Source organism: Mustela nigripes, chromosome 13, assembly GCF_022355385.1.
Source record: "Mustela nigripes isolate SB6536 chromosome 13, MUSNIG.SB6536, whole genome shotgun sequence".
Taxonomy (NCBI): Eukaryota; Metazoa; Chordata; class Mammalia; order Carnivora; family Mustelidae; genus Mustela; species Mustela nigripes.
In genome coordinates this window covers 55,618,282-55,722,782 of record NC_081569.1, presented here as the reverse complement: position 1 = coordinate 55,722,782, position 104,501 = coordinate 55,618,282, and the positions used below count along the sequence as shown (strand labels likewise).

General features: G+C 37.8%; 1 long non-coding RNA gene across 1 annotated transcript; it reads left to right on the top strand.

The window, feature by feature from the left end:
• The first annotated feature begins 33,742 nt into the window (after positions 1-33,742).
• On the top strand, positions 33,743-88,124 carry LOC131998787 (uncharacterized). Its single transcript, XR_009398863.1, has 3 exons — positions 33,743-33,899; positions 67,330-67,455; positions 88,047-88,124. It is a non-coding gene; the product is annotated as an uncharacterized LOC131998787 (long non-coding RNA).
• Positions 88,125-104,501: the final 16,377 nt, after the last annotated feature.

Here is a 104,501-nt window from a genome sequence, read left to right as displayed (position 1 = left end):
AAAAAAAAAAAAAACAACTAAACCCTGTACTAAACTGACTACTGCAATATCAACAGGAACTTAGGAACGCTGTCTACTGACAAGGAAAAAAAAAAAAAGAAAGAAAATGAAAAGAAAAGAAAAAATGTGATGGGTTATATAGCTCTCATTTAATAAAAGAAAATATTTGCACATTTCTCAGTAGGGGCAAAATTTGTTCTGATACTAAATTTCAACAATTTAGGGGCGCCTGGGTGGCTCAGTGGTTTAAGCCTCTGCCTTCAGCTCAGGTCATGATCTCAGGGTCCTGGGATGGAGCCCCACATCGGGCTCTCTGCTCAGCGGGAGCCTGCTTCCCCCTGTCTCTCTCTGCCTGCCTCTCTGCCTACTTGTGATCTCTCTCTATCAAATATATAAATAAATAAAATCTTAAAAAAATTAAAAAAAATAAATTTCAACAATTTAGAGCATGGATCCTTCTCACCTTTATTGTTCATTCAGCAACTATTTATTGAATGCCTATTATGACTTCAGTGTTATGCCTGTCATTAGGTACTCAGCAGTGAGCAAATAGTTTTCTGTCCTTATGGAGAGTATAGTAGTGGAGGAAACGACCATTAGTTTGGAATTATAAAGCAGGATCATTGCTATGTGGAAAGGAACACAGTTCTATGAAAGCACATTACAAGAGAATATGACCTTGACTTGGGGTTTAGGAGACATTTCTTTAAAGAAGCGGTGTTGACACTTAGGTCTCAAGGATAAACAGAAGCTATTTGGATGCTTGCGTATCAAGGTGCTGCCCACAGACCAACAGCACTGGCACCAACTGGGAGCTTCTTAGAGATGCAGAATCTCAGGCCCCATCTTAGATCTGCTGCCTCACAATCTGCTTCTGTTTTAACAAGATCCACAGGTATTTCCTTTGAACATTAAAGTCTGAGAGGCATGGATCTAGGGGAAGGGGTGAGATGGGACAGACGAAACAGCGTGTTCAAAGGCCCAGCAGTAGGAAGGAGGACTGAGGAACTAAAATACAGGCTAGGTGGCTGTAGTCTTTGTAGTAAAATGAAGAGGCTTGGCAGGAGAAAGTAGTAGAGATCGAAGCATGCCAGGGCCACCTCTCGGTAGGCCTGAGAGACATGAGAGCTTTGAAGATTTCTAAGCAGAGGAAGAAGACATTCAGATTTGTATTTGGAAAACATCATCCCGCAGTGCAGAGCAGAGGGTATTTGGAATGGAAGCTGAGCACCCTTTTGGTCTCTATTACCATGTCTGGGTTAAGACCATGGTGTGGAGAAGGTGACAAGCAGAGAGATTTGAGGGGTATGTAGAGGGTTACATTAATTGGCTTTGGATTCTTTTTAATATGAGGGAGAAAGTGAGCTAGAGGTCAAGGATTACTCCCAAATTTCAACCTTGCCCCTCCTGGATGGATAAAGAGAGTGAGATAGAAAATCCCTGAGAGACAACCAGATTTGGAGGGGAAATAACCAGCTGGGTCTTAGACAGGCTGAACTGCAGGTGTTTTTGAGACACTGGAGAGATCAAAGAAGTTGTTAGAAAAGTGGATTCCCACTGGTCTAGATTAGAGATATACATGTTTAGGAAGATGCATAGGCAAAGCAGCTTTTCACTGTACTGTCTCTTGTATTGATGCCAGTAACACTTGCTAATTTAATGAACACATTTTTTAACAAAAAGATTTCATTAATTTATTTATTTTGAGAGAGAGAGAGAGCGAGCAAGCGAGGGCGCGTGAATGTGCATGAGTTGGGGGAGGTGCAAAGGGAGAGGGAGAGAGAGAATTTCAAACAGATTCCTGCTGAGTGTGGAGCCCCGTCGCGGGGCTCACAACTCTGAGATCATGCCTGAGCCAAAATTAAGAGTTGAGCGCTTAACCAAAGGAGCCACCCACGTGCCCCTTCATGAAAGCATTTTTATGGAGTGCCAGACTAATACAGTCCCTCTCTACTCTTTTCTATTGTTTGAAGGAGATTCTGGAATAGACATAATCTGAGAGAAATAGTCAATTTTTTTTTTAGACTTTCTCAAATATTGATTGTCTTGACCACGCTTTGGCAGAGGTTGGATGGGACTTATCTAAAAATTGAATTCCCTGTACTTTAAACAAGAATATTATATGTTGCCAATTGCCTAGTCCATAATAGACCCACAATAATATTTGAATTGCTGATTATTGAAGTGAGAGCTGTATATTTGAAATATCTGACTTGCGGGTGGTAAAGCTGGTATTCTATTATGAAAATTAATGAGCCTGATAAAACTTCTCATTCAAATATAGTGTCATCCTACCTCTCTGCAGAGAAGGGCTGTAGAGGGCCATCTGAGCTGTGCTAAAGCTGATCTCTAAAATACCTTTGATTCTGCTCAAATATGTGGACAAATAAAAGTAGTGTGGAAGATATAATTTGACTAGAAACTTTCAGTGGAGATTTTATCAATTGACTGAATTAGCTGTAAAAATATAAATGTGACTTTTATAGAATAAGTTTACTGGCTGCAAAATATACACCCACGGTTTCATTGATTAACCTATTGCGTGGAGGGAGGAGCTGGAATCAGAGGGTAATTATAAAAATTTCCAATAACTGGTATGGTAAAAGACATCAGTCATATTGTGGAAGGTGTGTGCTAGCAAACCTGTTGGTCGGCATTACTTGAATTAGCTTGGGGGTGGGTATTCTGGGAATGAGAAGCCAGGGTGGTAGAAGCATGGTTGGTCCTCAGGGAGTAAGAGCAATTAGTGGTTTGTGACTATGAATAGCAGTATTTCATTATCTTAACAGCCAACATGGCCTGTTCTGTTACCTCCTGGCTGAAAACCAGCCCTGCCTGAAATTACGCATTTGAATAGGAAGAAATGAAACCAGTGATCTTTGATTTGCGTTTGATTAATATTCTGTGATAATTTTTTTTAGCAGTGATTAACCTATAGGTTCATCTGCCTTTTAATCCATACCTAAGAAGCTATGCCATGGGTGCTGGAAGAAATGACTAGTCTTCACTGTCTTTGGCAAGAGGGCAATAATAAGACACATCCTAATGGAATTTTGTATTTGCGAGTAGGAAGGGAGGGAAGGAGGTAAAATACAGACTAGTTGTGCACTGTTATACTTAGAATATGGTCTTTCAAATGGCTGTTCCGACTGCCTTTGATTCTCGAAGAGTTTTATGGTCTAGGATCTGAGAAGGATGGAGTCAGGGCTCTTAGCTGAGATTATACGATTTAGAGGAGGAGGCAGAACAGCTTGAAATAATCCTGCCATGGAAAAGCTTATTTTCCTGACCACTTACTCTCCTGGAGCTAAAAGCGTTAAGGGTCCAATAAGCCTGAAAGAACTATCAGCTGAGTTCAAGGACTGGAAGAAGTCCAGCTTTCTCCTTCTCGGGGCTGATGTGCTTCAGAGACCCCACGCTCTTTTCTACCTTCTCTGTCCATGTTTCCACCTGCGTTCTGTGTTCTAGATTATGGTCCTCATATCTTTTTTTTTTTTTTTAAACATTTTATTTATTTATTTGACAGAGGGAAATCACAAGTGGGCAGAGAGGCAGGCAGAGAGAGAGGAAGGGAAGCAGGCTCCCGGCTGAGCAGAGAGCCTGATGTGGGACTCCATCCCAGGACCCTGGAATCATGACCTGAGCCGAAGGCAGCGGCTTAACCCACTGAGCCACCCAGGCGTCCCTGGTCCTCATATCTTATTGTGACTTCACCTCAGCTTCTGAAATACACTTTCACAATTAAAATCACTTCTGCTTATTTCTTAAGCTTTCTTAAAGCTTAGGTTCATCCCTTAGGAACCTTGCCTGGGCCTTGATTAATCTGACCATTCTCAACCAAGCTACTTTTTCTCAACTCTTTAATGACTCTTAATGAGTATGTTGCCACTTCTCATATGTTGGGAGGAATATCTGTTGTAATGATACTATGACATTTTGATACCGCCCTTTAAACATTACTTTAATGCCAGACTTTAGAGGTTATACTTGTAAAAAATGTAGCTTTCTCTAAAATAACCAGATTCATCTACTCTGAAAACTTTATTTGACTGATTTATAACCAAAAATATATTAAATTATGATTCCTGGATGCATACATTGGTAAATAGAATGACATATGATTAGCGCATAAATTTTAGTTTAGTGTTTTTCTTTTGTTTATTGAGTGATGTAGATTTCATGAAGAAGGACAATCTCAGGATAGAGGTTTAAGAATAAACCAGGATCTTATTCCACATGTTGCATTGAAAAAGAGTTATTATAGGAGTTGGGTTGTGTTTTTGTCTCCATTCCCTCGTATTCTCAATAATAGGTAAAAATGGTCCTCCTTATGAGTACTTACATGCACTTATATCACAATCCCAAATTAATCATTGTTTCAATGTCAAAATCATCAGTTTTAAAATAACCTCATCATGTTCATTACAAACTTAAAGGTTTGAAGATATACTTTTTTGTAACTGATACTTTTTTTTTTTTTTGCTTTCCCCTAATAAAATACCTAAGTGAAGGAACATCTCTGTTTCTTGAGAACCACGAGACGAAATGAGCCTACTTTCATATGTAAATGCATGTCAAACTTAAACTTGGAAGGATTGGTCCATTTCTACAGCATTTAATAGGAAAGTACAACCTTTAGATTATCTCAAAATTGAGCTAAATTTCATCTTCATCCCCAAAAGAATGAGCACGGTCCTAAAAATCCCCCTGTTCATTACCCATGGGACATTTATCTCATAGAAGGTTGGCTTTAAGAGAGCCAAATAGTCAGTTTAGCGTGACCTTAGAGAAAACAAAGACCTCATTCAATCCAAGGCATTACGGTATCGAAACTGTAATTACCTTCAGTAGGACGTTATGCATTATTTCTCTTACTCTTGGAAACATTTGAGATATAGGCTAATTTATTGCATCCTCAACTCTTGTCAGCTTTATAAAATTCTGTTGTTTCACTTCCCAGATAATTTTTCCTTGTAAAACTTTCTTTCTTTTGTCTCCTAATAAATATGCCCTTTCTGAGTCTTTTTTTTTTCTTTGAAAATGAAAAGACTAAAAGGACTACTTTTGTAATTAAAAGTCATTTAAAAATAACCTCAGAGGATTGTTTTTAGATATCAAAACATCTTTATGGTCCCATTTCTATGGCAAGAAAGACAAGCAACCAGGATCCTGTACATTTTACTGTAGTCTACATTAATTACCTTCTATTAAAAAATGACAAAGACCTTTTTGAAAGGGAATCTGGCACTCTTTCCACAGAAATGATGGCAGGCACCCTACTTTGCTGATTTCTTGACACTTCTAATTACCTGTATTCATTTGAAATCGTTTCCTTTGTAGAGAGTTATTGGCATGATTTTCTGAGAACAAGAGGAAAATGGAAAACATTTTAGCAAGTTAAGGAAAAAAAATCAACAGTATCATTGTTTGCCGCTTTTGTTGAAACTACCTACACGAGTCATTTGAGGGACATGAAGGTAAATGAAAGGTTATACTTTGCCCTGCACGTTGTTGCTGGTATTTGTAATGTCAATAACTGTAGAAGGTTGTCAGGAAGCTGGAGAGATAAAGGTCAATAGCAATGACAAATATATCATTGTATGTGTTTGAATATGCAGTATCAGCCTAATCTACCAGTGGAGGCTTTCACACCCTGGAAATATCAATCAGGTGCTATAGGAAACCCACCCATTGTTTTCTAGTCTCCTAGAATGTAATGGGGAAGATCCAAAGATTGAAAACCCGTCCGAGATTTCTTTGGTGGGGGGGGGGGGGTGGTATCATAATCATTGCTGAATACACACAGAAACCCTCATTAACTTCTTTTAAAAATGGGATTTAAAAGCACATTAAAAGTTATTCAGTCTCTCAGATTGCTTTGCTGGTGGGGAAATCAAACATTTTTCCTTTCACCAAAATGGGAAGACTCAATTCAGTTTTGTATATCATTGCAATGAGTTAGATGCCAGAGACCTTCAGAGATACAAGCAAAATTAAATATTAACTATGTCTTTCCTACGATCTTGACAAAAATTTAGTTGGGCTAATGGTGAACCTTTATGGCAAGTTCTGCCTCCTGTTGATTTTGACATGTTAGAAAGTGTGGTCATTTGTATTCAATAATAAATTATTTACAAATGAAATGCACAATAGGTTACTTAAACCGTGTCTCTACTAAGAACAGACTTGTTAAAATGCATTTTGTTGGAGCCAAACCAAAGTATTCAGATTCAGTAGACAAACGCATCTATCTTTCTTATAGTGAATTGTGCTAAAGAATTCACTTAAAACCTTTTGGGAAATGAAAAGCAAAAATAAAATAGCAAGAGATCTTTTAAATGAATGAGCTTCAACTTGGTCTCGAAGAACACCTGCAGGACATCAAGGCGGTGTGTTTGAAACACAGAGGGATCGTATTTTATGGATATCACTTTTTAATTTTTGCATCTGCTGATACTCTCCATTAACGCAAGATATTTGGAAAAATCTACTCTTCCTGAGACGTTCTGCATTTTCTTGGGTCTTCTAACCCCTTTCCCTAATATTGACCCGATGCATTAGCCATCCTTCCCAGATGCACACACGGGCCACGTGGGAGGAGAAGTGAAAGAGAGATCTGCTCCCCGAGAGTGCAGAGTGACAGGCAAAAGGGGCAGTAAACTCAGCCGCACCCTGAGGTGACAGAATAAGAGAAAAGGCTGGAGGGGATAGAGAGGGCCTAAAGGAGAAAAGAGACAGAAAGAAAGGTAGAAATGATTTAGGGAGGGGGGAAAGAGAGAAGGGGCATCACGAAGACAAAATATACAAATAATTTAAAGTAATAAATATAACATTGTTACATAGAAGTGAGACTTACTGAACCTGCAGAGAGACAGAGAGAGAGGAGACAGAGGTTGAGAGAAAAATGGGATAATATTCAGAAAGTTGATCAGAAGAGAAAGTCCTACACAGAGGGAAAGGGAAACAAAACTAGCCCTGTCACTGATGTGTCTGTTCATTCAAGGGACAATGGATAAAAGGCTCCAACTTACCTGTCCTCTGCACTGGCCTCCTGGAAACGGACCTGTTAGAAAGCTGTGTGCCCCATCGGTTGCAATGAATCTACAGTGTGCTGGCACATTTCCTTTTCACTTTTAAATATTCTAGAGAGTTCATCATGGAGATTTTGCAGAGAGTTTTATTCCTAAAGCTTAAATTATTTCCAGGGAAATAATAATTTTAAAAGTCCTCAAGCAAAAACCATAAATGAGTTAAGTAGGATATGTTGAGATTGGATTATTTTTATCTTTCACTGGTTTCCTTTTGTATTTAGTTAGTTTTTGATTACATTTCTGACCTTCAGATAAGACTCCATGTAAGTAAACAGTCTGGCAAAATTCACCATGTGCCAAGCGACAGCTATGGTACTGTCCCTAAGGTCTTATTTATTTTGCTTTGTATTTTTTGCAAATTGAAATTATATAAACAGAAGTAGAACTTTACTTTTGTCTTCTTGCTTGAAGGTAGAATTTTCTTCAGAAGGTAACTATGAAGTTTAAGAATAATAGAAGGGCTCATGTACACTCAGTATATGTAAAGCAGAGTTAACTTTTCTTTGTAATTTCAGCAACCTCCATGCAGGTGCTGGAAACAATAGAGTCTGGGTCTTGTCTGTACCAGGGTGTCTCCTGTTTATAGGCTTACACAAGAGTGAGGGTTTATATTTTTCCACTTATTTCTTGCCTCCCATTTTGGGGGGTAAAGGTTGGTTTGGAGATGAATGATAATATAGTACAAGTAGTTTCATATTTCTTGTGATCTCTCTCTTTTTTAAAGTTTGTAGTATAGCACAAAGAAATAATGATCATTTTTTATAATGTAGGGTTATTCTTTTATGTTGGATGACTGCTATTGAAAATCAGCTTAGTAAATCGTAATTTTCTATTGAATCTACATAATTTTGCAATTGTTTTCTTTCCCCTCACAGTATAATATTTGGGCAATAATGGAATTACATAGTAATTTTTACTTTTCTCTCACCTCTTTTCATTGTTATCACTGATCGTTTTAGTCATCAGTGACCCACCATGGGAAGCACTCAGAATTCACTGAATTATTCCATAGATTTTTCTCTTCGGCCTGAAAACTTAATATAATTTCTAAGTGTAATAACCTACTCTACAAGGTGAGCGTGCTGGAAGATAACTGTAAGTCACCAGTGTTAGGGATGGGAGAGATTAGATGTAATTTTATTCATATCTAGCTTCTCTCTCTATGTAGAAAGATAAAGTATTAGACATGACAGGGTGTGCAGTTATGAAGAAAATCACGATCTCAGGTCTTTTCTGAGGTAAGAACAGGCTGAAGCCAAATGTTCCCATATTGTAGAAGTTAACTTATGCATACTTACGCACACACACACAGACCCCTCTCTACTCTCCCTGTTTCTTTCACACATGCTGCATGAACAAAGTCTTCCATCTGAAAGGAAAACAATATCTAGCTTTTAGTGTAATAGTAATCTTTTCCAGATATTGGTCCTTCTTCAAAACTCACTAATCTTATTTATTAAGAGTCTGCTTAAGGAAATCAACTATACACAGAATTATTGTTAGGATTTTGATACCTGTTCAAGATATTATGGTCTGAATGTAAGCAACAAAGAACAACCAAAGGAAGAAAGAATAGGTAATCAAACAGAAAAAAATAGAGTGAGAGTTATTGGTAGTAAAGCTAATGCAATTAATGGGTAGAGAGAATAAGATCAGCTTCCAGTATAAAAAAAGAAAGGCTTGTTCAATGTAAGTAAGAAAAAAGATACAGGAGACCACAGTGGATCACAAGCTCTTTTTATGGGTTGAAAACTGAGCCCTGTTATTCAAAGACAAAATGCTGATAGATAGTCAGCGAAGAATTTAGGACACATAAGTAGCCATCCACATTATATGCATTATTAATCAGTTCCTTGTTATCATACTGTGTTTTTTAGGATCCTTCCACTTAAGTTGAATGTGCAGAATTTGGAGTAGGTCCAGAGGAAGCAGCAAAATAACTAAATGGTTGGGAAACAGTCCCGATGAAACAAGGCTAAAAGAACTGGCCTTGTTTAGTCTGGAGAAGAAAAGACTTGGAGAGAATTAATAGCAGTCTTCAAGTTCATGAAGGAACACAGTCCTTTGCAGGTAGAGGTGAACAGCTGGTCTCTGTTTCCTCTGAGGATAGTATAAGACAGCAGGGTCTTAAATGCAGTAGATGGGATTTAGGCAAGATGTTAGGAAGATCAGGGGAAGTGCAGGAAGAGGATCCTCAGGATTTAGAATGTGTTGAGGGAATTATTATTATTATTTTTGGGGGTTAGTCCAAACTGCAGAATAAAAAGAGAAAATACAATCTACAAAACAGGAACCTGTAGAGGAAAGGAGACAAAAATGGAGAGTTGTGATCTAGGGATAAAGGCCATCCAGGATGAAAGAAATACCAAATTCTAGAAGTGTGTAAGAGTTAGAATACTTGAGAAAAAGAGAAAAAAAATGAGATTAAATAGGTAAGGACAAAACCATGGAAATTTGAGGATATGGCATGTATGTGGACTAAGTGTACAATTTTAACCAAAATTTTGTTTTGGGGGTGGGAAAAGAATTCTAAGTATTCACTTGTACAATATATACCAGCTACGAGTAATTCAAAAAATTGCTGTTAGGTCGATATCCTTGAATATTAAAAATAGAGCTAACAAACGGATTTGCCGTATTTGATGTCCAATTTTATAAGAGAAAAAAAATAATAGGGAAATGGGCGAAGTAGCTTCTCAAATCTTATCCAACCTTTTGATCTTATGACACGGGAACATTGTGACTGTGTGCTAAGTAAACGGTAGTACATATATAACAGACAAAACAAGATCAAGGATGTAAAAAGGAATATTAAAATCCAGGAAAAAAAAAAGATTGCAAAGGTCATCAACATCCTCATCACTAGAGACATTAGCTGAGTATACAGTGGTCTGGGCTTTATGCAGATCAAACAAAGGAATGTGATCCACGAATTGAAGAAATTTAGAGTCAAAAATTGGTTGTCATTTGATAAAAATGTTGCATTACAGGTATATTACCTGGGATTGCAGAATCCAGTGCACTTAAAATGACGCTTAAGTGTATATAAATGACCATTTATGCAAGTTGAATTGTTAAAGAATGTGCATTAGCTTTTAAAATGATTGCAGAGGTTGAAATCTCCAGTTCCCTTAAACCACCATTGCAACTCAAACCAACAATCAAAATTGTGTTTAAAGATTACAAATATATTATATCATGGGTCAGGGTAAGCAGCTGGATTTCTAAATTGCTTGGTTAGTTTGATCAATTTTCTAGTTACTTTTATTTCTTCAAATGGTCCCTCTACCTCTTTGAAAATGGAATGGATTCTGCTTCTATTTAGCTTTGTTGAACAAATTTCAGTATTTCACAGCTGTATTTTGTCATCGATAGGTTTGGTCTAATGTGCTTTGTAATGGGCTATTTTTTTCTGATGTTTGAAAGTTTCCTTCACTCTCAAATGCAGAAAATAGAATAGTCCGTATTTGAATTTATTTTGCCAAGATGATAGCTATGTATATTTTATAACATTCTGGTACACAGATCCTAGCAATCTAAAAATAGATCCCTGCAAATATTTTTTACTGCTTTTAAAAAATATAGTTACAAACACTTCACTTGTAAAAAATTTTGGTTTGGAAATACATCTTAGGTTTCTCTCTCTCTCTCTCTCTCTCTCTCTTGACAAAGAAAAGCCTTTTGTTCTGATCTCGCTGGCACTACCTCATTCTGTGACTTTCTGCTGTCCCCTAGTGGCATGTTAATCTTCTTGACTACTGTGTGATCGCCTCTGGAACCAATTCTCTACTCTTCTGTGCCTTTTTGTGACTCTCATTAGCAGACATTTAAAATACTATTAAACAACCCATGAGCTGCCTTTTAGAAGCAATAACCCTTTTCTTGAGCCCAAACAGTTTTCCATTTATGAATTCTTTCCCGAGTAAACATGTCTAAAGAATGCCTGCTATCTGCATACATTGTATTATCTCACTACAATAAACATTTCAGGTTTTCAGAATTATAACACAAAACTGATGAAAGCAAAATGTTATCAGTTTTGACTGGTCTATACATAACATACGGTAGCTTAAAAGGTAATTTGTGACAGGTCAGACTATTTATGTCAATGGGTTTACAAACAGAAAATTGTACTATTCCCTTTCCTTTGCTTCTCAAAATCCTGGTTGGTTACTATCATTGTAGTATTTCCTCTTTTCATGGGGACATTTTTCTGTGAAATATTTAGAAAGATACCTTGAAACTGTATGTATTTGATGCATTAGATGCAATTCATTTATGTAAAAGATTTTGCATCTCTATACACCGTGATGATTTTAAAAAAATGTTCTTGAATTTTTCTGGATGTTATCTTTCTTCTTATGTGAATCAGAAGTATTTTTAAAATTTTAAGATGGATCAGTTATTTTATCTTCCTTCTATGTTTTATGTGCTTGAGATACAATGTTCAGCTGTAATATAGGGCTGGTAAATTTTTCAATTTTGGTTTTTTACAGCATTTTGGTTTTCTGAATTAGGGTATTTCAAAATGTATTAATGAGAATGGAATGTAAGAATTTATCAAAAACAATACTTTAGGTTTTTAAAAATTTAATTTTAAGTCAGGCAGAATTACTCAAAGTCTGGCTTACACAATTCTTTTAAAAGATGGCTAAAATATAAAAAAAAAAAAAAGCTAAGAAAAATTTACAAGAAAAAAAGGTCTGACAAAATCTGGCCCATTAACTGAACATTACAGAAATCCGAGATGTATAGTGAACTAATGATTTCTTGGCACTGTCTTGTTTGGCACTTATCATGGTTTTGACAATTATCACATGAATAGCAACACTTTTTTCTTCCTGAACTTTTGGAGGGGGTGGCGGGAAGGGCTCTGGGGAAAAAAGGAGGCCCAAAGCCCTGGAAACTCCCATATTTTAGTAATTCAAGTGTACAGTTTGGCCATGTGGAAGGAAAAAAAGAAGTAAACTGCAAGGTTCCGTCAAATGACAATATTCTTGTTTCTTCAAAAGAAAAGTTGGTGTGGTTTTTGAACTGCCTCTCTTTTAAAAGGTCAGACTGCTGCCCATTTTGGTCATTTTATCTGTTTATGTATGCCTCCACTGGGATAAGATATCCAAAAACAAAGCCTTAGATTACAATCTTGGCTGAAGTGCAAAGTCATCCAACCAATCCAAGAAGTCCTATTGACTATCATGTGGATAGGAAAAAGGAAGAGTTTAAATCTCCTAAACTTTTTCTCAAGAGAAAAAGTGAACCACTTTTTAAAACCTCCTTAACACAGGAGAGGACTCATGCCCTCTCCTTCAATTTTGTACCGAAGCTCAACTTCTCAAATTCAAATTATGTGGTTTTCTAAAAATACATCCTCCATCCAACATTGTTAATTACAATAGCTATTTTTCACACAGAAATGTCTGATTTCTTTTTTTTAAAGTTGTCTATTCAGCTTGTAAATGTTCTAAAAATGTTCTCCTGGAATTATTTTTAAAAACTCATGGTATGTTGGATAATAAATATTGTTGCTCTGTAACTGGAAACATTGGAAACAACATATTTGACAGGTTAAGAGGAATGAGAATTACATTTGAAATTTTAACTAATTTCATTTTAGATAAATGTGGTTCTTTCACCATCTTAGTTCTAATGACTAAATGGGCAAACTTCTTTGCTATTGTAGAGTTCATGCCGTTCATGCTCTTGTAGATTATTTGGACATAAGAACGGGAGAAAATTCCCTTTAGGAAAAAAATAAAATTTAAATCCAGAGACAGTCTTAATAAATCTTCTCTAATGTAATATAGCATTATCAGTGGCCTATTCTCTGCAGAATTAGTTTTTCCAAAACAAATAATAAAGCTAAGCAGTCCTACTTTTTACAACTCTGGAGACTATCTAAACAAAATGAACAGATTTATAGGGCTATTTTTAGTGTGTGTCACTTGCATTACAGTTTACATTTGCTTTCGAACCTTATTTGACATTCTTGGTAGAAAAATACAGGCAGAACACTCATTAAGGATCTTAATAAAGGACAGTCTCCATAGGGCAGTTACCAAAAAAAACAAAGTTGAGGTATGTATAAAAATGTTCTTTTGGACTTGACTTTATGTCATGCTGCTTCATTTTCAGTTTTCTAAAAAGGAAAGCCCTGAGCCAAAATGCAGATTTAAGGTTCTGTTTATAAAAATCTTTAGGCATCAGTGTAGCCTACTAATAATTAAAGTAAAAGCACATTTTTGAGGGTAGGAATTTTCACACAGCAACAGGTAAGTGCTGCCATGCCTAAATAACTATTATTTTTTCATAAATTGTATATTCACATTAAAGTGAAAATTAACTTGCTGGAGAAGTATAGTACAATGTTGTGATTTTCTGCAAACCGTTCATCCGTGAACAAAAGTGCTTGGAAAACCTTATGTAATGTTATGAAATATGTCATCACACATAGATTTATGGAAAATACCATGTTATATTTCAAAATATAGATGCGAGGATTAAATATTTGCATTTCGTCTAAACTGAGTTTCTTCTAGAGGTTTGTTCCACGTGAGAAAGGCCAGTGCCTTCCATAGTGAGAGAGACCCCCCCCTTCCACTTGCATGTACAAATAAGGAATGAAGAATTCACCTCCTTTTGTTCATTCTCAAAAGGTATTATATCAAGAGGAAAATAGTAGAAAGATAAAACGAGATACATATTTAGCCACTTTGTCATGTCTTTTTCTTCTTTGTAAAGGGGAACGCTTTGATAAGGTTAGAATGTACAGGAAACCTGAAGGGACACCCTGCTCCATGCCTCGTGGTGCTTTCTTATTAATCGGGTTCATGTAAAACTCCCTAGTTAAGGAAATTCCTTAGCTGTAGACATCATTGGACTGAGCCTTATAAATAGAGCTCAAATTCAAAGGTAAGAAAACAGACAAGAATTTTACACCAACCACCCCTGATAAGATATGTTTTCAAAGCAAAAAAACATGTCTACAAAGTGTTGTGGTATGGAAATGTCTGATTAAATACTTAAGAAAACACGTTTCCCACACCAGCAGCCTCTTTTTTTCTTTGCATGAAATAATTCCTTAGAATAACAAAAAAAAAAAAAAAAAAAAAAAAAAAAAAAAAAAAGTGACTTGGAGCAACTGCGGGAGCTTATTAAAATTCAGCAGACCACTTTTAAACCTGAAAAAGAGATTTCTATAAAATTATGGCTTGGTACATTGCTCTCTGTGAACTTGAGTACAATTGAAAAGAGAAGATGATACATTTGGGCTAACAGTAATATTCATCAAAACTGTTGAAAAAAATACAAATTAAGGCACTTTGGGGGGTTTCAAACAGCTTGCTACCAAAGAGTCTTCTAAGAAAGTAGGTTTGTAACTTGATCAGTGTTTTTAACTAGTTAGAGATGTTACTACAGCTACCTGAAAAACATGCTGTAAACAATGCCTCTGGTTAAAAAATTGCTACAGATGAGGTTTTTAAACATTTGAAGCTTTAAATCATCCTATTCCTTAGGCTTTGCAGTGCAAAAGAATTGAATTTTTATAATAAATTTATCAATTACTAATTAGTTTGGTGGTGAGTGCCTAATTCAGGTTTCTATATAATATAAGGCTGGTTTCAATTTCTTCTAGCACCGGTTTATCCTGGCCTATTTAACATATGAATTAAGCCCAAATATCTTGCAAAATTCAGTGCTGTACTTATTCCTGCCAAAATAATAAAAAATAATTTATTGTTGTAATCTCGATTTATGGTTTAGTTAGGCAGAGTGAAAATATGACCTCTGTAGGAATCCCTGTAGCCCCTTAAATTCCAGTTTGCTTTACAATGAGTTCGTGTGCTGGTGAAAGTTGGCACAACTAACACTGAATATGTCAATTTAAAAATAAGCTGCTTTTGATTTTAAAATAATGTTTAAATAAAAGAAGAAGCAAGACCTGAGTCTCCTCAAATAGATTTTGTTCCTTGTAACTTTAAATAACCAAAAAAAAAAAAAAAAAAAAAAAGAGAGAGAGAGAAACCAAGTCGTCTGATAAATATATTACAAGCAGAGACAGATGAGACATTTTTCAAAATTAAACTGCTATGACAAGCAGTTGTAAAGCAGTCTGCTTTCTTATTTTTTGGTGGGGGGCTGGTGTTGGAAGTTAGGGGTAGTATAATTGAAAATGCATACCCCCAGCAACTCAAATCTTCTTTTAAGGTATTCAAGTTCCTCTTCTCTTTACCAAATATACACACAATTTAAAAAAATAATTTTGCTGATCTTTATTTTCCAATTTTGGTTTTACGATGTTTTACAACATTCGCATTACGTATTATATATTTTTGTCCATAAAGCATTCTCCAAATGGTAGTTATTTATGTGAATAATAGAAAACATGAAAATATGGCTTTTCTCCCTATTCCATTATTGAAATGGAATATGATCATTAGCCAGGGCTGTGGTTTAGTGGCAACATTTTGAAAAATAGCCTATAATAAATAGGTGTCAAATTAATCAAGAAAGGACTATTATCATTATTTTTAAAAAAGATATATACCATTAGGATTTTTTAGCTATATATAATTGTCATGAAGAAAATAGAAGGTTGTGTCTTTTAAAAATTAGCATACTCTACCTCTTCAGAGTGTTGAAAAGATTTGGTACTCAACTTGGATTTGTGAAAATCGTGATTAAGGAACTGTTCACGATCCTAATAAAGTTCTATGATTCACCCTGAATTTAGAAGTTGTTGATGCGGCAATAGACAATCCTGTGACTAACGCAGTGTCTATCTCTTTCTTTTGTAATTTGGAAAAAGTGTTTCTGAATCAGCTTCCTCGCAGCGGAGGTGCCTCACTTTTGAGGCAAAGAAGTTTACTTTGTCCAAATTCCTTCTAGTGCTTTCACTTTGTTACTCAAGTCAGAGACAAAGAATATTTTCTCAGGCATTGATTTTTTTTTACCCTCTTGTGGTTAGTAAGAATTTATCACGTAGAGGTCCTGCAGGTTGAAATGCATATAAAAATCAGTTTTGATTTCCAAAAACCATTTACAGTGAGAGCAGAAGGAACTTCAATCATTTTATCATGTGGTTCATATCATCGAGGTATACTTTTAATTAAACACTGCTCCATAAATAAGCAAATAATAGAAGTTAGCAGAGAAGCACTTGATCTAAATCATGACAGGTGCTCATTTATCTTTGTCCTAACGAGACAATAGGAAATGACACTACGCTGTTGTTTTCTATGCATTAAGATTTCCTTCTTAAACAAATGCAATTGAGGCCGTGTGTTTTCCGACAGCCCGGCACACACTGCCAGTGGCCAGAGTTTTGTCTCGTCTTCATCCAGAGGAGGATTAATCTTGGGGATGGTGCAAACAAAATGTATGTCTGGGGTCAAAGTGCAGACTGCCTTTTGGGATCTGCATTACATTAATGTCATTTTTGGGTTCCTGACGTTAATCAAAACCAACACCATAAAGCGTCACTTAGCTAATTTGTGTATTATTGTCAATGTTACCATTAATTATGCGTTTGTGAGGAAAAAGAGGATTAATGAGATGTCACAGGTAATTTACAATGATCAGGCTCCCCAGGACATTAAGAAAACACTAGCTGGGTAAGATTACCATGCAATCATAATAGTATGCAAGAAGCAAAAGTCTTTGTTGACGGACCACACTAATATTGTCCATTGTTATCAAAACCTCTCTTCACTAGAGTAATTCCTAACTTTTAAATATCTTGCATGAAGTAAATGTTTGTTTTGGCCCAAAATGTCATGCACTATTGTACTCATTGTGAGACTTCCCTGGAGGTGTGTCTCTCTCCAAGTTCCAAGGATAAGCTATTATTTCTCTTGAAAGGTAGGCAAGTCACAGAGGATTAATTCTTACCGTGCCCCCTGAACTCGGGTTTACATGTATTATCTCTATGAAACCATTTTAGGTTGTTTGAGTGGTTGTATTTAAATCAGGCTGGGAAAATGATCTCTTAAATCACATCCTTTTCTCCAGACTAGTCCTCACTTAGAGCCCTGTAAATAAATGATTTTGCTCTCTGTCATCCCATTTTGGGAGTTGACTCAGTGAGGAGAGACAGAAGAGTCTAATGTAAGAACTGTACCAGCCCAGGATGCCTGGGGACAGATGCACCGAAGTGTAGTCCTCTACTATAATCTGAGAGACCCTGCAGGAGCAGGGGTATTGGACCTCAGTTTCCCTCTGTTGCCCACTTGCCATGTGCTGACTTGGCGGTCTGCTCAGAGAACAATCTGGAGCTGCCGGTGTGAGGAGGGGTGGGGATCAGCATGGTTGGTCCAACCTGTTATTGGAAAATCAGCCCTGATACAGATGTTCACTTGGAGCCCAAGAGGCTGCTAGGGGAGGTTCTCACAGCTGGAGTGGAGGGAGGAGCCAGAGTTAGGAACCAAGGAGTACTCTAAAGGAATCAGGAGACAGGAAGACGGGATATGTTGAGAAAGCAGGCAGTTATTTATTTCATAGATATCTGTTGATCCCTACTCATGCATGAGGCGCCATGACAGGGTTAGGGATATAAACTGGGGAGCAAAACCAGACATTATCTCAGGGAATTCAGAGCTCAGGGCTTTGGTAGCTCAATCTGCTTGCTTTTAGAAATGATCACAATGCTATAGGGTTGAGAAGAGATCAGAAGAGGGTGTGAATGGTTTATGGAAGACTTAGTAGAAGGGGACTATTTGGGGCAATCATGTGCTATTTCAATTAGAATTTTCACTGACCCGTTTTAATTTTTGTCTTAGCCTTATTTTTGTTTATTTGAGGAATTACTTAATGAAAATATAGAATTACATATTTGCTTTCATATTCATATCTGAAATCTAGGTTTGAATTCCAGCGCTGAACCTGTTATTTAACTTCTCTATGTGTCAGTATCTTCATCTGTAAAATGGAGATAATTAAAATGCCCAATGCAGTTACGAGGATTAAATGAGATAATGAATATGAATCACTTAGCATAGGACTCAGCACACAGGGAGTGTTTATCAGTCAGTGGTTTTCAACATTAAATTTGTAACAGCAACATTTGGAAATTAAAAAAAAAAAAAAAAAGACAAGTAAAACAAAACAAAACAAAACAAATACAACATGGCCGTACTCCAAACCTATAAAATCTGACTATCTGAGTTTGGTCTCGATGAAAATTATTGTTATAAATGAAAATTATTAGTATAGTCTAGATGAAAATTATTATTATAAAGATTCAATCTTTATCATTTATTATTAATTGCTACTAGTGTTAATGTATGCGTGGAAACTTAAAAAAAATGTACCTGGTAGTCCAGAGGGTACATACATTTTTATCATGCATTTTATCAGGTACTTATACAGATAATGTTTAGGGCCATATCATTTGAATTATGGTGTATAAAAATCTATGAAATAGTGTTGTATTGCAATTACTCTGTGTGCGTATATACATGTGTGTGTATAGATCTATTTCCCTGGGGTGAGCGCAGAAGTTTGAGATGGCTAGTGCTATATGAAAGCTGTATTTAAGAAAAATTGTCCATGTACTAGAATAAGGTCAAACCACAAGTGAGCTGAACTTCGCCATCTATTAACAAACGAAAATAAAACATTTATTACATTGTCCACTCTTGCTTTTTTATATTTATGGTATATGCCAAGGAGATTTCCCTGTTGGGATAAATTTCAGAAGCAGAGAGGGGAAATCAGGGGGAAGTTTAAATAAAAATGTTTTATTATTGATTTGGTTGTTGCTGGGGCTGACCATATAGATTGTGGAAATAATATAGTTTATTTCTTTTTTTTTATTGGCTCTACAAAGTAATAGCTTAGCATAGCTATTAGTTTATCTTGTAACTAACCTTTGAACTACTTCTGAATTTGTTGTTTTCCAGAAAGTGGTATACTCAATAGAATAAACACCGAATGATTTTTAATAATGTTAAGTGCACTGAAGGAGAAGATGCTAAGGAAAAAATCTGCTTTTCCTCTGGTCTATGACATTTTATGGATTTGAAATTTCTTACTTTATTATTGGTCCTTGTAGTAACAAAACCCCTGCTCTGACTAAAATTAGGGCCCATGTATAGCGTTTATTTATGTTCTGAAATTAAATGGCTAGGGTGCTTTGTCTATTCAGTATAATGTCATGTAGGAAGAAAAAGCTTTATCAAAACGCTCCAGACTGAAAAAAGTTTATCAAATGATTAGATGCAATATGTAAAGAACTAGCCATTATTCCTTTTCTATGTAAATGAAGATAGGTGTATAAGATCCACTGAAATTATTATTCAAGACCTCATAAATATGTATATGTTTATGGTCATATATTTTACATAAATGCATTGTAGTGATCAGAGACCCTGATATTAGAATTGCTAAGATCCAAGTAAGGAGGAGAAAATGTTCCTCAAGTGACCACAAAAATTCTTCTTCAAAATAATTATGAAAAACTTCTCAAGATTAAGAAGCTTCCTTTTGCATGTCAAGCAAAGCTGGATAAGTAAGTATCACAGCATTTCTATCTTTCCCACTGCTGGTCAAAATATCCTAGTAACTTTATGGACCTATATTGTCAATCAAGCATTACCAAACCCATAATGTGCTTATGGAGTATAAATTCATAAATAGTTGGGGTACCTGGGTGGCTCAGTATGTTGGGCATCTGCCTTCAGCTCAGGTCATGATCCCATGGTCCTGGGATCGAGTCCCACATCAGGCTCCCTGCTCAGCAGAGAGTCTGGTTCTCCTTCTCCCTCTGCCTGCTGCTCTGCCTACTTGTGCTCTCTCTCTAGCTCTCTGTCAAGTAAATAAATAAAATCTTAAAAAAAAAAAAGTCATACATAGTTAACATTTCCAAAAGAATAATCTTTTCAACACCAGTCTACCAAAAGGGCGGGTATCCTCACGTTCAGTACCTTTGAAAAATAATGTGTCTATATTTCCTCTGTGAGATTCATAATATTCAAAGATTATTCAATGTTCTTTCTGTAAATAACACTTTTTAACTTCAAAAGTAATTTATCCCCAGTAAAACATTAATATAACTCAGAATTTCTATTCCATAGAACATGCTCTGGTTCTATGGAGCATGGTCATTACAGTGGTTCATGATCTACATGGTACACTCTGTAATTTCTGGCTCTATCATCTGGGCCAAGAACAACTCAGTGGGAGATGTGAAGTTTTAGGAAGTATGTCCAGCTTGAAGCAGAATAACCAGAGAGAACCCAGGGTTATAGCTGGTACATCAATGCTGGTTGTCAGGTCTGCAGGGTCTCATGAAGAAAGTCAATAATGTGGAAAAATCTAGAAGTTTTGAGGAAAACATAGAGTGAAGGGTGAGAAATGGGAGTAGGCCAACTTCTGAATCAAACTGCAAGAAAGTTCTAGAGGTTCTTTTTGATGTGGTATCTATGACAGGTCATAGGGGAAACCTTTAGGGCACAGAGATTGAGGAAAAATGGTTTGCGCATCACCCCCAGCATTTCACATGTTGAGTAGACCAGGACTGTGGAAGCTTCTGACCAAGTCTGATGACCTTGAGAAGTTCTCCAACATCTTTTGATGGCATGATTAGAAATCTTTAAATTAGTGGTGCTTCTGTTGCCATTTCTAAGGAATAAGTAATAAAACTGGTGTTGGCCAGTTGGTGTACAGAGTTATATTAAGGAGATAGTTAGGGGGCATGGAGGCCTTTTGCAAAACATGCCAGCAGAAAACTTTAATCTCCATAGATCAAGGAATAGCAATGAAAATACTCTGAATGGCCATCCATAATGGCCATCCATGAACCTCTATATAGTGGGAACAGTGTTTCTGAAGAATACATGCCACGGTTATTGGAGGCCTTCAACTACTTTAGCTAAAGACAAACTCGTTGAGGTTGATAGATGAAGAATGGATCCCAAACAATAAATTATTGGTTATTTCAACTTTGAGGAAATGGTCTGGGCTAAAGAACAATTTATCTTTGTAGTCTTGGAATCTAACTTTCCCAGCCCACAATAAGTAAGAACTCAATAAATGTCCATGAGATTGAATGAATATTTAATTTATGAGGTGATCTGAGTAATATAATTACAAGCAGGAAAGATAAACTAAGTGTATTAAAAATATCCAGAAACCATTTTTTTTTTTAAAGATTGTATTTGTTTATTTGACAGAGAGAGACAGAACGAGAGAGGGAACCCAAGCAGGGCATAGTGGGAGAGGGAGAAGAAGTCTTCCCGCTGGGAGCAGGGAGCCTGACTCGGGGCTTGATCCCAGGACTCTGAGCTGAAAGCAGATGCTTAACAACTGAGATACCTAGTCTCCCTGAGACTTTTTTTTTTTTTTTTTTTAAAGATTTATTTATTTATTTTAGAGAGAAAGAGAGGGAGAGCAGTACCTATGTGCGTGGGTGTGGGTGGCAGAGGGAGAGAGAGAGAAGCAGATTCCCCTCTGAGCAGGGTGCCCCATGCAGGGCTGGATCTCAGGACCTGAGATCATGACCTGAGCTGAAATCAAGAGTCAAATGCTTAACTGACTGAGCCACCCAGTGTCCCTCCAGAGGTTATGTTTTAACCATATGACAAAATTGTGACAATTAGGTACACATGAAATTAGGTCAGCTTGATAGCTTGATGTGCATTTGTCAAAAAATTGTATAGTTTTTTTTGGACAACTGATCTTGTTTCTGAGAGATAGAGACAATGTAAGATTCTATACATAGTGACTGTAACAACAAATTAAAGAGCAACCTTAATGAATTTACGGTGGGATAAAGACCATTTTTTCATCTGTTAGTCTTTTCTATATAGACATATATATTGGTCAGTTCCATCTTTGAAAATGGAAAATATCAGTAAAGCAAATAGATCCATATCCTTCATACTTCAAGATGACCTATGGGTTAAGTAGGGATGAAAAGACTTTTAAGAGTATACCTTCCTCATTTCCCTTTTTTTTTTTTTTTAAGATTTTATTTATTTATTTGCTTAAACAGAGAGTGAGCAGGAGGAGGGGCAGAGGGAGAGAGAGGGAGAGAGAGAATCTCAAGCAGACTCTGTGCAGAACATGGAGCCCCACGTGGGGCTCGATCCCCTGACCCTGAGATCATGACCAGAGCCAAAATCAAGAGTCCGAGGCTTAACTGACTGAGCCACCCAGGCGCCCCTCACCATTTCCTTTTTAACTGTATAATCTATCTGTACTGAAATCTTTTTGTATTTCAAAACTCTGTGAGTAAGCAAGTGGCCTGAGAAGGAAGGATTTTTACCTGTGAAACATTCCTATGGAGATAGAGACACCATAAGATGTTGGTACAGAGAGATGTGTATAAGACCCAGATATTCTCTACATCTTCACAGAGGTGGAAACACTGGGCTTTCCTCACTCTGTGAACGTTTCCTGGACCTTTGTCACCTGTCCTTTCTTTGTTACCCAATTCTGGATTTTGGTGAGTCTTCATGTTCATTTTGTTTTGTTTGCTCTTAATTTCAATCAGGGGTTCTGATTCTGATTTTTTTTTGTTTAACTCATTTATTTGTCAGAGAGAGAGAGAGAGTCAAGCAGGGGTAACAGCAGGCAGGGGGAATGGCAGGCAGAGGGAGAAGCAGGCTCCCCTCTGAGCAAGGAGCCCAACTCAGGACTCGATCCCAAGACCCCAGGATCATGACCTGAGACAAAGGTGGACCCTTAACCCAGGCATCCCTGATTCTGATTTTTAATAACACTCTTATTTAATAGTTTGGTTTTATATTACTGATGAAGAATTGGTCAATATAATTTGATTAACCCCATAGAGACCTTCACTCTCTGCCTGTCTGTGAAAAGACTTCCTTATATGCCTGCATCATATCTCTGAGGAGCAAAGACCGAGGAGCTCCCCAAAGAATCCCTTTCTTATTTACTTTCTCCCTGTGGCGGCTCCTCTTCCACCTGGTCTTCCTCCTTCTCCCCCTTCTTTCTCCCACTCATCTCTCCTTTCACCCTGCCACTTTTCTTCAAATCACTGGGGCTACAAACTCATTAAATCTTAGGCTCTTTAAAATACATCAGAGTGAATAAACGTGCTCTAAAATTAGTTAGGATCAGTTAACGGATCAAGGCACCAAGGACAAACACAAGGAAGACAAAGTGGCAACTGAGAAAATGATGGTGTTCTGAATATCGTTCCTTCTTTTCTCTTTTCTGCCTTGAGCTGTTCTCCCTGTATCTGGATCTTCACACACCCATAGCTCACTGCACTATCCTTCAAGTCTTTGTCTCAAAGTTAAAATTTCTTCGGGGACATCTTCCCTTACTTTCTAGACTTAGACTTTTATTATACTCTACAGCTAGAATGTCTCAGATTTATTTAATAATCTAGATGTAGATAAAACACGAGAGTCAAATGCCAGCCATCCAGAAATTTTATATAATCCTTGGGCAATTAGAAACGTGTGCCAAATTCCTTCCATAGGCAGCCTGTCACATGGCTTTCTGGAATCCCCACCTTGCGGCATCCGTGCCCTTCTGGAACATGCCCCTCCTCACCTTGGGTGTGGGCGGGATATCGTGACTCACTTCTAAGGAACAGAATGCAGCACCAGGGATGAGGTGTCATTTCTGAAATTAGGTTGCAAGAAGACTGACTTCCACCTTGCAGGCTCTCTCACATTCTCTCTCTCCCTCTGAGCCCTCGCTTGCCTGGAGGGAAGCGAACTGCCATGTTGGGAGGAGCCCTGTGGACAAGACAGTGCAGCAAGGAACTGATGTTTTTGGCCAACAGCTAACAAAGACCCCAGGCGACTCACCAGCCACCTTGAAAGATGTTCCCCTGGTTCAGCCTTGAGCTGCAGCCCCTGCTGACACCTTTAATTGTAACAATGTAGAAACCTTGAGCCACAGCGCCCAGCTGTGCCAAGGCTGGATTTCTCACCACAGAACCAGTGAAATAATATTTGTTGTTTTAACCCACTAAGTTTTGTGTTGTGGGGTAAACTGTGGTAGAGCCCTACATCACTAATACAGAGTTTGGTATCTAGAAGTGGAATGCTGTTGTGACTGGCTGATGGGTTGAGGCTGAAAAGATTTTAGGGAGTGTGTCACAGAAAGTCTAAGCTTCCTTGAACACCTGGCCAATTTCATCCACATCTATATATGACAGCTACCAAGAAAGCATTAATAGTAAGCTCTAGCAAATGTAACCAAGTACATTTGATTGTGTTCTCACAAAAAAATTGCTCGGATCAGGGTGTCTGAAGTATCACGAAGAGGCAGGCTAGTGCATATCTGTGATTTGACATATCGGTAGCCTTTTACATGCATAATTTCCATCTTTCTCAGACATATAATGTACACCACACACAACGGATGTGTATGGTGATTTGATGTGGGGCAGGATGCTCTTCTATAGCTTTTTATGAGGTTCTGAATCTGCCCATTAACTTTTTATAGATATCTGGCTTGAATCTGTGCCTGTGAATAAATGATCACCCTTTTTTTTTTCTCTAATAGAGGCAATGCATGACCATCCCGCTTCAAATCTTGATTCCATTTACTAAATAATTTCTATTATAAATACATTTTAGGTTGTATGTAATTTTCTCAGGAAAATGGGATCTTTGTGCATAGGTAAAATCCCTTGTGCAAAGTATTGGACTATTTAAATCTATTTAGTGTTTTTGCTTTACATGATTGGGGAAAAAAAAATTGTCACCTACCCTGAAGAAATTCTCACTCATGGGTAATGGAGAAAGAGATAAAAATGGTTTAAGTGCCTAAGGACATCTGAGTCGAGATAGCTAAGAGCTTAATGTTGTATTGTTTTCTAGATGGCATTTCTTTGAAAATAAACATAAATTTCTTTTTATGTATTATCAGTAGTGTATATGTATGTATGATGTATATATGTATACACTCTCTATATACATATATAATAGTATATATTCACAATAATATATAATTATATTCAACATATATAATAATAACAAAATATAATGTACATTTATATATATAAGATCCCTTGGTAAAAGAAAACGTAAGTCCAATCAATCTGTATTTTAAAGTAATGTTTCATCTATATTTGGCTGTTTGGAGAAGACATTCCTTTGGTACAAATTCACTTCTCCCATGCCACTTGAGAAAGAGGATCTTTGTAAATTCCTCAATTAAGTCTCAATGGAAAAAAGAGGTAAATAGGGGAAAATGTTCCTGGTTCCACTGGCATGTGATTATTTAACAGAATGTGAGTGACTTAGCAGTAACAGGGTCCAGCCTCTTAGAATCAATCCGTTCAGCCTCAACCACCACAAAGGACTTATATACATACATATTGTAAAAATTATCTTTACAAATGAAAATTTGTGTATGTCCAGTCTTGCACATTAAGTAAGGTAGAGTGCTCTTGGGTGCTGTGCCTTGAAGAAAAGTCTCTCTGATCAGAAATATCTTCTTCCATGGCATTCTACAGAGGTCCAAATGCCAAATATTCACGTCACCTTAGAGGTCTTTCAGGAAGCTATACATTTCAAGTAGGTTTTGCTATCATTCTAGGAGTAGTTACCAGTAACTAGGTTGTTAGCAAGGATTAATTAGTCTATATGAATAATTGGTGCTCATTGTTATGCAGCAGAAGAAGGGCCTCAGGCAGTTTGACACAGATTAAATCAGGTTTGATGGCAGTGGTTAGAACCAACGAATTTTATTTAGTGTTACTGAGAGTAGTTACCTCTTTGCTCCCACTGTCTGTTGATGAGGGCTCTGGAAATCTAGGAATAGGGTAAGAAAGGAGAGCAGGGTGGTGCCACAAAGAGGCATGGCAAGTCTTAAAGACACATTTCATTTGTATCAGTCTTGTCTAAAGCTGAAATGCGTTAACTTTTTCCTTTTTTGTTAAATATAAACAATCCATAGACAAAGCTTTAAAATATAATCTGTGTAAAGAAAGACCCTATTGTCTTAATAACCTAATTAAAATAAAGAATTCTCATGTTTTAGATTAATTCTGACAGTTTTCAAGTACATATTTTATGATTTCACTGCTAGAATCTTTTAACATTTTAATGGATATCAGATCTATAAAATTAGATCACATAATCCTTGGTCATCACGAGTCCACAAATAACTAAGTTCCTTCTTTCCTTCCTTTTTTCCTTCCTTCCTTCCTTCCTTCCTTCCTTCCTTCCTCCCTCCCTGCCTCCCTCTCTCCTCCCTTCTTCTCTCTCTCCCCCTCTCTCTTCCTCCCAGGCCATATTTGTTCAATAAGTCAGACAGTTAACCCCAAAGTGGAGACCTTGCCAGGAACCTCTGTCTGACTCTGTCCCTCTGTGTCACTTCACCCCATCTTTTCCTACCTGACATAACCACTGCTGTAAGTCCTGTGTTCCTTGTTTTGCTTTTTATATCATGTTATCCCATTTAACTATATTTCTAAAAAGTATATGTCTGTATTTTATTTTAGCCATTTTTAACCTTCAAAAACAATAATGCTTTACACAGTCATCTGAGACTTTTTTCATTTCATATAAATTAAATGTATTTAATTTATTAAATTAATACAAAATTATTTGTATTGTTATACAAATAATTAATACAAATAATTAATACAAAAATTACTTGTATTGTTGCATTGTGAACAAGTATAGTGCACATTCATTCATTTTGATCACCATATAATATTTTTCAGATATTTTTATATGTGACTGAATAATTTCCCTCCTCTTTTTTCCTTGCCTCTTTTCCTTCTGTCTCTTTTTTCTTCTCTCTAGTGTCTCTCCCATTGGTCCTCATATCCAGGACCTTTTTTTTTTTTAAGAAGATTTTATTTATTTATTTACTTGAAGGTGGGGAGGGGGCAGAGGCAGAGAGAGACTCTCAAGTAGACTCCCTGCTGAATGTGGAGCCCGACATAGCTTGGTCTTAGGACCCTGAGATCATGACCTGAGCTGAAATCAAGAGTAAAATGCTTAATCTTAACCTACTGAGACCCCAGGCAACCCTCCAGGACTTTTTTTTTTTTTTTTTTAGATTTTTTTTATTTATTTGAGAGAGAGACAGTGAGAGAGAACATGAGCGAGGAGAAGGTCAGAGAGAGAAGCAGACTCCCCATGGAGCTGGGAGCCCGATGTGGGACTCAATCCTGGGACTCCAGGATCATGACCTGAGCCGAAGGCAGTCGTCCAACCAACTAAGCCACCCAGGCGCCCAACCCCTCCAGGACTTTTTAATTGCATCTACTTATTACACATTTCTACCTGCAAGTACTGCAGACACCTTTAACTATATTTCCAAAACAAATTTTCTCCCCACATTCCTTTTCTTCTCACAACTCCCCATCAGAGCCCTGGGACAAATGCCCAGCATTCCAGAGAAGAGAATTTGAAAATAACTGCATAAAGCAGTAATCAGATGCAGGCATATATTAGGGACTTTCTCTATTAGTTCACTTCAGTGGTTCTCAAACTTCAGTGTGTACCAGAACCATCTGGACAGCTTGTTAAACCGCAGATTGCTGGACCTCACCCCATAGTTTCTGATACATTAAGTCCAGGTGGAGGCTGATGATTTGCATTTCTGAGTTCCCAGATGCTGCTGGTCTGGGACTTTGAGAACTAATATATTTAAAAACATTTTTTTTTTTTAAGTGCTCTATGCCCAGAACCGTGTATTAGTCTCATAGTCGCATCTTACAGGATGGGTTTGGAAGCTCACGTGCTGTGTGCCCAAGATCAGTAGTCTGGCTCACAATCCAATAATCTCTCAATTATGCAGGAAACAAAACTGGTATTTCCCTTGAATTCTACATATAAATTTAAGTTAATACTTGCCTTTCTTAAATACTGTACAAAGATATCTCCTGAAATTTAAAAAAATGAGCAGTTTTAAAGAATTTTTATTTTCATACTTTTATGGAATACCTTCTGATTATACTCTTTAAATTCTACTTACAGATATACCTCACTTTACCTAATAGATGTGATTTTGATAGATTGCATGTAGGTTATGGATGTAGATAAAAAATAATTTTTTAAGTGCACTAAGTGAGCTACTTTAAAAAACACTTATGTTTATAAAGTCCTTCTGGCTTGTGCATAATTATCCTCCAATTTGTATCTACTATAAATTTAGGATTCTCTGTATGTCTTCTTGAACAAGAGCATGCATGCACATGAGATATGGAGCTACCATTTAGATGCACGAGAAAGGCATGCTGTAAGAAATAGTGACTTCCCTTAGATACCCATGTGCAATTTTAATGACAAAAGTTGTGCATTTTCATTGTATGTCATGTACAACTTCATGCTATCTTCTTTACCAGCTCATAAATGCTACTGATTTGCATCTTCTGGGCTGCTACAATATCTCATAAACCTCTCTTAGAAGAAACACAGCTTCCGTCAAAACAAGTCTTTAAAAATATTTACCTAGCTGTAATAAACAACATTCCTCAAATCTGCTGTACATAAAAAAAATAACCTCTTGAGGGGAAACACTAGTTTTATTTTTACTCATTAGGCTCTGAACCTTTGCCAACATTAGTAAATGATGTGGTCAGTCTAGCTCATGAAAGTAAGGCTTTTTTTTTTTTTTTTTTTAAATTTGAGGTGATGATTTATATTCCTTTCCCTGGTGCTTCAGATAGATAAAAATATCATCTTTTCAAAATATGTTCCCTTGGCACTGTGAATGAGAATCTATAGTTAAGTAAACGGAAGGGTACCAGATCAAATTATATTGCCTTTAGCAAATAATAACAATGTTAGCTCCTTGGTACTGACCAGGTCGTTCAATACATTTATTAATTTGTGTTCTTTTAAAGTAAGCATTCAAATAGTGGAGTAAAAATTTTGTCTGGAGTGGGGAATGGATTATTGCTCTACCAAGAGGGAGGACAGCTTGGAAGCTTGCCCAATATTGCTGTGGGCTGGAGATGGCCATGAACTTAGATGAGTCTGCTAATAACAATGTTGCATTGATTGTGTTTGAGAAATCCATGTGCAGATTGGTCCGCTCCATAGACGCAAAAGAAACTGAAGCATCAGGAGTAATCTTGATAGGAATTAAGCACAAATAATAGAAATAACCACAAATGAACAATTCCTGATGCTCTACTTTTTACATGAGTATGTGCTAGTTTAGTTACGGATTTCTGAAAATCTCTGAAAAGCTCTTCATATTTTCTCATTTTTTCATACTGCTGGGTATTTTTGCCCTGTGTATTTTCCCTACCCATTTCTTTCTTTCTTTCTTTTTTTTTTTTTTGCCCATTTTTTTTCCTCTCTCATCTCTTTTCTTCTCTCTTTCTCTGCCACACTTTGTCTTTCCTATCTTGCCAGTCTTTTTTCCTTTCCTTTCTAGCTCCTTCTCTATACATCTTCCTTCTTGTTCTTTCTCCCTTTTTGTCAGGCATTGTCTAAGTACTGAACAGAGAAAGTAAGTGATGTACAGATAAGCTGACATAACCTCCTAATCGGACTCACTCTTTCACAAAGCAGGCTTCACTATTTAGTACCTGCAAAATAGTCTCTTAATGGTCTCTTCATTTGCCCTTCTAGTGCATGCTTCCCACAGCTAATCTGCATTCTTATCCTATTTCTCACCAGCTTAAAATCCTTACTTTCAGTCAAATCACTCATCCATCCAACCAACTATCCATTCATCTAACCATCCATCCATCCATCCATCCATGTACCCAGTGATGAATATGTTGCTTCTTTCTGCCTGTAGAGGGAAGTAAAATCCCCTTAATGTAGCAGATGTATCTATCCCCCTCTGTTCCATCTTTTATCTTTACCCTTCCCTGCGGTATGGTGGCTCGCCTCCTTCTATCTGTCCATTTCTTATTCGTTCTTTGAATTCACTTAGATGTACTTTCTCCTGTGAAGGCTTTTCTGACTCTTTGCTTGCCTCGAAGAATCTGGTGCTTCTTTGCTCTTGAAGCCTTAAAAAAAAATGTGTCTTGTGACACGCACTCTTGGCGTTCAGTGTAATGCAATTATTTTATTTACATTTTTTTGAAAAATATTTTTATCTTAAAGTTAATATATGCTTCTTTATTGCCTTTGGAAGATGCAGAAAAGGTGAATAAAGGAAAAGACTGTTCATAGTTCCACCACCCAAAGACAAATGCTGTTAATATTGGGATATGTTTCTTCCAAAATATCTTTCTGAGCATAAATTTTATAATTTGTTATATCTTTCCAAAGGTAAAAAGTTTCTACCCTGAAGGTTTGCTAAATTTTAGTTTATATTTCCTTTTTTATGGCTTGCTTCTCTTTCTTTATTTTTTAATTTTTAAGTTTTACAATATATATATGTTTTTAAAAGTCCAATAATAGCCAACCTTATATAGAACTGAAATTTATTTTGGATCCAAGTTAATTACAAATTACAAACTCAAAATAGCTAAAAAATACCTCCAATACATATATTGACTTTTTTGTCATTGCCTGGACATTGTATTGCATTCTTCAAGTGGGCTACTTGGAATCCTCACATAACCCTGCATGACGGATGTTTTGATGTCTGTTTTATATGAGGTACTCAGAACTCTAAGAAGCTAATCACTTCTCTAAGGTCAAGCAAGTTGTGGTGATAAAATGGGGCTCAAATTTTGTTTTAATGCCAGTAGTTACAGTCTCTGGTTCACTAGGAAGCCTAAATGTAAGGTTAGTCTTCTTTCCTTATTTCTTTTCAAAACTCTATTTTTGATTCTTGCCTGATTTTTTTTTATCAACTTTAGAAAGATTTTGTTAAGGTTTAAAAAATATCACAATTGGGGTGCCTGGGTGGCTCAGTGGGTTAAACCGCTGCCTTCAGCTCAGGTCATGATCTCGGGGTCCTGGGATCGAGTCCTGCTTCGGGTTCTCTGCTCAGCAGAGAGCCTGCTTCCCTCTCTCTCTCTGCCTGCCTCTCTGCCTCCTTGTGATCTGTGCCTGTCAAATCAATCAATCAATCAATCAATCAGTCAATCTTCAAAAAAAAAATCACAATATAATTCTGATTGGATTTGTGTAATGTGTACATATGAATTAATTTGAGAAAAATGGGAATCTTATTATATGTTGTCTTCTATCCAGAAATAGTTTATCTTTTATGTAGCTCAACAAATGTTTAAAATGATTTTTCTCATTTGGATGTTTGGATCCAGCATATTTCTCAATAAGGCCATTAATTTTTTGTTGTTAGTGCAAATGATATCTATTTCATTATATTCTCTAACTAGTTATTGATTATATATGAGAAGATATTGACTTTTAAAAATACTTTTGTATACATGCTTAAGTTTTAGGAATCAAGCATTGTAATGTTTGTAGTTTTCTCTTAAATGCTTTAACAAAAATAAAAAGAGAAAATATACAAACACTCAGATATATGGATAAAATGAGAGAAAAGCAAATGTGGCAAAAATTTTAACACTTGATGAATCTTGGTTTAAAAAATACAGATAGGGGGCACCTGGGTGGCTCAGTGGGTTAAGCCTCTGCCTTCGGCTCAGTTCGTGATCCCGGGTCCTGGGATCGAGCCCCACATTGGGCTCTCTGCTCAGCAGGGAGCCTGCTTCCCTCTCTCTCTCTCTCTGCCTGCCTCTTTGCCTACTTGGGATCTATCTCTCTGTCAAATAAATAAATAAAATCTTTAAAAAAAAATACAGATAGTCATTAGATTATTCTTCTGACTTTTTTGTAGGTATAAATGTCCAAAATAAACAGCAGAGAAAATAATCCTACATTTGATCATTTGATTTATTTTACTAATTCTAACAGTTTTGTGTTGATTCTCTTATGTGGTGATATCCTATCCATTGTAAATCATCATAATTTTGTCTTATATTTTCTAATGTAACATCTCTTATTTCTGCTTTATATCTTCTTGAAATTAGCCAAACTTTCAAGAATGATGCTGAATGAAAATAGCAGGTATCATTTTGATGCTGTTCTTCCTATATTTGACAAGAACTAAATTTAATTTCCCTTTTTGGTATAATATCAATATCTATGTATCTGCTTATCATTATTATTTTTAAACTTTGTTCAGGAAGTTATTTTTCTATTTTTTATTCCCAGTGAGGTTTTTTCCAGCATGACTGTGGAATTTTATCAGTGTATTAAATAATACATTCTTTTTTAATATTACTAATATTTAATTTTCAATAGTCTCTTTTTACCAGAAATTAGCAAATGGTCTGAGCAAAATGACAGGGACTTAGTAAATGCACAATAAATATTTGTTAAGTAAACAAGAAAAGGCAAAACAATGCAAGGAGAAAGATTACAATGAAGAAGAGGAGTGTCAAAAATAATTTGCATATTTTACCCTTGATGCTGTCTTTATTCTGATTTTTATTTTATTTTATTTTATTTTTTAGAGTGAGAGAAGGAGAGCGAGCACAAGTGGGAAGAGCAGCAGAGGGAGTGGGGACTCCATCCCAGGATCCTGAGATCATGACCTGAGCCCAAGGCAGAGGCTTAACCCATTGAGCCACCCAGGTGCCCCAGTCTTTGTTCTGATTTAAGAGGGATTGGTTTGATTAGAATTCTCGATATTGCTATGATTCAATTACATTGACATTTGGAGATGATATTTTCCTTCTAATCCTGTGCAATGAAAATAAAGATCTAGAGTTTCTCAGACCATAGGTAAGGGCTACAGAGAAACCCTGATACTCCTATGATCACTCCTGTGATCCTATGTTAATATATAGAGTATTATGACCCTGAAAGGAAGCTGTTCAGCTAGGTAAAGAAACTCAATGTCATGTACTATATATACTATCGGGAATTCCAAGAGAGGCCACTTCAAACTTGAAAGCATCAACACCGTGGAGATTAATATTGTTTACTTTAACCACAGTGATATGGGAATAATTATGCCCTCTATAAAAATATTTTTGAATGTCTTAAGATGTTTCATAATATCGTCTCAACAGTTTTTTACTTTCTTCATGAAAGACCATCTGGTAGCTGAGAGGCAGCATGGTTAATGAGAGAGAGCTTGAAATCTGAAGTTGGAGCTAGCCCACGCCACTTACTACCTATGAGGCCTTGGGAAAATGGCTCCACTCCTCTGAGCTTCTAATTCTAATTAGCTTGTAATTTTTGTGAGAGTTAAAAGCAATGTCAACCTTGTAAATGCTGGCACATAGGAGCTCAATGAGTGTTGGTGTCTTATCTTCACTTTTCTTCTTTTCTTCATATACAGTTTCTTTACCAGGTATAAATGCTCATTTACTCTGTTGTGGACAGCAAGGACATCATCACAGTGGAAGAAAATGACAGCCAAAGATTCTACTTAACATTACAGTCTCCAAGTCATACAAACAGAACCTGTAAATAATGCCTCAATGGTTGTCCAATGGTTTTCTTTTCTTTTCTTTTCTTTTTTTTAAGATTTTTATTTATTCATTTGAGAGAGAGAGAGAGCACAAGCAGCGGGGAGCAGCAGAGGGAGATGCAGATTCTGCTGAGCTGGGAGTCTGATCTGGAGTTCCAGCCTAGGACTTGGAGATCACAACCTGAGCTGAAAATAGGTGCTTAACTGACAGAGTTACCCAGGTACCCCTGTCCATTGGTTTTCAATGACTTTCTCATTTCAATATGCTTAAAAAAATTAAGGTAATACCCTTAACAGTGATTATCTAAGCCAAATTACTTCTCTCCCCTTTAATATACTTTTCACAGAATACCATGTTGAAGACAAATTATAAGAAACTTAAACTTTGAGATTTTAAAAAATGAAAGAAAAATTAAAATGAAGACAAGTTAGAAAAAGAGATCAGAAAAATTGCAGAGCTGCTGTAACATGCTGGATGAGGAGGCCATGTTTTCAAATGTTGCAAAGGTAAGGAAGATCTCCTTTCATTATTTTTTTGCATACTGTTTAATTTTTGTCAACCTTATTTCGATTTTCTAAGAGTCTGTGGAAGAACAGCTTAAGACCACTACTGAGCTGGGTGTTCCTACCCTTTCAGTGACCTGAAGAGTGGGAGCTGTAGAGCAGATCTCGGTGATCAAGCTAAGTGCTCCAGTCCTCTGCAGGGAAGTGCTGACTAGGAACAGAGGACACCTGCCCAACTCCAGACCCAGATGTGACCTCAGGTTGAGTATTAGTGTAGCTTAGGAGCTGGAGCTGTCCATTCACCTTGAAATTCCTCCTGGTCATGGTCTTTTCTGCAGCCGTCTGCTCTTCTTTTCCAATTTCTTGGAAGTAGGAACTTTGTGGAAGGAGAGATGAGGCATGATCTTCAGCTGGATTTCATAGGATGGAGCCACGAATGCTCAAAACTTCCCCAGTCTCATATCCACCATCTCAGACCAGCTGAGTGTGCTTTCTTGTTAGGGTATGGGCTGGCAATGCCTACATAACACAGAGGAGAGTCTGTGTTACCGGAGGCAATGGTAGGCAGGTTAACATAAGGCTGGTGGTCAGCCCTGGGATCAGTAACGTTCAGAAGACACAACTCCAGGATGGCTGCCCAGATCTGGTTCTTGAAGCTTCTGGAAGCTGAGCACTGGCAGGAGGACTGGCTCTGATAGCAAACCTTTAAGAACTCCCTGGCTAGTATTCTTGGAGGATATGATACTAACATTATTGTGGCAACAATGGCACAAGCTGCCAGCAGGAGCATTGCCTAGGTTTCTTGAGATTGATAAGGTAATGCCATGACTGTTCCACTTGGAAATCAAGCTTGGTGCCACCTATGTGGTTTTTGGTAGCAAGGAACCTGGGAATATCTTTCTTCATTATTTGTAGGACATCATGGTCTCTAGTTATTATACAAGTTTCCCTTTAAGTTATGATAGAAACCCAGAACAACATTGTATGGACTCTTCTGGGTGCTGTAAAAAAGCTACTTTAATTTTGTCAGGCTTTTTTTGAATCCATCATAAGAAAAAATGAGTAATTCTTTTAAAACTCATTTTTAAAGCAGTGTTTTAAAAGGGAATAAATGATATTTTAGTGATAAACTAATACCTGAAATCTAATTTCACTTGAAATTATTTTTATTATATGAAAAATTACACTTGCAGAATACTATCTATCCATTGAAACATTTCCATTATTAAAGCAGCAAAACTAACAGATGAGAGCTATTCTTTTAGCAAACATGTGCTTTCATAAGTCTTGCCTGTCAACCCACAGCTAAAGCTCAATGGATGTAGGACAATGTACTATTGACCATAAAAGATTTAAGATGTTGTAAATATTTTTTAATAAAGATTTACTTATTTACTTTAGAGAAACAGAAAGAGTGCACATGTGAACAAGGGGAGGAGCACAGAGAGGGAGACAAATAGACTCCCCACTGAGTGGGGAGCCTGGGTGCAGGGTTCCATTCTAGAACCCTGAGATTGTGACCTGAGCTGAAACCAGGACTTGGATGCTTAACTGACTGACCCACCCAGATGCCCCAAGGGCAGAGAATGTTGCCTCCTTTTTTAAAAAATTTAAATTCAATTAATTAACATATAGTTAACATATAGTATATTATTAGTTTCAGAGGCAGAGTTCAGTGATTCATAAGTCTTATATAACATCCAGTGCTCATTACATCATGGGCTCTGATCATGTCCATCATCTAGTTATCCCATCCCCCAAACCTCTCCCTACAGCAACCTTCAGTTTGTTTCCTATGATTCAAAGTCTCTTATGGTTTGTCTCCCTTTCTGATTTCATCTTGTTTTATTTTTCCCTCCCTTCTCCTATAATCCTGTTTTGTTTCTTTAATTCTATATATGAATGAAATCATATAATTGCCTTTCTTTGATTTGACTTATTTCACTTAGCATAATACCCTCCAGTTCCATCCAAGTCATTAAAAATGGCAAGATTCCACCTTTTTGATGGCTGACTAATATTCCTTTGTATTTATAACCATATCTTCTTTATACATTCATCTGTTAATGGACATCTGGGCTCTTTCCATAGTTTGGCTATTGTGGGCATTGCTGCTATGAACATTGGGATTTTTGGATCATTACATTTGTATCATGGGGTATATAGTAGTGCAATTGTTGGGTTTTAGGGTAGCTCTATTTTCAACTTCTTGAGAAACCTCTGTACTGCTTTCTAGAGTGGATGCACCAGCTTGCATTTCCACCAACAATGTAGGAGGGTTCCCCTTTCTCCATATCCTCACCAACATCTGTCAAGTTTCCTGATTTGTTAATTTTAACCATTCTGACCTGTGTGAGGTGGTATCCCCTTGTGGTTTTTGATTTGTCTTTCCCTGATGGCAAGTGATGGTGAGCATTTTTTATGTGTTTGTTGGCCATTTTTATGTTTTCTTTGGAGAAATGTTTGTTCATGTCTTCTACCTATTTCTTGATTGGATTATGTGTTCTTTAGGTATTGAATTTGATAGGTTCTTTATAGATTTTTGGATACTAGTCCTTTATCTGGTAAAATATTTCCACATATCTTCTCACATTCTGTTGGTTGTCTTTTGGTCTTATCAACTGTTGCTTTTGCTGCCCAAAAGATTTTATCTTGATGAAGTCCCAATAGTTCATTTTTGCCTTTGTTTCCCGTGCCTTTGGAGTCAGGTCTAGCATGAAGGTGCTGTGGCCAAGGTAACTGAGGTTGCCACCTCTGTTTTCCTTCAAGATTTTGATGGATTCCTGTCTCACCTTTAGGTCTTTCATCCATTTTGTGTATGGTGTAAGAAAATGGTCCAGTTTCATTCTTCTGTATGTGGCTGTCCAATTTTCCCAACATCATTTGTTGAAGAGACTGTATTTTTTTCCATTGGATATTATTTCCTGCTTTAGTTGACCATAGAGTTGATGGTCCATTTCTGGGCTCTCTATTTTGTTCCATTGATCTATGTGTCTGTTTTTGTGCCAGTATCATACTGTCTTCATGATTACAGCTTTGTAATAAAGCTTGAAGTCCAGAACTGTGATGCCACCAGCTTTGGTTTTCTTTTTCAACATTCCTTTGGCTATTCAGGGTCTTTTGTGGTTCCATATAAATTTTAAGATTATTTGTTCTAGCTCTATAGAAAGAGTTGATGGCATTTTGACAGGGTTTGTATTAAATGTATAGATTGCTCTAGGTAGCATAGACACTTTAACAATATTTGTTCTCCCAATCCATTAGCATGGAATGTTTTTCCATTTCTTTGTGTTGTCCCCAATTTCTTTCATTGGTGTTCTATAGTTCTCTGAGTACAGATCCTTTGCCTCTTTGGTTAGGTTTATTCCTCATTATCTTATGGTTTTTGTTGCAATTGTAAATGGAATTGACTCCTTAATTTCTCTTTCTTTTGTCTCATTACTAGTGTATAGAAATGCAACTGATTTCTGTGCATTGATTTTATATCCTGATGCTTTGCTGAATTTCTGTGTGAGTTCTAGCAATTTTGGGATGGTCTTTTGGGTTTTCCACATAGAGTATTATGTCATTTGTGAAGAGTGAGAGTTTGGCTTCTTTGTTGATCAGGATGCCTTTTATTTCTTTTTGTTGTCTGATTACTGAGGCTAGGACTTCTACTACTATGTTGAACAACAGAGGTGATAGTAGACATCCCTGTCGTGTTCCTGGCCATAAGGGAAAATCTCTCAGTTTTTCCCTACTGAGAATGATATTCACTGTGGGCTTTTTGTATTTGGCTTTTATGATATTGAAGTAGGTTGCCTCTATCTCTACACTGTGAAGAGTTTTAATTGAGAAAGGATGCTATACTTTGTTGAGTGCTTTTTCTGCATCTATTGAGAGGATCATATGGTTCTTGTCCTTTCTCTTATTAATGTAGTATATCACATTGATTGATTTGTGGATGATGAACCATCTTGCAACCTGGGAATAGATCCCACTTGGTCTTGGTGAATAATCCTTTTAATGTACTGTTGGATCCTGTTGGCTAGTATTTGGTGAGAAATTTTTGCATCCATGTTCATCAGGGATATTGGTCTATAATTCTCCTTTTTGGTGGGGTCTTTGTCTGACTTTTTGGATCAAGTCAATGCTGGTCTCATAGAAAGAGCTTGAGAGCTTTCCTTCTATTTCTATTTTTTGAAACAGTTTCAGGAGAATAGGTTTAATTCTTCTTTAAAGTTTAGTAGAATTCCCCTGGAAACCTTCTTGCCCTGGGCTCTTGTTTATTGGGAGATTTTTGATTACTGCTTCAATTTCCTTGCTGGTTATGGGTCTGTTCAGGCTTTCTGTTTCTTCCTGGTTCAGTTTTAGTAGTTTATATGTCTCTAGGAATGCATCCATTCCTCCCAGATTGCCTAATTTGTTGCCATATAGTTGTTCATAATATGTTCTTATAATTGTGTGTATTTCTTCAGTATTGGTTGTGATCTCTCTCCTTTCATTCATGATTTTAGGGGTTTGGGTCCTTTTTCTTTTCTTTTTGATAAGTCTGGCCAGGAGTTTATTGATCTTATTAATTCTTTTTAAGAACCAGCTCCTAATTTGATTGATCTGTTCTCCTTTTCTTTTGGTTTTTATTTCATTGATTTCTGCTCTAATCTTTATTAATCCTCTTCTCCTGCTGGGTTTGGGCTATATTTGCCATTCTTTCTCCAGCACCTTTAGGTGTAAGGTTAGCTCATGTATTTGAGACCTTTATTGTTTCTTCAGAATGGCTTATATTGCTTCCCACTTAGGACTGCCTTTGCTGTATCCCAAAGGCTTTGAACAGTTATGTTTTCATTTTCATTTGTTTCTGTGAATTTTTAAAATTCTTTCTTAATTTCCTCATTGACTCATTCATTCTTTAGTAGGATGCTTTTTAACCTTCATGTATTTGATTCTTTTCAAATTTCCTCTTGTGTTTGAATTCCAGTTTCAAAGCAGTGTGGTCTGTAAATATGCAGGGAATGATCTCAATCTTTTGGTTCCAGTTGAGACCTGATTTGTGACCCAGTACGTGATTTATTCTGGAGAATGTTCCATGTGTACTTGAGAAGAATACGTGATTTATTCTGGAGAATGTTCCATGTGTACTTGAGAAGAATGTGTATTCTGTTGCTTTAGGATGGAATGCTCTGAATATATCTGTGAATTCTATCTGGCTCAGTGTGTAATTCAAAGCCCTTGTTTCATTGTTGATCTTCTGCTTAGATGAGCTGTCCATTTCAGTAAGTAGGATGTTAACACTCCCTGCTACTATTGTATTATTATCAGTGTGCTTCTTTAATTTTGTTTTGATTGGTTTATATTATTTGCTACTCCCATGTTAGGTGCATAATATTTACAATTGTTATATCTTCTTGTTGGATAGACCCTTTAATGATGATATAGTGTCCTTCCTCATCTCTTATCACAATCTTTTGCTTAATACCTAATCTGTCTGATATAAGGATTGTTACCCCAGCTTTCTTTTGATGTCCGTTAGCATGGTAAATGGTTTTCTACCCCCTCTCTTTCAATCTGGATATGCTTTGGCCCTAAAAAGAGTCTTGCAGACAATATACCAATGGGTCTTGCTTTTTTAATCCAATCTCTTACCTTGTGTCTTTTGATTGGGGAATTTAGTCCATTTATACTCAGACTAACTTTTGAAAGATATGAAGTTAGTGCCATTGTATTACCTGTCAAGTCACTCTTTCTGTATATTTTCTCTGTTCCTTTCTGGTCTATGTTACTTTTGGGCTCTCTCTTTCCTAAAGGATCCCCTTTAATATTTCTTGCTGGGCTGGTTTAGTGTTCACAAATTCTTTTAGTTTCTGTTTGTCCTGAAAGGTTTTTATCTCTCCTATTCTGAATGATAGCATTGCTGGATAAAGTGTTCTTGACTGTACCCTAAATATATCATGACAGTCCTTTCTGGCATGCCAGATCTCTGTGAATTGCTCTGCTGCCAGTCTAGTGTTTCTACCTTTGTAGGTTACAGTGCTGAGCTGCTTTCCGGATTTTCTCTTAGTCTCAGATTTGCAAGTTTCACTATTACATGTTGAGGTGTTGACCTATTTTTATTGATTTTGAGGAGGAGTTCTCTGTGCATCTTGGTCTTGAATGCCTGTTTCCTCCCTCAGATTAGGGAAGTGGTCTGCTATAATTTGTTCCAGTATACCTTCTGCACACCCACCCCCCTTTCTTCTTCTTCTGGGGTCCCAATTATCCTAATATTGTTTTGCTTTATGGTATAACTTACCTCTCACATTCCCCCCTCCTGATCCTGTAGTTGTTTATTCCTTTATTTTCTCAGTTTCTTTAATCTCCATAATTTTGTCTTCTGTATCATTAATTCTCTCTTCTGTCTCATTTATTCTAGCAGTTAGAGTCTCCATTTTTTCTTTCATGTCATTAATAGCCTTTTTTATTTTGACTTAATTAGATTTTAGCTCTTTTATTTCTCCAGAAAGGGATTCCCTAGTGTCTCTTATGCTTTTTTCAAGCTCAGCCAGTATCTTTATAAACATTTTTCTAAACTCTAGTTATGACATCTTATTTATATCTATAGTGATTAGGTCCCTGGCAGTCAGTACTCCTGCTTGTTCTCTTTTTTGAGGTGAGTTTTTCCATCTTGTCATTCTTGCAGAAAGTCATCACTTTTTTATTTGTAGAGTTACACAATGCTTTTCTTAGCTCTCTAGTTAAGTTCACAGGTCTTCAGAATGATTTGATAGTTATCTAGCTTAATTCCTGGGACCAGACAAAACCAAAGTCTCCTGCTCCTCCTCCCTCTTGTCAAACTGTCCATAATGTAGTAAACATTTTGGATATTATATTCCATCCATCCATCCATCCATTCATCCATGCGAACACCCATACTTTTATGTTTAAAAAATAAATTACCTAATAATTTTTTGTGCTTTTATTTTTACAATAATAAATTTGATTCTCTAGGCAAAGTTATATATTTTTTTGCCATTGAGAAACATACATGGGTCCAAGGCAATGTCCCTAAAAATAACTCTCTAAATATTGCATGGATAAATACCTAGGCAGTAGAAATGATATAGATCTGATTGTTAATTCATATTACCTATTATTTCCTATTTTATCAATTTTTTTTTTAAAAGTAGGGGTTTGAATTCATGACCCTGAGATCAACACCTGAGCTGAGATTAAGATCACATGTTTAACTGACTGAGCCATCCAGGCACACCGCTAGTAGCTATTTCAAAATAGTTTAATTCTAAAATTTGAAATATGGTTGCAAATTCCATTCAATTGTTTGAACCCTTTTAAGATGAATCTACCTTGTCATAGTATAGTTTGGAAGGAATTTTACCATCTTGTTGATGATATAGAGACACATACTGTTAGTAATATTTTTACCTATTTGAACAATGTTCCCAGATTTTTCATTAATGAACCAATATCAAATTGGCATGTCTCCAGTGACATGTCAAAATGTCCTAGATACTTCTACCTCAAAGTTCATATGACTAATTTGAATGAAGACTTAGACAAATTATGTTTGTAGAAGTTGCAAAACTGTGAGAAATATACAAAAACTTTGGACCCACTGAATCAATTTGGAATAAAATCAATGCAATGAAGTTTAATAAACACACACATATGCACAGACACAAACACACACAGATCCACCCAAAATGTAAGATAAGGTATTTATGGAACCTTGCATTTTAGTCAATAGTATCAACTGAAATATATTTATCAAGATTATTTCTTTTTAAAAAAATCTGAAAAAATATCTGAGCTCTATTCTAATAAAAATTAAAAACAGAGTAATATTTGTGAATGAACAGGTTCATTACATAGGTGTTTATAATAGTGAACTATTCAAATAAGTAAACATCCAAATGAGATCAGTTATTAGAGTCATGGCATATTCACATGATCATGCTTCCATCAAAATGAAACTTATGAAGAGGTATTTTCCAATGATATGGTAAGACACCTGTGTATTAATGCTGAAAACCCAGAGCTGGATGATCTTCATCTATATAAACAATTGAAATTCTATGCAAGTAAAAAATGCAACAGATATATACCAAATACTATCTTTGTCTTTCTGATACATGCTTTCTCTTGGTTTTATTTTTTGTTTCAGCTTTTATGCTGGATATGTATTATTTTTTATAATTATATAAACATTTTTAACTCAGTTGCATAAGTACTAGATTGAAGATGCCTGGCTTGAAAGCAGTTAATGCTGATAGGCAAATGACAGTCTCCATTTGTTGAAAATCCTGGTGCTTTCCATCCTTTACCTAACTTAATTCTTACACCAAACTCTAATTCACTTAAGATTTGCAAGACCTATACCAGGCATGTATCAGCATTCTCATTTTAAAATTCAAGCTTAGAGTCCACTTTATTATTATATGATAGAAATCATGTTCTGAAACGTTAAACATAAGCCCACAGTGAAATTAATAATAACTTCATAAGTTATGATAATAGAGATAATACATGTAAAGTACTTGCTTCAGTATTAATAGGTAGAAAGCTCTTATAATTAGGTACACACATGGATGTATGCACACACACACACACACACATACAGGTGGTGGTGGTAGTAGAGGCTGTCATGGTCATTTTACAATATTTAAAGAATTATCACTTGGAAAGGAAAGACATTTGTGTGTGTGTGTGTGGTTTTCAAAGGATTACACCAGGACAAACATGGTGGAAATTACTGCATGCAGATATCCATTAAAGGTAGAATTTCTAAGGTATTGGCTTCCTTAGCTCTTTATCTCTGGAAATATTAAAACAGTCTGAATGTTCATGTATCAGAAATATTTTATAAGGGAGATTTATACTGAGTGAAGGCTTTTTATTAGATCTTTTATTTATTTAAAGCTCTGGAGTTCTTTTAAACTACTAGGTTCTATACTTTATATTTTAGCATCCTTAATTCTTAATTATTTTTCCATATTCTTCATGCATTCTATGACGAAGTACATCCTTTCTTCTACTGCTTTGTTTCAATATAGGCACTTGTTCCTGGAACCAAGAGAATGTTCTCTTCACCTTCCCAGGTAGAAACTTTTTCAGATTATTGCTGTCTGGGTTTTAAATGGCCATAACAAACAAATGTGAAATTTGCATGAACCTGATAAGATGGATGTTTTCCAAAGAAATCAAATATGGTCTCCTTTCCACAAGACAGGGCAGGTGGTGTCTCAGAGGCTTAGTCTGGGCAATGATTTAGAATTTGGAGCCAAAGGAGGCGGAGACAATTAGCAGAGGCAAATCTTAGGGGTTTCCAAGGTCAGTACACAAGGTAAACAGTGTGGGAACAGTTGCCAAAGCCAAATGGAACAAAACAAGGAGGATAAACCAATTCTCAAAGCCAAGAGGGTAAAGAGCAAGAGCAGATGATTTCTGAAATGGCTTAGAGCAATGTAAAAAAGGCAAGAGTGGAGAAACTCTCCAATCTGAATTTCAGATTATGCCACACCCACAGCCTCAGGGAGGGTGGCAGGAAAAGGCAGATGCCTGAGCTCTCACTAAATTGATGTTCTGAGACAACATTAGTTTATTTAAAAATATTTAATGAACACGTGAGTAAATCATTTTGCTAAGGACAATTAAAATAAAAAGAAAGAAATGGGCATGGCTCTTGTTCTCAAAGAGCTTACTTTCCAATGGAAGGGAGAGAAGTAAATAGAAATATAATAAAAAAATGTAAAAATATATGTTATCCATAAATTATTCGGTAAAGAAAAATGGAATTGCTTTTTGCCTGGTTAGGTAAATATGTAAGTGAGCAAATATGAAAGGAAGATTGGAAGCAATTCAAAAGAAAACATTTCTAAAACTTTCCATTACACTATTTTTTAGATTTCTCATTAAGTACGTTCAACTTGAATTTAATTTATGAAAACAAATACATGAAATGACAATTCAAAACTTTCAAGGTTAGGAGGACACTGAAAATCAAGCAATCCATGCATTCTGCATGAAGTCACTATGGACCAGAGTTGTGGAAGGATTTGCCCAAATCTCACAGTAGTTTTATTTGTTAAGTTCTACTTGTCTAATTAATAAGCATTCACAGGAAATGATTGTTTATGTGAGTCCATATTAACTAGTGTTAAACTACCCTTTATTAGGCACTTTTATAAACTAATTAAATTGTATGTTAATGAGTTTGCTCAACAGCTGAAAGCATTAAGACTGATAAACTTGCTAAAATTGATACACAGAAATTTATACAATTCTCAAGCTATGTGATGGTTGACTGATGTATACACTAACACTGTGAGAAAATGCCTTTTAGATTCCATATTGTGTCTTTTGGTGTTTTTTCAGTAGGTAGTATTAGGGCATGTTTTTAAAAAATCTTTTTTATTATTTAAAAACATTTTTTATAGATTTATTTATTTGTATGAAAGAGCAAGAGAGCAGGGGGAGAGGCAGAGGAAGCAGGAGAGAGAAAGAGAATCTTAAGCAGACTCCATGCTGAACGCAGAGCACAGTGCTGGACTTGATCTCATAACCCTGAGATCACGACTTGAGCCGAAAACCAAGAGCCGGACACTTAGCTAACTGTGCTACTCGGGTGCCATTAGGACATGCTTTATTACAAATATTCTATCTATCTAATCAAATGGTAGTGTGAATCATGCCATCCATCTCCTTTCCACTGCCTTTAGACCTAGTTGTTTAATGTTTTCTCTTATGACAAAATGCTAGCTATACAGAATGGTACTGAAACTTGTATTCATCTGTGATGCTGTCTACATTTCTTTTCAAGAGTCACTGAAAAAAACAAGTCACTGAGGACACTAAAATATAAAATATGATCTACTTAGAGATGCACAATGGCTTTTGTTTTACAGTATCCTACTTATAACTTTTTTGGTAATGAACTCAGAGGATGAACGGCACCATTTGCTTGGATTTCCGTGAGAAATCTCACACACAGAAAGGTCACAGTGCGTTAATGACAGAATCACCAAAAAACACAGATGTGAATTAAATACAAGATTTTTTCCTAGAAGCTCATTCTTTTCCAATAACTATGGAATTTATAAAGCTCAATAAAGACATAAATTCTTTGTAGCCTTCATTTGAGTTAGTATAAAAAACTATTTGCAGAACCAGCAAGGTTTTAAAGGAAAAGGGTATTAATATTATGGATATATCTGCCAATGCAAAGTAATCTTGGGATTAAAGTTTTTCTATTTTCAGGCATTTTCTTAGACAACGCTTCAATATTCAAAAACATATGGTGTTTACAATTTTACCCACAGGCTATTTTTCCAAAATGACTTCACTGATGGGCAATCACAGGATTTTCAGAATAGATTTTCATTTCTGAATTCTATTTCCTCCCCTCTTGTTTGACTCTTAACCCTTTGCTACAATCACGTCATTCACCAAGATAAGTTAATGAATTCATTATATTGTGGGAGTAGTAAAATCGCATGTTTCCTTTAACAACCTATGTAAAGTAGGAGTAAATTAATAATTTTATTTCTACATGTAAATATATAAACACAAGGATGTTGTGTATACATGTACAACTACTTGTTTTCTATCTACAGACAAATAGATATTTTACGAGTCTGTAAATTGATGGAAGTTGGACCAGTTTTACTTAGTGTGAAAAGTCTAGCACAACATTTTAGCCATGAGAACTACTCATAATAACAAAGAAGTTTAATTAATCCAGTAGATATATTTTCATGTATTTTGAGTGCCAAAACATCTATGATACTACTCTTGGAGTCCAGAGCATTTCTAATTGGTCAACAGACGTGGATTGATGGTTTTGCTGACATTTGGGAAGTAGTAATTTCTAGCTGTGCTTTTGTGAACCTGTGCTCTTTCTGAGACACATGAAATGCATGTTAGTTAATTTCTATATTCTGCCAGCAACACAAACTGAGCATTATTGGGGACTAAGCAATGTGGAAGCAAAGTCATTTGTCCATTACACAGATAGGAGACGCTGGACTAGAATTTGAATCCAGATCTGTCTGAATCCAAAGAACCAAAATAAAGAGACTGGGAATGACAGACTTGTATGGCATATAGTGATGCTCTATTGAGGTAGCCTATTGATTATTTCTACTAGGCCACTATTGATTATTAGAGTGCATATTGATGATTAAGGAGTTGGAAGATTGTCTTCACTTACAGGCATGCAATCTGTCCAAGTGCCAGTAGAGCAGAAGGGATTCGAGGTAGTTGATGCACTATTTCTGGATACATTCAGATCTAGGTTGGGACTCTGGTTATGTTGCATTTTAATTACACAAATGGGCAAGTTATTGACCTTTCAGTTTAAACATTTCTCATCAGTAAAATATGCTTCTTAATAGCACCTCACAAATATGATTAGTGAGCTTTTTTGAGATATCCCATGTGAAGTCCACTGTAAAGATTGCTTATACCTTAAAGCACTAAATAGTGTGGTGTTAATTGTTATTGTGAAATTTCAAAGTTATAAAACCATGGCTTTATTATAACACAGAAATAATAATAATAATAATAATAATAATAATAATAATATAATTTTTAAATAGGCTCCATGTCCTGCCCAGCATAGAGCCCAAGGGCTTGAACTCATAACCCTGAAATCAAGACCTGAACCCCGATCAAGAATCAGATGCCTAGTCAATTGAGCCACCCAGGCACCCCTAACAGAGAAATTATTGATCTTAAATATTCCTAAATGGGACAGAAGTCCACCAAATTAGCATAAGGGATAATTACCATAAAAGATAAGTGAGTGTTCAGGATTGGAATACCTTAAATGGCAGTTGATGGAGCATAGTTTAAAATTCACGTTTTGTGCTCTGTTCAAATGGTAGAAACAGTAGATAGCTGCTTTTAGCAGCCCTGCCTAGTGACCTGGCACAAAAGAAAATTGCTTGATATTCTAAGGTGGCTGGAAGGAAATGAAAACCTAATGAAAGTGCCTATTTTTTCAATGGAAAACTTGAGTTTCCAGTAAATTTAATAGCCTGCCCCAAGTTTTGTAGGTGGCAGAGCCACGATTCCCGCTCAGGTCTAACCTGCCCCTACGCCTCTGTCCCCCCTATGATGTCATGAGTTTAAGTGAACTCTTAACCTGCTTGTGGAAGGTACCTGCGTGTGTCAACCCAGGTCAGTTTCTAGAAGTGTGCTTAGCCTGGGGGCAGCAAGTGCCAGCGAGTTAACCTTTTAGGATAGCCCCGCAACCAGTGTGGGACAAGAGTTAGTGGTTAAATAGTCCAGCTTTACCACCGACGGTGACACAATTTTAAGGCATGTGCCGCAATGTCTCTGAGGTTCCCCAGCCAAAAGGAGCCTCATTTTTCCACAGCGGTAGTCCCCATACCAACGCCTCTATAGGTTTTCATTCTCTTCCCCATTGTTTCTCCTCCATTTCCCTCACAGTTCTTCCTAGGCTCATCTCCAAATAAAATGCCTGCGCCCACATCCTGGCTTTCTTTTGGAAGACTCTAAAAGATCCAGTGTATAACATGGTTGAACGTGGCATTGCGTTAGCAGAAGGAGCTGCGCATGCTCAGTGTCCTTGTTCTCCTAAGGAGTTTCCTCTAAACAATTGCTGAACCAGTCATTCCATTGCATTTGCGGTGGAAATTCTGGAATGGATGATCCCTGGGGTCCACCCAATTTTAAAGCCATCATTCTGTGGGTTTTGTTATTCATCTCAATTCTTAGAACTTGTCCTTGGTAACCAGAAGAAGCCTGCAAGCTTGTGGTGGGTGAGTACAGGTCATTGAAGTAGCACATTCAGTCTTATGAGAAATAAATTGCCTTTTTTTTTTTTTTTCAATTCAAAACCAGGTATAGTCTTTAAACTATTTCCTTAGATAAGTCAGTTAAGATCGCTGGGCCTATTCTAACAAAATGCATTAAGTTTTTAATAAAAAAACTACGCCAGATGGGATTTCTTTTGGTTCCAAGATGTATGATTTTAAAATTCCTCAGGATATCCAATTTTGAAAGTTTTAATATACTTTTTTACATTTATCTTTTTCTAATTTTAACATCAATCTGTGTTCATTGTAAAAAATTTGGGAATAACAGGCACCGTTGAAGTAGAAAATAAAAATAGTAATTTTTCTTTCCATTCCATTTTATTCCATTTCCATTCCATTTATACTTGTATATATAGATATAGATCATCACATACACATAAATACACATATATAAATATGTACTTAAAATTAGAATCAAGTTTATAAATAGTTTGTATCATTTGAAAAACTTAACATTGTCTCACTGTATTTTCCAATATTAATCAATATTCTTCAAAACATTCTACCCCACAATTGATTTGATCCTTTTTTCACTTGTGAACATTAACCCCATTTCTTATATGTCACTATTATATTAAAAAACTTTTAGAAATGTTTGTTTGAATTTCTGATTTAGAATAAATTTCTAGATACAGAATTACTGGCTCCAAGGGTAGGAACACCTCTGTTTCTCAATACATTTTGATTTGAAAAAAGTCAGCATATTCCAACTAGGAGCGTATGAGGTAGATTTCTTTTTTAATAAATAATTTTAATAGCATTGAAGAAAAAGATTAAAAAGTGAACCCCATAATTAGCTGAGTTGTAGAAAGCTGTGCCCAGTATTTTCAAGAGCTATGCATTCTAAAAAAGTCACTGAGAACACTGTTCTGAGCTTCCTTTGCCTTTGCTGTTGACGTAAGCCACAATTTAAATTTAATGTTCTTTCCCGGGGAGGACCCAATTAGGATGCACATCATAAAAGCATTGTGGTCTGGTAGAATTGTAGGGAAGAATTTCTTATTCACACATTTTTGTTCATTTGAGGAGGAGGCCGAGTTGGCGCTCATTCTCTGTGACCCTGGAGGAAAGCAAGAGAGCGATGGAAGCTTGACCCTCTGCTTTGGGCCAAAAGAAAAAAAAAAAAGAAAAAAAAAAGACACAACTTGGTGTTGTACAAGCAGGTGGCTGAACATAAAACACAAATATGGAGTTACAAAATTTTCTTTCACTCTATAGAAAAAAATTTGCTGATATCTCATTTGGATGTTTTCTTTTTTTATTACAGTATTATGCATGGAAAATGGTACTTAAAAAGCCATAATCCATTGCTAAAGGCATTAGTTTCCTTTTACAGTTCAGGCACAAATGCAATATGCCACGAACGACGTGTTACCTTCCTCAATGTTTCTTCTAATAAACAGGGTAGGATAGTGGTCTTTGGGAATTTTGAAGCTCGAAATTTTCAACTGGGAACTGTGGTGAAGAGAGAGAGAGTTAAAATCACAGAAGGAACTCCAAACCCGGCTAACATAGTCCATTATTAAAGGAGACACTTTCCTACATGAGAATAAGCTTACTAAATGATTCTCTCCTTCCGTGAGGTATTTAAGGAACCGTTTAAGTGCACAAAAAAATATTTTGTGGTATCAGAAAGCCTTTGAACGTTTCAGCTGAGAAATTTAATAGCCACCTTTTTCAGAGCCACTCAGGGATTTTTCAGCAATTGGGTTTGAACCTGTAGGCACATGTCATGTGGTGAGCTGTCCTCTGCAGGCCCCAAGTCCTACCCTGTAAACCTCAGTATTTTGTTTCTCCTCCCTTCTTCCCTCTGTCTGCTCTGTTTATGTATGTGGGAGAGGCCTGTTGAGTGTGGCTGATGTCTCCCAGCTGTGGCCTCTCCACTCACCCTAATTTCTTTCTCCATAGCTCATTTGGACCCAAGCAGTGGTGAAATTGCTGACTGGTGAGTGTGTCCTGCCACAGAAGCCATAGGCAAGACATGGCCATCACCAAAAGAGCATGAAGGATGGAAAACACCATCTGGACCATGCAATTTAAATACCATAAACCTCTCTTTTTTCATTTAAGAAAAATCAGCCATGCAGCCTTTTGTTACTTTCTGCTGTGGCCAAAAACCACTTAGGTTGCAATCCTCTGTTAGTGAAAGAGAAAGTCCAAAGGGACTCCAGAAGATGCATTGCCCTCTTTTCAAGTTTTATGTGCAGCTTTTTTTGGCCCATATCTCTGTGGACCTTTACTCTGCTCAGAGCATGGAAAGTGCCTCCCAACTGTACATCTGTCATCGATCACCCTGAGAGAGCTCACTAGGCTTCCTGGGAATTTGTGTTCCAGTTGTCGTGAGACCAGGAGAGTTTGTTTTCTGTTTATGTACAACCAATAACCCAAGAACAAGCGGGGCATTTTGGAGAGTTCTATGCATTTAGGGAAAAAAAAATCACAAAAGTGCTCCTTTCTGATTCTTAACCAGATTTAGTCATTCATTGGCTTTTATTCCAGAGAGTTATGTTATTACATTTTTATTTTTTAAGATTTTATTTATTTATTTGACAGACAGGGATCACAAGTAGGCAGAGTGGCAGGCAGAGAGAGAGGGAAGCAGGCTCGCCGCTGAGCAGAGCCCAATGCAGGGCTCGATCCCAGGACCCTGAGATCATCACCTGAGCCGAAAGCGGAGGCTTTAATCCACTAAGCCACCCAGGTGCCCCGTTATTATATTTTTATAGTGGTATTTTTATAAAAGATTTTATTTATTTATTTGAGGAGCACCTGAGTGGCTCAGATGGCTGGACATCTTGGCTTTGGCTCAGGTCATGATCTCGGGGTCCTGGGATTGAGCCCCGCATCAGGCTTTCTGCTCAGTGGAGATTCTCTTTCTCCCTCCTCCTCTGCTGCTCCCTATGCTCGTGCTCTTGCTCTCTGTCAAATAACTAAACTTAAAAAAAAAAAAAAAAGATTTTATTTATTTGAGAGAGAAAGAGAAAGAGCGAGCCTGTGTTAGCAAGGAGGGGTGGGTGGGGGGGAAGAAAGAATCTGAAGCAGACTTCCCACTGAGCATGGAACCTGACGTGGGGCTTAGATCTCACAACCTGAGCCGAAACCAAGAGTCAGATGGTTAGCCGACTGAGTCATCCAGGCACCCCAATAGTGGTATTTTATAACAAACAATGATCTGGTTGCTTTTTTTAAATTGACATTTAAGACTGAGTTCTCTAGCCATGAGGGTAATTCAATAATAGTTTTCTCAGTGATTGGGTTCATCATAAATAGCATTCATCTCTGTTGAGGGAGGTAAGAGAAATATTGCCCTAAAGTAAGGATAATACTGGACTCAGGGTTAGAGATGCAGCTCTGTCACCAACCAGATGTGTGACCTGAAGGAAATCACCTAACTGTTTTGACCTCAGTGCCCTCATCTGTGAAAGGAGAGCTGAGATCCTCTTCCCTTCTTTTCTATCATTATGCTCAGTTGGCCCACATACAGTACATCGTTAGTTTGACAAGTCATTGGTTTTATATAACACCCAGGGCTCATCACATGTTGTGCCCTCCTTAATACCCATCAGATCTTCTTCGTTTCTGCAAACCCAAACTTCTTCCTAAATCTTCGGAAGGCAGGTTGAGAAGGAAAGTAATAATAAATAGTTGCCATTAGATCAGGCCTATGAAGTGCCAGCAACCTGGAAGAATGCGTGAAATGCTCTACGTGCATTGTTCTTTGCTGTCATTAAAGGGAGCAGGTACTGCTATCTTATCCATTATAAGTGATGAGATTGAGACTTAGGACATTTAAGGGATTCCCTAATGTCACAAGAGGTAGACCTGGAATAAAAGCTCAAGTCTCTCCAGGACCAAAGCCTGACTCCTCAAAATTGTTGAGCATTTATTATGAACACAGTGGTTTCCATACATTATCCCTTTAATATTCAGAATATCGCTAAGTCTAATAGCATCATTCCTATTATGGAGATGAAGGAACTGTAGCTTAAAAATTCCAAAGCCTACTAAGAGTGACATGAAAGGTGTAGAGTAAGAGAGCCAGGATTCCTTCCTTAGCAGCCACAATCTTTCTGTCACATCAGAAGATAGCTTGGACATACTCTATGTTGTTGGATAACTAGCTAGCATTTTGTTTACTTTTAAATTTTGGCTTTGATTTTAGATGGGCATGTTTGAATTCATTAAGCCAAAAGTTAGGTAACATCATGGAAAATGTTATTTATTCTCATCATCTTTGGACAAGACAATAGAACAAGTTTAACTTAAGCTCCTAGACCCCAAACAAAAACCTTGGAAGACCCAAAGGATTGACAGGTGGGCTGGTGGGGAAGAATGAAATCACTAAAGTCAGATTCACGCTCTTCATTTTTCTAGAGTAAACTTCTGAAAGTCAGATAACTTACTATCTTGAAATCTGGAGAATATGACAGAACATTTGCTCTCTCTCTCTCTCTCTCTTTTTTTTTTACCATGACAGTTTTTATAAAGGCATGAATGAAAGTGGGTATTGTATATTGGAACCTTATCAAGTGATCGCTATCAAAAAGGGAGACTGCAGTGTGAACATAATGCGTTAGTATCAGCCAGAACTTGGCTACTTGGTCAACAGTTGGAGCAGCATTTATCTCTCATTGTTGATGGTTTCCAAACCAAAACAGAATCATTTGGGAAGTGTGAACAAACTCATATTCCTGGGCCCCCACCGGTTATATTGAATAAGAATTACTAGTGGGTGTGCCCAGGGCACCTGCATTTCTAAAAAGCTCCCCCTGACGATACCGATATGCTGCCAGGTTGGGGAACCACTGAGCTAGGTTTGCAATCCAGCCTCTAAGCAGTCTGTCTCTGTCTCTGTCTCTCTCTCTTTAAATTTAATTTATTTATTTTTTCCTCAGTGTTTCTAAGCAGTCTCTTGAAGGAGGTCTCTGAAAGGCAGTAGCGATGCTGTTCTCAGCTACATTTTGATATTTTAAGAAAGGCTTAATGAGAAAAGTCACCAGGAAACTCATTTAAATGCCACTATTTAAGACTGAGACCTGAGTCACAGAGAAATCCCCAAAATTTTTGTAATTTTTTTTTGTTTTGCTCAAAAGCATAATTCTTCCATTTTTTTTTCCTTTTGAAGGAATAGGCACTAAAAATTTAGTCCATGCTTTCTATTTTCTGTAGATGGAGGAGAATGGAAACAAAGAAAATGTTTTTCTTTTCATTCTGAAAGTATGGTGCATTCCTTTTATGAAGAAACTTGGTTCAGAATGCACTGTAAAGAAAATTAAGCATCAGTTTTCATGAATTCTCTAGAGAAATATGTTTTAGAAATGTGTGCACCATATATCAGAGTATTTTACTTCCTTTAAAGTCAAACCATATATTTTGATATGCTCTCAATTTAACAAAGTGCATCAGTTCTAAAGGACAAACATTTCGGTATTATTAATTTGCTTTAGATTTATAATGTCTTTTTTCCATTATGGATATGATTTAGGTTTTAATTTTTTTTCCATATTCTTCGCTTAGCAATTAAATAGGTTTGCCATGAGGTTTTTGTTTTTTGTTTTGAGTTGATGAGAAGGGCAAGAATTATATTTGGGTCAGTGTGTGCAAAGAAGGAATAGGAATCCTCTGTGGATTATAAAAGAATGAGTAGATTTTTACAAAATGAAAGGAGAAACTAATATTGCAGATGTTCAGGATAAAATCAGTTTCTGGGAAAAACCTTAAATCAAAGATTGTAAGTTCTGTAAATTTTTGAAGTCATAGTATACTTCATTTAAAATAAAACTTTTTTTTTCTCTAGCTAGTTATGGTTAGAGTTATTTCTTATCAATTAAGTTAGTTAAGGAAGTACTAATGGCAGGTCTAAGGAAAAATAATTCTTTTACCACTTTTTTTGTGAGCAGTTTGGTTTAGCTGCTGTGTCTTTTTCTAATAGCTGCATATTCCAAGATCAGTATCTAATTTATGTGTGAGAAACATACTTTTTTTTTTTAAGGCAAAGAGAAAATCAGAATGTTATGCGTCTATTCCATTGATTTCAGAAAAATAAACATACCGACAGCACAAAATGCTGCCAGAAGGATGAGGGCTAATGACTGTGGGTCTGTTTGCTTTTAATCATTTAAATTCCATCCGGGAAAAGTCCACTGGAAGGAGTATTAAAATCCAAGCTGAAATTGTCATTTAGAATCAAGTTCTTGGGAAAGCGGGTGGGCAGGGTAGAGATTGACTATTAAATGGTGAATAATGTAACATTGATTTAAGATTTAACTGGATTTTATACTTTCCAAGAGGCCGTTTGGATCAGAGCATTTCTTTGGAGAAATCGTACCTTGTTTCCCAGGCCTGTATCTGCTCACAGTTGGCTGGTGTGGTGATCATAGCACGTCTTGGGTGTTCTTCTGTGTGTGTTTGAGGAATGTCTCTCCAGTTTGCTCCTGGCTTTCCAGCCATATCGCCACAGAGCTGTGAGTCAGGAAAGGAGATTTTACTGCGCTCAGAGCAGATACTCTCCTGTATATTCCTGAGCAAAGTGACCCAAAGATAACGTGCACCTTTAACTTGGGTGAATTATGTCCTTTTACATTAAAGACTTTCCTTTCCCTGAGCTTAATCAAAATACTTTTTGATATGAGTTCCCATGCAAGCCTCACTTTGCTCCAGGGTCACATCCTCAGCTAACCATAGCTAGCTTTTTTGAAAATTCTTAACCACCAGTCTGTATGCTATTCTAGGGAACATGTTAGTCTAAGAAAATATTCATCCTCGCTACCAGTAAAGTCACTTATTAATTTGTGTTCCATGATTGCAAATGATATTTTGCCAGTAGGAGGACAACGTGGAAAAAGAAATGTTATTTTTAATGAATTCTGATCAATCTTGTGATGGATTATTTACCAAAAGGATGAACCCTGAATGCATAGAATTTTGAATTACTTGAACTACCTGGAGAGCAGTTTTCCTCTGTGTTGGGATCTGGATGACCAGGCACCTTCTACTCTTTGCATGTGCTTCAGCCCCAAGTGAGCTTCCTAACTCAGCTCACATCCCTCGGATATGTTCAAAGTCCCTGATGAGGACATGATGATTAAGCCAGTATCTCAGCAAAATAAGCCAATAAATCTGTGGAAATGACAAAATCGGCAAGGTCATGGTGCATCAGGTTTTGGGTTGGGCATCTATTATTGAATCATTATGCACATGAGAATCTTCTGGACTGTAGTTATGCAGCGGTTCTCTAAGTTTTCTGGAGAACGATGGATGGTCCCAGCAAAATCATGAAGAATTCACCTTTGATGAAAATATCACACTTGTATAAGTTCAAGCCCTTACATATTAGAAATATATAGATAGAAATTTACACAGATCTCTATAGAGAGTTAGTATTTATTGGGAAGAAGAAGAAAAGAGAACCTTGATGTCACCTCCCCCCACTCCCGGAACACTCTGTGAAGGAGTTCAGGCACTAAGTCAGATCACAGAGCATTTTTCATGTTGAAGACTTTCTTTTTCCTTATTTTATAATTCCAGTGTTGGTGCATTCCAAGTGATGTGTTTCTTTTTTCTACAAGGTGAGACCTAAATGGAGTTACTGTTTGTGTAAGTGTGCATGCGTGTGTGTGTGTGTATGTGTTTTAAGAAGGGAATCACCGTATACTAACTGTATAGTTAGGAGGTAAATGAATCTGGAAAGTGCTTCTTAGACTTAGTGACAAGGAAAAGTTTAAAAAAAGCATAATCACCATAGAAATAAAAGTAGAACGCTGAGATGGTTTGAGGTTTGTGAAAAATTTAGAAATTGATAAAGCATTAGGGAATTCTGTCTTTTTAATGGAAATAAAAATGAAGCAAGTGGATAATGTGGCCAAAGATTCAGGGCTATGTTTTCCACTTTCAGCATTTTGGTTTCCTTATTTTTAGTGTAACAAATTATTGTGGTTAAGGCTTGAGTATTGGTATTAATGTTTAATGAAAGTTATATATTTTTCCCTTCAAATATATAATTTGAAAAGACTTGCTGCATGCTTAGGTGTATAGTCTTATTACATTGAAGAGCCATTTTTTTTTCCCCAACAGAACACATCTGTGATTATTATATGATGGGAAAACAGTTCAGAGGAAAAGTGTTTTCCCTCAGTAGGCCTATCCTGAACAGTCCTTCTGCTTGTATAGCCTCTGCTCTGGGAGGAGTTGTTGTAGGGAGTAGACCACACTTTATCTGGTCTGTTCATCTGAGCAAAGATGCACTTCTTAAGTGACTACCTCTAACCAGAAAGAAGAAAGACTATAAATAGTGACTCTGCTTAAAATGATATTCATAAAGATCACCTATGCACTTAAAAGAAAGTAGGTGCTAAATAAATCTTCCAGCCTGACTCCGCACTTGCCTGCTATATATATACATTGTAACTATGCGATATAACCCCAAATAATAATAACTTGCTTGTACTCCTGACACCAATTGATTTGTTTAGAGGAATAGGGAGGTTACAACAAACTAACTTCTTCTTTTGGGGTAAGTATATTTTGAAATGCTCTTCACATCTGCCTTTTGTTTTATGAAGATATATATTATTCTGCTCCTAAATGATCAGTTTTCTTCTTCTTCCAAAACTATTTTTTTTTCCTTTGGAGAGGGAGAGAAAGAGAGAGTGCGCGTACATGTGATCAGAGGGAGAGTGAGAGGGAGGGGAAGAACAAGAATCGCAAGCCAGCCGACTTCACTCTCAGGGTGGAGCCCGACTTGGGGCTCGATCTCGCAGCCCTGAGATCGTGACCCCTGCTGAAATCAAGGGGCAGCTGCTCAGCTGAAAGATCCACCCAGGCACCTCTCCAAAGCCATTTTCTTTTCTTTCTTTCTTTCTTTTTTTTTTTTTAAATATTTTTATTTATTTATTTGAGAGACAGTGAGAGAGAGCATGAGAGGTGAGAAGGTCAGAGGGAGAAGCAGACTCCCCATGGAGCTGGGAGCCTGATGCGGGACTCGATCCCGGGACTCCGGGACCGTGACCTGAGCCAAAGGCGGTTGCTTAATCAACTGAGCCACCCAGGTGCCCCTCCAAAGCCATTTTTGATTCCACAATATTCTGAAGTAAAAAATCAGGTTGAAAATTAATTAATTATGGTTACCTTACAGAGGGTATTGGTTCTGAAGTCATGAAGCATATAGTTCTTTTAGGGGGTGTGGTTTAAGCAAAAAAAAAAATATATATATATATATATATATATATATATATATATCCTTTTGAAAAGCAGATAGAAATATCAGAATACATGATTAGTCTCAGGGGAAGTAGCAGGCAGGATGATGGTCCCCAAAGATGTCCGTGTCCTAATTCTCACAGCCAGTGAATGTGTTACCTTAAACTGTGAAGATTAATTAAGGTTGCAGATGGAATTAAGTTTGTTAATCAGCTGACCTTAAAAGAGGAAGATTACATTAGATTATTCAGGTGGGTCCAATGTAATCAAAAGAATCTTTAAAAGTGAAATGGGCAAAGAACAAGATCAGAGTGATGTGACAGGAGAGGAAATTGACCCACCACCACTGGCTTTGAAGATAGAGGGAAAAGCCACAAGCCACAGAACAGAATTGGCCTCCAGAAGCCGGAAAAGGCAAGCAAACAGATTCTCCCCTACAGGGAATGCATTCCCCCCTCCCCCAGAGTATCTAGAAGGGAACACAGCTCTACTAAGTGAGATTTTAGCCTTGTGGGACCCATTTTGGATTTCTGACCTACAGAACTGTAAAACTGTGAATTTGTGTTGTTTGGTGCATTGTGTAGTTTGTTACAGCAACAGTAGTAACTGAATGCAGGAGGTGTCTCAGCTTCAGATCTGGCTTTGCTAATTCATTTCTCTCAGGTGTGATGTGAGTGGACTGTGATTTAGCTAAAGGCGAAGGTACTAGTATTCATCTTCATCCCCTCCAATAACTGGCACATTCTTAGCACAAAGGCATTCAGAGTTGTGAATATGTCCGTGAGATTTATAGACCTCATCCTTGGCTACATGTTCATAAGATTGAGCTGCACATTCAATTTCTTAATAGATTTGGGGAATATGTTTAGTGGCTTTACTTACACTAAATTGTACAACTAAATGAATTATATTTTCAAAAAACGTATTTTGAGTTGAAATAATTTTGTCCCACTCAATCAACTTATGGTTGGCTAGCTGGCAAGGAAAACAATCCATTTCCAAGACCAGTGAGTTCGCATTTTGCGTTTAGCTGTGTAAATATAATGAGGAAGGGAGAAGGGGAGTTAAGGAGAAAGAGAGAGAGCATGCAAAGGCGGGGGGGGGGGAGATTGATTCTCCAAAGGTTTGACAATTAATATCCCAACCCCAGTCAATCTTGGTGGAAAAATGCTCAATTATGCAGTACCAGTTGAGGAATAGTTTTGCTGTCAAAAAGCTTGTACTTGTTGTGATTGAATGTGATTCAGGTAACCCCAGTGGAATGGTAAAGTCAGATAAAGTTGAGATTTGACTGGGTTTGCATGACCAATAACCTTTCCAATTTAATAGAATAAATAGTGCCTCTATGTGTGCTTAACATATTGACATTATCTATACCGGAGTGAATTATTTTTGAAGGAACGGAAGGATTTTCTGAAATCATGTTAGAGAAGACCTGTGATATGATAGCATTTGATCATCTGGATTTAAATATATCAAATGCAGGGTGTGAAAACCTGCTAGGATTAGCCCAAGGTTCAGGTAATGGTTTTGTCTTGCTGTTCTTGTATGATAGTGGTGTTCCCCTGTACAGTTTATGAATGGAATCCAATATAATCTAATATAAAACTGCAAGATTAAAGAAAATCCAGGTCATTTAGAATTTTTCTTCATTTTTAAGTCATTAGTTCATGATGTGTACATGTATGTATCTAAATCTTTTTCTCATGGTAATTTCGCTAGTAGATTAGTGGTATCAGACTTTTAAAGCATTTACAGAATTGACATAATTTTTGAGCTTTGCAAAATCATATTTGGGAAAATGTGTCAAAGCCATCAACAGAACTGATTTGGAATGTATTGTATTTTGGAACGTAAGGTATTTTTAGCATTACAAACTACAAATTAGAAGAAAGAAACATGCCAAGTATTTTAGCTTTTCTATACAGGCAAAGATATACAGTTGGGTCACTGACTATCTGGAGGGGATATAGTTGCTAGGCCAAACAATGTACCTTAATATTTTGTGGCTCACTGACTCCTTTAAAATTTCGATGAAATCCACAGTCCCTTTCCTTAGAAAAAGTACACATACATACATATGCACACACACATGTTTTTATATTATGCATTTTTCCAGAAAGCTTATATAGACCTTGAATCCCCTTCATGAGCTTGCAAGGGTAAGAACTTGTTCTTTGAAACATCGTGAGTTTCTTGTCTGGACTATACTAAGACAATCACCTTGAACTTTGGTTTCTCAGAAGACTTCAGGAATGTGGCACTTTCATATTCTAAGGAATGAATTATTTTGGATGTACCGTAATTTAACATTTTAGCCAGTTGATGACCTAACGTCAGGTAGACCCACCCAATTATTTCTGCTCAAGGTCAGGGTTTTAAAGAAAGCAGAAAGTTTTAGATGGAAAGTGGATTCTAGGACTCAGAGTAAAGAATTCAGACAAAACCAAAGGTTATAAAGTGGAATCAGATTCTGATTTCCCCAATGGGGTTGTTGAGTAAAAGTTGATGAAGGTAGGAAAGAACAAGAGTGGTCCTTACTGCTACGTCATCAAGGCCGGCAGGGTTGTATGTACAGGAGGTCTGCCTGGAGGTCCCAGAGGTACTGGGGGAGGTCCCTAGAACCTGGACACCAAAGTACTGGGCCATGGATTTAGAAAATGATTGATCAAGAGACATAGGTGAAAGGGATGGGGTTGGGGAATGACTATGCAATGTCAGCATTATGGCTGACTTGATTTTGAAACTTGATCTTTGGACTTAGGTGATTTTTATGCATCTTCTCTGTTATTGGGACAAAAAGCAGGCTGGGTTGATCTCACAAGGAGGAATAAGCGTGCAAGTCTGGCAGGAGTAGAAAAGCAATGCTAATCTGGGTTCTTTGGGAAAAGCACATGCATTTATATGGTCTATAGGTATCTAAATAAAATCATTAGCAGGCAAATTCTAGCATGACCTAATGTTACTTGCTCTATGGAAATCTTCTGGATTGCTCCTCTTTCCCTAATTAAAATTGTTGGTAATGTGACTGAGAAAGATGAGTTCAAATCCCCAGTAGAATTTCTGATGACCTTTGATGACTTTCATCTTCAAAGATTTCTTTGTGAGTTCTTGAAAGATTTCATCAGGAATTCGGGTTCTCCACTCCAAGACTTTGTGGCTATTCTTTGATCTTGTTCTGGCATCAACCCAAACATGGAAATTTGCCTCTTTCTTTACTTTACATGCACACACACACACACACACACACACACACACACGCTCAAATGTTCACAAACATTAGCCATTGAAACAAGGCTTTGTAGTGTAAAACTGACTTTGCTGATGGTTTTAGGACATGAAGGTTAATATATTTCAACAACTCAGTTGAAATGAAATGTTCAAAAGTTGGTGTGGACAACAAATAAGGGCATTTAGGAGAAATCTAGCCTTTTTCCTCCATAAACCAAGCCATAGACAGAGCATGGAGCTGTGTCTGCCCACAGGAAGGGTAACCTTTTAAGACTCATGCAAAGACACCATGCCATCCACTTACCAACACTTTTACTGACCCTATCCAGAGGTGGCATCTTTTCTGGCTTTGTACAAGGTTCCATATAGATTAGCTGCCATTCTGCCTGTGTTAGAGTCCTTTAGCTACTCTGCCATATTGTTTAGGTCTCCTGAAGAGCGCTGGAGGCAAACTCCATGGGTTTGAATCCCAGCTTGCCAAATACAAGCTGTGTGACAGAGGGGGAAGTTATTGAATCTATCTGTATCTCATTTTCCTCTTCTGTTAGGTTGGAATAGTAAAGCTTCTACTCACTTTATAGGGTCATTGTGAGGACTAAGTGACATATAAGCATGTAAAGAGCTTAGAAACATTGTCTAGCGCATAGTGCTCAATAAAGGCTAGTCATTAATATTCTCCTAAATATGTCATTTATGCAATAAATGACAATATTTTATTCACATAATAAAATTTCTAGTAGTTTCATGTTACTGACAGAATAAAGTTCCACCACTTCAATCTGACATTTAAAGTCTGCTCACCACATCCCTTCATCCCTCTTCTTTGACATATGATGAAGGGTCAACGTTAGCCACATGGTTTGCTCCTGGACAGCCCAATCTCACTGTTCACCCCCAACTACAAGTCTCCTCTCATGTTGCTGGATACACCTGATAGTACAATTCACGTGATACATTCTCAAAAGGCCGTTTACAAATGCATGTGAAGGTCAAAGAAAATATTTCCTTCCCCAGTGACTGAAAGAATAAAGGAAAGAAGAAGAGAGAAATCTAAGCATTCTTTAGCTGGTAGTCAATGAGAATTGAAATCAAAGGCTGAATTTGGGGTCTTCATTATCTTTGAATAAAATACACCCACCAAAGTATGTCTACTTGTAAACGAAACTACAAGGCAGATACCTCTTCTAGTTCCTTTTTCCTACCACTTTTCACCCAAATTAAGGAATCAATGTCTCTCCCAGAAATAGCTGATTTTCAGTAAGGAGGAAAGCCTAGAAGAGCTGATTTTATGAAGAGTGACAATTTAGATTATAGCAGGAGTGGGGTGTGTCATTTTTTTTTCTAAGTTGCCTTCAAATATCACCCTTTGGGCAGTCACTTAATTTGTGGGAACATGAGCATAGTTTGAATGCTAATTAATAAAAGAAGAAAATGAAAAGATGAAAGAGGGAGGGCATCCTGACCCCTACTGTTTATTTTCCTGCTCATGGTGGTTGTACTACTACTTCAGACTATTTAATTGGCCTCTTTCCCGTTCTTATGATCTAGTTCCTTCTGCTTTGTGACTGTCGCTTTGGTGTGTGAGAGAGGCTAAATGCCATTGATTTCCTTCTTTAATTTTGGTGATTATTTCTACACCCAGAGGAAACAATCATCTGAGAGGCAATCCTAAAGACTGCTGACAAACTGGCAAGGCACTCAAGAGAGCAGATGATGCTACAGAGAAGGTTTTGTGTGCCCATGGGTAAATGAAATGGTTGGCTTATCTGACCTTTTGCTTTTGAAGCTGGCATCTTGACAAAGCATCACACGGCTAAGCAGGAGGGCTTGATGCTCTGACCAGGAGAGACACTGGGCCGTTCCACTCCTTAAAAACGCTCAACTAGTAACCATAAAAAAGAATGAGATCTTGCCGTTTGCGACAACATGGATGGACCTAGAGGGTGTTAGGCTAAGTGAAATAAGACAGAGAAAGACAAATACATTATGCTTTCATTCCTAGGTGGGATCTAAAAAAAGCAAAACAAACAAACAAAAACAAAGAATCATAAATATAGAGAACACACTGGGGTTGCCAGAGGGGAGGGTTTTGGGGGATGGGTGATTAGGTAAGAGGATTTAGAGTTACAAGCTTCCAGTTATAAAAGAAATAAGTCATGGGGACAAAAAGCACAGCAAAGAGCATAAAGTTAATAATATTGTAATGTTCTATGGTGACAGACAGTGATTACACCTATCGTGGTGAGCATAGTGTCATGTATAGAATTATTAAATCACGTTTTACACCTGAAAATTATTGTAATATATGTCAATTAGACTTCAATTAAAAAAAAATTACTGTGCTGGAAGGAGGAGACCTATTTTCTATTCTGCTCTGTAAGTTTTTCGACTGCTCCACATCATAATTTTTCATCTGTAAGATGAAGGGTCATTCATTGAAATAACCCGGCATTGTTTTAAGTACCCGGGATGGGTCAGTGAACGAAACTGACAAGATTCTTGCTCTTGGTGTGTTGGGGTGGGGGGATACGGGGAATGGAGGCAGTCAACAGACACATGAATTAATACAGAAGAAAATTCCAGATACTGGTAGCAGCGGTGGAGAGAAGAACACTGGGTGGGATGCAGAAAGTGACTAGAAGAGGTGGATTAGGGGAGGTCTCTTTGAGGAGACAAGCATTTAAGCTGTACTTGAATGATGAGAATGAGTCATGCCATAGGGCAGCAGTTCCCAGAGAGAAGGCACAGTTGGTACAAAAAAAGACTAGAAGGCAACAATTAGGTGAGTGTCTTTGAGAGCCTGGCAGAATGCCAGGGTGAGGAGAATGAGAGGAGACTGACAAGAGATGTGATTAAAGAGGTGGGCGGGGGCCAGGGAAGACTTCGCTGATACTGTGAGGGGTTTGAGTTTATTCTCATCCTTGTGTAAACCCATTGAAGCAGCATTGTCCAGCGGAAATATAACATGAGCCACATATGTAATTTTAAAATGTTTAGTAGCCACGTTAAAAAAGTAAAAGAAATAGGTAAATTAGATTCAGTAAGTGTTATTTAACAAAGTATATAAAAGTATCGTTTCAACATGTAGTCACAATTAAAATTATTGAGATATTTTACACTCTCTTTTTGAATTAAGTCTTTGAAATCCTTGTGTATTTTACATTTATAGCACATTTCAGTTTGGATGCCAAATTCTCATTGGAAATAATTGATCTACATTAGGATTTCATAAAATTTACATTTGAGATGGTAGATTCACATACCCGGCTTGTTTCAAACACTTAAATGCTTTCCAATAATTAAATCCAGAATCAGTTCTTTAAATTTAGAATAATCAAAATTAAATAAAATTTAACATTCAGTTCTTCAGTCACACTAGACTCAAGTGCTCAGTAAACATGTGGCCAGTGGCTGCCATATTGGATGGGTCAGGATTGGAGGGTTTCAAGCAATGAATGACAGGATTTGATTTGCTTTTAAAGGACCACTGGTTGCTGTGTGAAGAAAGGAGTGTGGCAGAGAAAGTATAGGTATTGGGAACTGATTACACAGAGGTCAGCAAACTTTTTCTGTCAAGGGTCAGATAATAAAAAGGAGCAAGATAGTAAATATTTAAGGCTTCGTGGGCCTTATAGCCTTTGTTGTACATAATTCCGCTATTGTAACACAAAAGCAGCCATAGGTGATACATGAAAGAATGAGCATGGTGGTGTTCTAATAAAACTTTATTGATGGACACTGGAATTTGAATTTTGTAGGCATTCACATGTCGTGAAATATTAACCCTTTGATTGTTTTTCTTTTACAATCATTTAAAAATGTAAAAATGATTCTTAGCTTACAGGACATAAAAAAGAGGCAGCAAGTGGAATGGTGAGCTGGTGTTTGCTGACCACCCCCCAAATCAGGGGTATTTGGCAGGAGCCCAAGTGGGGAGGTGATGGTGCTGGGGAGTTGCAGCGGTGGGAAGAATGTGATTCCTGTGGTTGAACTTGATGATAGTGTGGGGTTGGGAGCCAGGACAGAGGAGAGTCAAGAGTGAAGGCATTAGGCTTCATTTTGAGTCTGACTAGATGGTTCCTAAAGTTGTCTTTAGCTCCAACAGTTTGTGATCTATGATTGTTAAGTGGAATCCACATTTTGACCGGAGATTGGAATGGCACTCTACCTCCTCCTTGAGTGGATACATTCCAGTATCTGGAAATTATAAACCTGGGAATTTTCTCTGATAAAGGATTATTGTCTATTTCAGCTCCTCCCTGACAGCGTCATTAAGCAATTTTATAATTTCTAATTTTTATTTTGTGGAATTCCATGGATCTCAAGATAAAGTTTTGTACAAAAGTATACTTTCGTACATGTACCAGTGATATGCTTCATTTCTGTATAGCTATGATAGTGTTTAAATTGATTTAACTTGCTTGTTTTAAAACAAGTTCTATAAGAATTCTGGATCATTTAGGTCCTTCCCTCCCCTCTTGTTGTTCTGTCCTATTGTAGTTATCCCTGGGGTGCAAAGTTTTCATGGATTAAAACAGCAATTGATTTTTATTCTTAGCTTTTATTTGAATGTATCCTTTCACCTCAGATATATTATGCATCGCCAAAGAAACTCATAAATTATAGACTAAGCAAAAGTTAAAATTAGATCTGAGTGTGGTGTAAGGCCCAAAGGAAACTATTTGAAAAGGTTACAAGCTGTCAAAAAACAATTTGTATGGCTAAAAGCCACACAGTTAGATGCTGTTAATGGAGTATCTGCGATGATTATTTGGGCATTGGTTGCTTATTACATCTCTGTGGCAACTAATCAGTGTATTTCTTTGGAAGCCAGAGACAGCCGGAATTCGGCACCTCTAGTACCAAAGAAGTGTGTGGTCGAATGTGCTGTGCCACATCAAATAAACCGCACCTCTTCTCTGTCCAGATTTTAATAATTCCCCACCCTTCCCAAATTGTCATTGGTGCTGATTGCAGGAATAAAGACTGGTTACTTCAGTGAAAGGATCATAAAGTCAATCATGTGGATAAAATTACTGAGCCATCCAGCCAGCTGGTCTCTATTTGGCCCCACTTTGGTTCATTAGTTTATGGGGTGAATTCACTCCATATTTAAGGAAAGCAAAAACGGCATCAAAACTCGTTTGTAATTAATTGCAGCTTTTTAGAAAGGAATGCATTTGCAAATGAAGAATATGCAATGCCAGAGCCTGATTTCTGATTATGTTATGCATCTGTCTAAAATGTAACTTTCTTTTCTGTTTATGTTAACGCTGGGTATAGGTTAGACACTTTTTCAGACCCTTACCACTATTTTCCGTGTTTTCAGAGTTTCTCCTTGCCAACTGCAGAAACTTTAAAATAGCGCATCATTGATTGGCGGGAGCCCGTGCATCTCCAAACAGTGTAAGAGTCATTTGAATGCCTGGCCATCTAATCTGGTGCCTGTCGCAATGTATTGTCATTCAGGTGATTAGATGGGCTTGTGCAACTGTAAGCTGAAGTTGAAATGACAATACATCACAAAAACATTGTGGTTTCCATGCTTTGTTAGTGGCAAAATGGCTAATGTTAATTACTTGGGCATTTAATGGACCCAGAAATAACAAATACATGATTCTCTTGATTTGGAAACCTTTTACAAAAGGACATAAAAGCAGTCAAGCAACTCTGGAGCTGTGCCTTGACACGTCTAACTCCTCATAAGGACCAAAGGAAGGGCAAAGGACACAGATGCTTTTAAACAAAAGGAACCCAGTAGGACAGAGCACTGATACTTAATGCTAGCTCTCGTAAACACAGAAAGGAAAAATCTGTTGAACGAAGAAGCCAAATGTCATAAATATGCCTCCCTATGTCAAAGACTGGAATTAGTTCTCACAGAACACAACAGGCAAAGGCAAAACAGAACTTCAGTTGGCTACTTCTGGTGGAAATAATCTGCCCCAGAGTAAGTCAAGCCACTGACAAAAGCATTTTTTTTGGAAGTGATGGGTACTTGGGACGGGAGCCCTGTGGCTACAGAGCAAAAGCTCAAAATGTGTTTGGAGGGATGTCCAAGTATGCAAATCCCTACCAGATGCCATGAGACATGAGGGCCACAGGACTCGTCGTGACATTTGGACCACCTTTGGATCATATCTCCTCTCCTTCCAAGTCCTGCCCCACCTGAACTTGCAACAAATTACCCACAAAGTGAAAGTTAAAGAAAAAGTCAGCAACATGTAAATGGACCCCTAGGAAAAAGAATCTGTGTCAGATGAGGGTGTCTCAAGACCCTCATTTGACATGAGGAGACTCAGACTCAGAGAAATGAAAATGATGAAGGAACTTACTCAAAATTACCTATGTAGTTAGCAGAGTATTTTACAAAATGACTTTAATATGTGTTTTAACTAATCCTCCAAAACAAATAAAACAAACAAAACACAAAAACTTATGTAGAGAACTTAAGTAGAGAAAGTATGATCTTCAAAACATTTCGGGTAAAGGAAGTGAAATCCGGAGAAGTAAAGTAATTTGCCCAAGACCATCTAGCTAGGAAGTCCTGATCCCTTCTATGTAGTTCTTTTTGACTCTATGAACTTTCCATTACTATAAATTGCCTCCAGATTAAAATTCCCTTTTCTTCCCATGTAGTAGCCAAGCATAACGAAAAGCTAAAGCATGAGGAAAGAAAGAAAGGAACAAAGGAGTAGAATGAGCTTTGTGCCTAATTCCTCAGATAATAGCTTTCTCAATTAGAGTAGATAGGCTGAATACCTCCTGAGCACATCAGTTGGGGAGAAAAACCTACACCTCCAATAACACTTCATAGATGAGCCAGTCTTTGCATTCTTTGAGCCTATTTTCCCTCTCTTCAGGTCCCTCAATATTCCTCCCCGCAAATCCCCTCAAAATTAATACAGGCTCAAATAAAGTAAAAATGAATTGTTGCTTTCAAAAAATGACATAGGGCCCTGAGAAATGTATCCTGTCAGAAATGCAATTTTAATGGCCTAAGTTATATAAATGACACATAATAAAACATTATAATTACCTATTATTTACATGTGTGTTCTAAGAATTACTTAAAATTAATTGGGAGCAGGATTAACAATTTTAATCACTTTATGAAATATTCATGAGCATTCATAAAATCTACAAGGCTTTTCTTTAATGAATTAATGATATTTAATATCTTTTCACAGAATTTAAGGGCAGAAAAACCCAATTTGATAATGCAGTGTAAGGTTCTGAAGTTACTCTCCGTCTCGCTGAAGAAATGACTGCGGGCACATTGTTCTTAGCTGTCCATTCCATCCATTGGGACACAAGTGAGTCTTTTCTGCTTTTGATCATGAACCGGGTTCTCCCAGCTGAATCTATTTGATGTGACAAAAACCATAACCAGAATACCTTTGCAGCTAGTACTTACAGTTTCTAAAATATGCGTTCTGATGCTAGGGGCAGGAAATCACAGCCACTGTGTAGACCACTCTGGGCACTAAGCTGAAGGGATATCTAGAATCTCAGGGCAAGATCTGAAATTATTTCTTTCTTTAATGGAAGTGAGAGAGAGTCAAGATGAGGTGATTGGGGTTAGTCATCTGGAGGGGGACAACTCACTATGTGTATATGGGGGTGCCAAAGTATATTCTTAAATCTTTTTTTTTTTTCTTTTAAGATTTATTTATTTTATTTGCAAGAGAGAGAGCTGGAGAGGGAGAGGGAGAGAGGGAGAGACAGAAGCAGGCCCCACAGCTGATCAGGGACCCGCCTCACAAGGCTTGATCCTAGGAACGTGGGATCATGACCTGAGCCAAAGGCAGATGCTTAACCAACTGAGCCACCCAGGTGTCCAAAGTATCTTCTTAAGTCTTAATTGTTTGTGTTCTCCAACCACCCGTACACTTTTCCTCAAATCCAGCAGGGAGGTACCAACTATAGCCAGGACTAAAGTAAAGTAAATGAGATAATTAAATCATAACATATTGTCAAGGAAATATTACTGGCAAAATGGGGGAGATTATTTTTATCTTTTCCAGTTGTAACCCTGACATTTATTATATAACTATAGTTAACCCAATTAACTATAGTTAAATAAGACATGATGCTTTGTCTAGAAGTTGAGTCTAAAATTTTACAGTTAATAAAACAACCTTTGGGCGCCTGGTTGGCTCAGTGGGTTAAGCTGCTGCCTTCGGCTCAGGTCATGATCTCAGGGTCCTGGGATCGAGTCCCGCATCGGGCTCTCTGCTCAGCGGGGAGCCTGCTTCCTCCTCTCTCTCTCTGCCTACTTGTAATCTCTCTCTCTGTCAAATAAATAAATAAAATCTTTAAAAAAAAAAGATTTAAAAAAAAAATAAAACAACCTTTATAATATTATGATGTGAATTGTAGAATGCAATAGTATAAATGAATGCGCAGGGAAAAAAACGATAATGAGCTCTATGTCACTAAATCCCTATGAAGGAAAATAGTCTTAGCAGAATACATGAAGGAATGGCAGATTCTCTGTTAGATTTCTTTTGCTTTTTTTCACTTCCTTTCACTCATACTCAGTTGCTAGAGTTTCCTTTTGTTTTAGGTCATCAACTAACTTGTGTTTTTCATTTTCCTTGAATATCCTTCTCAGTAAATGGTGTTTATAGGAGTGGGTTGGGTATGTGGTAAGTTTTCTGACTTCCTGACTGAGAATTTTTTCCTTTTGTTTTTACACTTGAGTAGAAAATCAGGAGTTCAAAACTATTTCTCCCCAGGCCATTGGAAGAACTGATCCATTGTTTACAACATTCCACAACAATTCAAATTATCATTCTTTTCTATGAATTTTGGTTTTGTTGTTGTTGTTTTTGTTTGTTTTTAGTCTCCTTCAGTTCACAGAATTTGTTCTCTTTGTAAAAAACGTTTTCTTTTGGGGCGCCTGGGTGGCTCAGTCGTTGGGCGTCTGCCTTTGGCTCAGGTCATGATCCAGGGATCTGGGATCGAGCCCCGCATCAGGCTCCCTGCTCCGCGGGAAGCCTGCTTCTCCCCCTCCCCCCTCTCCTGCTTGTGTTCCATCTCTTGCTGTCTCTGTCAAATAAATAAAATATTAAAAAACAAAAAGTTTTCTTTTACCCCTTTGCCCCTCTCCAACTCTTGATCTCTTGCTAGATGGATGTTGGATAGCCACATCTTTTAACATTTCACCCATCATTTTCATCTCTTTTTCTTTTTGCTCTTCATTCAAGGAAATGGTGTCTATTCCGTCATCCTGATCCACCAGTTTGGTTACAGCACTCTGCTTTCTGTTATTTAGTTTGTACGCTAAGGTTGTCATTTGTCACCCATACTTCTAATTATCTCTTTACTGTCTATAATAATTTAGTGTCTTAAGTATTTTTTTCTTATTGTGGTCTATTCTAATTTTCTGGACCTATTAACTTCTTTATTTTCTCTGAGGAAATTAATGAGAATTTTCTTAAAGTATTTTTCTGCTTCTTCAAAGGTCAGATTTTTTGTTTGTTCACTTTCATCCTTCTTGTTGATGCCATTGACTTTTTCTCAATGGCCCCTGCTGGGTGATTCTCAGTTCATATTTGGAAATGATGGGCCAATGTAATTGATAGGGATTAATTAAAATGAATTGACTCTGTAGTCACAAATAGCAGCATGTAAACACACTTTAGTACTATGGTTTGGTTATATTTTCTTTAGTAAAATCCACGAGGAAATAGAACGGGAGGGCGGAAGACATGAAGGGAAGGCAGCTCATCTAAAGGAACAAATATTTCCGACTCCAGCTCTAGGTCTCTGTGAAATGTTTGTCCCTTTAGATGTGACGTGAAACCATAACCAGCACACTGCATATTACAAATGACAAAACAGGCAGGGGGTTAAGTGACTTGGCAAAAATAGTAATTATGATTTTCCTTTTGCATTAGTAATTATATTTAGAAAGGAAGCACATTATACATTTCTTTGAAGCCACATTGACTTTGCCCCGCATGTGGATTCGTCTTTCTAGAAGGTGATACTGAGGTGATGAAGCACCCTGAGATGAGGGTGGATATGGTTCTCTCAACTAGTTCTCTCAACTATGGTTCTCTCATCTAGAAACTAGATGTTTCTCAAATGGTTTTATTCATCTGCTGAGAAGCCAGTCTCAGTTTTTATTCTAGTGTTAATCTCTGTCCCACTCTCCATTGTTTCTGTAGAAAAGGCATTTTCAAAATAGAATTCAAGAGACATCTGCGTCTCAAATAGACCACACTCAGAAGTAGATAGAGGCTGACCAATGACCATGGTTTTGCAATTTCTAAAACATAAAAGTAAATTACTTATGACAACTGGCCAAGTTTCTTCCAAACTTGTATTGCATCTCATTTTGTGATTTTAGGTCTCACCCTTGGAAGCAGCAACTGTGTATTTCATTTTAAGATGATGTGAACAATTCTATTATCAAAGATGGCCAAAAAAGAGAAAAAGACTCAGGTTTTGCGTGTATTAAGTAGGACGGCTGTAGACGGGCATCCTGACTCGGTCATGCATTAACTGATTTATTGTGTGTAAATTGCTTAGCCATTCTGAGCTTCAGTTTCCTTATCAGTAAAATGATTATTCAACACACTTACCTTAGAGAGTTATTTAAAGATTAGAATATAGGAATTCATCAAATAGTAAACTATTCTTCTTAGAATAGTCAGTTGCACAGGCACTGAGTGTTTATTGGGTATAAGATTAGGCCTTAATCCTTTAATTGAAATATATAGCCAGCAGAGTTTTAGGGAACTGAATCACTTGGGAAGATAATGCAGCCTATAAAATATATGTGCCATTCTGCAAAGTTTATAAGTCTAATCATGATTCTTAAATTGGCGCATGAAGAAAAGACAAATGAAATGCTATGAGTAATGTTTTAGATTCTTACTAATTTAACAGATTGTTAAGTGGGATTTACTTTCTGTCCTGGAGTCTTGGGTGGGACCCAAAAGATGAGGAAATCAGTGAAAAGGCTGCCCATTCTAGGAAAAGAGGCTAGGCTCCATGTGTGGAACCAACCTTTCTCTTCTAGTCTGTAGAAGAGAATTCTGCAGAGGGTTTTTTGTTTGTTTGTTTTCTGTTGTTTGTTTTTGAGACTTCTACAGAGTTTGAAGGAAGCAGGTGAGGATATACTTTTTAACAAAGCTCTATGATTGTACAATTCATAACACATAGAATTCACCAGTATAGCATGTATAATTCAATGGCTTTTGCATCAATAATTAGAAAGGAAGCACATCATAAATTTATTTGAAGCCACATTGACTTTGCCCTGCACATGGATTCATCTTTCTAGAAGGTGATACTGAGATGCTAAAGTACGCTGGGATGAGTATGGATATGGTTCAGTGGCTTTTAATGTATTCAGAATTGTGAAGACATCCCAAGAATCCACATAAAAACATTTTCATTGCCCCCAAGTGAAACTCGTCAGCCCCTACCTATCACCGTAAATCCCCACCTGCCCTTCCCAACCCACTAATCCTAGGCAACCCCTAATCTACTTCCTGCCTCTATTGATTTCATATGAGCAGAATCATACAATTTGTGGTGTTTTATGAGTAGTTTATTTCATTTAGCATAGCATTTTAAGTTTCATCCATGTTGGAGCATGTATCAGTACCTCATTTTTTATGAGACTGATGCACTACCTACTGCGCTAACAAGGCACCTAGTACCTCATTTTTAAAATTAGCTAATACTATTCCATTGTATAAGTACATTTTATTTATCCATTCATTAATTGATAGACATTTAAGTTGGGGTTACTTTTGGCTATTATGACTAATGCTGTCATAAATAGTTATATACACTTTTTGTGTGTGTGTGCATGCACATGTTTTCATTTCTCTAAGGTATATGCCTAGGAATATATTGCTAGTTAGAATGGTAACTCTATGCCTAACCTTTTGAGGATGTGCCAGACTCTTTTCCAAAATGGCCAAACCATTTTCTACTCCCCCCACAGCAGGGAGTGAGGGTTCCAAATTTTCCATACTCTTGCCAATAATACTTTTTTTCTGTCTTCTTGATGATAGCCATAATAGTAGGTATGAAGTAAAATCTCATTGTGGTGTTGATCTGCATTTCCAACATGGCTAATGATGTTGAACGTCTTTACATGTGCCTATCAGCCATGTATATATCTTCTTTGGAGAATGTCTGTTCACATCTCTTGTCCATCTTTTAACTGGTTGTCATTTTGTAGTAAAAGAAAGCTTATAATATTCCCAGTTTCACCCAGCCATGTGAGACTGCTCCAAATGAATGATACAAAAACCCTGAAGGTGTCTGCCAGAGGAAAGACTGACATACCATTCTCCACCTAGGATTTTGTGATCTTCAGAAACTTCCAGATCTGAACTGTTGAAATGGAGCAGAGTCTGGAAAGAGAACTGTGTTGTGATGGCCTTAACTTCTAGAGTTTGGGAGGCACTGGAGTTCATTTTACTCTGGGCTATATTGTTGATGACTAGAACCATTTAGAAAGGACCCTCCAGTCATGAGTGCTGCCTATGAAGGTTCTCTGGTCTGAATCTTTATATTCCTCCCAAATTCATATGTTGGAATCCTAATGTCCAATGTGATAGATTTAGGAAGTTGGAGTCTTTGAGTGGTGACTTTTTCATAGACAGAGCCTTAAAAAAAAAATTCTCTTATTAAAGAGTTCTAAGAAAGCTCCCTTAGTCTCTCCACCATGTGAAGATGCAGTAAGTCTGGGACCCAGAAGGGCACAGTCACCCTGCTTGTACTGAACTTGTACTTCCCAGCATCCAGAACTGTGAGAGATAAATTTCTGTTATTTACAAGCCACCTGGTCTATGGTACATTGTTAGAGCAGCCTGAATGGGCTAAGACACAGGGTTAGCAGTCCCAGGAATATAGCACTAAGTTAAAAGCTGAAGCAGAATCAGAAGTTATTGGCTTGAGCGTGTGTTCCCTATGTATGACAAAGCAGTACTCACGTCCCAGTCCAGGGATCTCCAAAGACACCCCTCTCTCTGACCAAAATAGTCCATGAAATAAAGTCTGAAGAGAAAGAGCCACATTGCTTAAGCACTGATCAAGAAAACCTTTGTCCTTATCTCCCTCCTCGGGCTGCTCCCTAAGCCAATTTTCCCATTTCTGGTACTTAAGTTGCAAGGTTTGTGTGTGTTGGGGCAGGAGAGAAAGTTTTGAAATGATTCAAATTTGATTTAGATTAGACTGGATATTTTTACACCTGAAAATAATACTGTTCTAATACTCCAAAGTGACCACAAAAGCCACAGGGAACTTTCTGAGACATTTTTCAAACGAGTAGAAAGAACATCTAAGAGGGGATTTCTAAAAGTAGAGAAAAGGAGCCTAATTCTTGATTGTACTCCACCAGATATAGCCTGTTCAATATATACGTGCAGGACACACATATACGTATCTCCATATTCTCACAGTGTTGCATTCATTCTAGGTGGACAAGATATCTTTAGGCCCTTTTGTCTATGTGTCATAGCAAATAGTGAAATGGAGTTGTATGGACTTTCCAATCACAGAATGCGGGGCAGTGGCAGAGCCAAGGAACACGGCCCAAGACTATGACTAACAGTTCACAGCTAGAGTATGCAACCCTATGGTTTGGAACGCTCTCCAGGGCTGTTAATATTTTCAGTGACTCTCATAACTGACTGCTTAGTTCACATTATGTGATTAAAGATCTTCACTCTCCTGGGAGACCTCAGATCTTTTAGTAAGAGTCATTTTGGTAAATGAAAACACTCAGTAAACAAAATGGCTCTTGGAAAGAATAGGATATGCAGAAATGATTTTCCAAACTCGTATATTAAAATAAACAACACGTTAGCTGCAGAAAGCCAACTATTTACGTAGCAGACTCCAAGATGCCAGATTGGAGCAACAATATGGGTCAGTCCCTGAGAACCTGAACCCTTGCGTTCTGGTCATGTCAGGCCCAAGTTCAAGAGAAAGCTCATGTGCTGAAAGGCTTGGCATAACATCTTAGAGACCCAGAGCACGGAGGCCCTTTACACAAACAGAACAAATCCTTTTCAGTGCTTTTAGACCTTAACAAACATGAGGTGATGTATAAAACGTCGCTCCCCCCACCACACTGCCAGCCCCCACCCCGCGAACCCCTTGCACTCTTTTCAGCATTTCTTAAATGTGCCCCATTGAACAATCTGTATTCATTGTAACAAATACAATCTCATTGAATTAGATTCTGAAGAGACTTTCTAGGGAGAAAAAAGAGGACTGATCCTGTATTCTCTTTAGTTTAAACAAGGGACAGAGCCCCAGCAAATGAGAAATCTTGGGTGAGCTAAGTTCCCTGGAATGGGTAGGGAGGGAAGGAGTAGGGTGAGAATTGGATGGAACTTGCGCTGGGGAAGGAATCAGTTTCTAGAAAAATCAGTTTTTCAGGACTAGAGAAACAGAGCTGTTTTATGTTTGTGTGATTGTTAGTTATCACCGGGTATGTTTTCATTTTCCTATCACCATGTGATACATTTCCTTTTAATTTAAATTTCCTTGGGTGGAAGGTAGGGCTTGGAGTCCCCATCATCAGCATTATAAAGCGGGAGAGGAAAAACATGCCAGTAGCTATTTGCAGATGTAATAAAGATTTGACTAATGTGCATATTTATGGCTTGTGTTAGGTCACTGGGCATCACAGTCTGATAAAAGCTCTACTATCCCCCAGGCTCCTGCAATTCATGGCCTGGTATCATTGGGATTATCTATGTTCCTCTCATTACTCACCCATTGCTTTGGTTGTATTGGGAGTAAAAAATAATAAGCTGTAAGCTTCCCTGCTGCATAACCTAACAGAGCATCCTCCATTCCAAGCCCAATGTCAACAATACAAAGCAAATGAGGAGCGCGCCGACAGATTTCTCCTTCCTGCACGAGGCAGCTGACCTCTCTCCCCTCGAGCTGTCGACCCACACAAATGTTACATTTAGGAACTTGTCCTTGATTTTTAGGAGTTAAAAATCCCTAATAACTTAACAAGCAAAACATAGTTACCCTTGTAATGCATCAGCACACAAATTAGCTAGACAAATAAAAAGGATTAAAAAATTCTTGAAAATAGCACTTATCATCAGTCTCCCATTCAGAAATAATGAAGGAAGATGGTTTATACAGATTTAGTAATAAGACATGACATAAATGTAAATATAACATGTTACGACCTTTCTTCTGGTGAACAATAAGCATTTTGTTCATTCTTCAGAGCCTCTTTGTTTACAATGAGTGTGGTGATGAATCGAAGTGATGACATCAATTAAATCACAAGTTTATATTATTTTCAAACAGACAAAACGCAGATATTTTAAGGCAGGTAGCAAAAATGATGAGTTACTGTCTATTCTTGGTCTCTAAATGAGTTATACATATTCAAAAAAAGAACATTAAGGATGCCCCACAAAGCCAGGATCGTATATTACTTTTACTCTGAACAAAGATAACATTTGTAGAATCCCATTAGCAATAAATCTTTTAGATTCTTTTCACTTAAAATCTTATGATCCCAAAGGGGAGAAGAGATAATCAGTAAATAGAACTCTGATATCTGTCAGGAATTTGCCTGAATTAGAGCTGAACTAACTTGACAGAGAGATTGAGAAAAAAATTACCTTTAATATTCTGGTGAATCTGTCTGAATTTTTCTTTAAACATATCACTAAAATGGAAACAAAAACACAAAATACGTTGTTCATATCTCAACAACCCGGGATGTGTACTATATAATTACAGCAAATATCCTCAGAAGAAAGATATTCACAGACTATAGAAAAACCTTTGAAAATACTGAACTTTAATGTGTTTTTAGAGGTATTACATAATAAAGTACAGAAATTTCATATTATGTATTTCTCCTTTTAGTGATTTTAACATTAGAGAAAAAAATTATATGAAATTTGTTTTATAAATCCTCCCTTTTCTTAACTAACCAATGGATAGATCAGGAATTTTTTAAAAAAAGAAGAAGAGATGGAAGAAAGTCAAAAACATTCTGGAATACTGTATGTAATATACTCAGCAACACATAGTCATCATTGACTTTTTGGAGCAGTGTTGGGCGCTGATTTGGTTATAGAGGCCCTACGGATTGAATACCCATTTCCTAGTGTAGTAAAGTTTGGATCTTTTCACCTTATTTATCTGAAGAAAGGGATTCCCCAAAAGAATTTGGACTACATCAGGCAAGAGACTTTTCTAGAGACGAGGGTTGCTTCATTAAGATCTCTGCAGAACCCTCTTTGCTTTTCCCTTTAAAAGGTGCACTGCCCATGAACTTGAACTAAAGCATATCATGTTAACATCCTACGTGTCCCTGGAAATCATGACAGATGGTGAAACACGGCAGCTGCGGCACTACTGGTGGCAACATCAGGGAGCAATCCTTTCCCTCAAACCAGCAAGTAACTGGAAGCAGAAAAGACCCCATAGAGTAAAACTACTTAAAATTGAAACCAAAATTTCAGAGACAATAGCAGGAAAAGGGAAGTTTTGGTTGGGACTGTATCTAGAACTATAAAAGGAAAAAGTAGTGAACATATTTTCAAATACAATTTGCATTACAATAAAAACTGTTCTCTAATTCTTAGACTAGTGAAGAATTAACCAAATATTAGATTTTTGGATAATCTTTCCAACATAATTTTAGGATATCAAAGTCTGCATATTTGACTTTCAGTCATGCTGATAAGGATCAATCTTGCAAAGACATTCTATGGCTTTATTAATTTTCAAACAGGATTCCTAATCATTTGGTTTTCATATTGTTCTTTTCTGAATCTCATCTTTTTCATTTTTCCCTTTTTCAGTTGCTTGACCTTGATAGATCCACAGTGACTTGAGTAGATCTCTAATATCACCTTAGTTTTTCAATTTTAAATAATTTTTAAAAAATGTGTTTATTTATTTATTTGTCAAAGAGACAGAGTAAGAGCACAAGCAGGGAGAGTGGTAGGCAGAGGGAGAAGCAGTCTCCCTGCTGAGCAAGGAGCCAGATGTGAGATTCTGTCCTAGGACCCTGGATCAAGATGTGAGCCAAAGGCAGATGCTTAACTTAATAAGCCACTCAGGTGTCCCTCTAATATCACTTTAATAAACTTTATGCAATTTGAAGATTTTCAATTTAACTTTTTTTTTAAAGATGTTATTTATTTGTCTGTCAGAGGGAGAGAGAGAGAGAGAGTACACAGGCAGGGGGAGAAGGGCACAGAAGGAGAAGCAGGCTCCCCGCTGAGTAAGGAGCCCGATGTGGGACCTGATCCCAGGACCCTGGGATCATGACCTGAGCCGGAGGCATATGCTTAACCAACTGAGCCACCCAGGCGTCCCTCAATTTAACTTTTAAATTTGCATTCTATATGCATAGGAAGTTGTAGACATTAGATTCTCAACAGGATTATAACCTGTTGAGGTTATAATCAAGATATTGATTCTCTGGATTAAAATAGGTGCTATATTAATGGCAGAGGGGACTTTGAATTGGAACTAATCTTACAAATGGTCAGTTCACCACTGAAAATTTTTGTGCTATGACAATTTTTGATATCCATAGTTCATTCATTTTCTAAAGATTTAGTTATTTATTTGAGAGAGAGATAGAGTGTCAGAGGAAGGTGTGGGAGAGAGAGACAGAGAAACTCAAGCAGACTCCCCACTGAATACGGAGCCCAACACTGGTGTTGAGGGGCTCAATCTCATGACCCTGAGATCAGACCTGAGCTGAAACCAAGAATCAGGTGTTTAACTGACTGCCACTGAGGCATCGCCCAGTGAACAATTTCTTAACTGATGAGAATCACGAAATGAATATTCAGATGAGGAATCAGACACCTGTGTCCACTTGAGAATCTACAGGAGATCCAGAGAAAGCAATATAGGTGTTAATAATAGTGAAACCGCTAATTTTTTTGAAGTTGATCTATGTAATAAGCACTTAGCATGTATGGATTTGTGCTTCAGAATTCCTACTGCCATCTGTAAGAAGGAGGGGAAATTTGATTTCAGTTTACCTATTTTATAGGCTCTGGAAATGCAAAGATGGGTCATGTGTCTCTTTCCACAAGTAGCTCACATCTCCCAGCAGGAGAAACATGTGAACAGTCAAGTACAGTAGAGTGTAATTTAAAAACATTACTAATGGTTGTAATACATTTATGATGAGTCAGCACTAGATGCTTTACTTAGATAATTCCATTGAATCCCAACAGCATAGTTGCCGAAGCTAGACTCATACGCAGGTCTTCCTGAAGCCACAGCTATGTTCTTTACTCCCGTGCCCCCTGCTTCTTCCCAGTAAGTGCAAAGCAAAGGTTTATGCCCATGTGCTGTCAGAATATCCAAGAGGGGCCCTTCGCCTCATTTGAGGGTGCTTAGGAAAGCTTTCTTGGGGTGTTGCTGTGTGAACTAGAATGCTGGAAGACAAGCCCATAGTGCTTTGCTGAGACAGAGCAAAATGGAGATGCAGTGGAGGAATGGTCTGGGTTCTGGAAATTACTCTTTGTTTTCTTCAGTATTATAAGCACAGTTATAGTATAGACCATTTTACACTACATTACCTAGAATATAACAATGCAATTTCATTTACAATCGTGCTTAGTGTTCCTGACTAACACCAGAAAATTCCAAATAAAATCTTATGTCTAATCATCATCCTCATTTTTGTGTAAAAGATTTCAAAAGCCCGCAGCCTCAGGCAGTGTACTTAGGAGGGATTGTTACTCAACTGATCACCGCAGCTTCGGATTCCTTCTACAACGTATATTTACCCAGAAATGTCACATGGGATTTTGCATTTATATAATGCTTTTTAGGGCAATGAAAACCCAATAAAATCAGCCGGCTTATTTAATGTTCAAAGTGTTTAATAAGCTTTTTTTTTTTTTTTTGAATGAACCATTTAAATGAGTTTTTTTCTTTTTCCATTAATTAACTCACCAGTGCACCAAATACGTATCAGATAAATGAGTTGATAGGGTCCCCAGTTTAGTTGAAGATGCAATACGGAAAGCACTAATTAGGCAGGCAAGGGCTCCAGATAATTAAATAGTGATTAATAGATTTTTGTGCTACCAAAATTAAAAGTAACTAATTGGTTGAAAAAATATTTAAAATTGTGTGCTCGGTACTTACATGTTGAAAGTGATTCTGAGGGATACTAAGATTTTGTTGGTTTTGTTAAGAGTGAAGGTTTTAATTTTTTACTAGTTTTTTCTCCTTCTGATATCTTGTGTCAAAGTGTTCCCGTGTTAATAGTAGAATATAATGGAAGTTTATGCAATTAAATACAGCAAGAGAGTTTATAGACCATTTATCATTGGATAAGGGTCATATACTGTGAATTCAGAAAATAAAAGGGAATTCCATTTGTAGCCCACTCTTGCCTGAAGCTCACCTAATGAAATCTTTCTCACTCATAGAATTAACAGTGTATCCAGCCGAAAAGTATTTAACATTCTCCGTGCATACTAAGCATGCAAAACTAGAATAAAACCTTGCATACTTACAGGGGATTTTGGTTGCTTTTTCTTCAGCCCAAATTAGGCGGCTCTTGTTCATTTAGTGCATTTGAAAAGAGCTGAACTTTTAAAATTCTGAACTGTCAGTCGCCGTCATTTCATTTGACAGCTGACACTTTCAGAGTGAAGAACACACACATCATGGGAGTAGAGTGAAATGCTGCTAATAAATGCTATTGTTTTTCCTGATGGAAAAGGAGCACCTTAAACAACTGTTTGCAGATCCAGCGGGTTTGTTATGATGCAAAATGCATGTTTGACTGTCGCCATTTTTGTTTACTACCTGCAGAGCATAAAATTGCTGATTAAAAAATTGAGGAAACATAAGGCCAGATTCATTAAGAAAAGAAGCAGGCTTTTCTCCCCTCCACCCACCTTTACACCCCACTCTCCCATTTTAGTGTGATAAACATAGAGTCTTCCTTCATTAAGGCATGAAGCTAATAAATAATGTATGGTTCTGGAGATTAATTATAAGATTTCGGTGTTTATGGAAAATAAGAACTCTGACAATTTGTTTGTCTGCTTCTACTCTGCTTGCTAAATTGGGGAACTTAGGAAAATTGGCTCTGCCATTTTGGAATTTTATGGAAGATGATCCATGATAGTTTTAGAGGCTTTATAGTTTTGTTTTCTATCATTAAACTTGTGAGTGAGGCTAAAGTGTTTGTGGGTAAATTTGAAGGAGCTTCCTTCTGGATACAGAAAACCTCTGTGTATCTTCTAGGGCTATTGACCTGACCAAACTATATAGCATGACACATTATATTTTATTGAAGCCTTTGTTAAGATTAGTTAATAATCTTCTAGCAAGAAGATCATTCCCATCTTGTTTAGTATGCAATCTTTCCCCTACCATAAAGAAGGAGAGAGGAATGGCTTGAGAAAAAATGTGTTTGGTCTGTCTCATGGTCTATTATCACTCAAACACTTTTACTGCTAAAATATTTTATAAGTATTGCTATCAAACTTAATAATTGTCTTTGACTAAGTAACCTCAGTAAGATGTGTAATAGATTGAAATTAGGTCTGACTTAAATAATGAACTAGAAAGGTTATACAGTATGAGATGTGATGGTTAATTCTATGTCTTGATTTACCTGGGGTACCCAGGTATTTGGTCAAATATTATCCTGGGTGTATCTGTGAGGATGTTTTTGGATGAGATTAACATTTGAATCAGTAGACTGAGTAAAGCACATTATCTTCCCTATTGTGGGTGGGCCTCATTTAATCAGCTGAAGGCCTGGATGGAAAAAAGGTATGACTTCCTTTAAGTTAAGAGGGAACTCCCCCTGCCTGATTACTTGAATTGGGACATTGGTCTTTTTCTGCCTTTGCACTTGAAATGAAAACCAGCTCTTCTTATGTCTTAAGCCTGCAGGCTTCTGGACTAGATCCTGGTTCTCAGGCCTTTGAACTCCAGCTGGAACTACACCATTGCCTCTCCTGCTCTTTGGCTTCTAACTACAGATCTTGGGACTACTCAATCTCCATAATCACATGAGCCAATTCCTTATAATAAATCTCTTTCTATATACATATATTCTGTTTATTCTGTTTCTCTGGAGAACTATGATTAATTCATGGGGTTAAAATTCTGGAAAAAATATAGTAGTGAGAAAAGTTCAGGAGTGGATCATATTTCTTTTTTCTTTTTACATCATGACTTTGAGTTTTCAATGCCAATAATAGGAAAAGGAAGTTATTTTCAATATTGTTTCTTACTGATGAACTGACAGAGATAACTCACTTAACTGTCTAGACAGGAAACATACACACATAAATTGGAAAACATTAAAAATCTTATTACCACATGGCCTTGAACAATGCTAACATCTTATGCACATATTTATGTCATGTGTATACAAAGTGCAGTTGATTGAGAAAGTGTTCAATGGAGCATCCATAAATTAGTCCTACTGGTATTCTACATATAATTTTCTTGCTTCTCAGTGTATTTATAAATCAGGAAATGCTTTGGACTTTTATGGAAAAGTAACCTTTACATTCAAAGGACTGTATGTGCAGATATAAAGTACGTGATTTCCATGGTTTTCAGAGGAAAGCATGGAGAGTCTGTGCGCCCCACTGGGAACCTGAAAGCTCGCTCCTCTTGGAAAAGCCACTCCTCTGCTTTCTAGTTTCACTGCTCTGACCTCTCCTCCAGGTTTCCCTTAAAGTGTGTTCAAACTTGAGTCACCATCTCTACTGTTCGCTTACTCACCTTCTCAAAACCAACAGATCAGAAGTCAATGGGTGCTTTTTAAAACTCATGACTGTCATCGGACGTATGATTCCCAAGATGGCTGTGGCAAATAACCAGTCTTTTGGATGGATAATATCCAGAATGTTATGCTGTGGCTAAGATTTTACCGGAGTTGCCCGTTATGCCCACAAATAAGCTGTTTGCTTGGTTTGTCATTCCCTTCCGAAGGTACTTAGGAGGGGCGGAAGCCTAGAGTGAGCAGTTAAGTTCCTCCTTGTGAGAGCACAAGTGAATTAAAGTTCCAGTGACTCAAGTCTCAGAGGCAATTACAAAGGTTTTCAGTAGTTAAACCAAGGTAACTTGCAAAGAGCCCAATTCCATTGCTGACTTGATCTTTAAATCAATATGTTTCCACAGACATTATATATGATAGCGTATGTAGGCTGGGAAACAAGGAACTGAGGCCTCGGAACAGATTTAAGGGGGAAAAAGTGAGTCTTTATATGAGGTTGGATTTTCAAGTATTATCTAGGGCAAAAGTTTTTTAAAATCTTAAATTACCTGTCACTCTCTGGCAGAGAACAGTTCCAGAGACTCGGGTTGGCTCTTACGGAGTCACTCCACATAATGTCAGAGACCCCTGAAAGGGTACTTTGAAAGATATATTGCAAATTGTTATGCAATTCCCTACTCCTCTGGCCAGGAGAATTAGGAATTTGGGAGGTTTTTTATGTGGGGTAGGGGAAAGAGAGGGTAAAGAATTGACATGGAAATTTATTTTTAAGGACACTAAAACCTGGGCAGTTTTTACTGCATAGCCACAGGATACTGGCTAAAATAATTTGAAAGAAGGCAGTGGAGGGACTGAGCTAATGGCTACAGAGACTAGGTTCTGGAAAAACCCTTTCAGTACAATTTAAGTGGAGGAGGACCTCATGGGTATGACTATCACATGGCTGGGTCACAAAGCAAAGCCAGTTAATAGTGCCCTCTGAGCCATGACTCGGACAGAAGGCCCATTTTATGGATTGCAGTTGAGTCAACGTCTTTTTAAATGTTTCATGTGCCTAAAACCTTGGGCTTTGGAGAGAGACAAGCTTGAGTTCAAATCCTAGCTCCTTGGCTACTAGCAGGATGCCCTGAGAAATGGACTAAATCTTTTTAGGCTCCTTTTTTTTTTTTTCTTAAAGATTCTATTTATTTATTTGACAGAGAGAGAGAGAGATCACAAGTGGGCAGAGAGGCAGGCAGAGAGAGGGGGGGGGATGCAGGCTCCCTACCGAGCAGAGAGCCCTATGAGGGGCTTGATCCCAGGACCCTGAGATCATGACCTGAGCCCAAGACAGAGGCTTAACCTACTTAACCACCCAGGCACCCCTAGGCTCCATTTCTTCCCCTGCTAAATGGGTTTCATAATAGTTACCCACCTCATATTGAAGGAGATTCTAGATGGAACCTGCTTAGCAGAGGTCCTGGCACTTAGCAGGTGCACCATGGAGTTGAGCTGATTAATTACTTACAGAAACTATGAAAGCCAATATCATTAGGGCAATGTAATGCAAAGTAGGTAGAATAAGGCAGCCCCAGAAATCTGAATTGGCTTCATGCAACTGAAACAGTACTGGTAGTACAATGAGTTTGAAAGAAAGAAAAAGTTTCATCTTTAGTTTTAACAGCAGTGAAAACACTGCAAGGGGGCCACTTTCTAAATGCTTTCTCACAGTGGCAGCTAAGATATTACAATTAAAAATGGACAAACGTAAACTATTGCATCTTCTTGGATAGGACTGATTCACTGAGTGTTCCTCTACTGTGAGCGTGTCTTGCAATCTTGATACACTTAAACAACATTGATAACAATACTTGAAAATAAGACATTCCCCAGTGACTTTAGGTGGTGAGAATGAATCTTTTGTGAGTGAAAGAACGATAAGGATGTTATAGCTCTCTTCCATTCACAAAGCGTGGTGTCCGGGGGGGGGGGGGGGGATACCCAAATATCAGAAACATATGGTTTTAAAATTCTGTGCCTGAGCCTGCAACATTCACAGAGTTTTATGTAAAGAGATAAAAATCTGCGCGAGGACTGTCACAAGTTGTTTGGGTGAACAGAACCACCGTTGCTAAACCACTGTTGATATTCTTAAAGGGGTTGCAATGAGAACCACCTGTAAGCCCGACAGGTTTGGGAATGGTGAAAATTATCAAGGGATCCAGGTCAAAATAATGTAAATAAGATGGGTAAAGAGAGGTTGATTAGTATCAGTGAGTCACAGGGTGACGAAAACCTCAAGGATGAAGAATGCAGCAATAGGTGTGACTTCTTCCAGAAGCGTGGCAAGAGTAGGTTTCTGAGGGATGAGAATATCACTCAGTGGTATTCTGGAGAATTGGGATTCCTGAATCCATGCACTTTCCATATTATTTAGCCTATTATGCTAGGCATAAAGTGGTCGGGAGACTTCACAGCTTCAGAAAACATATACAGCATTGAGAAACAGATTAACCAGATTTGGAGGTGAAGAACTTTCTGGAAAAGATACTTGGAAGTCTCCTTGCTATCTTGTTGGAGCAGGGCCAGTTGAGGTGGGTGATACAAATTTATCAGTTGTTTTATACTTGCTAGGTGAATTCCCAAATCTTATCTCGTTTGACCCTCATGCCATAGGCACCGTGAAGGAAGTCTTGATCAGTAAAAAATCTTCATGAGCTATGTTGTTCTAGATGAAATTGATGAAGCATAGTGAAAATAAAGATACCTAGAGATCAAATGAATTAAATTTGAATCTCTTCTGAGCATTTGAGTCTCAAAGATTCTGGTCTCATTCTTTGCAGACTCACATTAGTATATTTTCTAGATATTTATTAAATGGTTGAAGCACCAAGGCTGTTTATATGGTGGTGGTGGTAGAGAATTCCTAACCAAAGAGTTCCTAACCAAAGAGTTTTAGAGAGGAGAGGAGAAATGCGTGTTAATAATTAACCTTAAAACTGGATGGAGAAGGAAGGATCAAGCACACAAACTCTGTAAGCAATGGCCTGGTCCTGCTACTTATTAGGTGGATAAAATCAGGGAAAATTCTTTTACTTCTTGAAACCTCAGTCTCCTCCTTGGTAAAGGAGCACCTATAACATGTCTAAAGCACTTACCGTAATGCCTAGTGTATACTGAGTATTCAAACATGGGAGCTTTCATTAATCATTATAAGCTATGTGTTATGTTTAGGGGCATTATGGAAGACTTGATGGCATGTTACTTGATCTGATTTTTCAAAGACTGAGATTTCAACCTTAGAAAGTAGGGTGGTATAGTTAATGAAAACAAAGGGAAACAAATGAAAAAAAGGTCTTATACTTTGCTGTTAAAAAACTTCTTTGCTGTTAAAAAAAATTCTATTTGTTAAAAAACTTGGTTCATTCTCCTATTTCTGGTCAGTTTTTATTGGCTTTCTATTATTTGTCAGGCACTGGGTATGTGACTTAGCCTGTGTGGGCCCCAGTCTCTGGATCAGAAAGTTGAAATAAAGAGCGTATCTATTTTTCATGGTTGGTGCTATGAGGAAGAAATGTAGCAATGTTTGAAGGAAGCATTGTTTTGATCTGAAAATTATTGCTGCTATTGCGATTATTATATCAAGGTGAACAGAAAGGATAGGAAAGTGCTGAGAGGCTGGCAAGAATTAAAGACACGGCACACCAAAAGGTAGCTATGACAGGAATGTCCAGGTATAGAAGGAACTACTTTGATGGAGTAATCTATGGAGGGCCTGAATGCTGGGCTGAGGGTTTGGGCTTTACTTCGTGCACAACAGATAATCAGTGAAGGTTTTGAAAGAGTATTACATGTTCTGGAAAGATTATCCTATACCCTATATTGCAATGGCCTGGGAAAGCACCCATTTGTTACATTATTAGTGAGGAGAACATAAAATCCTTAAAGCACTGGTTACCATCCCCACCCCCACCGCCCCGCTTTTCCTGGCTCTGGTCTATGTCATTCTCTGACTATCCTTCAATAATTATCAGCTTGAGGTGTCTATAAAAATCTTCTATGGAAATTTGGAAATGTATGGATGTCAAGGCTTTGCTCCAGACTATTGAATTAGCATAGGGATGGTAGGGCCAAAGCTATGCATTTGAAAAGTCATTACAGGTGATTCTGATGTCCAGACAGGACTGAAAGCTTTCTTTGGAACTTTTTCTCTACTCAGTAGCTCCTTATAAGTTAGTGAGGAGGGTCTCGAAGTTATAAGAAATATCCATATGTTATGGTGGTCTATGGTCAAGATTTCAGTGAAAATAAGAAAGAGAGGAATTTTGCCACTTGGTCCTGGCTCAGGGAAACCAACAGCAGGGCACTGGGCAGTATGGGACAAAGAGACCACAGCATGCGTGGATGCCCAGGTGACTGGATCATAGTTCAGAGGGAGGAGGGTGACTGGGGATTATGGAGTTGAGTAAACAACAGGGTTCCAGGGATTTCTTCTCATGTTGTACCATGAATATGACTCAGCTACTTTCCCAGGCCCTGCTATTTCTGTGTGTGAATTTTAACACCAGCTTTTATTACCAATTCACTGATTCTGTTTTACACCCTCAATGGAAATTCCAGAAATAGAGACAATTGAATTGGTCCAGTTACTCCTGTTGGATGATTTGCCTTTGGTCGGGAGCTTTCTCTTTGGTCAAGCCAGTCATGATTGGGAAGCAGGCTCTCATAGCGTGGGATGTGTGAAAGAATTTCTGCAAAGGGGCCTGTGCTTCCCAAGAGATGGCTGTTAAGTAACATTATTTAGGGCTCACCTTTGCACGTGTACGGACTAATTCAATTTTCATAACGTATATAATTTGCATTTTAAATTTACTTAACAAATAACAAAGCTTCCTATAAATGTACCTTTATATAAACATTTATAAATATTTGTAGCAAATAATCATACCAGACACTCTCCTAAGCCCTTTGTAATTATTGACTCATTTAATGAGAACTTACAAGGTAGTCACCATTATCTTTTCATTTTATGAAAGATACGAGTCTGTGACTCAGAGACAGAGTCATAGACTCATAGACTCAACACTTTGTCAGAGGTCCTATGGTGAAGACTGGCAACACTCAGAGTTGAACCCAGGTATTCTGGGCACGTGTTTACCTGTTGTGCCTCTTTTGGAATCTGTTTCTTTACAAGGATAACCCAAGGTACTGAAATATGTTTGACCTATGGTGCATCCTGAGCTGATCTATATAGTGACATGAGGATGGACAGGTAGGATGGGACCTGCTTCTCAATGAATTCTGGTCTTCTAGGTCTGCATCTGGTGCTCTCCTCCACCAAACCATTTTCCCTTTAAAGTTCTATGTATCTGGCATGAGGTGCTCAACAAAACTCTATTAAAGAATTGTGGTATGAGTAAATGAATGAATGAATGAATGAACACATATATAAGGGAGTAAGATTTCCAAAAAAATGAAGAATAATTGTTGGATTTTGGAGGAAAATGGAAAGAATTTTTGGCTGAATGGAAAATCATGTGACTAAGGATCCCAGTGTTAAGAAAGAATACGGACTTTGTCTCCTATCTCCGGAAACTCCAGTGAGACGGAACAAAGCGTTTTCAAGATTTTGCTCCGAATCTTCTTAGTTTGTAGAATGTGAGCAATTTGATACCCCAGAATTTAGGAAATTGTTGCTGCTTTTCCAGCAAAACTGTAACGAGACTCAGTTATCACTTAGTATTTTGTAGTGAGTCTAAAAAGAACAAAAGGAGAACAAGTAAAATCTTACCAACTTGCAACACAAGGCATGTTGGCTTTGGATAGGGTTTTTATTTCATGCATTTCTTTAAGGGAAAAATATACTGACCAAAAAGAAAACTCAGAGGCTCGTTTGGAATATGTTCTTCAAAAACACATTATGAAGAAAATGTATTTTTAGTTATCGAGCAAGGCAAGGATGACGTTATCGGTGGAAATGGGATGCATACCCTGAAGAGGGAGACCGGGGACAGTGACAGCCCAGTTCTGTGACCTCACTGTGGAGGGAGCAGCAGACAGCGGAGGGAGACTACCAGCTGCCTATGTGCAATCAACAAGCTCAAGGGACTAAGAGGAAGTTTGATGCCAAATTAAACCTGCCTATGAACCTTATTTGTTTCCTTGTAGTGAAGGGGAGACGCTGCCATTCAAACAGACGAGCTGCATAAAGCAGGCTATGTACAAACTGGAATCGGGGTCTCCAATCAGAAAAGGTTTTTGTGTCTGTTCCCATTGAGAACTTGGTTTAGACAAGCTCTGTTACAGTAAGTACGTTGGTTCTAATCAGGGAGGGAAACCCTAAGAAATGGTCACACAAAATATTTGGACAATGTCACATGATGCTTGAAGATTATGCCCCAGTTTTAAATGAGAGAAAGAGGATGATTTACCATCAAGAACTACTTGTGATGTTTCTTCATTTCTGGTGCCATCTTATGAATACAATATATAGGGTACGAAGATACTCATGTAACAGGCTTATGTTACAGAATTCCCTATATTGTTTACATTCTTATTCTCTTTCAATAAGTCAACTTTTACTTTTAATTCTGTGAAATCATCTCATTTCGATTTACTTACACACATTTCTTGCAAGGAAATCAATTCATTCTGGATATCCCTTTACTGTTGTACAAAACCCCTCCCCATTGCTTTTTTCCTTTCAATTTCCTTTCTTTTCCCCAACCCACTAACCAACTGTGGCCAAGATGTGGACTATAACAGAATGGAAATATGCAATGAATCTGATTTGTAATTGAAATTCTAAAGAGATGCATGTACTGATAACTTTTTTTTTTTTTTTTTAGCAAGATGGTAATGGTAATAATAAAATGTACCTTGAGTATAGGAAAGTACTAGAGGAATAGAAATTTACTGGAATGTCTTAAAACCTATCTTTTGAAATTAATTCATATAGAAAATAGATTTCTATTTGATTCTATTTTCTATTATTTCAATAGATTGACTTATTTATGTTACATTTTGTAAGGCTACCATGCTCATTATTTATATCATTCTTACAGTTTTCCATACCAGGAAAACTGGTTATCTGTTTTGTGTTTTGTTTTCCTTTTTTTAAGATTTTTTTTTTTATTTATTTGAGAGAGAGAGACATAGAGAGCATGAGCGGGGGTAGGCACAGAGTGAGAGAGTTAGCAGACTCCCCACTGAGCAGGGAGTCTGACCTAGGACTCCATCCCAGGACCCTGAGATCATGACCTGAGCCAAAGTCAGAAGCCCAACTGGCTAAGCCATCCAGATGCTCTGAGGAAAGGAACACTAGTTTTTCTCACCACTTTAAGGCTGCGAAGTAGAAGCAGAAAGAAATAAAATGATATGCTTAAGTTATGAGGCAAAAAAAAGAAAAAAAATTATTTTGGTCAACTTAGTATAAAGTGATTGTCATAGACCAGTTTCTCATATCAAGTCCCTATTCTCTAATAAATTTATTAATTTATTAAATTATTTCCTCATTGATGATTTATGAATCATTTTGTAAGATGAAGCTAATTTTCACTTTTCAGTAGTCATCTTTAGATGACTTTAGTTAAGTCCCCAAATCTAGAAGTGATGTTAATGGAAGGTGGCATGAGGAAGACATTTGGGTGTCTGACTCTCTTACTTTTGGAAATTTGGTGAACTTCAAAGAACACTACTTGCTAGCAGTGCTTTGCATATGGGACATCAGTTGGCTTGGATCATCTGGGTAGATTTCAACACGCATTGATTTGGTAAAGTGTCCCTCACTGTATTTTTCATGTACTTTGTCCCTTGATTTTGACTGAGTGTGATCACAGAATTATAGAAATAGAAGATGTCTTGTGGCTCAGCCAAATAACCCAATCAGGTAAATAAAGAATACAATGTTGGAAGAGAAATTAGATTATTGAATATTGCTTTTAAGTTCTCAATAGAGAGTCTAATGATAAAACCCAATCAAACCAACCAACCGACCAACCAACCGACCAACCAACCAAACAACAGCCCCAATAACATAACTGCCCCCTCAAAAGCCCCAAGCAAACAAAAATCCAGACAGTTTTTTGAGAGGGAGGAGGGGAGGGGTAGTAGGAGAAGAAGAGAGAATCTTAAGCAGGCTCTACCCCCAGCACAAAGCCCCACGTGGAGCTTGATCTCACACCCCTGAGATTAATGACCTGAGCCAAAACTGAGTTGGATGCTTAACTCACTGAACCAGGCAGGTGCCTCTCCCAGGCAGTTTTTTGACTGTTACTGGAAACCAAATGAAATGTCAAACTAGAACAGTAGGATAATATTTTTTCTTTTAGATTTTATTTATTTATTTGGCAGCCATCACAAGTAGGCAGAGAGGCAGGCAGAGAGAGAGGGGGAAGCAGGCTCCCTGCTAAGCCGAGAGCCTGATATGAGGCTGGATTCCAGGACCCTGGGATCATGACCTTAGCCGAAGGCAGAGTCTTTAACCCACTGAGCCACCCAGGCACCCTGGATAATTTTACGAAGCTAGAAAAATTACTGAAGTTTGTCATTGACATGGATTTATTTGTTTGTTTGTTTGAAATGTGTGTGTGTGTGTGTGTGTGTGTGTGTGTGTGTGTTGTCGAAAAGGTGGTAGGGTAAGTTAACTATTTTTGAGCTGCTGGTTTTCCTAAAACTCGTGTTTATTATTGACAGGGTCAGAAGAAAATGTAAGATGGGTTTTTCTACCCCATCTGACAGCTTCAGTTCGTCAGAAAAGAGAGCTAAACACAGCTGTGAAGACAGAAGGCTGAGGCAGCATTCTCTTAATGACTTGGGACAACTCTGAACCACTGTTCACAATGATTCCAGTGAATGCGGCAGCAGAAGTCCTATGACTTCGGCATGGAAACAGCAGCAGCCCTCAAGGATTTCTGGATTTTATTTTACTTATTTTTTAAAGATTTTATTTGTTTATTTGCCAGAGAGAGAGAGAGCACAAGCAAGAGGAGTGGCGGGCAGAGGAAGAGAGAGAGGCAGACTTCCCACTGAGCAAGGAGCCCGATGCCCCTGAGATCATGACCTGAGCTGAAGGCAGACTGAGCCACCCAGGCACCTCGGATTTCTGTATTTTAAATGAATGAACAAAATGATTTGTGAGGCTTGTCAAAATAAAGGGCAAAATATCAACCTTCTTTGGGCTGGAGAGAGAAAGAGGAAAGGGTTAACTACCAGTGGGAGATTTCCAAAGCCAAAGGTGCCTTAATTTCTACATAGCTTTTTTTTTTCTTTCCATTAATTATTATATTTAGCAAAGTTCTCTGTTTCTCACCGTTACTAAATATGGCATTTAGAATGACTGGCCCTTTTGATGTTTCATGAATTAAAACTTCTAAGTTGTTAGAAGATAATTTTGTCTCTCTTATTTAACATCATGAAAAATGATTGTTTTGAAGGTCTGAGAAAAAAAAATGATATTACAAAAAGGTGGTCCCTCTACCTCACTTCAGTTTCCACTTGAATTGCCTGATTTCTTTTTCCCTTCCTCCCTCCCTTCCTCTTTGCTTCCTCTTTGACTTTCTTGCTTCCTTCTTTCTGTCCTCTTATCCCCAAATGTACAAAGCATGCAAGGCACAAGTCGATGTTTTATTAATAAATAATATTTCAAACGTGGGTATATACATCTTCAATCATTTGCCTTTTATTTGTTCATCTTTTCAATGTTGAATTGTTTCTTTTTTTAAAAATTTTTTATTTTTTATAAACATATATTTTTAGTCCTCAGGGGTACAGGTCTGTGAATCACCAGGTTTACACACTTCACAGCACTCACCAAAGCACATACCCTCCCCAATGTCCATAATCCCACCCCCTTCTCCCAAACCCCCTCCCCCCAGCAACCCTCAGTTTCTTTTGTGAGATTGAGTCACTTCTGGTTTGTCTCCCTCCCATTCCCATCTTGTTTCATTGATTCTTCTCCTACCCACTTAAGCCCCCATGTTGCATCACCACTTTCTCATATCAGGGAGATCATATGATAGTTGTCTTTCTCTGCTTGACTTATTTCGCTAAGCATGATACGCTCTAGTTCCATCCATGTTGTCGCAAATGGCAAGATTTCATTTCTTTTGATGGCTGCATAGTATTCCATTGTGTATATATACCACATCTTCTTGATCCATTCATCTGTTGATGGACATCTAGGTTCTTTCCATAGTTTGGCTATTGTGGACATTGCTGCTATAAACATTCGGGTGCACGTGCCCCTTTGGATCACTACGTTTGTATCTTTAGGGTAAATACCCAATAGTGCAATTGCTGGGTCATAGGGCAGTTCTATTTTCAAAAGCTTTTGCACAGCAAAGGAAACAGTTAACAAAATCAAAAGACAACTGACAGAATGGGAGAAGATATTTGCAAACGACATATCAGATAAAGGACTAGTGTCCAGAATCTATAAAGAACTTAGCAAACTCAACACCCAAAGAACAAATAATCCAATCAAGAAATGGGCAGAGGACATGAACAGACATTTCTGCAAAGAAGACATCCAGATGGCCAAACGGACACATGAAAAAGTGCTCCATATCACTCGGCCTCAGGGAAATACAAATCAAAACCACAATGAGATATCACCTCACACCAGTCAGAATGGCTAAAATCAACAAGTCACAAAATGACAGATGCTGGCGAGGATGCGGAGAAAGGGGAACCCTCCTACACTGTTGGTGGGAATGCAAGCTGGTGCAGCTACTCTGGAAAACAGCATGGAGGTTCCTCAAAATGTTGAATTGTTTCTTAATGTATCATTTTATTTTTAGTTTTAGGCTTTTTAGTTTTTAGATGTATTAAGTGCTCTGCTACCAGCCTTTGACCAATATAAACACTTTAACCGAAATTCTTATGTAGCTTCAGTATAATTCATGATAATGATACAGCAAGATTCTAAATCTAGTTTAGAATTATGAAAAGTTAACTTTTATCCACTGTAGTCATAGCGTTATCATTGTTTAATATATCGCAATCATCTGAAAATTGGAAATTGGGGTGTGTCGTATACAAATATGACTACATAAAAGTTGATTCGAAGGCTGCATTTCCCTTCCATGACAGACAGTATTTTCCTTATAACTATTCTGAAGCACGTTGCAAAAGACAGCATTCTCTTCTTTCTGACAGAGTAGCCAAGATACCATGTCAGATGTCTAAACTAGGTTACATTTTGAGAATAGAGTCCCCCCCCCCCCACCTCCTTTTTCCTCTCTCTCATCTTAGCTTTGATTACATTCATCATGGTTCTCCTCCCATGATGTTCACTCTTGCTAACAGGTGGTTTTGAATGATATTGTTCTGGTAGGTGTTTTCTCATACTAGAATAAGGAGATTTTCACACATAAGAAATGATACTTCCTACCTGTAGTAGTTTAGTTTGGGGTCTTACAAACAGAACAATTCTAGTCAATATATATGGAAAGTAGCCTGATAATATAAGGGAGAAATATTAAAATTTGTATCTTTAAGGCTATTAATGAAAAACTAAATGTATTTCTTTGACAAAATAATTTAAAAATCACTTTATTACTGCAGGCTACACACTCTTTTTGTTCTTGGAATAATTCTACGAGTTTTCACACATTCACGTTGCTTCAGTAGCCCTACATATTTCCTTGTTTTATGCCTGAAACTAAATTAATTACTTTGTTTAATTTCATGGACATGCCAAGCTGCAGTTATGAATAGCTACTAATACCAGGTGTTTATACAGAGAGCATGGGATGTAACAATAAATATCTACCCAATTACCAAACAACTGAGGGCAATATTGTTTCCAGGTAAGCTGGACAAATTGTAACTTCACTATTTTTAATAAGAAATGAAATAATTGCAAAGTCAGCACTGAGGTTTTGTTAAAAATCCAATGATGCCACCCTGTCAAATTACAGGTTTATCAAGAAACCAGTTTGCAAATACAATATTGTATAATGCAGGTTTTTTTTTTTTTTTTAAGCCAAAGATCTCCGGGAAAACAGAGACACCCCTTGAACATCCTTCCTACCAGTGCTTTGAAAATATTTTGACAGACCTTCACGAGGTGAAGAGAAATCAGTGTGGGAGGGCAGATCAGCCACGAGCTTTGGAAAACTGTAGCCTAGAAGAAGATACGAGCACGTTTGCCAAATACAAAATAATGATCACAACAGCAACAACGAATTTTTGTATCAATGCTCTGGACTTTATAAGGTTCATATTTTTATACAAATTATTTTATTTAATTTTTAAGCAATCTCTTGGAGGAAATCGGGAGAATTAGTATTTCTCAAAATGATTCTCATTTTACAAAGGAGAGAATCAATGTTGAGCCAGAATTAGGAGTAAGGTGAGGGCTGAAGATCAGATTGTTAGGTCAGAGGGTATGAAAACTGAATTTATGATACCTCGAAACAAATAATACATTATATGTTAATTAAAATAAATAAAGCTATTCAGTAAGAACAACAACAACAACAACAACAAATAAACACAAAAACCTGAAATTAAGTGGGACGTGTCCTTTTAAACAAGCTCCACTTGAGGGGGAGTAACCTCTGTTCCCAGTGGGGTAAGGAGGGAGTGGTAGGACTTGAGGGTTGGGTCCCCATTGAGCTTTGAGTTCTGAGTCGAAATTTAATCCTGAATTATAGCTGTCTTTTCTTAGCCTCTATTTCTAGCATTCTGCCAGGCCAGAAGAAGGAAAGTGCATGAATACCCCTCAGTTTGGGTCTTGTGGTTAACCCTTCACCATTGGGGCGGGTTTCCACCAGCCACCGAACCCCCCACACCTTACTCCATCCGCACAGGATCCTGTGTCTTATTTATCTGAACTCTCTTCACTTCCATGAGGCTAAGTTCTTGTTTAGCCGCCAATGGTAAATAGCTTTGGTTGTTTATAGTCACTTTCTCTTCCTGTCCCAGTTTGATTTTTGCCGGGACATACCAAAAATGTGAAGTCTCTGGTAACTATTTCTTGCTAAGATTTTGGGAGCCTTAGGAGGGAGCTTGTGTTTTTAAGACTTTTCCCAGTTGCCTACTCCTTCTTTTGCTATGTACATATTTCTTAAATTTGGGGCTACCAGCGAGGTATTTGTGGCTTGCTTACCTGTTGCTTTCCTTTTCGGGTATTACCTCCAGGATGCACAAGGGGCTTGGAAATGGCACAAACCCCACTGGAAAATGTTTGGTTATTTGTTCTGCTTTCTTTTTTAAAAGTGTTTTTGGTGAGAGATACATTCCTTCTAAGTTTAGTTGGTGCTGGTGATCCCTCCCCTATTCAGTTGTTATTTATTATGAGAGCATCTGAACTCTGATTTCACTGTTAATTTTACTTAAAAATCCCCTTCAATCTTTTTTCAGTTAAATTACTAAAACACTAGGTATGCAGTCTTGTAGGCTATTTGTAGTTTTTCTATTAGAACGTACTCTTCTGTGAATATTGTCCCTGTCTAAACTGACTTTTGGCCTATCTTAGTCAAGTGGCTAACCCTTTTTAGAATCTGATTGATAAGCCTGTATTTCATTACGCCCCTCATGGCATTTTATACTATTGACCATTTCCTCTGTGAAACTCTATGCTTTGTTTTGGTTTCTACTAAACGTTTCTGAGTCAATTCCAATCTTTCGTGTTTTTCTTGCTTGGTTTCTTCATGAGAACTTCTTCCTTTGCTCTGTAAAAATTGTGTTCCAGGGGTGCCTGGGTGGCTCAGTCAGTTAAGCGTCAGCCTTTGGCTCATGTCATGATCCCAGGGTCCTGAGATCCAGTCCTACGTGGGAGCTTCCTGCTCAGCAGAATTTTCTGCTTCTCCCACTGCCTCTGCCCCTCCCCCTGATCATGCAGTCTCTCTCTCACTAACTCTATATCTCTCTCTCAAATAAATAAAATCTTTAAAACAAAAACAAAAGAAATCTGTGTTCTACGGAGGTTTGTCCTCAACTCATCGGTCATTTCAGAGAATATGCTTTACTGTCATAATCTCACATATTACATACAGAAGTAGAAAAAGAACAGGGAATGAGGCAAAAATTAGATGTCCTTGTGGGGTTATGTTGAGTTTAAGGTCGCTATGAAATTTCTGAAAAGAGATTGTACTATGAGCACTTAGATATATGAGTCAGGGTGAAGTGAGGAAACTATGCCATGAATTTAGATAAAGAAATACCTAGAAGCAATCAAACAACAAATCTTATATTCTTATGTTGGAAAAACTCAGTCTTTCCCTCCCATGTGTCTCCATTATTTCATTACTACACTCACACAGAACACTTCTCTTCTGAAACTTCTGCTTACCGAATATATGGAGAAGGTATAAAGCTTAAAAATTATTTGACTGAGTAAGAGGAGGAACAGATATTCTGCAAGGAACCATCCCAGCCTAAAGTGGCCTTTTATAAAAGCCTTGCTAGGAGGAATTCTCTCATTTGTATTTCTGTTGGATATTGGGGAACAAATCGTGTTTAACTAGAGAAGGACAACGAAGCTCTGAAACGGTGAACAGATTGGAGTTTCTGGTGATCCATCCAACAGCCAGAGAGGTTTCCTCCTTTTGCCATAGATTGGACCGAGAAAGAAAGGGAGCAGATAAGGTAGGAAGAAATAGTGAGTAAATGGGCCTGGTCCAGTCATCTAGGGGAAGTTAACTCACTCAGCTGTTGTCCGCTTCAATTCCTGGAAATCCTTATTCTCAGGTCACAGTTGACGAGCATGTCTAGTCAGGGTTTCTGCTTTCTTTAGAAATGATATGTGGGTCTAAGAATCTATTCCTTGGAGTTTGGTGGCACTGGAAGTTTGGTTCCTTTACAATGAAGTTGAAAAGCGTCTTTCAGGAGATGTCTTTTCCAGCAGATATCCCGCCTGCCAGGCGTGATGTTTGAGGTCTTCACCTCCCGGGAACACACAGAAGAAAGATCATTCTGCTAAAGCAGGGTTATTCTCAGCAGGAAAAGTTAGGCCTCTGTGATATTGAAGTACATCTCCTTTTACCAGATGAAGATCAAAAGAAGTAGGAGCCAAACCCTTTGGGGTCCTGCAGTTAACTGGGAAGATGAGGTTATGGGTTCCAAATGGGCTAGATCTGAGATCTAGAAGAACCGATGTAGTGCTTTTGACTAGAGTATTTGAAGTGTCTCTACAGATTCTTCCAACAAGTTTTAATAATACTGTTAGTACGTTCGATGAATCCTGAAGATTGAGAATGAAAGTGTTGAAAAACTGGCCAAACAACACAGACCTATTGAAGCACTTGACTGGTAAAGTGAGGTCCCTGGTCACTGTGAAGTTTGAGGGCAGTTTCTTAGGACAGGATGATATTCTAAAACTTACAAACCATTACTAAGATATATTTATATCCTTGAGATGGGGAAGCTGTATAAAATCTATTTGCCAAAACTCAAATGGTCCATTGGGCAATTTAATATGTCCAAGAGCAATGTGGATAGGTTGTCTTGAGTTGTATTTTGGGCAGGTGGCACAAGCAAAGTGGGTGCTCTTTGTGACCTCATTAATATTTTCCCACCAGTATTTGTTCATTAAAGTTATCATCTTACCAGTGGACCAATGCTTCAATGCATGCACATAGTCAGAAATGCGAATTTCAGAGTCTCTTGCAGGTCTGGATTATTATTTGGTCCAAATCAGAGCTTCTTTTTAAATTAGACCAACAATTCTTAGATTTATCATCTTTTTTCCCCCGTTTTTTTTTTTTTTTTTTTCAGGAGAAATTTATTATTGAGAATACTTAGGTATTGAGACTACCTAGTCAAATTTTTGTTTTCGATTATCACTTGGGGGTATATCCTTTTGGACCAGGCAGGCATTTTGTTGTTGGTTCCTTTTTTGAGAAATATTGGTGAGGTGGTTTCCTTTAGGCTTCATTCTGAGATGCAAAGCCCAGGGACTTTGATAATGGCCAAAGTGGATGGCAAGAGTATGACATCTAATAATTCCTGGACATAAAGATCATTTTTGATTCTGTCCCTGCTGAAAGTGAGGAAGACTTGCTGTTTTCATGGCATTCCAAAGTCGTGAGTTTCTGTGGACACATCTCTATTGCCAGTCTAGGTATTTGCGGTTTTGTTCTGGGCGAAAACACAGGCCACAGCAAAGGTATACGATTCAGCCTGTTGGACTGAGGTAGCCCAGAGCCAAGGTGCTGCCTCGAGGACTTGAAAAGAGTTCCAATAGCATACTCATAATTATATTTACTATTTTCACCTTTTAAATTAAGAACTGCTGGTTAATGATGAATCGTCAGTGTTGTTCAAGGTGTTTATTACAAGTTGTCATGGGGCTCAGGGTGTGGGATCAGAAGATGCTCTGTCAAAGTCAAATAGTCATGAGGAGTATCATCCTTAGAGAAGGGAGGAAGGGCGGCCGTGTTAGGGACGTTCCAGAGTGCAAGAATAACGTGAGGAACAGTTAGTTAGCAGCAGGGGGTGGGCTGAAAGGTGTTGAATGTAATGAACAGTGTGGAGGGAGAGGACAATGGGAAGGTGATGTTCAAGGACAGGGAGACTTACCAAGCTTTCTTTTAGGGCTTTAAAGTCTAAGTCATCCTAATTCTCCCAAATAATAGAGTTCGGTTTGTTGTTTTTAAGTAAAACACATAGGGGTTGGGCCATAAAAGAGAAGTTTGTAATCCAGTTTTAACAGTAGCCAGTTAGATCAAGAATCACTCAGAATTAGTGTTTAGTTTTGGGTTTTGGGAAGTTCAGATTTCCATGAAGCCTATTTTTGGATCGCAGTGTAACTTCTGCTCTGAAACCAGGTGCTCCAAATGTGGAACTGGAGTTTGAACAAAAATTCTACTTTGAATCTTTGTGTCCCTTTAAGGTTGAAAGTTTTAACAGGTGGAATCTGTCTTCATGAGAAGCCTGAGAAAGGAAGCAGAAAAGCATATCGTGTATGTATTGTAATAAAACAGAAACTGCAGGGAACTTTATACCATCTACATCTGCCTTTAAGGTTTGGGAGAAGCAGGAAGGACTTTTGGTAAAACCCTGGGGCAGTATTGTACAGATGTATTGCTTTCCTTCCCAGGGAAAGGCAGAGAGATATTGACTGGCCTTATCCACAGGGATGTTAAAGTGGATGATTTATCCACTACATAAATCAATCACAGTGAAAAATTTGCTTTCTGTGGGGATGGAGGCTAACAAAATATGGGGATTTGGAGCTACAGGGTGTCAAAGGATAATAGTATTGTTTATGGCTTGGAGATCCTGAACAATTCTCTATCCCTGGCCATTGGGTCTCCCACAGGCAAAATAGGATTATTGCCAAAGACTAGTATGGGGGGATGAGAGGCTCTGAGACTAATACTCTTCTATTATGGGCCTGATGCCTTGAAGGGTCTCTTTATCTATGGAGTATTGATTCTGGGAAGATGTTTTGAGGGATCTACTTGGATTTTTTTAAAGACTTATTTTTTATTTGAGAGAGGCGCAAGTAAGGGGAGGGGCAGAGGGAGAGAAACTTCAAGCAGACTCCCCACTGAGCAGAGCCCATGACCCATGAGATCATGACCTGAGCCAAAACCAAGAGTCAAACGCTTAACCAACTGAGCCAGCCAGGTGCCTCATTACTTGGATTTCACAGGAAAAATAAAACTGTGCTATGGATTCTGCCAATTATCCATTAAGAATGTTGCCCCAAAAGATATGGCAGCTGATTCAATAAGGACAAATGGTTAGTGTCCTTAAAATGAGCTCTACTCCATCAGAAAGGAGTAAATAAAAGATATTGAAGCATTGTTCAGCTGATTAGCCATCTTCGTTGCTGTTATCAAGTCTAGAATTATCTCCCCCTTTTAGGAGAAAGAAGTTACAACACACTATTTCTCTAAGAAATATCAGCCCAACAAATAAACAAGGGTTCAGGGACTGAGGAGAACCATTTCAGTCTTCCAAGGCAAGGCTTTGTCATACAGTAGGGTGGAGTGCCAGAAGTTTAGCCCTGGTATTAAGATTCATTCCCAGGGTTGCCTGGGTGGCTCAGCAGGTTAAGCCTCTGCCTTCGGCTCAGGTCACGGGCCCAGGATCCCAGGGTCCTGGGATCGAGCCTCACATCGGGCTCTCTGCTCAGCAGGGAGCCTGCTTCCCCATCTCTCTCTTTCTGCTTCTCTGCCTATTTGTGATCTCCGTCTGTCAAATAAATAAATAAATAAAATCTTTAAAAAAAAAAAATTCATTGTTTCCTTAAGCCAGTTAAGAGGAAGGGTTGGGAAGAACCTCCTGAAGTTCTTCAGAATCCCACAACTGGCACTTAGGAGGGCATTGGGAAGACTTGCTGGAGAATGGAAGTTGCCTCAGTTAATGTAGTTAATGTTTGTAATAGTCTTTGTTCCAGTTTCTGGCTTTTTGTAACAATCACAAAGGTAGGGGTTGGGAGGTTGGTCTTGTCTGCAAGCTTCCATTTATGGGAGTTGGAAATTAAGGATTTTACTGATCTGCCTTTTAGTTGAATCATCTAGGGCATGGGTGAGCTGATGCTGATTGCTAAATTAAGGTTGGAGTAGACATGGTCACCCATTCCATCCTGTTCCTTTTTTTCCCTCCTTTTTTGATAAGCTCCAAGCCCAGCATGGAGCCAAACATGGGGCTTTAGCTCATGACCCTGAGATTAAGACTTGGGATCAAGAGTCAGCTGCTTAACCAATGGAACCACCCAGGCACCCACCATGTTGGTATTTTTTTTTTTTTTAAGATTTTATTTATTTATTTGACAGAGAAAAATCACAAGTAGGCAGAGAGGCAGGCAGAGAGAGAGAGAGAGGAGGAAGCAGGCTCCCCGCTGAGCAGAGAGCCCGATGCGGGACTCGATCCCAGGACCCCGAGATCATGACCTGAGCCGAAGGCAGCGGCTTAACCACTGAGCCACCCAGGAGCCCCCCCCATGTTGGTATTTTTAACTGGAGGCGAAAGATCCTGGTTTAGTGCATTACTGAGCGTAATGTTGAGAGCTGAGTGAATTCAACATCCACTGGAAGACCAGAAGTTTACTTAAAAACAGTTTGGGATTGGCTATAATATTCATGCACAAGCTTACTGGGTTTCTGGGTACAAGCCTGAATCTTATTCAATCATCAGGTTTTGGGAAACCCTAGGGATTGTCAAGTGACATCAGTTAGTGATTGCTGATCCTGAATATATAACAAGGCAAGGGGTTGGTCTCTGATTTGCAGTTCAGAGATTTTTTTCCCGATCATGCGTGTGAGCTGTTCCCTTCCAGTGTCGGGCTTGGCCTCCACCAACGAGCCTGAGAACTAACAGGTACAAATCTGAGAAACTTGGTTGGTAAGTCTGGACTAAATTAAATTTCTTGGCAATTCTATGAGAATCTTTAGTAACTCTAGGAAAATCTTAAACTGTAGATCACGGTCTGGCCTTAGTCCAGATGGCAAAGGAAATTAGGGGGTTAGTAAAATCCTCAGAAGGTCTAATTTTAAAGGAGCAGATTCTAATGGGTTTGGGTGCAGAGGTAGTAGAGAGAGGTTTGGAGAGAAAGGGCAATTCAATTAGAGGGTCGGGATGAAAGAAATGAAAGGTATGAAGGAAGGGCAGGAAGGGAAAAGAAGATTAATGAGGCACTGAGGGGTGAAGGGGTTTCTGATGCCTTTTTATTTATTTATTTTTTTAGTTGTGTGTTTCCCCTGGTCAATTTAGAAACAGCATTTTGTAAAGAGGCAATTTTAGAATCCTGGATATCTTTGGAAGCCTCAGGATACCAGTTGAAATAGGCGGCCTGTTCAGTTTATTTTCTTTTAAAGCGGTGGTCTTCTAATTTGGTTCTAAAAAAGCAAATTTGGGGAGATTTAAAGTTCCCTATAGTGGTTATTAGAGTTCTAAATTATTTTTGGTTATGTTGGTCCAATTAGTTAAAAATGCATAGGAGGAAGGACCATACTTTTTAAACTTAAAAATGGTTGGGGTCCCATAGAACTCTCCTGAGTGCACTTGTCAGATTGATATCCCTTTATTCAAAACTAGAGGCTCAAAAAATCCAAATGAGTACTCATCAGGAAGGACAAAGCATTTTTTAAAAAAGATTTTATTTATTAATTGGAGAGAGAGCACGCTTGCGCATTGCAGGGTGGGGTGGGGCGGGGGAGGGATGGAGGGGAGGCAGAAGCAGACTCCCCGCTGAGCTGAGCAGGGAGCCCCACTGGGACTCCACCCCGGGAACCCTGGGATCATGACCTGAGCTGAAGGCAGCCACTTAACTGACTGAGCCACCCAGGTGCCCCAGGAAAGACAAAGCCTTTAAACAGATCTCAAATAAAGTTGGAGAACTCAGCCAAAAGGAAGGAGTTCAGATCTGAGAAGAGACTTAGGGACTAAAAGGAAAAAGACTCATGGACGCTAAGAGAACAAAGTGCTCAAGTGGGTAGCTCACATGGTTCTCTGAGGTCATTAGTTCCTCAGTGGCTCATCTCTTTCCCAGCCTCCTATTTGGTCGCCATGGATCATTGACCTTAAAAAAAAAGGGAGGGGGGTGGAGGGAGCCAGTCATTTTACCAGCAAAATGAGTTTATTTGGGACTAGCAGAGGAATTTTAATTTAGGACAAGCAAACTACGGTAAACCATAGGAAAGTCCAGAGAACAGAAGAAAGGTGCTTAATTTAAAAGGGGTTTCACTGAGTTTCTGTGCTGCAGCTGGGCAAGGGGAAATTTTTCCTTTCTCCTGCTTGGATATGTGCAGTAAGCTTCTTTGGTGGGAGAATGCATGGGATGCTTCTTGTGGTGAGGAGTATTGTGTGACTGCTCTCCCCTGCCTTAGGGCTTCCAACTCCATTTAAAAGGATGTTTCCTTTATTGGCACAGGAAAAAAAAAAAAGCTCCTACTATTCATATAACTTAGGAAATTAAAGGGTTTCAGGAACTCTGCCACTGGGGGCAGAGACCGGTATATATTTTCTCTTTTCTCATACTGATCTATTCCATACATTTAATGCTTGAGCTCTAGGACTATAACCCACCCCTCCATGCAGTCACATGAATCTCCCAGAGAAAAACGAATATTAATATGTCCTGCATGTTCCAAACTTTGCTAATTTTGCCTCACTCTCTTGCTATCTTTATTTTTTTCTATATCTCCACTTTTCTGTTTAGTAAGTCATAACGTTCTAAACCTTTTGACATAAATTTCCTGGGAGTCCTCCTACACTTCCTTCTTTTTCTTCATCTACGATCAGTCATTGATCATGTGCTATGGATTCCACCTACTGAATGATATCAGCTTTAATCTATCCATTCTGTTCTGTTTCTAATACTTCCAGCTGCAAGTAATAACAAATCTGACTAAAAGCTGTCTCAATCAAGGATTTGGGAGCTTCACTTAAAGATTCTAGAGTTAAGCTAGAGTTGTCAGAGCTCTAGAAGGGCTTTTCTGGAATTCTTAGGTCTTCTCCTCAGGGCTGTGTGCACCAAAGCAACAATAAGTAACATTTTTTTTTTTTTCACATAAAAATACCCAGAAGCCAAAAGGATAAGGTTCTTTCCTGCAGTGCTAAATCTTTTTATCAGGGTAGATAGATTTTTCTAGGAATACGTGGCCAACTATCACCACTCCGCCCCACCCCAACACACACATACACACAGACACAATCAATCTCTCTCTCTCTCTCTCATTACCAGCCTGAGAGCCCCTGGTCAGCAATGGGTCACACAGCTAGGCTCTTTCTGGGCTCCTGTGGTCAGGGGTGGGCTCTGCCAGGAGGAAAGTGGAGTGGAAAAATAGCTGTTAAGTGTCTGTTACATTCTATATCTTCCCCCCATTTTCTCGACTCTTGCTGGAGTTAGGGTTTTCTATAATGTCTGCCATGAGCTGTTTTCATAGACTTCTGAATTCTCTCCCTGTTGCCCATATCACTAACATCCTTTCTCCTGGAGTGAGCTTTTTAAATGGTATTATAAATACTTTTTAAAAAAATTATTTCTTTTGGGGCACCTGGGTGGCTCAGTGGGTTAGAGCCTCTGCCTTTGGCTCGGGTCATGGTCTCAGGGTCTTGGGATCGAGCCCCACATCGGGCTCTCTGCTCAGCGGGGAGCCTGCTTCCCCCTCTCTCTGCCTGTCTCTCTGCCTACTTGTGATCTCTGTCTGTCAAATAAATAAATAAAATCTTTTAAAAAATTATTTCTTTTAATTTGTCATTCCAACATTTTTCATGCTTGGTGAAAAAAGTTTGAATAAATTAAAACCGCATTAACTCATCAGGATTCATTTAAAAATTGTCAGTAAGAATAAGAAGCTAGAACTTTTGAGAATCTGAGGGTCGATGGGGGAAGTATTGCCTAGGAAAGCATTTCTTTTCCTTAGTCAGTAGAAAAAATACAGGTATTCTACCACTTTTTGGGCATTGGTAGAATGACCTCAAACTGTTGGACGTAAATCTAGTCACCAAATTTTACGAGTATGTAATATGGATACCTATATATAGTTTATGTATGGATACATCTAATGAGTTGAAACATCATTTTGAAAAAGTTATAAACTATCAGAGGAATTTGTGCTTTACAGGAATGTTGCTTTGATTCTTTCATTAAAAAGAATCTCTTGTAAATAAATTCAGAGTTAAAAAAAATTGCTTTCTGAAATCAAGGAACATCTGGAATAT